The sequence below is a fragment of the Jaculus jaculus genome, chromosome 4 (assembly GCF_020740685.1).
Source record: "Jaculus jaculus isolate mJacJac1 chromosome 4, mJacJac1.mat.Y.cur, whole genome shotgun sequence".
Classification (NCBI taxonomy): Eukaryota; Metazoa; Chordata; class Mammalia; order Rodentia; family Dipodidae; genus Jaculus; species Jaculus jaculus.
Window position 1 is genome coordinate 62,739,384 of NC_059105.1, and position 144,179 is coordinate 62,883,562.

Below are 144,179 nucleotides of genomic sequence, written 5' to 3' on the forward strand. Positions count from 1 at the left end.
TTCATATTATTTGAGTGTTTTATCAAACACAGGAAAAGATAATTCCTGATTAGAAAATAAAATATATTACAGATAATTTATAATGTGGCCTTTGCTTTTAAAGGTTTTTTTTTAATTATTTATTTATTTATTTGAGAGCAACAGACACAGAGAGAAAGACAGATAGAGGGAGAGAGAGAGAATGGGCGCGCCAGGGCTTCCAGCCTCTGCAAACGAACTCCAGACTCGTGCGCCCCCTTGTGCATCTGGCTAACGTGGGACCTGGGGAACCGAGCCTCAAACCGGGGTCCTGAGGCTTCACAGGCAAGCGCTTAACCACTAAGCCATCTCTCTAGCCCATGGCATTTGCTTTTAATGATAAACCTGTAGCCCAGTAGTACCAGACATTTCAAGACATTGTCAACATAAAGGATGGAAATCTAAACCACTGTGCTTAGTAGAAGGAGGAAAGGTTGTTAGTGGAAAGAGAAGTAGTAAGATAATGGGGAAAAAAAAAAAAACAGCCAAATGCTATAGCTAATATTGCCAGCAGGATAAGAGACATTGTGCCCATGAAATAAGAAGAAACTCTAACAAGGGAACAAGTAAATAAAAAGGAAAAGTTTTTAGGTAAGAAAACCATGATATTCAAAAGAAAAAGTGCAACAGGAAAATATGAGTAAATCTCTCAAGGAAACAGACAATGAAAGCACAATATGAAAAAATGAGAGAGGGTCACTCCAGAGTGCAGAATAGCTCATAAATAGACATGACAGGAAGAAAGAAAAGAGAAAATTACCAAATAAATAAGATCCCCACAACCAAGCTACACAAACATGAAGAGTGAAAGGCCCTCTGAGAGCCTATCATAATTAATGAAAAATGTCCACATTGGGAAAACTTAGAATATTAAAAATAAAGAGAAAAACATCCTAATTTTCTAAAGGGATGGCAGAGAGCAAGGCAAACAAATGATTAGGAATTAAAACGCAGCTGACTTTACAAAAGCTGCACTGGAACCTAGAAGCCAATGAAGTGATGGAAATCATTTTCAACTCATAAACCCATAAACAAACTATCATTTCAATGTGAGGACAGAAAGGCATTTTAATAGCTACAGTGTACAGAAATTATTACCTCCCCTGCTCTTTTTCCTCATGCTAAATAAGACAGGAAAGAGAAGACAGGAAAATAGACACTTCATGAAAACTGAGGATCAATGTAGGAAAGAGGTTAAGGGACACAGGGGACGTGCCAGGACCAGGGGCCTCTATGGCAACCTGGTCAAGTAAGAAGAAGAAGAAGAAAGACCAGAACCCAGGAGGAAGGGCTCCAGGGAAGATGGTAACTTGATTGAGTATCAAGCAAATGGCTGTCAGGAAAGGTAGATTGAAAGCATCAGAGAGTATGGGAATTGGAGAATGTGGAAAGATATACTGATGTGTTCAACTAAAACAAAGCCAATGGCAGCCAGAAAAATAAAATACGTTGTGCCAGAGGAAAGATGATCGTGGTGCATGGCCTAGCTCCCGCAGCGATATTGTTGGTCATAACTGTGTAAACTGAGATATTGCAGCAAGCAAAAATGGTAAGGCAAGACTGGAAGAGGTAAGGAGAACTAAGTCCCTTACCCTGGTAGACATGCCTGATGGGAGGGTGAAACTGATGATTAGACAGTGAGCAACCACGATTCATGCAGAAATATAGAAGTCACCGGAGAAGAAAGTACCCACGGAGCTAAAAGCCAATGAAGGAAAGGACCCAGCATTACCACACAATGAACTGGGGGGGTGGGGAGAGATTCTTCTTCATGGAAGATTTGGCTGCCTTTGTCTAAAAATGCCCATCAATCCTGATAATTTTGGTACCAGGTGCTTAATTCTACACTTTAGAAGTAGTTAAGCCTGTCTTTGTTAAACATTTAATGTCAATAGGCAAAGAAATGCCTCTCACCCTATTTCATTCATCCCAGGCCCCATTGAAGTCTTCTATGCCAAGGTGACCTGAATCACATCAGAAATTCCACTGGCCTACATGCAACATAGATGGTCTCCAAATTGCAAGTGAATCTGCTTCAGAAGTTCCTTGGCTAGTTGATTGGAAAGGAGGCATGTTTTTCTTCCCCTCTCCACACAAGAAGAAAGGTTTTGGATGAGAACTCAGCACAGGGCTTAGGAAGATGGCGTCCTCAGCCAGTAGAGCCAGGGAAACAAGTCAGGAAGAGCCATAAATTAGTTGTATGTAGTCATTACAATATAAACTTTGTCACCATTGTCCTGAGAAGTGACAGTGGACTGTTCAACACTGAGACAGCTCTATCACACCATTCAAGGCTTAGGGTCCATTGTGGAAGAGGGGTAGAAAGAATATAAGAGCCAAAGGAAGGGTAGGACTGCTTACAATGCTGTCTTCCAGATATAAAATGGTCTTGCTATTCATGACCTCGCAGAGCCTGACACTACCTATATAAGGCCTTCATACTAAGAGGAAAATCTGATGTCATCAGAATAGAATAGAGACTAATTGGAAAGAAGGAATTCAATGATGGAATATTTGAGAGGGAAATGGGTGGTAATTGTGGGGAAAATGTCACGGTTTATTGCCTATACTTATGGAAGTTGTCAATAAAAATAATAATATAAATAAATAAAAAATATATGAGGGACTAGAAAAACTGCTCAGTGGTTAAGGCGCTTGCCTACAAAAGTTAATGACTAGTGTTTGATTCCCTAGTACCTATGTAAAGCCAGATGCACAAAGTTGCACATGTATCTATACTCCATTTGCAGCAGCTGGAGGCTCTGGTATTCCCATTATCTCTGTCTGTCGCTCTTCTATCTCTCTCTGCTTGCAAATAAATAAATATTTTAAGGGCCAGAGAGATGGTTCAGTGGTTAAGGTGCTTGCCTTCAAAGCCTAACAACCCAGGTTCGATTCCCTGGTACCCATGTAAAGCCAGATGCAAAAGGTGGTGCATGCATATGGAATTCTTCTGCACTGGCTAGCGATCCTGGTGCACCCATTTTCTCCCTCTCTCTCTCTCTCTATCTTTCTCTCTCTTCTTGCAAATATGTGTGTATAATGTTTTTAAAGATATGAGCTTTTGTGTTAGACAAAGGATTCATTGATACTTATGTTTCCCAAAACCATACTGTATTAACATATAAGTAAACAATAAGAGATCACCTGTTGTAACAATGTGCCATCAATCAAAACTCAACACATTTCTCTGTACCTGAGGTCCAATGGAGGAAAAACATTTTATCCCAGAATCCCATTTAATGGAGGATAGCATCTCTTGATAGCATATTAACACATATATACAACAACTGCATGCAATAAATATTGATTAAGCCTCTGCTCAGGGCAAGGCATTATGATTACAGAAATTAAGACAAAAAGAGAGTCCAGAACCTGTGGGTATTTGAAATGTCGTCTTGATCTTTAGGAATTTAGAGAGTATACTAGTATATATGGACCACTACAAACTGCTTTAAAAACACACACACACGGCAGAGTCCTTATGCCCCCACAAGTAGTCACGAAACAAAAATGAAAGGGGGCTGCAGAGATGGTGTACCCGTTAAGACACTTGCCTGCAAAGACAAAGGACCCAGGTTCAATTCCCCAGGACCCATACAAGGTGGTGCATGCATCTGAATTTCTTTATAGTAGCTAGAGGCCTTGACATGCCCATTCTCTCCTTCCTTCACTCTCTCTAATAAATAAATAAACATAAAAAATACTTTTTAAAAATGAAAGGGAACAGTAAAATGGTTGAAACAAGTATATTTGTGGGGTTAGTTAGGAACATGGAGAGTTTTAAGAAGGCTAGAGCAGTGGGCACTTCGGAGCCCCATAAGCTGGCCGGTGGTCCTTGCAACCCCTTTGACACATTATTTCTTATCTTTCTTTCATAGTTTTTTTTTCTAGAGATTATCCCCAATTCCCTTGAGTCCTTTATTCTCAAAATGGATCTCAATGTCTCAGACACAAAACATATTTTGAGTTTGGGAGATGGTTCAGTCAGTAAAATACTTGCCAAGAAAGCATGAGGACCAGAATTTGGTTGGTCAGCACCCACATAAATGGCTGGTGGGCATGGCGGCCCACATGTATCCCAGCACTCAGGAAGAGGAGGAAGAGAAGGAGGAGAGAAGATCAGGGAAGCTACCTCAAATAGCCAAATTGGTGAGTTCTGGGGTTCAATGAGAGACCTTACCTAAATAAACAAGCAGTAATAGAGACATCCAGCATCAAAATCCAGTCTCCACATGCACATGTGCACAATGGTATGCATACCAACCCACATGTGTATGCCCACTCACATGCAAACATGCATACACAATTCAGGCACACCACACATAGTACAGTCAATCATATTTTAATCCAGTGAGACTCAGATTTAACACTGTACCCCACACCTCACAGACCACACAACGCTCACCCCCACCACACATACCCCTACATAGCTCACATAGCTAGCTGGGTCTACTGCTGGGCAGAATGAGACCTGAGGTTCATGCTCACTATTCAAATCCAAGGTGAAGAACGTGTACTATTCCTGCTATTGTACCTCTGCCACAGGCTGGGAACCTTAGACAGCTGGTGCCCAAACATACAACTTTCAGCCTCCTGCCAACCAGAGGAACAGTCAAGTCAAAATAGTTAGGGGAAAAGGGGAAGGGTAGTAGAGGGGACAAGTTCCCTCTCATTGGCACTTACATAGCACACTTATTCTGCCCAGCCTGCTTTGCACTTTACAAGCAAGCCCTTAGTACAACCCTGTGCTAGATACCATTGTTCCCTTCGAAAGATGAAAAAGTGGAGGTCAGAGAGGTTAAGTACCTTCACATAGCTAAAAATGATGGAGCTGGAATTTGATCCAACTGGTCTTGCTCCAGAGTCTGTATTCTTAATTATCACTCAAACAGACTCCTTGTAGCCAAAGACAGAAAAATACTTTCCACCCATCCACTTCCCAATGTCATTAATAAGCTGCTTCTGCTATCAGAAGGTATAAGGAAATCGGGTAAGGCATGTCCTTGAGTAAACCAGAAGCTACCTCTCTAGCCAAGCAGAGGATCGGAAGCAAAAGCAGAAAACGCAGAATGGGGTGGACGTGTCCCCAGGAACTGCATTGTCAGAACAAGGGAAGTGGCTAGTTCTTGCCAGGTCATGGGTGGGCATGGATAATGCTGGCATACAAAGTAGGAGGACTTCAGGCCTGGAGATCACTCATATGTAGGAAGTAAGAAGTATGGAGTGAAGACTGCTTGCCCTGGTGAGAGTGCCTCAGGTTATTCATGGACAGAGCACATTGGGACTTAAGGCCAAATGGCTCCCATCAAAGCAGCACTTAAATAACATTTGCAGACTCTGGCTGCTTCTCTTAGTGGCCTCAGCCAAGGCTCACAAAAGGCACACTTCCAGGAGAGAATAGCATGTGGCTGGATGAAGTGTGGAATATGGGATGGGTTTTTTCATCTCTGTGGAGCTTCTCCATTTTTCTTTTTTTTTTTTTTAATTACTTACTTGAGAGAGAGATAGGAAGGTAGAGAGAAAGAATGGGCATGGACAACCTTCAGCCACTGCAAATGAACTCCAGATGCCTGCGCCCCCTTGTGCATCTTGGCTTACGTGGGTCCTGTAGAGTCGAACCTGGGTCCTTTGGGTTTGCAGGCAAATGCCTTAACTGCTAAGCCATCTCTCCAGCCCAGTTTCTCCATCTTTAACTACACCAGGAGCTTGGATCAAGGGTCTCAAGGGTGCCCGGCAGCCCAGTCTACAGGACAGGGGCAGCAGGGCTTCCTGGAAGTACTGCCAGTCAGAGCAAAAAATAAATAATGAGTAAATAAGGGGAAAGCATAGGAACCAATGTTAGCCAAGATCAAAGAAATCTACAAAAGGAAGGTCAGCCACGCTAAGAATAACTGTCCTGCACAAACAAAACCAAGCCAAATTTAACATCCCCTGCCTTCGCCAAAATTATCTGCCTGCTGATATGCATGTTGTACTCCTGTATTTTCCCCCCTATATTCCCTGGAGACTCTTCTAAGGTAGGCCATTCTGTGTGAGAAAATATATGTGACAAAAGTTTTATCTGACATCTGTTTGAGAGCTACTAAATTTGAGATGGCTGTTTTCAAACAAAATAGTTTCAGAAATAATTAGGTGCCAGCATTTTGATGATGATGGCTGAAAAAGTAGGAAAAATCATATTCATTCATAGTTTGCTAAAGAGATCAATTTGTAGGTTCATCAACACATGCATCTGTACCTCAGTTTCTCCATCTGCAAATGGTGCTATTGTTTGCATAAAGAGCTCCCCCTCCCCCCTCCCCCAGTCTGGAAGGAGAATAATCAGTCGGGTTTCCAGTGGTGGTGATGGATTTGCTCTAATCCTCCCTCACCCTTCCTCCCATTTCTGTCCATGATGGATGGACACCATTACAAGATGGTGGCTGGGGTTAGGCCGGCAACCTAGGGGAGCTCACTCCCACAGGGGAATCAAATGCTGGACTCTGGCCTCTTTTGTGTGATGCTTTAACCTGCTGAACTAAACAGCCACAGAAAAATAAAGATGCTTGTCACTGACTTGCCAAATTGAAATGCTGTAAGAATTTATTTAAAAAGAAAAAAAAAAACGAAGAAGAGAGATGTTAGAAGCTTTGCTCCCACAAAAAGTAGCTATTTAAATACCAACTAGCATTATCACAGGTCAGGAACAGAGGCAGGGCAGTAAAAGTTGTTCCTCTAAGTCAACTGGCTAGAGACTACAGTGCGTCTACAGAATGAGTTTTGTAACATTATGCTGATTTTAGAAACATCAATACTAAAAGAGCAGTAACAGAAAGTAGTTTTCCCCTTAGTTGAAGCACTTCTTGGATATGCATTACAGCTAGCCAAGCAATAACTGAACAAACTCGTCTCTTAAATTTCCCCAAGTTCAAGTATATGGCTTGGAGCACATCATGAGCTTTATAAACAGCCTAGCTGTAAGTATGCAATAATCGCTCATTTCCTGGCCATTAATTCAGACATCATGCAATCACTCGGAGGCATCCATTTCCCTTTGCTGCTATTTTGGGGACTGCTGCCCTATTGTCATCCCTGCCTCAGACCCCTGACTTAGCCATCTTTTAATTAGAGCCAGTGAGAATGACAGGCGGAGTCAGCCTGCTGTGGGTAATCCATCACATGGCTTGCCTTGCTCGCTGGTCTCTTAGATGACTGTTTACAAACAGGACATCTTGGGTCCCAAGATAACTGCTTAAGGAAACAGAAGAACAAATGGTGACCATTTTGTAAGCCACCTCCCTGAGATCATAAACTCTGCTGCAAGGCTATCGTTCCTGGCACTATTTAGGTTAAGCATCCAAATAAACTTTACCCATCGTGATTCTCTGGAAGATGTTTTATCTGAGCTTGCCCTCAAACAAATGGAGCAAGGTAAAAGCCCAAGGTAGTGACTTAATACACTTACAGCTTAGCAGTTGGCCCTGTTTTTAATGCATCTGCTTTCTGACTAAGCCCTTTTCTATATTGTTCAACAGCTATAGTTTCAGTTGTGGAAAATGAAAAATAAAAAATAAAAATCGATCCAAGGCTCTTTTCATTGTTATTACAGAAAGCACGCAGAGCGTCACTACTCAATACTATGCTCCTGGTAGAACTGGTTTGTGCCTGTTGAGATGTAAACCCAGCATCCCAGGGAGAAGACATATAAAACCTGAAGTTGTGTTAAGCTGCAGTGCAAACCTTCCCCTATGTATTGAGCTGGCACATGGGCAAGGTGCTGAGGTTACAGGCAGCCCCTGTACATAGCTGATGAAGGTTAGAGTAAGAGGCAGTGGCACAGTTGAGAAGGCAAGGATGGCACAGTGGAGGCTGGGGTGGCAGGTACCATACAGAAGATGCCGTGGCTGGAGTTCATTTGTCTACACAGACTCCACTGAGCTCCTTCTCTTAGCAGCTGTGTAACCATAGGCAGTTGACCTCAACCATCTGTTTCTCAGGTAGATTACTATGTTCATATGTTTCTGTCTAATCCTCCAACAAAGTTTTTAAAAACTCTTTTGGCATGTTGATAACTTATTTTGTATAACTAAGAATACATCTGTATCCAGTGGTTCCATATGTAAAATACTCAGAAAATAAGTGACTTTTTTTCTTGTCATTGCTTGAGGCTCAATACAGTGAACTAACTATGTCTGCAGCATTTGCACTGTATTACGTATTTTGTAAGTAATCTAGCGCTTACTTAAAAGTATACAGGTGTGTTGGTACACACTGTTTTATGTAGAGACCATGCTTGATTTTGGTGTCTGAGAAAGATCCTGAATCCCAAGACCTTGGGTATAGCAATGGGTGACACTATTACTTTTCCTAGTGGTCTAAGAATAAAATGTGCAGGTACACTCACTTCTTAAGCAATGCCTTATTGTTGAGCACCTTCATTTTTTTCCAGTTTTCATTATAAAAAATTATGATGGATATCTTCCTGATCTTGTAATAGACCTCCTGGTCTTTGATTGAAATATTTCATGAAAGGTTTTAAAATATCAATAATAACATTGTCTAATATGCGATAGTTTAAGAGGTAATTAAACTGTAACATTTCTTCCATGGCAACTTGTTATAATGTAGATTTTAAAATAATGTAATGGCTAGAGAGATAGCTTAGCAGCTAAGGTACTTGCCTGCTAAGCCTAAGGACCCAGGTTTGAGTCCCCATAGCCCATGTAAACCAGATGGACAAGGTGGCACATGTCTGGAGTTCATTTGCAGTGCTAGATGTCCTGGCATGCTCATTCTCTCTCTCTCTCTCTCTCTCTCTCTCTCTCCATAAATAACTAAACATAAAATATTAGCCTAAGGTGGTGGCACACACCTTTAATCCCAGCACTTGGGAGGTGGTGGTAGGAGGATCACTGTGAGCTCAAGGACACCCTGAGACTAATTCCAGGTCAGCCTGAGCTAGAGTGAGACCCTACCTTGAAAAAAACAAAAATAAATGGATAAATGAATGAATAAATTAAATATTGTAGGATAAAAATTAAGTTAAGTTTGAGTCAGTAAATACTGGCTGACTTCCAAGTTTACTGGATACTAGCCCAAGTGCTACAGATGCAGCAGTGAACAAGCCAAGCCTTCATGCAGCTTTGCTTCTGGCAGGAAAGACAGATCGAAAGGTGCCCACAAGCCAGGCCCGGGGGCTCATGTCCATAATCCCCGTACTTATGGGGTAAGAGGAGTGTTATAAGTTCCAGGCCAGCCTGGGCTACAGAGTGAGTTCCAAGTCAGTCTGGGCTAGCGTGCGGCCCTACCTCAAAAACAAATACAGAAGAAAGGTACACAGAGGAAAAAGCAAAGCACTTCACAAGACAAGATGATGACCACTTTGAGATCATGTTGCCTGTGAGGGAGCTACAGTGTGCCTGTCAGGATGGAGGAATGGGGCGTGATTACTTTTGTAGAGGGTAGTCAAGAAGTAACTCACTGAGAAAGTGATGAGAATAAATATTGAAGGAAAAGTCATGAGGGCTGAGGGCACAAGATGTGGCACAGAGGTCTCTTTCACTGGACACAATTAGGTGAGGAGATGGCAGGGACTGTGCTCAGAGAAGTAGTGATACTCAGAGCACCAGGCGCTAATAGGCTTTGCAAGTAGTTTGGGTTAAGTCGGTGGACATAAGTGCTTAATAAATGTGTTAATGCATATTCTGAAAGTATATCTAAGGTAAGACTTCCAGAATAACATTATTTAAGATAAATGCCAGTCTGTGTGTTTTATATCCTTTCCCTGCATTCTAATCTACCGAAATATGTACTATTACAATCATCTATATCCAAAGGACTACTAATAAGTTTAATAGCTCTGTCTTTAAAAGCTTTTGTCAAGAAGAGAGATGTACAAAGACTAAAAGCAGGAAGAAGTGAATATTTTATCTTAGTACAATAGTATCTTATCTGGGCTTCCATAGAGATCAGGACCCTATGATTATTTTTAAGTTTTCTATAAGAAAACACAGGAAAAAGGTCTCAGATTACACATGATGTCAAGATACCCAAAATGAAGCTGGGCGTGGTGGCACACACCTTTAATCCCAGCACTCAGGAAGCAAGGTAGGAGTATCTCCGTGAGTTCAAAGCTACCCTGAGACTACATAGTGAATTCCAAAACAGCCTGAGCTAGAGTGAGACCCTACCTCATGAAACAAAACAAGAAGATATCCAAAATGTGAAATGCTGGCACAGACAAGACAGTAGAAGCACCTCTCAGAGCTCTGCCTGGATATGAAGTTTGGAGGCAAGCATCAGTATTTGGGAGCAGTCATGCAAGGGGCACCTCTGAGGCACCAGGTTTTCAGGCTTACCAGAGTTCAAGGGCTTTCCACGTACACACTGTCCATGTCACATTCCTATAAGCAAAGTTTCATTTAAATGTTGCAGCATATTTGAAAATATAACAAACACCATTTATCTCAATAAATGCACACTGACCATACACCATGTGCCATGAACTCTGCTTGCTGTCGGAAATTCAAAGCTTGCAGCCCAACAGGGTGACATATCAGTGGATAGTGAAGTCTCTCCTTGATGTGACAACGTGATGCTATTGTGGAGAAGGAATACGTGTCCTAGATGGAAGGGTCAGTGTGAGTGAAAATAAGGCTTTTCTGGATAAGGATGGACTAAGATTTGATATCCTAGAACAAATAGGAAGCCTGCAGGAGCCCATGGGTGGTGCAACACTTGAGGTGAGAAGGGAGACAGAGACAGGAGAATCTTGCAGGCCAGCGTGCCTGGTAAATGCAACTGTGGACAAGAGACCCTGTCTGAAACAAGGTAGAAAGCAAGAACCAACACCTTAACGTTGGCCTCCAACCTCAACATGTATGTTGTGGCACACGTCCACTCACACTCACATATGTGAAAATTCACAAAACATGCACAAAATACACATACACCAAAGTATTAAAATAAAAATAAGAGGACTAGAGAGATGGCTTAGCAGCTAAGCACTTGCCTGTGAAGCCTAAGGACCCCAGTTCGAAGCTTGATTCCCCAGGACCACGTTAGCCAGATGCACAAGGGGGCACACGCGTCTGGAGTTCGTCTGCAGTGGCTGGAGGCCCTGGCATGCCCATTCTCTTTCTCTCTCTCTCTCTCTCTCTCTCTCTCTCTCTCTCTCTCTCTCTCTCTCTCTCCCTCCTTCTCTCTGTCGCTCTCAAATAAGTAAATAAATAAACAAAAAAATTTTTAAAAATAAGAGAAGGCTGTGTGGTCAGAAAGCAGACTGATGGAGTCTAGAAATAATAAGAGAGAGGCTAAGGCCTACTCTTACCCTTTCTGAGCACAATGGTCCATCCACATTTGGCAAGTGGCATGTAATTCTTTTCCTCAGTGACTATCTACAAGTGCCAGAAGTGTATATAAAAAGCAACTGAAATAATTCCAAGAGGGAACTAGATTTCAAAGAAAAGGAAAAAGAAATCAGGACTCTCCAATAATGGTTAATAGGAAAAGGTCCCAATGTCTATAAAATTAAGATCAGTAGTAAGTAAGGATAGCATACTTGAATTCTATATGGTGCTCAGCCAACCACAGCATTGACACTAACCCCATCTCAAATGAATTTCTTCTAAATTTGGCAACCAAAGGATTCCATGAGGTGCTTATTAAAAGCAAAGATTCCCTGATGTCCAGTCCACCTTCCTCTCCCAAACCACCTCCTGAATCATGCTTTTCAAGAAACAGCCTGCGAATTTGCAACAAATGTTCCAGGTGTTTCTTATGGTTTTGCAAATTTGTGGAACCCTAAAAGCATAACCTGGAAGCTCTCAGGGCATTATAGTTACCTTCTCATTGCTGGAATGAAGCACCAGACCTAAAGCCCCTGATGGGAGGAAAAGGGTTTTTTGTTGTTGTTGTTTGCTTGTTTCTCATGTTGAGTTTTCTTGCAGTCTCAGGGAAGCTTCATGGTGGCAGGAGAGAGAATGGCATGAACAGAGGCTGGGCGTCACCTCTGCCACAGAAGGTGGAAAATAGCATTCAGAACACATGAGTTTATTGGGGACATCCAATCCAAACCACTAGATAGGGTGAACAATATTAACTGCAAAAGAGGGAGAGGGTCTCTCCTACAAGCCATGTCTGGCACATACCAGTTGACAGTACTCCTAGAGAACTTGGAGCCCCTTGTCCAGTGGTGATCATGAAATTAATGAGATGGGATGTCTCACAGTGGATGGGACTAAATCCATCAGCCTCACCAGGCTATGGAGACCAAAAACTATCATGTACCAGTAATTGATTGTGGCAAACTCAGAGTTATAAAGACTTCTGCCTCCTTCAAAATTGTCCCCTGTTTTTTCCTCCCCCCCAAAAACATGCTCATTCAAGGTCTTGCTTTTAAGAATAAGCATGGACAGTAGGACATGGTGGTACACTCCTGGAATCCCAGCACTCAGAAGTCTGAGGCAGGAGGATCATTAGTTCAAGGTTAGTCTGGGCAACTTAAAAAAAATTAGCTCAAAATTTAAAAAGCAAAAATGATAATAAAAGAATTATGAGGACTGGAGAAATGGCTTCATGGTTCAAGGCACTTACTTACAAAGTTGGCTGGCCCATGGTTCACTTCTTCAGTACCCATGTAAAGCCAGATGCCCAAAGTGGTGCATGCATCCAGAATTCATTTGCAGCATCCTCCCATAATCAATCTCTCTCTCTCTCTCTCTCTCTCTCTCTCTCTCTCTCTCTCTCTCTCTCACTCTCTCTCTCTCTTTCTCCCTCTCTCTCCCTCATCCCTCCCTCCCTCTACCTATCTGATGAATAAATAAAACTATTCAAAAAAATCATCATGAAATTTGGTGACCTAGAGCCATATGGTGGCTACTCTAACCCCTGACCTATTTCCCTCCCTCCAAATGCTCTCTCCCTTCCTTAGGAACTTTCTTTCTTTTTTTTTTTTAATAGTTTTTTTTTAAATATTTTTTGTTCATTTTTTATTTATTTATTTGAGAGCAACAGACACAGAGAGAAAGACAGATAGAGGGAGAGAGAGAGAATGGGCACGCCAGGGCTTCCAGCCACTGCAAACGAACTCCAGACGCGTGCGCCCCCTTGTGCATCTGGCTAACGTGGGACCTGGGGAACCGAGCCTCGAACCGGGGTCCATAGGCTTCATAGGCGAGTGCTTAACCGCTAAGCCATTTCTCCAGCCCCCTTAGGCACTTTCTACCATACGTAGCCAGTGGGCTCAGGACTTGTGCTGAATTCCCATTCTTGTCTTTTTTTTTTTTTTTTAGTAAGGGTCTTGCTCTAGACCAGGATGACTAGGAATTCACTCTGTAGTCTCAGGGTGGCCTTGAACTCAGTGTGATCCTGCTACCTCTGCCTCCCAAGTGCTAAGATTAAAGGTATGTGCCACAACACCTGGCTCCTTCTTATCTTTAGCTTAACCAGAACTTTGCTTCTCCAGGGCAACCACTCATTAAAAGGTACGATTTTAACCTGCTGCTCAAATATTTTCCTATTAGTGACTATAATTTTAGAGAGCAACCCAAGCACATCAAATAGAGAATTTTTAAAACCTGTCTACAGTAGATATTGTCTTGCAAAATCTCAGGTCAGTGGTGTTTGAAATACTTAAAATCACAATCAATAAAATTATAGGATTTCAGCATCCTAGGAACCACTGCAAATTTCAAGAAGGAAAATGCCTTTCCTGGGATTGTATAAGTCACCAACATCTGGAAAACATATGTAGCTTAATGAACATGGTCATAGGTACTTCAAAATGCAGATACATTTCAATAGATTATAATTAGTGGACGTATTCTAGTAAGAAGTCAATTAACTATGTCATAAACACAACTGTTTCACAAACCCAGTGCAAAACTCTTAAGGTGTAGGATGACAGTAAGACTTCTACTGGTTTGAATAAAATCTGATTCTTTGCATTTTAGTCATTTCATTAATGCTGAAACCTTTAACAAACAACAGAGAAATGACCATGAATCAACCAAGGACAGATGGTGATTCACTATACAGTGGCATCTACCATCTGAAATATCTAGAAGTGCAAGGACCCCTTTCTAGATGATAAAGAAAACCAAGACAAGTTGTGCTAAACAAACACAGCAACTGTGAAAATCATAGTTGTAATTTAACTAAGACTATCAGCAATGTGGACAAGATCAAAATTAGTTATTCGAAAGTGACTTCTGAGAGGCATTCTGTGAAGTTCATACAGAATTTAACTAAGATGCCACAGTGCAAGCCCTCATATTGCCCTCACTTGATGACTGTTGAGATCTTTGATAATGGGATTCTCCTATTCAGATGCTTGCCGCCAAACAGAATATGTTCAGCCTATCACCTTTGTTTCTGCATGTAATTAAGGCTTGGTCACTTGTAGATATGGACCTGTATTTAGAAAAGGAGAGTGTTCTCTAGAAAAGATGTCAGCCTGTATCAACCTCTTTCATTATTCATTTTGTATTACAAGACTCTTTTCAAAATAAATTATGAGCCGGCATACTTGTTCATCTGGCATGGTTGTGGACTCTAGACACACATCAATGTGAGTTTCTTATTTCCCCTTCAGTCCACTGAATAATAGATCTTAGTGTTGAAATGCTTCTTTCAATTAAACTTGCACTAGATCTAACAATTTTGTTTGTATGTTCATTACAATAGGAGTGACATAGGAGAACAATACCACTGCTGGTGGCCCTGGCTACCCAGACATAACGGGGAGAATTCTTTCTAACAAGTTTCAAATTGAATCTTTGTATGAATGGATTCAATTCTTATGAAAGAGACAGAATCAGACATCAAAATTCAATAAAAGGAAAGTTTAAGCATAAAAAAACAGTATTTTGGAAATATTTAACAAAAGCCAAATAATGAAGTTGCCCATGGAATTCTGTTCCTACTATGACCTGCTACAGGTAAAATGGATTGCCTGGTCTCAAACTGAGCCAGACAGAAGGCAGATGTGGACTGTGGATTAGAGAAAGGCAAGGAGCCTGGGGCTGCTTTTAGTCCCAGATCATTTTATCTAATTGTCCTAAATGTTCTAATACTGAAGAGGTGAGACTTGCCAAGGCTTCTAACCAAAGTCTGTAGATCAATTTCTAAAAAACACAATCAACTGGGCTTACCATGGACAAACAAACATTATATATATGTGTGTGTGTGTGTGTGTGTGTGTACATATATGTGTGTGTCTATATGTGCATATATGTGTGTGTATGAATATTATTTTTTTAAAGTTATTTTTTCAGCCAAGTGGTGGCATATGCCTTTGATACCAGCACTTGGGAGGTAGAGGAAGGAGGATCACTGTGAGTTCAAGGACAGCCTGAGACAACAGAGTGAGATCCAGGCCAGTCTGGCCTAGAGTGAGACCTTACCTTGAAAAAAACAACCAAAAAAAATTATTTACCAAGGATCTTAATAACTAGAATTGCTAGATTCAGCACACAGGAGAGAACAGCTTTAATTAGACAGGAGGGATACATTTTTAGAAGTCAGATGCACAGCAACAGATTAACTGTTAATAATGTATATTTCAAAATTTTAAAATGTTTTCAAGTTTTCTCACCAAAAAATAGATAAATAAATATTTGAAGTTTAAAGGTTATATTAATTAGCTTGACTTAACCGTTCTACTTTACATATCATTATGTCACTCCAAAAAATATGTATGATTGTAATTTGTTAATTTATGATAAAGATTTACAGAGCAATGAATTACAATAAAAATATTCAGACTATCAGTTAAATTTGAACTTAATATAAGTGATAATTATTTTGTGTAAGTACAGCTTATGTAATACCCAGGACATGGTTATATTAAAAATATATTCACTCTTTATCTGGAATTCAAATTAAACTGGGCATCTTATCATCTAGTAACACTATCAACTCTGCAGCGGTGTCTACACTTGAATCCACAGGTAAGAGGTTAAAATTTGGTATAAGTTATCTGCTCAGTGTCGCCTGCAGACCATGGCCATGTAAGGGATGAAGTAGATCCATCCCAAGGAAGAGCTTTGCTGACCATCATGCTCTTGATAAAGCAGAAGGCATTGCATGCGTGACAATGCTTTTGCTCTTGTTAAATACCCCTTGAGTTGAGATAACACAAAACCATTGCCTTTGGGGCCCAACTGTGCAAAACAGGAAGGAAGTCCTTGTTACCTCCATGGGTTTTTATGGGGTTTTTTTTTCCTTGTTTGTTTGTTTTGTTTTTTTCAAGGTAGGGTGTCACTCTAGTCCAGGCTGACCTGGAATTCACTCTGTAGTCTCAGGGTGGCCTCAAACTCATGATGATCCTCCTACCTCTGCCTCCTGAGTGCTAGGATTAAAGGCATATGCCACCACGCCCAGTGGGTTTTTATTTTTATTTTTTTTATTTATTCATTTGAGAGAGACAATGGGCATGCCAGGGCCTCTAGCTACTGCAAAGGAACTCCAGATGCATGTTTCCCCTTGTGCATCTGACTTACATAGGTCCTGGAGAATTGAACTGGAGTCCTTTGGCTTTGCAAGCAGAGGCCTGAACTGCTAAGCCATCATCTCCAGCCCCTCCATGGTTTTCTTTTTAATATTTTATTTTTATTTATTTGACAGAGAAAGTGGGGGAGATAGAGAGATTGAGAATGGGTGTGCCAGAGTCTCCAGCCATTGCAAACGAACTCCAGGTGCATGTGCCCCCTTGTGCATCTGGCTAACATGGGTCCTGGGGAATCAAACCTAGGTCCAGTGGATTTTCAGGCAAATGCCTTAACTGCTAAGCCATCCCTCCAGTTCCCTCCATGGGGTTTTAAGTGCATATCTAACAAGGCTGTACTGACAAGAAGCTAAAGGCACACATCTGTTTCACAAAGAGAAAAATGAAATTGTCAATATGTGTCCCTTAGACTGAGATGTGGGCAGCTTTGGGGTGGTCTCATTTGTTGTGTGGGGTTTGATATGTCTGTGTAAATGAGTGAAGGTTTCATTCCTTGAAAAATAGTAAATCCCCCAAAGACACTGAATATTATTGCACTGATTTGAACAAACTTTGTTTGAAAAGTCAGGAATAAAATCAATGCAATCACACATTTTTTGACCTCATGCAGAATATATATCTTTTTGTAAATACCTACATGTAAAGTGTCCACTCAGAACACCTCTGAATAGGTATTTGTTTAAACTAAAATTTAATTTATAGTGAAAATCCCAAGGTAACTCAACAATTCTCATATATAATTTATTTCCAAATATGGGCCTTTGAGAATACAAAAAGTATTTGACCACATATTGTATTTCTTGGGTTTTCTGAGGTTTTGAGGTTTTTGTTTAGTGTTCACAGAATCTTATTATTTTCCATTATGCACCCGAAAATCAGAACCTGTTTTTAAACTAACCTGAAACTTCACTTTTTATTACAGACATTAGTCTTCCTGTGTTTATCTGAAACCATTTAAGCAAAATACTTTACCTGAACTGCTTATTTCATCCTGGCAGTACTGACTCATGACAGGTGCCCAGAATGAGTCCAACTGTGTTTGTTTGGAAAAGAAACCACATGTTTGTTACATAAAATAATAAAATGTGTCAAGTGCCTTTTAGCTTGGGTTTTAGCACATCAGATTTGAAATTTTATACACACACACACATATATATTTCATATTTGGAACCAGAGATCCAAACTCATGTCATCATGCTCAGCAGGTAAAGTGCTTGCCACACAGCATGAGGACCAGATCTCCAGTACTTAGGTAAATGCTGAGTACAACAGCACGCACTATACCACAGCAGTGGGAAGGGGGAGACAGGAGAATCCCTGGGGCTTGCTGGTAGCTTGTCTAGCTGAATTAGTGAGCTCCAGGTTATATGAGAGGCCCTCTTTCAAAACACAAGATAAAGAGCAATTGAAGAAGGCACTCAATTTTGACCTCTGGCATACACACACACACACACACACACAAACCAACATACATATGCACATGGTACAAAAATAAAAAATAATTTAAAGTTTCATGGTTAGAATCTCAGGAAATGAAGATCAACCATTAGCATGGCTGGGGCTCTAGATGTAAAGTCTCTGCCTGAGGTCTCCTTTCCTAGGCCCAGGAAGGATCCCAGTGTATCTTTATAGGAACAGCCACAGACATTCCTGGATCCATCCAAGTCTTCAAACCAACGCTTCCTGACTACTCTGTTTTCCCAGATCTGGTTTCTAAAACCATTCTAGCAAAGAAACACATTCTCTTTTTAAATTGCAACATTCCAATTCTAAATATAATGAGATATAAATGAAAGTTTCTTCACCAAGATAATGATAATAAAGCTAAGATCCCAGATATAATTCTTGACATTTGATAGAGTAAGACAGTAGCAAAGCCTTGATAGAAACACAAAGGAGACACTGCAACACATATACATTCAGCCAGCCTGGCACCTATCAGGTAAGCAATAGCCCATTCATTTTACAAATGGAGACATTCATTTCCCCATGACTAGGAAGCAGCGGTGCTAAGATTTGAACCCAGATCTGATTAATTCCCAAGGCTGAGTTTTTACTAAGACACTATCATTCTTCCAACTCCACCCCTCCTCCCACTACATCAACAGTGTGGGTGATGCATGCCTTTAACTCCAGCACTCTCAGAATGCAAACATAGGAGGATTGCTATTACTTCAAGGCTAGCCTGGACTACAGGGTAAGATCCAGGTCATCCTGGGCTAAAGTGAAAAAAAGAGAGAAAAAGAATAAATAAACAAACAAACAAACAGATGGCTTACAGCAGGTCATCATCACCACCAGTGATTCGTCATTCAGTGCACATATCTGATTAAGACCAGACCTGGTGGTCGTTTCTTGTATGAAGGACTGTCCTGTATGATGAGAAACAACAGTCAGGACAAAGAAACTCTCACTAAAAACTGCTAGGGGCACCTAAAATCATATTAATAAAAAGGTATAAGGTACATTAAATGACTGCCAAAACGAGATGTGGTAGTCAGTTCCACTTTTCTGGAATGAACATCTAAACCAGGCACAGTTTTTAGGAGGAAGGGTTTATTTAAAGCTTGCAGATCCAGGGATAGTTTCATAATGGCTGAGGAAGTTGGCCCCCTTTCATAGATCCAAGCAGAGACACCACCAAATAGCCAGCACCACAAGCCAGCACAGCCGAGGAGCCAGCAGTAGGGACCCAGCCAGACCTTAGATTGCTCTGCATATCTTTAGACTGGAAATCAGATCCATCTCTGAGCATATCTTAGGGCTGGACCCCAGGATCCCACCTCACCCCCTAAGTGACAACTCTTCCAGCCAGGTGGCTGGAAATCCAAGTTACAACCTTTAATAAAACACCTGAGTCTGTGGGAGACAGACATTCAAACTACCACAAGAGATAGTAGCAAAGTTACACAGTAATGCACAACTCAAATGTTGTCATAAGAATGCCTTCACGTACACCCCTTTGGAAAATATTTTCTAGGTAGTTGCTCATAAAGTTAAGCAAACACTGATCATTTGAGCAATTCTATTCCTAGGTATTTACCCAAAGGAAAACATATGTTCACATGAAAAATTACACATGAATATTCATAATAGCTTTACCTAAAAAGTTGAAAACTTTAAAAAATAACCCAATGTCCCTCAACAGGTAAATGGGTAACCTATAGAATACTCATACATTTTATAAATAAATAAAATAATTAACTGAAAATGAAACAACATGTGCCAGTATTAAAAAAAAAAAAAGTGTTGGGGCTGAAGAGATAGTTCAGGGGTTAAGGTGTTTGCCTGCAAAGCCTAACAACCAAGCTTCAATTCCCCAGTACCCATATAAACCCAGATGCACAGTGGCACATGCATCTGGAGTTCTTTTGCAGTGACTGGAGGCCCTGGTTTGCCCATTTTCTTTCTCTCTCTCTCTCATTTTCTCTCTTTCTCCCATCTCTATCTCTGTCTCTCTTCTCTCTATCTCTGCTTGTAAATAAATATATTTTTTAAAAAAACAGTGTTGATTGGAGCCGGGCATGGTGGCAGACACCTTTAATCCCAGCACTCGGGAGGCAGAGGTAGGAGGATTGCCCTGAGTTCGAAACCACCCTGAGACTCCATAGTTAATTCCAGGTCAGCCTGAGCCAGAATGAGACCCTACCTCGAGACTAAAAAACAAAAAACAGTGTTGATTGAACAAAGGCACAGGCACAAAAGAATAGATACAATATGACTCCACTTACAAAAAATTCTGTAAAGGGAAAACTAATCTTTTAAAGGCAAGTTAGTGGTCACTTGGGGCCAGAAGTGAGAGGTGAAGTGGGAGCTGAGGATAATTTTAGTGTCTAATTACCTATTTCCATTACCTGCTTTGGGCCATCATGTATATTTCATCCACTCTAACATTTGAGTGCTGATGTATTTCTGTGGTTTCTCACAATGATATTGGGCATCCTTTATGGGCATATTGGATAATGGTAGGTATTTTGTGAAGACTTGTGAAGATGATGGAAATGTAGGTGTTGAGGGCTGCAGAGATGGTTCAGCAGTTAAGTGCGCTTTCTGCTCAAGCATGTGGGCTGGAGGAGCCCTGAGCCTGGCCCAGTTTGAATCTCCAAAATCCTCATGAGCAGCCCTGCATGGCCATCACATGCCTGTAACCCTAGTCCTATAATGGAGCAGAGATGGGAAATTGCTTGAGCTTAAAGAGAACCAGCAAGTAGATTAACATGAGACTTCTGGCTCAAAACAAGAATGGTCAGAAGAGGATATCCAACAATAGGCACATATATGTACATACACCACATACACATGCGTGTACACACGAACCAAAAAAATTTGGGTGCTTATTTGGGTGCTAATCACAGTTGTATACAGTTCTATAAGCAGGAATATTGTAAAATTACATATTGCATGTATTCCGAGGACAGAGAGAGAGAAAGAATTGGTGGCCCAGGGCCTCAGCCATTACCATCAAACTCCAGATGCTTGCACCACCTAGTGAGCATATGCAACCTTGTGCTTGCCTCACCTTTGTGCGTCTGGATAAGATGGGATCTGCAGATTCGAACGTGGGTCCTTAGACTTCACAGGCAAGCGCCTTAACCACTAAGCCATTTCTCCAGCCCAAGATTTATTTTTATAAACAGTAAATAACCTTCCACCTACAATCATGCAAGTAACCCTAATTTAATTCAATGGGTTAAAAAAAAAGGCATTAAAGTAAGATGGGGTTTAATGGGGAAGATGATGGGTTTAATCGAAGGGGAGGGGACTACAAGAGGGTGGATGGAATAAGATCAAAATATCTTATATCCATGTAATGAAAATGTCAAAAATGGAAAAAAATCAAAATATAAAGAAGCTAGACTGAAATACTATTTCTTATCTATGAGATAAGTAGAAATCAAAGAATTAGAGCCTAGCTTCTTGTGTGTGTGTGTGTGTGTGTGTGTGGTGTTGTGATGTATAGTGTGTGCACATGTGTATGTGCAAATGTGTGCACCTCATGCATGTGCATGCAAAGGGCCAAAGGAGAACACTGGATGTCCTTTTCTTACCATTCATTCTCCTATGACCTTGAGATGAAATCTCTCCTTCAATTTGGAGCTACCAGTCAGTGAACCCCAGAGATTGTCTGGTCTCTGACCTTTGTGAGTTATGGTTGCAGAGATGCCTGGCCACACCCAGATTTTTTTTTCTTGAGTTTTGAGGAGTCAAGCTTTGTTGTCTCTGGTCCAAGAGGCCCTCATGCTTAAGCAGCAAGTGCTCTTAACTTTTGAGCCATCTTTCAAGACAGAACCTAGCTTCTTAAACTATGAGACATGACCCTTTCATGAGGTCATGTCTTGATTATGTCAGTCATGAAAACCTTCACAACAGTAAAAGGTTTCTGAACTTACAAAAATGAAAAATCAATTCAAAATTAAATGCATAATGAAGCCAAGATGTTTCTGGAAGCTCTTGCCCCTGTTGCATTTCGAGACTTCACCACAGCCACCATGAACATGTAATGTACACACTCTGTCCTGTGCATCACACCACACAACACCAGAGAATGCTTCCTGAACGCCTACACTCAGATTGCAGACTGCTGTACGTTATGAGCTGCAATAACTTTTAGTATACACACAGGGAACATTTTCTGCTCTTGTAGAACTATAATGGTTTTGGAAAATGACATCTTTTAATATTTTCCTACTATCATTCCTCAGCATGTATTAAATTAGCTTATATTTGGATTGCATTGTGTTAGAATGTTCGATTTTTAAAATTTCTATTTGGTTGCTGGCTATTTTTACATGAGTAACTGGGAATCAAACTTAGGTACTCATAGTCAAGGCAAGCATTGTTCCAAATGAGCTATCTCTCCATTCCTAAAATTTCTCTATGATTCATTATGTGAAAATGTTTGGCTTGAATACCTGTTTATATATATATATATATATATATATATATATATATATTTAATTTTTTATTATTTATTTGAGAGCGACAGACACAGAGAGAAAGACAGATAGAGAGAGAGAGAGAGAGAATGGGCGCACCAGGGCCTCCAGCCTCTGCAAACGAACTCCAGACGCGTGCGCCCCCTTGTGCATCTGGCTAATGTGGGACCTGGGGAAGCGAGCCTCGAACCGGGGTCCTTAGGCTTCACAGGCAAGCGCTTAACCACTAAGCCATCTCTCCAGCCCCTGTTTTATATATTTTTACACCTGGAGTTATGTAAAGGTTTATAGGGTGAAAAAGGAACATGAGTGGGAAAAGTTTAAGAAGACCTTGCTATAAAACATACTGTTAGGGAGGCTGTGAGGGCAGACATTGTTACACATTGCTAATAATGATGCAAAATTAGACTATTCATGGGCAGTTTGCTAGTAAAATGAAATATGCATTTACCCTTTGACTCAAATATCTCATTTGTAGCATTCTATTCCAAAAGTATATTAGCAAAAATAATGTATACAAGGGTAGAGCTGTGCATAGAGCATAATGATAAAGCATTTGCTTAATATAAGTGAGGCTCTGAGTTTAATCACAAAACATCAAAAAAGAAAAACCACACAAAAACAAAGAAAGAGCTAGGTATAGTGGCATACACCACTGTAGTATCAAATACTCAGAAGGCTGAGGCAAGAGAATTACTTGAGCTCAGGAACTCAAGGCTACCCTGGGAAATATAAAGAGAACTTATCTGAAAAAATATATAGGCAGCTAGACACACATACAAGTTTTCATTGAAACACTATTTTTGTACAATAGAATGAAAAAAATGGGGAAACCCATCTAGGGATTACAATATGCTCAGGACAAAGACACAAGCTGTTCTTGTCTGAATGTGGCTGTTTCCTTTATACACACAAGCATTCTTATAGCTTAGAAGTAGTGAGCAACTTCAGTAGCACTAAGCATCTGAACTATGACTTCAAAGCATCATCTCCCACTAAAAATCCCACAACTGTAAGAGACACACATGAGGCCATGTCTAGAGAATGAAATGTGTAAAATGGGTGGTGCTTCAGTCAGATTCACATTGCTGCCAGAAAACACTTGACCAAGAGCAACTTGTGGGAAAAAGAGGTTTATTTTGGCTTACAGGCTCCAGGGGAAGCTCCACGATGGCAGGGAAAATGATGGCATGAGCAGAGGGTGGTCATCACCCCCTGGCCAGCATAAGGTGGACCATAGTAACAGGAGAGTATGCCAAACACTGGCTTGGGGAAATGGCTATAACACCCCTAAGCCTGCCCCCAATAATACACTCCCTCCAGGAGGCATTCATTCCCAAATCCCCATCAGCTGGGAACCTAGCATTTAGAATACCTAAATTTATGGGGAACACCTGAATCACAGGTGGTAATAAAAGCTACCGAATATTATAGTTAAAAGGACTCAGAAACCAAAATGAAGAAACTCCCTCCCACTAGCCAAAACTAGTACAATTTTGGTATTAGTAAAGATTATAAATACAAAGGTTGAATCAACATGTTTAATCTATGCATTCATAATACTATGAAAAAGATGCACCTATGGTCACCTTTGAATGCTGTTATAGGGAACCAATTCATTAACTTGGAAATTCTTGAAGGGAAAGAAGACCTCATCTGCAAACCCACTGCAGAAAGGTTTAAGGACTCACACCTGTTTTTTCTAAAAACTAAATACCAAGGATAAAAAAATTCTGTAGATATTAAATAGAACTTATTTGACAAATAGAATCTTAAAACTACATTTATGAGAGAACCAAGGAACCTGCATTTTGGCTGCATGCTAGAAGACAGTAAGATACTATATTTCATAGGGCTTCAAAAGATTTATTATTTAAAATATATACTATGTATAAAAATGTTGTTATCTAAAATCTGATTCAAAACAATGGAGCATGGGGGAATAATCTTATCCACAGGCAAGCAATGGATAGAGGAAGCTCACCATGCCATCTGCTATAGGTTTCAGTATGTTTAAATTTTTTCATAGTAAAAAGGGTTTTTAAGAAATTTACTATATGTAAGTAGTTGGAAGGAAATAAAAAGTCTAGACCTAGACATGTGTGCTAAAAGTAGGTGTATGTGTGTATGTATATATATATATATGAAATGAGAGGGTGGTAGTTTGATTAAGGTGTCCCCCAGAAACTTAGGTGTTCTGAATGCTGGGTTCCCAGCTGATGGAGATTTTGGGATTAACATCTCCTGGAGACAGTGTATTGTTGGGGGAGGGCTTATGAGTGTTATAGCCAGTGTCCCCTTGCCAGTGTTTGACACACTCTCCTGTTGCTGTTGTCCACCTTATGTGGGCCAGGGGGTGATGTCCATCCTCTGCTCATGCCATCGTTTTCCCCTGCCATTGTGGAGCTTCCCCTAGAGGCTGTAAGCCAAAATAAACCTCTTTGTTCCAACAAAAGCTGCTCTTGGTCAGGTGATTTCTGCCAGCAATGTGAACCTGACTGCAACAGTAATGTTGGTACTAAGGAGTGGACTCATTTGCTACAAGATACCTGACTGCATGACTTTGGTTTTTGGAGCTGGTTTTCAAGAGGAATGTGGAAGGATTTGAAACCTTGGCCTAAGAGATACCTTGCGGTGCTGTAAGTACAGCTTGATGGCCTATTCTGCTCAGAGTTGAAAGACCTGAATGCAATAAAAACTATGGACTGTGAGATTTGGCTTGTGAGGGTGAGAAAGAGCTTTGCCTGGACTAGGCTAGAAACAGTTTGTGTGAGAGGCTTGCTGTTATGCCCATGTCCTCAGAATTTGTGCAGGGTTGCATTGCATAGAAATGGACTGGTATGAGCAGAGGGATATGGCACAGAAAGAAATCTTTAGGCTGAAACTCTGCCTGTTCAGCTACAATTGAGATATTACAACTGTTAAGATTGGGTCAGCTGACCTGACTGGAACAACAGAAGCAATACAGTCTTTTGAAGGGGCCTGAATGCTGAAGGAGTGTCCTGTTCTTCAAAGTCTGCTTTATTCCCCCTGGGTTAACAAATTGTTACCCTACCTGGTATTGTGGAGTATAAGAAATGCAGGAAAGAGAGGGTCATTGAGTTTGCAACACAGTTTTGTGTTTTGGAAATGGCCATGGGCAGTGTGTAGCAGGTTTGCCGGATGCCTGTGTGGAGACCTGATGGAGCCATGAGGATGATCCGTGGGTTGCAGTAGGGACCCAGTGGAGATGCCAGGACCATGAAATGGTTGCTAAGGAAAGCTGCTAGTCCCATATGAAGTTTTCCAGGACTGTGAGTAACCTAGCTGGAAGGGCGTAATTGGAATTCCAGAGACTTGTTACTGGTTAGGACTAATGAACTTGTAGACTTGTTACTGACTAGAGTTGTTGGACTTGGAGCTACATACAGAGTTTGATGTTCGCCCTGTTAAATCTTGTATTTGTTGAATATTTCTTTGCTATTCCCATTGCCATCTTTCACGGTGTGAATGTTTATTCTGTACCATCATGGGTTTGGGGGAGATATTTTTGGTATTATGGCTCATTTAAAATATGGATTATGGGGATGTTTGAAAATCATTAGGATTGATAAAAATGTGGGCACTTTGAAAGTTTGACTGAGGGCATTGCATTTTACATCATGGGTGGTTAACAGTTTATGGAGCCAGGGATAAAATGTGGTGGTTTGATTCAGGTATCCCCCATAAACTTAGATGTTCTGAATGCTAGGTTCCCAGCTGATGGAGATTTGGGCATTAAAGCCTCCTTTGAGGCAGCAATTGTTAGGTGTAGGCTTACAGGTATTGTAGCCAGTTTCCCCTTGCCAGTGTTTGGCACACTCTCCTGTTGCTATTGTCCACCTTATGTTGGCCAGGGGGTATGTTCACCCTCTGCTCATGCCATCATTTCCCCCTGCCATCATGGAGCTTCCCCTTGAATCTGTAAGCCAAAATAAATCCTTTTTTCAAAAATCAGCTGGTCATGTGATTTCTGCCAGCAATGTGAACCTGACAACAACAAAGAGTTTATGAAAGGCATAGCTTAAAAAATTACATGTAAGTCTCAATCAGTGCAGAGAGAAAATCCCTACTAAGGTCAGCATTATGATACTGTTCGACAAATTCTGTTTGGTAAGAAATAGGTGTTAAATAAGTATATTTAACTGAATCAGGAGAGCCTTAGAACAGGAAAAAGAAAGCATCACATTGGCCAAGAGGAAACATGCCCCCAACTAGAGCAGAAGACAGAAACGTCACTCTCATTCTGGAAGGAATAGTTATTTCACAAGCAACAACAGAGGGGCAATCTGGGTGTGAAGCCAAGAGAAAGATGAGGAAAGGAAGGTAAGTAGATAAATTCTAGAGACACTTCTGTGGTCAGTAGGCCACACTTGATGATACCAAGATGAAGAACAAGCAGCTGAAGATGACCTGATTCAAGCATGTTCTCTGAGCATCAGTGGATCTGACATGGCCTCCGAGCCTCAGCAGTGTGATGGTGTCAAGTGAAAATTGAAAGACCTGACTATAATGTATGCAAATGTTTTGCAAGAGAAATTAGCATAGAAGTTCTAGGAGAACATAAGAGAATAACTGAACAGGTGGTAACATCTCTGAGTTGGGGAAAATAATGAAAGAAAGTCAGTTCAGAAAGGATGTGTAGAGTTTGAGGTGTGGATGGGGGATCTACTCGAACGGGCTTGGTGGGAGGTTAAACACAGAGTGCAGAGCTCCTATCAGCAAATGGCAGCAACTCCAAAAATCTGTGCATTAGTTGTTTGTTGGAAACAGTAAAAAAAATTCTGTCTTTACATCTAGTCCTTTAAATAGAATGCTTGGCTTTATTGGCATCTTCATCAAGCTGAAATTTTTATTTAAATTTTTTCTGAGTGCTAAGCAAAGAATATTTCAGGTTGATCCTATTATAAAGATTTTCTGAAATCATTTGAACTTAAAGTCAAATCCCCTGATGCACCATTTAAATGCATCATTTAAAAGATTAAAACAATTTATTTGTAAATGCTTGTCTCCATGCACTTATCCACATAACCATAATTATGAGAGCAGATTGATCATGGCTACCTTCCATAAGAATAAATATTGTCTCAAAGATGGAAATGTAATAAATCTTTTTTAAGGACCATGTAATGAGAGGCAACAGATGCAGTTTTGTTGATATAACTGAGTGGAAGTAACTTTGCCAAATGAAACAAATCATATTTCTCTTGAAAATTTTGTGCTCAATTCCTGCATGCCCTGTTTTAGAATTTATAGTTTTCTTAGAAACTCTGGGAAATTGAGAAACTCTAAAGTTCATTTATCAACTGATCCAAATATATGTAATGCAGCAATGACTCTGATGCATTTACTACATTTCTATGTATGATTAAACTGTAAAATGCAGTTTTCAGCTTCAATTGGCATCAAGCACTCAATAAGTAAAACATGCCAGATGGCATTAAGTTCATACACTAGAAGCAGGTACAATGCAGTGTGCTATTTAATCATCATTTACAACCATTTCATGGGCTGAAAAGACAACCAATAATGCTATATATAAAATTCAAAGGAGGCTATAAGATATTATTGAATACTTTCATATTAAACCCTTAAGTTTATTAGAAAACATAGTTTGAATATCCTCATAATGGACCATTTTCAATTCCATGCAGCCGTATATTGAGAAAATTAACGTTCTCAGGAATAACCTCACTAGCTTGGAAAATGACCTAAAGCTGAATAATGCTGTGGATGGGCGATGCTGCGGCTGCCACCTCACAAAGACAGGAAAAGGCAGGACTGCTAGCAGGCCCTCATCCCATGCAACGTGTGCTTTTGTTTTTTTACCTAAGCAGCGTGCATGATACAGTACATGACTAAACATATCCAATATGATTTGTGTTTCAGTGGATCTCCAAAGAACAAATCTGTAAAATTACACCATGTGAAAGCTTAACATAGTGATATAAAATGGCACTGGCACGGTTCATATCTTAAACTGACAGACTGATGGTGATTATTGCAAGGACAATGCCCAGCATATGTCAAACGATTTGCAAATAATTTATGTCACCTTCCCCTCCATTATTGTTTTTGCAGAGGACATAAACTGTGTCACCAATATTAAACTGTCTGCAAAAAGAGCCGAGCTCAGCCTTCTCCTCTCTGGGAACGCAGAGCCATCTGCAGCCAGACAAACATGCATATGGCCATCATTTGTCCAACATCTTACACAGTGTGAAGGTTTTTTACTTGAAATGCCAACCTGGGTGGCAGATGATGTATGTGTTTCCTCAGTCCCGTGATTACCAGGCGCGCGCCGCTCTGCAGCGTTCTCACCTCATCAGTTCCACAAGCAGCGCTCCTAGGTGTGTGAAGCATTTGCCGCAATATGGCTCCTGACACAGAGGGAGGTGGAGGCGTTCCAATGTGAATACCTGACTCCAGATTTGGTTCCAGTCAGGGTCAAAGTCTGACCCACAGAAATTAGTGTAGGTAGAGATTTAGAACTCAAAGACAGTAATTTGAAAACTGGAATGAATATATTTTGATAAAGGGGGAAGCTTGTTGTCCCTGGTTGACTGCTGTGCCAAATGCCTTAGAAAAGACCTGCATTTTGTTCAACTGGAGGAGAATATAGCGAAGGGCATAAGTGTTATAACCAGCTATAAACAGAAAATGTTACAACTGCAACCAGCAGATAGAATTTGCTTTGGGGATCTGCTGCTCCTATAGACCCAAGAGCACTCAGAACAAACCACCAGGGAAAGGCAGCTCTTCTACATCTAGGAGAATTCTAGGAAAACTGCACCAGGACTTTATTTTTTAATATTTAATTAATTAATTTGAGAGGGGGCAGAGAGAGAGAGAGAGAGAGAGAGAGAGAGAGAGAGAGAGAATGGACCCAGGGCCTTTAGTCACTGCAAATGAATCCTAAAGACATGAGCCACCTTGTGCATCTAGCTTTACCTGAGTACTAGGGAATTGAACAGGGGTCCTTAGGCTTTGCAAGCAAGTGCTTTAACCACTGAGCAATCTCTCCAGCCCTCTTTTTTAAAATTTAAAAAAAATGCATGTGTATGTATGCATGTATATATGTGTGTGTGTGTATGTGTGTTTGTATGCATGTGGGTGCACTGGTTTGTGGAGGCCAGAGGTTAGCATTTTTTTTTTTTTTTTGAGACACAGTCTCTCTCACTGAATCCAGAGTTCACCTATTCAACTAGACTAGCTAGCCAGTAAGCTGGACACTTCCTGCATGCTTCCCAATCACTGGAATTACAGACACATACCACCTTACCTGGCATTTATGTAAGTACTGGGGTCTGAACTCAGGTCTTTATGCTTGCCTAACAAGCACTTCACTAATTAAGCTATCTCTCGAGCCCCCCTTTTCCTGTTTGTTCTTTTGAGGTTGGGTCTCACTCTAGTGGAGGCTGACCTGGAATTCACTATGTAGTCTCAGGGTGGCCTCGAACTCATAGCAATCCTCCTACCTCTGCCTCCCGAGTGCTAAGATTAAAGGTGTGCACCACCATGCCCAGTTTGAGCCTACCTCTGTCTCCCAAGTGCTAAGATTAAAGGTGTGCACCACCATGCCCAGTTTGAGCCCTAGATTTGCACACACACACACACACACAGAGAGAGAGAATGGGGGGGGGAGGGAGGGAGAATAAGGGTGAAACATAATATCTAAACTATTGAGATAGCAATTATTTTAAGAGCTCCACAAAAACCAGACATTCTACTGGAGTGCAGTATTTTTTCTTACAGTTTTAGCCCATATTTTTATCAGGATGAAAAAGAGAGCAATAGAGAATATCTAAGAAACTTAAAGATTATCTCAAAGGGATCTGTTTAGACATCAAATAGCTTTTATTAAAACCATACTTGTAAATTAATCAGAAACATATGGGTTTATTTTCCCGTAAAATTCACATAGACACAAAAATGTCGCCTCACTCCTCCTTTTCAGTGATATAGATATATGACATGCAGTTCTCATCCTCTATCATAGAACATATTGACTTGCATAAGTTTTCAAAAATGGATTTTGAAGATTTGCCCAAATCAGTTATTTTAATTTAAAATTTTTCATAAAAATGATTTATAAGATAAAAAAAAATCTAAAGTCATCCAGGCCATCTTGGTAGTGATTCAGCATGAAAATAACAAGCAGTGGACTCGGGACATAGGTCAATGGGAAAATTGCATGTTTAGTTTACACGAGATTTTGACTTCAAATCCTGGCAAATAATAATAATAATAGTAGTAATAATAGTAATAATAATGACCAGCACTGACCTAAAAATAAGTCAAGCGGGTTATCAAGATTATCCACTTCCTATAATGAAGTTGTGGCATATTTATACAATGGAGTTCTACTCAGCGGTAAAGAAAAAATGAAGTTGTGAAATTTGTAGAAAAATGGATGGACCTGGAAAGTATTATACTAAGTGAGGTAACCCAGGCCCAGAAAGCCAAGCGCCACATGTTCTCTCTCATATGGGGATCCTAGCTACAGATGATTGGGCTTCTGCGTGAGAAGGAAAATACTTGGTAGCAGAGGCCAGTAAGTTAAAAAGGAGACATAAAGGGAAGAGAAAGGAAGGGAAGAGGATACTTAATAGGTTGATATTGTATATATGTAAGTACAATGATTGTAATGAGGAGGTAATATGATGGAGAATGGAATTTCAAAGGGGAAAGTGTGGGAGTGGGGAGGGAGGGAATTACCATGGGATATTTTTTTATAATCATGGAAAATGTTAATAAAAATTTAAAAATTATAAAAAAAGATTATCCACTTCCAATTACCTGTTATTCTTTCTCTTTTTTAACCTGTTACTCTTTCAATTAATAGTGAAATGGAGGAAAATGAAAAACACATATATTAACAATAAAAAGAGGAAAAACAAGCATGATGGATTTGTGAATTTACACTGGGGAGTTTTTATATGGGCAGCAACACCCAGGAACTTATTGTGACAAGTTCAGCTTACATGTTACAAAATGAGCATTGTCAAAACTGGCAGAGCTTAATTGTTCCCAGTTTACTCCTCCCCATTCCTGAGGCTTTTGTCCTCTTATACCCTAAAAACCCCCAAGGCCATGTTTATTAAAGATCCCTTTTATGCTGCAAAACATTCTCTGGGAGATTAGTTAGACTGTGGGAATTACTGCTGTATGAATCTGTCTGCTGCACACCTGCCGGAGCACATCCTACTCAAAACACCCAAACTGGAAGCCCACCCTTACGTGCTCATGAATGTCCTTCACTGTCAACTGTACCTTTCTGCTTTTGAAGCTTGGAACCCAAACTTTTCTTCACCACATCCAATGTGCTATCAGCCATTGTTTTCCTCTTTCTCGACAATCTTCCCAACCCAAGTACTCGCTACATCAACTTAATGAAATGACCTTTCATTTTGTCTCCTAGCTACAGGGAGCATACACTATACTACTTCCTGATCAATCTTGTGTAAAAAGCCAATTGAATCATGACATTCTTTTCTCTAATAATAACACTTCAAACTTATAGAATGCTTCATAATCTACAAAGTGCTTCACATTTATACCAAGCTAGCAATGTGGGCAGAACTGGCATTAAGATTTCCATTTTGTAACTAAGAATGTTCCAATCTCGATAGGAAGTGAACTGCCTGAGACCAGGTATAAGCAGTTAACAATTGGAGCTAAGAGTCCAATACAAGTCTTTTGACTCCAATATCAAAAGTTGATTTCCATATACTGATACACCTTAGATGAGTATGGCTTGCCTAAATGTTAAAATTACTGGGCTGGAGAGATGGCTTAGCGGTTAAGCGCTTGCCTGTGAAGCCTAAGGACTCCGGTTTGAGGCTCGGTTCCCCAGGTCCCATGTTAGCCAGATGCACAAGGGGGCGCACGCGTCTGGAGTTCGTTTGCAGTGGCTGGAAGCCCTGGCGCGCCCATTCTCTCTCTCTCCTTCTATCTGTCTTTCTCTCTATGTCTGTCGCTCTCAAATAAATAAATAAATAAATAAACAAAAAGAAATTTAAAAAAAAATTACTTATATATCCTCAAGGTCCTTAGCTATCTAGTTCAAATTTAAACATTCAACTTCATCTTCCATGACTACTTCATAACCACATTCATTTAGCAACTGCCAATGTCTTTACAGATATTTTTGCTTCACACTGTGATCTTTTGATTCAAAGCTTTCCCTATTTAAAATCTACCATTTTAAATGTAATTCAGTTTACTTTCCCCATGGAAGTTTTACCAACTATTGCAGAGTCAGTAATTTTTCACAGGTTTAAATGCAGCAACATTTTTTAATACTATCTATGGCCTACTCCCTTCCTAAATTATTATCTTTTGTATTTTCATATAATGTTTTAAACACTTTCATCTGACTAAATTTTTAAATTTAATGTTTTATTTGATTTTACTTTTGTAAGAGACAGATTTGGCACAACAGGATTTTTAGCCAGTGCAATCATACTCGAGATGCATGTGTGACCTTGTGCCCATGCATGATCTTGTACATCTGGCTTATGTGGGTTCTGGGGAGTTGAACCTGGGTCCTTGGGTTTCTCAGGCAAGCATCTTAACTGCTAAGCCATCTCTCCATACCTTAAATTTTATTTTTATTCATTCAATATTTTATTGAGTGATTTTGGGGACCAAACTCAGGGTCCTGAGCATGTCTGGCAAGCACCCTAGCCCTCAGCTATATCCCTGGCCTCGTTTTTGCCTTATATTCCATGGACCTCCTTGAGAATCACAGCTTTCTCACTTTGGCTTTTCTTTGGAACCTAGTAAATACAACATGAAAGATGATCAGTAAATATTTGTTTGTATAAGACTCATTTTGTTGCAATTTTTTCTAGTTTCTACTGGCATATATGGATTGTATAAAATGGATATCACAATGACGTTGTTTTAAATCTTTTAAAGTATTTTTGTTATTTAGTTGAGAGAGAGAAAGAGGGAGAGAGAGAGAAGGGGCATGCTAGGACCTTCAGCTGCTACCAATGAATTACAGATGCATATGTGCCCTTATGTGCAGTTGTGACATTTCACACTTGCATCACTGTGCATCTGGCTTATGTGGGACATGAAGATTGGAATATGAGTTCTTAGGCTTCACAGGCAAGCATCTTAACCATAAGCCACCTCTCCAGCCCCATGATGACATTTTTAAAACAAGCATATTAAATACTTTGAGAATATTAATCCCTCATTTCCCTCTCTTAATCCCCTTCTTCTGCTCCCCTCCATTTTCTGTCATAGTTCCCTACTTTTATGTCTTCCCTACCCCTATATTCCACATGAGAGAAAATGTACTATTTCTCGTTTAAGTCTGACCTATTTAGCTTAACAGCTTATGATGCTTTAAATTAGATGAACCCTACAAACACATGTGTTCTGAATACTTGGTGGGGCCTTTCTGGGAGAGGTGTGTTGCTGGGTGCAGGCTTTGGGGTGCTTTATCCCAGCAATGAGGTTAGAACACAGCTCGATTCATTCTCCTTCAGTCATGGTTTTGTTCATTTATGACTAAGTTATTCTTCACTGTACACATATGTTGGGCCTTGAAAGGCCCGGGTGTGAGGCCTAGTGGAACTTCTTGAGCCTAGCTAAAGTTTGGCAATCTGCCTCTGGCCAGCTAAGACGTCTAATGGCTTCTGGCCTGTTACTTCTGCATAGGAGTTGGAATTCCCGCGCGCACACACTTAAAACCAATCATTTCAAAAGTCGCGGTATACTATTGGCCCTTACCTCTACCCCCATCCTAGAATCCCCCCCCCTCGTTCTCAACACTATATAGGCAACTGCCTGTAACAATAAAGTGAGTTCCTGCTTTGACGAGACTCCTGGCTTGGTTGTGTGTTCCTGGCTGTGGACACTCATCCTCCTCAACCCCTTGGGAGGAACCAGCGGGCCTGGTCCTTCCTCAGCACTACCTGCCAGGGGAGCCTGGCACATGTATACCCCATTTTCATTACCCATTCATCTCTTATTAGGCAACAAGGCTGATTCTGTAACTTGCTATAGTTAACTTGAGTGTGTAAGTATCTCTACTGTATCCTGGCTTGTATCCCTTCGGGCATACACTGTTCTGTCTGGAACCATCACTTCATATATTTCGTCCAGTTTCTTTAGTTGTGTAAGGCAGGTGGACAAATCCAGTCCTGTTATTCCCATCATGACCAGAAAAGGAAGGTCTTATTATTACAAAAGGTTAAAACATCTCAAGGTGTCAGGGTGAACTGAGTGTTTATTTGAAATTGTCAAAAGAAGAAAAAAACAGAAATTAAAACTGAGCACCCCCTTTTTTTAAAATTTTGTTTTGGTGGTTCTTGGGATTGAACCTATGGCCTTGTGCATGTTAACAAAGCACTTTACCACTGAGCTATATCCCCATCCTGTCCCTGTTAAAAATAAGTCTATCAAGGCTGGAGAGATGGCTTAGCAGTTAAGCGCTTGCCTGTGAAGCCTAAGGACCCCGGTTCGAGGCTCGGTTCCCCAGGTCCCACGTTAGCCAGATGCACAAGGGGGCGCACGCGTCTGGAGTTCGTCTGCAGTGGCTGGAAGCCCTGGCACACCCTTTCTCTCTCTTTCTCTGTTGCTCTCAAATAAATGAATAAAAATAAACAACAACAAAAATTAAAATTAAAAAATCGGTCTTAAGAATCACAAAAGTCATGATTTCAATAGCCAGAAATATTTTCTGATATAATGTTAAAATACAAGTTAGTTTTCCATTGCTATCTCTTGGTTAAAAAAAAAAAAGAAACCCTGAAAATAGTATGACTGTAGCACAAATCTCTGCAGAGAAAGACAGAGAGGGAGGGAGAAAGAGAACGAGAATGAGAATGAAATCAGAAAGTAACGAAACAGAACTGGTCTAAGCAAGCTGGTACTGATTTTTCTTACATGCACCACTTTGTATTGGTAAGACCAGATAATGAGTAGCACTTTTTTCTTTGTAACAATTCATTAATCAGAGAAATGATCCTTGCTAGTATTTAGATGTTTTACTTAATTTGGTACCTCTGGCCTGCTGCCCCACTCGTGCCAAAATTATTATTTCTCACCCAGCAGGTGATAAATAACAACTTCAGTCATGATTAATACCATGAGTCCTTCAACCTGACTAATGCAAAAAAACAAAAACCTTGAGACCTACAGAACAAGTGGGTGATAATTGTTGTGACAACTTTGGAAGCACGGCTCAGCTTGTGCAGGAAGAAATCCACCACGGGAAATGAGGCCTTCACCAGCAGTCCAGCTGACCTTCCAAGCTTCACAAAGCCCTTCCAGTGACATTTTGCCATTTTAACACCAGAAGCAAGGTTGTCTTGCTCCCAACACTAAGTTTTAAATATCTTCAGAGAAAAAAAGTCACTAACTTACTTTGGCCCACATTTAAATATGTATTAAATGGATAAATGAAAGACTGAATAATAAATGAGAATATAAATTCTTAACCAAGTACTAGACATTGTAATCTGGGTCATTTGAGAACTACATGTGGTTATCTCTTATTTCTTTAATAATGCAACTGTGCACAATGGAGCTGAAATCCATAACAAAAATAAACATTCTCTATTGGTAGAAAGAAAACTGTTTGCAATGACTGCTAAAGAAAGCTACATGATGCCATCAACTTCATTATCAGTTAGCACTAGATACCAAGGTACACATCAGCGGTCCTAGGCAGAGTGAGGGGACTCTATTACTGGAAAGCTTCCCAGGATATGCCCTAGTGAAGAAACTCCTTTCCATAATATTATCTATGTAAGTCACAAATCAAGTCAGCACTTCCATAGAGGATGTCAATCAGCCTACAAATGTTTTGTCGGGCAAGTTATTTATTTATTTTTTACTTATTTATTTGAGAGAGAGAGAGAATATGAGCACATTGGAGCCTCCAGCTGCTGCAAACAGACTACAGATGCGTGTGTCCTCTTGTGTATCTGGCTTACATGGGTTCTGGAGAGACGAACCTGATCCTTTGGCTTTGCAGGCAAGCGCGTTAATGCGAAGCCATCTCCCCAGCCCCAAGTTATTGTAATTTTAATGCCTTTAAGTAGAAGGATGAATTCTAATTTGGCTCAGTTTCCCCTATTATCTTTGATACCTATTCTGTCTCACTCTACTCATTACCTACCTGGCTTTTGAATTGAGTTTGTGATTGCTGGCTAAATGGAGAGATACTTAAACAATAATAAAGAACAAAAACATGAAATAACTTGGATACAGGTTCATGACAAACTATACTAATATATTTTCAAAAATCACAATTGAACCCAGGTCTTTAGGCTTTGCAGGTAAGCACCTTAATCACTGAGCCATCTCTCTAGCCCAGTTGACAAAAATTAGAACAAAAATTCAGAGGATAGAAAGTGCAGCAGTTAAGGCATTTGGCTGCAAAACCTAACAACCTAGGATTGATTACCCAGTACCCACATAAAGTCAGATGCACAAAGTGGCACAAGCATCTGGAGTTTGATTGCAGTGGCTAGAGGCCCTGGTGCACCCATTCTGTCTCTCCTCTCTCTCTCTGCTTGCAAATAGATAAATAAGAATTTTTTTAAAAATCCCTTCATTCCCAAAGCTAGTGGCTTTTGAAAATAATCCCTATATTACAATTCAGAAAATAGAACTGTGTGGTATAATTTGCATATAATAAATGAAATGCTAAGCATCCAAAATTAAAATATTTTATGACCCTTTAAACTGTGCCTCTGCATTTGATCTCAATAAAAAAAGAAACCTGACCCTATACAAGCATTGATATCTTGTAACTATGGATTAACTTTGAGCATTCCAAAAATTTCAGATACAAGGTTTATATTTGGCCACTCACTATCAGCATATGCCAAGGTTTTAAGATTCACTAAAGTAATTGAAAATAACAATAGCTCATTATTTTATTATTATTATTCTAATTAAATCTTATCTGTGGATAGATTTTACGATTTTGTTTTTGAGATTCTAGGCGCTTATGAATTCAGCTGCTAAGAATATGAAGATATAAATCTTTTCAGGGAACATGACTTCATTCCTCTAGGGCAAATACTTAGGAGTAGACTCTGTCACGTAGCCATGTAGCAAATGTATTTTTAAGAAACTGTCAGTTTTCCAGTGCCTACACCAATTTATTACATTAAATTAAGCTAAATACACACCATTAGAAGTGTATGCAAATTTCAATTGTTTCAAGTCCTTCTCGGCATTCACAGTTGCCAAAATTTTCAAGTCTAGCCATTTTAATAGGTTTATAGTGGCATCTCACTGCAGTTTAATTTACACTGCCCTGACGAGTAATAGCATTAAGTTTTTCATATATATACTGGCTATTCATGCAGTTTCCTTTGCATAATGTCGTGTATGTTTACTAGTTACACTCACTGTGGAGACAAAATGTCTACAGCTTCAGGAAGGGAAGGGTTTATTTCAAAGGCTTACAGTTCCAGGGGCTTGCACTCCATTCCAGCAACAGCAGCAGTATGTAGAGCTAGTCAAGGGGCAGGCAGGAAGCAGAGGGAGCACAGAAAGTGGAGCTGGGCAGTAGTTCAAGCCCCTCCATTCTAGTGACCCATTTCCTCCAGCAAGACTCTACATTCTAAAGATGTCAAGATATTTCCAAACAATGCCACAGGACTATGGAGGTAATTTTACATTCCAACCACAATAATATGCAACTCACTTTTTAGCCTGATTTGTCTTTTTATTAAACTTTTTATTAAAATGGCCCACATCTATTAGGTTCTAAGAATTCTTTGTTGTTATGGTTACAAGATCTTTATCAGATATTGCAACTATTTTCTCGTTGTCCGTGATAATCATTTTTATAAAGTGTCTTTGGAAGAGCAGCAATTGAAGCCCAATTTTTCAAAATTTTCTTTTTCCTAAGTGCTAAGTCCTAGCTAGGAAATCTTTACCCTATGCCAACATCACAAAGGTTTTTTCCCGAGCTTTCTTCAGGAAGTCTTGGAGTTCTTAACTCACATCTATAGCACATTTTTAATTTTATTTATTTGAGAGAGAAAGGCAGAAGGGGGTGAGAGGAGTGGGGGGGAGGGAGAGAATAGGTGTGTCAGGGCCTTTAGCCACTGCAAATAAACTCCAGACATGTGTCACCTTGTGCATCTGGCTTATGTAGGTCCTAGAGAATTGAACCTGGGTCCTTTCACTTTGCAGGAAAGGGCCTTAATCACTAAGCCATCTCTCCAGCCATATAGCACATTTTGAGACAATTTCTGTGTATGGTTGAAGAATTGGGAATTTTTCCACAGTAATATCAGTTTGCTCCAGAATCATCTTCCTATAGGGCTATTGCATCTCACTCCCACCTCCCTTGGAATTTCCAGCAATTGACTGGGGAGATTGCTCAGTGGATAAAGACACTAGCTTTGGGCTGGAGGGATGGCTTAGCCATTAAGACGTTTGCCTGCAAAGCCAAAAGATCCAGGTTCAATTCCCCAGGACCCATGTTAGCCAGATGCACAAGGGGGCACATGCGTCTGGAGTTCATTTGCAGTGGCTGGAAGCCCTGTCACACCCATTCTCTCTCCTCTTCTCTCTCTTTCTTTCCCCCTCTCTCTTTCTCTGTCAAATAAATAAATAAATAAATAAATAAATAAATAAATAAATAAAAATACATTTTTAAAAAAGACACTTGCTTGAACTACCAAAGATTTTGTCAATTTTCATTGCTGTTATTTGGGGTTTTGTTTTTTATTGCTTATGTATTTCCCATGTTACTAATTTCCACTATTAAGATTAATTGTTCGTTTTCTCAGTTCTAAAAGTGAAACTGAGACCTTAACTCCTGACAAACTAATAGTACTTGTAAAAATAAGCATGTGTGGTGATATAAATATGAAACTTGATTAACTCTCAAAATTACCAGTCTGAGGCTGGAGAGATGGCTCAGTGATTAAGGCACCTGTCTGCAAAGCCAAAGGACTCTGGTTTGATGCCCCAGGACCCACATAAACCAGATGCACAAGGTGGCACATGTCTCTGGAGTCTGTTTGCAGTGGCTAGAAGACCTGGCACTCCCATTCTCTCTCTCTGCCTCTTCCTGTCTCCCAAAGAAGTAAATAAAAATTTTTAAATATATTTGAAAAGTATCAGTCTGATGTATATACTATGCTCATCAAACTACCCAGTAAGCACTTCTCTTAATGTTCATACCTAATATTAATGCAACTCTCACTTTTGATAGAGAACCTTCTCTTTTCAGATGGCAGTGACCTTTGGATGACTCAGAAGGCATCATGGTGCTGAGAAGAAGTGACAGGAGTGCTCAGCACTGCAATATCTCTATCATACCTTCCAAGGCTCAGGGTCTAATGTGGAAGAGGTGATGGGAAGAATGCAAGAGCCAAAGGAAGGGGAGGACTCCTTACAACATGCTTCTCCAGACACAAAATGGCCTGGACATCCATGACCTCACAGTGCCTGACACTACCTACACAAGACCATCATAACAGGAAGAAAAGATCATGACATCAAAATAAGAGAGACTGATTGAGAGGGGGAGGGGATATGTTGGAGAGTGGAGTTTCAAAGGGGAAAGTGGGAGGGAGAGAGGGAATTACTATAGGATATTGTTTACAATTATGGAAGTTGTTAATATTTTTTTAAAAAGTATCAGTCTGGAGATGAAATATAAAAATGATAATGAGAGACAAAGATTGTAAGAGTCCTTGAGAACATGCTAAGTAATGCTTTCCAAATTGTGTACTGAGAAATTCAGCCTTCCAAAAATCTGTAAGAGAACAGATCATAGAAGCTAATCAGTTGGAAAGAACTTTGCTATCATATAGGGTAATGACTGTCAATACATGATACAGTAGGTTTTCATTACATGAATAATGTGTCTTATCATATACTCAGTGGCTATATGTTCAGGAATAATTCACAGATTATTAACCAGTGTGTCAATCTAGTCAAACATCAACTATTTACTATGATAATGGTCTTTTCTTCATTAAGAACCCATACATTCGAAAAAAAAATTCATGATTAGCTTTGCCTTAAGACTTTGAAATTCCATCTGCACTTAATTGATTCTTTTCCTTTTTGGTACTTTCATCTTAGTTTACAATAATAGCTTACTTGCTTGTTACAACCTAAAATAGTATACAAACCAGGGATTCAAATTAAATGTGTTTATCAAAAGCAAAAATACCAATATCCTTAATGTTTTAACTATCTCTAGTTTCCTAAGAATGAAACATTACACTGATGTAAAGAACATCTTGCATTAGACTTGATAAGCCAATATTTCAGAGGAAAACTTTGTGGTTGCTGTGTTTGTTTTCTCTTTGTATGTTATTGTTCTTAAATATATAATTCTTGTTCAATTTAGTTTTAAACTGAAGAGTTCCATAAATAATACTGTATCTACCATGAGTGGGATTTCTTTTGGTTAATCCAAAATAAAACTATTACTTGTTAATCACTGGCAAAATACACATTGAGCAGAGATACTTAAATATGCTTTTTTCATAAACATGTTTTAGCTCACAAGTCATTCAAATTTCATATATTAAATCTGAGAATTAAAATCAGAAAATATTAAATTAAGTCTAATATATCAAGCTTGACACTGATCTTAAATTGCCTATATAAACCTGTCATCTAAGTCAATATATTAGTAATCTGACATGCTTTGTAAGATATTCAAAATAATAAATGCCAAAAGCTTGCTGGTTTGTTTCCATGTTTTGTTTTGTTTTTTTAATCTTTTAAGGGATTGAGCAAGAATGAAAAATGCAGACGGGCTGGAGAGATGGCTTAACAGTTAAGGCATTTTGCCTGCAAAGCCAAAGGACCTGAGTTAGATTCCCCAGGACCCACATAAGCCAGATGCACAAAGGGTTGCATGCGTCTGGAGTTTGTTCGCAGTGGCTGGAGGTCCAGGTGTGCCCATTCTCTCTCTCCCTTTCTCTGTCTCTTCCAAATAAATAAATAAAGTTTTTAAAAACTTTAAAAAAAAAAAGACAGTGGGTACACCAGGGCCTCTAGCCACTGTAAACAAACTGCAGATGCATGTGCCATCTTGGGCATCTCGCTTACATGTGGGTTCTTGGGAATCAAACCTGGAACCTTACTTAGGCTTTGTAAGCAAATGCCTTAACTGCTAAGCCATCTTTCCAGCCTTGTTTCCATGGATTTTAAATCTTTAATTATTTGTAAGTTTGTATAGGTGTATGAAATATGTGGGGGGGAGGGAGGGTGCAACACATATATGAAGGCAGAGAACAACCTAAGAGTGTTTCTCTTTCCACCTTTTCTTAAAATACTAAGTAGAAACTCTGTATGGACACATCATGTGTTAGTACCATCATTTCCCTCCTCCCTGGCCCCATTCCACTAAGGGCCCGCATTGAGATTGCTGTATCCACAATGGGGTTGTGGGTTATGACCTGCGAGAGCAGCAATCAGTCATGGGGGGGGGGGGAGTGGGGCAATGCCTCTGGATATTCTCTCCCACTTTGTGGCTCTTACAATCTTCCCACCTTCTCTTCTGTAAAATTCCCTGAGCTGTGGTCAGTGTGCTTAAAGTCTATTTTAATTTTGAGGTCTCAGCAGCTTCTGAATTTCTGCTTTGGTACATTTTGAGTATCCTCAGTGCCCGTCTCCATCACCCTGGCACTGGTACTCAGGCTCGCCATGGAAGCAGCTGCACTCTTGCTCATCTGACCATTTCCTCTGTGGTTTCACCTGAGAGGGGCAGTTTATCTCCTCAATTCTAGCTGCCTTCTGAAAAAAAAAAAACTGATTCTCCAATGGACATTGAGGTCAACGTAAGTGCATTAGTTAGGAGAGATTTTGATGGGTGGAGCCTCTCTTTTGGCCAGAGACTAGTGGGAGCTTCTTGTTGGAGCCTATGATCATGGTCTCTATAGGATTCTGACTTGGTTCCCAGATCCAGCTATGGGTTCCTTTTCACTAAGTGATCTCTTAGCCAATCAGAGAACCACTGGTTACCCACCTAGGCTAGGTGCCACTATTTCACAAGTGTGTACATCTTTTTTTAAAAAAAAAGTGGTGATAACTTTTATTATGATGATAATAGTACATAATAATCACACTGTATTCTTTAATTTTAATTATTTTTATACTCAGTGAATACAGTCAAGTTGGCACCATTGTTCAACTCATCCATGTCCTAATCTCTCCCCCTGGCCCCTCCTTGTTGAGGTATATGGGTCATGCATTGTGGAGTTAGCCTACAGTTATGGGTAGGAGAAATGTCTCTGTGTATCATGATCCAGTGTGTGGCTCTGACATTCTTTCTGGCCCCTCTTCTGCAAAACTTCCCTGAGCCATGTTGGGTTCATTTTGGGTGTGCTTCAATGATGAGGTGTTGGGAGCCTCTTTGTCTCTGGATATCTGGTTTGGTAGGACTTGATTGTGTCGATCTCCTTCACCCTTGTGCCGGTACCCAGTTCACCAAGAAAACAGCACCCTTGCTTGTTCTTAGTTTCAACTGGGGCCCTTTTGAGGTATGATGGGATGGTCCTCTCCTTAGGATCTGTGTCTATCTGAAAAAGAGAAGCAGACTCTCCAATGGAGAGTAAAGTTAGCACCACACAAATGGGATAATCCTTATTTTTTATAGAGAATAGGTGTAGGCCCTCTTGTAGCCTATGATTGGTGGTAGCTTGATAATGGAGAGCGGGCTCATGTTTGGATATGGTACTGACTTGTTTCCCAGCTCCAGCTATGGGTCCCATTCCACTGAGGGGATGAGTTAGCCAAATCAAGAGTAGTTGGCTTCCCACCATGGCTGTGTGCCACTGTTGCACTTGTGTGAGCATCACGACAGGTTATTTGCTGCTAAGTAGGATAGCCCATGAGTTGCTTGGACAGATATTGGTCATTTTCCCCCTGTCGCCCATGTAGCACCTTCTGACACTAGATGTGCTGTCTGGGAACTGACTCTCTTCCAGCTTCCAGCCATGCCATTCCATTTTACGTGTCAACGCATATGATGTCTTCAGCAGTAGGGTCTTGCCAGTAACCTTCTGTGGGTCATCAAGTACTCTGACAGAAATCTGTCTTTCTTTTAGGAAAACTGGTAGGTCTCTCTGATCTAAAGCTCATTGTGGATGAAAACCACATGCTGGTACTGGGAGTTACAGGTCAGTACCCACTACGAAAGAAAGGAAGAAAAAGATAACTAATATAAAAGAGTTAGAGAGAAGAGAGAGAGAGGCTATAGAAGATCTTGTGAGGCTAGTTGCTTTTGAATAGCAGTGTCCCCTGCTCACACACATTGTTGGTCATTTCCCCCCAGCAGCTCATGCAGTGCTTTTCAGCACTACACTGGCTAACCACCTGGGAACTGGCTTCCTTCCAGATTCAGCCAGATAGTTCAATGTTTTGTGTCGGCAATATGTGGTGTTTTCAGCAACAAGGTCTTACCTTTTACCTCAGGCAGGTAATCAAGTGCTTTGACAGAAGCCTGTCATGGTTTGGGGACCTTGTAGGTCTCTCTGATCAATGTGGGTTGTAACTGATTTCTGTTACAAGCCAGAGTTACAATCCAGAGCCAAATGTTTTAAGGTTAGGCTTCATCCTACCATCTCCAGGCCCCTTCTTACCAGATAATCTCCATATACTCCTATTGAGGGTTATATCTTTTAGTCTGCTATCATGAGGAAGGTTTCTATGGTACAAATTCCTTTTGGATTTAGTTTTGTGTTGTATCTCCTCCCACCTTCCCATTACCCTTTGCCCAAGTCCTTCCATCCCTACTATCTGTCCCCCAAGTTTGCCTGTCAGGTATGCCTGCAACTCAAGCTGTTCTAGGCTAGGAACCACAGATGAGGGAGAACATGATGTGTTTGTCTTTCTGTGCTTGTGTGAGTTCACTTGGTATAATCTGATCCAGGTCTGTCCATTTTTCTGCAAATTTCATTGTATCATTTTTCCTTACTGCTGAGTAAATCCCACTGTGCATATGTACCACATCTTCATTATCTAATTGTCAAATGATGGGGGTCTAATTATGCTGCTACTTCTTGCAAGCTTCTGGATTCTCCTGGTTCCACCACCATTGCTGTTAAGTATGTTGGGATTACAGATATGCCACTTTGTGTCTAGCTTAATGTAGCCACTGTGGATTAAACTTCAGGCAGCAGGCTTGCAATCAAGCGCCTTTAACTGCTGAGCCATCATCCCAGCCTCCTTGTTTGGTAAGGTCGTATCTTTGACTCTCCCTAATAATGGAAGAGCATAGGTGTCAAGAGGGAGAAACAATGTTTTTCAAATTAGAATCAGTATTTTCTTCCTTCCATGTGCTTTCATCTATAAACAGTAAAAGATAAAATGAATACTACGTAGTTTTAGTGTTTAAATGGGATGTAAGCAAATCAAATAAACTATGTGTTAGTAGTTTATAGAGATTAATGATTATGGTAGAACCAAATGAAGCTAGCTTTCTAGAAATGAGATAAATTGATAAATTGGCACTAAAACATGCTATTCCAAATTGTGACTAATTTCAATAATAACCCCAAAGTATTTTAATATCCTACAACAGCTTCTGATTCATACAAATTTTAAACTACCTGATGTAATTTCACTATTACATTCTACTGTGTTGTAATTATTTCAAAACTGATGATGTAAATAACAAGAAGTCCTATAACTTTATAAAAACAACCCATTATAGTAACATTTCTGACACAATTTCAACTTGGGATTTAGTATAAATATACAATTTCTAATCAAAGAATTTGTAAAAATGTTGGAACAATTGGCTTAATTTATATAAATAATCACATAAGCAAAACACACAAATAAACAGCAGGGCCAAACCTTAACTCTCAGTTTTTTACCTTAATTTCCAGATAAATCAAAACCCACACAAAAATCAGGAAGCCAACATGGAAAAAATTATCGTGTTAGTCTGCTATTTGTCACTGTGAGAAAACACCTGATATATTCAACTTAAAAAGGGAGGTGCTGGAGAGATGGCTTAGTGGTTAAGGTGTTTGCCTGCAAAGAAAGCCAAAGGATCCCGGTTCGATTCTCCAGGACCCACGTACGCCAGATGCACAAGGAGGCGCATACATCTGGAGTTCATTTGCAGTGGCTGGAGGCCCTGGTGCGCCCATTCTCTCTTCCTTACCTCTGCCTCTTTCTTTCTCAAATAAATAAATAAAATACATTCTTTAAAAAAATGAGGAATGATTTCCTAGAGATAAAAACCATAGGCCATAAAATGAGAAATACACCAAATGGGATCAATGGTAGCTACAACACTGCAGAAGATTAACTGATTATTAAAATTCTGCAAAGAAGACTGTCCAAAATGATGGTGGATCCTAAAGTGTAAAGGTTTATTCTGAATTTTAAAAGAAAGTACAAAGAGCAAACTTCAATTCTGAAAAGTAAAGAACAAGATAGGGACTTACCAGATAACAAAACCTGAAAGAGAGTGGGTAAAACCAAAACAATGCAAATGACAAGAGTTAAGACAATTTGATTTTGATGCAAAATAAAGATAGCCCATATAACAGATCCTATAGAATTATTAAAATCCTGACAAGCCTTTTTTCAACCTCTATTTTTATTTATTTATTTACAAACAGAGATAGATAGAAAAAATGGACATGCCAGGGCCTTCAGCTGCTGCATACAATCTTCAGATGCATGCACCATTTTGTACAACTGGGTTTACTGGGGAAATGAACCAGGTCATTAGGCATTATAGGTCAAGTGCCTTAACTGTTAAGTCACCTCTCCAAACCCTAAAAACTTTTTTATGTTCACCTAATCCTGCTTCTTTACAACAAAAACATTCCTTGAGTCTAAATTTTAAAATTTATTTTCTGTACAAGAGAGATATTGCTTATATCTTCCAGCACTTTGTGTTCCCAAGTAATATCAGTTTGTAATTTCAAAAAAAAAAAATGTTACTGGCATTGATAACTATTACATATTAATGCAACATTTTATTGTAAAGGCTATTTTTTGAAATTTTTATTTATCTTTTAGGAAGAGATGTGCAACAGCCTCTCCCATAGTAAATGAACTCCAGACACATGCACCACTTTGTGCATCTGGCTTTATGTGGGTACTGAGGAATCAAGTCAGACTAGCAGGCTTTACAAGCAAGCGCCTTTAGCCACTGAGCTATTTCCCCAGCCTTGTAAATTCATCCTTTAATGAGGAAAATTGGTTTTACAATCTGTATTTATTAATCAGGACTCTGTTCCAAGGAGATAGGATTCAGCTTCAATTCTATTTCTAGTTTATTTTTTCCTAGAGCAAATAAGAAACTTTATTTGCATGAATATGAAGACAAGAGGATATAGTAATATCTTTCAGTTGTTTTTTTCCAGAGGCCTTCTAAGTAATATCTCCAGATCACAGACACACAGACACATTAAGAACTTTAACAGGAAAGGCAAAATTTGCCCAAGAAAATCTTGGAAATAGCTTTATGACCTCAGGGGTAACTAGTATGGTGGATTAATGTTCAAGAGCCACTGCCTCATCTTTTTAGGACATCCCTCTCTCCTGAGAAATGTAATTAAGTTTTACATTTCCCAGGCTCCTATACAAATAGTGTTCCGTACAGTACTTAGGCTCAGCATTCAGTCAGGTGAATTAATGAAATATGTGGGAAGCAACAGTGAAGGGGGAAGAGTTCAATTCCACCACTTTTATGGCAAGTACAATCTCAGAGGCTGTAGTATTTTCCCTGTGGCAATGTCATCAGCGGTACCAGCTGGTATTTAGTCCCTAGCTATGTGGAGCTAAGATGGAGAGTGTGGGCATCCATTGTGGTAGTGCTTGTTACAGCAGGGCATATCTCTAACTCAGTGATCAGCAGTGGCATACCTACCATTACCATTTCCTGATCGTTGGCTATGCTGTGATGGGAGGCTAGCCAGCTGGCCAGAGAAGAACAGGAGTCACAGTGGTGACACTCTTCTCTGAAGTTACTTTTTTGTTTTAATTTTTTGTTCATTTTTATTTATTTGAGAGTAACAGAGAAAGAGGTAGAGAGAGAGACAGAATGGGCGTGCCAGGGCTTCCAGCCACTGCAAACGAACTCCAGATGCATGCGCCACATTGTGCATCTGGCTAACATGGGTCCTGGAGAATCGAGCCTCAAACCGGGGTCCTTAGGTTTCAGAGGCAAGCGCTTAACTGCTAAGCCATCTCTCCAGCCCTGAAGTGACTTTTACAGATAAAACTTAAAAGAGTACTTCTCAGTGCTTAGGAGATTCTGTAAGCTATTTTATAAACTACATTCCTGGTAGCATTGTTTTGTATGGTTTCAGAAGACTTTTTAATATAATCTCTCTACATTGTCATTGTATTCAAAAATGCCAGAATAGAACATAGAAGAACATAGAATGACAGAGACTGGGTGGGGGGAAGGGGTTGGTTGGTTTGTTTTGTTGTTGGGGTTTTTTTTTTTTTTTTTTTTTTTTTTGGATTTTTTTGGTGAAACAGGATCTCCCTCTATGACAGGCTGACCTGGAATTTACTCTGTAGCCCAGGCTGACCACAAGCTATTGGAAATTCTCCTAGAATAGTCCTCCATATGCTAAAATGAAGTGTAAGCCACCTTGCCTGGCAAGGTTGGTTTCTTTTTACAGGAAAGTTCTTCTTGGCAGTCAGAACCTGAAGAGTCTATCTCCTTCATTCATAATGTTTTTTTTGGGGGGGGGGTATTTGAAGTAGGGTCTCACTCTAGCCCAGGCTGACCTGGAATTCACTATGTAGTCTCAGGGTGGCCTTGAACTTCTGGTGATCCTCCTACCTCTGCCTCCCAAGTGCTGGGATTAAAGGCATGCGCCACCATGCTGGCTCATAATTATTTTTGGTTTCATTTAAAAAGGGAAACTTAAAAATTAATGAAAGATTTTACTCATCATCATACAATGAGTTACATTTCTACTCACAAGCAAACTTGCCTGTAAGACATGCCCACCTGTGAATTAAAATGAATGCTACACAAAGCTTAGGAGTCACTTTCCATGGAAGACAATAAGGCCTTTGTATTTTAGAGTTCCATCAGTGACTTTTACATAAAGACTAGGAAGGATGTCCTAAATACAGCACAAAAGTCCCAAATCATATCAAAAAGATCTATCATATGATTATAATCATAGTATTCTTCTAGGGATTAAGTGAGTTAATAATCCTTCATAAGGGGTAAATAAATACTATTATTCCAGACATGTTAACAACAGCTTTGACAGGTGATTCTTTATAGCACTGCAAGTTTTAAAAGACATAAAGCATTAGAAAATATGAAAAGATAACACATAATTCTCAGTGTTTATGAGTTCCCATCAATACTTCTGTGAAGACTACCCACCCTTCCCCCCAAAAGTAATAAAGGAGTATTATTAAAATGTTCTTGTCTCCAAAATCTGAGTCCTTGTAACCTATCCCAAATGTTGCTTAATTCATGTCAATTTAAAGTGAAAAATGTTCTTACAGGTCCAATCCATGCCTTTTTGAATGACACCTTGCAATCAACTCCAGCACATTTGTTAAGAACATTTTCCCCATGATCAGTTTCACCTGGCATTTAGTAACAGGGATTACTTGCCTTAGAAAACAGCTCTCAGAAAGATCAAAAGAAAGTAAATACAACCACCATACAGTTGTTTAATGTTTATTTTGATACTCTTATAAGGAAACAAAAAAATCAAGATATGGAATATAATGAATGTGAAACAATTCAAAATTAATATGTATACAAATAACAGTGTAAACAACATGTATACAACACATTATATAATTTGTTCTGAGGTTTAAAAAAAACAGTGATTTTGGTTTTGAAAGTCTGAAAGCAATTCTATTATGACATTCAAATGACATATTTCAAACATCAGTTCCTTTAAAATAATAGCACATAATTTTAAGACAACCTGCCTTTACCACGATCTTCAAAATAGTGCTGTTCAATTCTTCTACAGAAAGCAAGGAGGTTGCTGTAGTTTTTCACCTTCTCAGAAAGCTCATCAGTGGTCAACTGTGTGGTCAGAATGGTGTACAAATGGCCAAATACCAGAGCATCAAGTTCAGTAGGTCTAAGGCAAAAGTAAAATGGTAAGTACATGAGAGACACCTAATTTCTAGGTTGAAAAAGCATTCTATTTTAAAACCATTTAATTCATCAATTTAAAAGAGAAGAGTAATAAAATGGTACATATACACAATGTAATTTTATTCTGCTGCAAAGAAAAGTAAAATGAAATTTGCAGGATAGTGGATAAAATGGGAAAAAATTACCCAAACCCAGAAAGACAAATGTTGCATGTTCTGCCTCACATGCAGTTGAACTCTAAAGGGATGTGAGATGGATACAGGTTAGGAGACCAGAAGAGGGGAACAAGATGTGATGAGAAAAGGCAGCAGGCATGAAAGCACAAAGGAGGCTACAGTGGGGGAAAAACACAAGTGTGAAGGGAGATAATGTGAGAAGGGAAACAAAAACAGTTTGAAAAATGCCATAGGTCTGGGGAGATGGCATAGCATTAAAGACACTTGCTTATAAAGCCTGCTGGCCCAGTTTGATTCCCCAGAACCCACATAAAGCCAGATGCAAAAGGTGGTACTAGCATCTGGTGTGTGTTTGCAGTGGCGTGAGACCCTGGTGCATGCACATAGACATTCACACACACGTACACACATAAATATTAGTTTTAATGCCTAATGTGGCAGGTTAGATTGTTTAGTAGACAAAGCACTTGATGGGCAAGTCTGAGTACCTGAGTCCAGAACCCCAGACTCCCAGGCAAAATCCAGAAGCCATGGTAGCTTCTGAAGTCCCAGAATACCACCCACAGAGATGGGAAGCAGAAAGAGGAGAATTTACAGCTAGCCTAGTGAACAAAGGATGAACAATGAACAAGTGACTATGCCTCAAAGGAAGTGGGAGGCAAGGAATGATCTTATAAGTTGTCTCTGACTCCACATATGTGCTGTCAAACACGTACATATGCCCCTCACACACATAAGCACACATACACACCTAAATACATATCAAAAGTAACAAAGCACACAGAAATACATCATAATGGAACATAATTAAGGTAATAAAAAAGAAGTACAAAATTTATAAGAATTTATTCCATTTTAACTTTGTTATATGACATGACAATGTAAACTCTGATTTGCTAGTCATGTGAACTGCTTTTTGATCTAAATATGTTAAAATAATATAGACACAACACATCATTATCATTATTATTTTTTGTTGTTTATTTTTGAGGTAGGGTCTCACTCTAGCCCAGGCTGACCTGGAATTCACCATGTAGTTAGTCTCAGGGTGGCCTCAAACACATGGCAATCCTCCTACTTCTGCCTCCCGAGTGCTGGGATTAAAAGTGTGTACCACCATGCCCAGCACATCATATTATTTTGACATATCATTTTAATCAACAAATAAATGGTCTCCAATGTGCCAAAAACTGTGTGAGATGCTAGAAACATAAAAATAGGAAGATGCTTTAAGAAGACATGGACCAAAAAAATTACCTCAACATAACTTATTAAATATATATTAACTAGCCGGGCATGGTGGCATACGCCTTTAAGCTCAGCACTTGGGAGGCAGAGGTAGGAGGAAATGCTGTGAGTTCAAGGCCACCCTGAGACTCCATAGTGAATTCCAGGTCTGTCTGCCTGGGCTACAGTGAGACCCTACCTCGAAAAACCAAAAAATACACACACACACACACACACACACACTATATTAATATAATCAACTACCAATAATATCAAAACATTTTAACTAAGGATTTCACTGTGGTAGTGGGTTAAAAAAAAAAGATACCCAATTATCAAATTGTATACCAACATATAACTTCAGTTTACCCCTATTTTAAAGCAACTTAGATTTCTGAAGGATACAATCATAAAGACAGCTTCAACAGAAAATTTTCTGATTTTTTTTGTAATTATCAATTATAAGAAAATTAAATTTACCCCAAATCTAATGAATAATCACCAATCCACATTATATTAAAGTAATTACTAAGAAAATATTATTAAAAGAAGAAAATACCACCATAATTCCAAATCATTACTGTCAATTGCATACTGGTAAATTTTTAAGGAAATATGTGCTAGCCAATCTAAATGTGAAAATATGTTGTAGTAATTTAATAGAACAGATCCTGTTTCAGTAAAATCTGAATTTGAATTCCAATCTGCCACTTACTAGTGGCCTTGATTATTACTGATGAATGATCTCAGGGAGTCTGTAGCTTTAAATACCATCTGCATGTCACTAATTCCCAAATAGTAACCTATGGTCCTCCTAGGGCTATGCATTTAAATGTCTCCTTAACATCTCCATTTCATTGTGAAACAAGCTCTTTCAAACTTGCTTGTCCCCCTGTCTTCCTAAGGTAAACATATCCAATTACCTGTCCAAGCCAAAAATCATCTGATTACCCTTACATCTTAATGCATTAGCAAGTATGCTGCAACAAGCTCCCAAAAGATAACCCAAATGCACCAGGTATCTATCATTCCTAGTCTAGATCCCACCTAGACAACTATGTCTGAATGTGACTTCCTGCCTCTAATCATTCTCCACATTGCAGTCAAAATGCCTTTTTCAATGTCACTAGATCACAGCACTCCAAGTGTAAATTATTCCAGTGGATTTCCACTCCATTTTCATTAAAATGTTATTAAACTCTTAACCCTAAGTATACAAGGTCTAGATGATGTAGACCCTACCTACTACCTCAGCCTCATCTTCCATTCTCAATCCATACCCAAAACTGGTCCTGGCTTCTTTCACTGAATATAACAAACTCATGCTAATCTTGAGCCTTAATACCAACTATTCCTGCTGCCTGGAACATTCTTCTCTGAATTTACATTATTAGGCCCTTTTAAATTTTTCAAAAATGTCCAAATATCACATTTTAAAGCCTCTATTCATTGCTCAAACTAAGGTGAATACACAGTCACTTCCTATCATGTGACCCAATGTTAATTCATGTAGCATTTAATACCATCTAATATTTATTATTTAATATCTCCTCTATTAGAATGGAGCTATGTCCACAGAAAAGGTTTTCTATTCTACTTTTTTGCTGTATTCCTAATATCTAGAGCAATGCCTGGTACAAGAGTGTCAAAGATAATATGTTTCTCATACAATACTGTAACAAAGACCTTTACTGAACTGTTTCCTTCACTATATTGCAAGTTTTTTGGTTTTTATTTGAGAGAGAGGAGAGATAAAGAGGCAGATAGAGAAAGAATTGGCACACTAGGGCCTTCGGGTGCTGCAGATGATCTCCGGGTACATGTGCCACCTTGTACATCTGGCTTATGTGGGTCCTGGGGAATTAAACCTGGATCCTTTGGCTTTGCAGGCAAGTTGCTTTAACCACTAAGCCATCTCTCCAGCCCATACAATGCAAGTTTTTAAAGGCAATGCTGCCTGTAAAATTATACCCTTTGTTTTAAGCACAGTTTCTGCAATCTGAAATAACATTAGCTCAGAGCTCCAGTGGTGCAATTAGCTAGCACACAGTATTGAAAAAAAGAAGACAAAAGAAAGTATTCTCCCTAAGAAGTATGAGATACTTTTCTTTCTTTCTTTTTCTAGGCAGGTCTCCCTCTAGCCAGGCTGACCCAGAATTTCTTTGTAGCCCAGGCTGACCTCAAACACATAACAATACTCCTACTTCAGGCTCCTGAGTACTGGGATTGAAAGAAGGACTCATCATGCCCAGCCTTCCTCCCCCACCCCCCACTAGCATATGTCATTCATAGCTTTTCAAAGTCTTCTGTCTTTTAACACATTCATGAAATATAAACTAAAAATGTAAAACCTTAATAATTATAGTTTTCTCACTTGATTACCTGCCTGATGCAAAAGACCCTATTGCTGAAGACGCCATAAACTGCCCACACAGAGCATGGAGAGACCTGGCTGGAACCTGGAAGAGAGCAAGTCCCCAGACAGCCCATCTAGTGCTGGAAAGTACTACACAAGCTACTGGGGGAAAGTGGCCAACATTGTTCTAAGTAAACAGAAGTCTAAACTACTCAGGAGCAATCACCCTGACAAGATGTACATGCCAGTGCAATAGTGGCACACAGCTTTCAGATTGGCTGACATCTGCTTTATGTAAAGGAACCCATATGGGGAATTGGGAACCATATCAGAATCCTATGGAGACAAAGATTATGCCCTCCAGTGTCAAGTTCTCATTTGTCTATGGCTAAAAGAGGCATTACATACATCAAATTCTCCCTAAATAATACTTTTCCCATTTAAACTATGCTGACTTCACTCTCTGTTGGAGAATCTGTTCTTCTTTTCAGAACGTAGCGACACCCAAGGAGATAAACCACCCCTCACACTTTAGCCAAGCCACAGCTGGAAACTACAGAGGAACTGGGAAGACAAGGAAGAGTGCTACTTCCATGCTGAACTTGGTAATCAGCGCCAGGGAAGAACATTGACCCTGAGGACACTCAGCACTGACCAAAGCGGAGATCCAGAGGCTCCAAAGAGCTCATCTCTGAAGTAGACTGAAAACTCGCCTACCACGGCTTAGGAAATTTTGCAAAGCGGGTACAAAAAGAATGTAAGAGCCGCAGGTTGAGACATTCATGCCCAGAAGCATTCCCTGCCCCCCAAAAAATAACTGTCTGCTGCTCCCACAACGCATAGCCCACAACTCCATAGGGAATAACTGCAACCCCACTGAGGAGGGTCCCCAGTGGAACGGGGACAAGGACAAAGGAAAAGAGGTACTAACACATGATGTATCCATATGAAATATATTGTTAACAATAATAATAGTAATAAGTAATTTTAAAAATTCAAAAAAAATAACTGTAGCTTTAAGTAGGCTAAGGAAGAATTACGTGAGTTCAATGCAATCCTGGGTTACAAAGTACAGTGGGTTTGATTCAGGTGTGCACCATAAAATTAGGTGTTCTGAAAGCTACATTTCCAGCTGATAGAGATTTGGGAATAAACACCTTCTAGAGGCAATGTTTTGTTGGAAGCAGGTTTATGGGTATTATAGCCAGTTTCCATTTGCCAGTGTTTGGCACATTCTCCTATTTCCGGTATCTACTTGATGTTGGCCAGGGGGTGATATCTGCTCATGCTATCGTGGAGGTTCTACTTAAGTCTGTAAGCCAAAATAAACCCTTTTTTGCCAAAAGCTGATCTTGGTCAGGTGATTTTTGCCAGCAATGAAAACCTGACTGCAACACAAAGCAAGACTCTGTCTAAAATGAAATAAAATATACACAATCCATGATCATGTTTAAGAGTAGTCAGCAGGACAGTGTTTTAAAAAATCACAAGCATGGTTACCCACGAGATCTAAATGGTAAGACTCTATTGTTGAAGGCTAAAGTCATGGGACATGGAGAGATCATGCTGGAACTAAGATAAAAACCAGCTCTCTGCTGACTAGTTCTCATAGTGCTGCAAAGCGCTACACATGCTGCTGGCGTGGGTGGGGGGATAGATAATGGTTACCAACAGTGTGAACAAGCAGGGGATCCTGCGAGCTACAAAATTGGCCAGCTAGACAAGATGGTCATACCTGTGTGATAGTGGCACACAGGTTATGGGAGTAATCAACTGCTCTCTGGTTGAATAGGAGGCTTGTTCAGTGGGAGGAAATTCATTCCTGGTACTGAAATCCAAGTCACAAACCTATGGCTAGGAAGGCCATACACCCTACAGGGAAGCTTCACTGTTCTTTGACTAAGGGTATGCCCATCAAAAAGGGCACAGTGGCACAAGCCTTTAATCCTAGCACCTGGGAGGCAGAAGTAGAAGGATCACTGTGAGTTCAAGGGCACCCGGAGACTACATAGTGAATTCCAGGTCAGCCTGGGCTAGAGTGAGACCTTAGCTTGACAAACAAACAATCAAACAAGCAAGAAAAGTTTTTAAAATAACTGTTCTTTTCCCCTTTGATTCATACTACTCTCACTCTTGGTCACAGAATCTGCTTGGAGGAAGAAGCAGATTAAATACAAGTGTTACTCTCACTGCTGACCTGCATACCATCTCCAGAGAGATGGCGTAGACATGGAGGAGACCCAAACCTCATCAAAGCAGAAAATCAGAGGAGACTTATAATCCTTCTCCCCCGCCCCCCACGCAAGGCTCAGGAACCACTGTGGAAGAGCTACAAGTGGGGAATGAATACACTGAGGCAATATCCATCACACACAGTGACTGGTACCTTCATAACCCCACAGTGATTATCCACACCCCACTGAGGAGGACCCTAAAGTGTAACCCAATAGGAATATAGTGACATTCACAATAAATTTAAAAAAAAAACAACAAACAATTACAAATGTTCTTGAACTCAACAGCACCATAATCTTTTTACACTAAGAATCAATGCCAAATGGATTCATACAAAGAACAAGACACAAGCAATGGGTACATGTAGAGTTAAGGCACTCTGTAAGAATATAAATACCAACTCTCCTACCTCCCTAAGCATATTCCTTAAGAGATATATCTATATTACCAAGTGAGGGCTTAGTGTCTTACGATCTTATTTAGTGACAACTATCCTTCACTTCTTGCACAGCTAATAGGGCAACTTCCAGGAATGTAGCTGGACATTCCTTATCAGTAAATAAATGTTCTGAAAGGCCATGAATGTTTCTGAAACTGGTATGGTTCAGAAATATCCTAAAGTAGTCAAAATGTTACTGGCTGCAAATATCTACTCATATAACTACAAAGGTGCTGAATTATATGTGGATGTGAGAACATGAAAACTGATCTGGTGTTATGTAAAGATAGAAACTTTGTGGCAAATTACTTTAAAATCTATGAGGAAGTAGCATAGATTGAACAACAAAGCACAAATAATTTCAAAGTATATTTCTTGTAATTGTTACAAATTTCACCAATTCCTCATATTAACTTTTTTTTTTTTAAAGTAGGGTCTCATTCTAGCCCAGGCTGACTTGGAATTCACTATGTAGTCTCTGGGTGGCCTCAAACTCATAGCAATCCTCCTACCTCAGCCTCCCAAGTGCTGGGATTAAAGGCATGTGCCTCCACACCCAGCCTGTACTTATTTTTGACTTTCATTAATTACCATTTCCCTAATTCCTTCCTGTTCAAAAGTATACTTGTGGGGCTGGAGAGATTGCTCAGTGGTTAAGGCACTTGCCTGCAAAGCCTAAGGACCCAGACATGTGTCTGGAGTTCATTTGCAGTGGCTGGAGGACCTAGAATGCCCATTCTCTCCCTTGATCTCTCTCTTTCTCTCTCTCAAAAAAAATAAAAATAAAAATAAAAATATTTTTAAAGTATACAAGTACATGAATATATGTACTTGTTAAAACTCATAAATCTATAGTCATAACTATGCCAATGACATGCATCTCAAAAAAAAACATGTTTTTTTTAAAAAAACATGTTTTTTCACAAAAGGCAAACCACAAATTCAGAAAAACATCTGCAATTATTATGAAGGACAAAGACAAAAAGAATACACTTTACCCATATTCTACTGAATTGTTTAATAAAGCCCAGAGCTTCATGGACCTGCTGTTTTAAATATTTTGCTATTCTATGTGAGGAGAAAATAGAACTTTTTCTCAGCTTATCAAAAAGTCTATGGATTACATTTTTTGGCTATACAGCAATTTTCCTATGAGCACTAAGATATTTCAAATATATTGTAGCATTTATTGTTAAAGGGTTTTATTAGAAAAATATTCCACAATGATAAATATAGTTTTAAGTACCCTTACTGACATTGTATCATTATCATTTCTGCTGGTTATTTACTATGCTTTCATTTGAATATCAAAACAAAAGCAATACTGTGAAATATAAACATTATCTTAACTTTTTCCATTTAAAATTTTTCTCCTACATATCTTCTTTGCTTTTATTATTCATTATTGTTTTCTCTTTCTTTCTCTCCTTTATAGTATTGTCATTTCAAAAACATTAATTTTTGAGCTGGGCATGGTGGCACACACCTTTAATCCCAGTACTTTGGAGGCAGAGGTAGGAGGATTGCCGTGATTTCAAGGCCACCCTGAAATTCCATAGTGAATTCCATGTCAGCCTGGGCTAGAGTGAGACCCTACCTTGAAAAACCAAAAAAAAACCCAAAACATTAATTTTTGTCTAGGTATTTCCTAATTCTTTCCAATTATTTCATCTGCCATCTCTTCATAGTATTAGAAATAATTTTATGGGCTGGAGAGATGGCTTAGCAGTTAAGGTGCTTGCTTGCAAAGTCAAAGGACCCTGGCTCGATCCCCTAGGACCCATTTAAGCCAGATGGACAAGGTGGCACATGTGTCCGGAGTTCATGTGCAGTGGCTAGAGTCCTTGATGCACTGTGTGTGTGTGTGTGTGTGTGTGTGTGTGTGTCTTAAATAAATGAATAAAAAATTTTTAAAAATAAATAATCTTCTATACTGAAAAATACTTCTTAACTTTTACAAGAGCTGGAAAAATTACCCAATTATTAAACATGCTTTTGAAAGGGTCTGATGAGACCCAGGGGCCTGAGACTACCACCAAAGTTTGAATCTCAAGATCTGTTATAACAGCTAGACAAGGCCACGCACTCCTGTAACTCCAGCCCCACAGGGGAGCAGAAATAGTAAAGAGATTCTGGCTCAAAACAAGACCTGGTGAAAGAGCAATGGAACATAGGCAAGCACCTTGCCTGACCTTGTCAGCACCTTGCCTGACCTTGTCAACCCACAAAAGCAGGCATATGGGAGGCCACAACACACCATACACACATGTGTACACACACACACAGGAAAAAATACAGAGAGAAATAAGTTAACAGAACTGGGGAGATACTCAATGGATAAAGCACTTGTCACTCAAGCCTGAGTACCCAGGTTCAAATCACCAGACCCCATGTAAAAGCCGGAAGCTGTGGCAGATTTCTGTAACCCCAGCAGGCTGGCAAGGAGATAGAAGGTAGAGACAGAAGAATTTCTAGGCAGCTCACAGAGCAGCTAGCCTGACAAGCAGCTTGCACAAGGTCAAACTACAATGAGTGAGAGACCCAGACTTAAAGAGGGAGGAGGCAGGGACCAACACCTAGAAGTTGTCCTCTGAGCTTCCAACACACATATATGCCCACACGTACACACAAAGACATGCATTACACACACACATACACACAACAGTGCTTATCCATCCAGCCATAGTCTTAGTGTTTATCATAATGATTTTCCTAGTCCCTGGATATCATCCACACGGACTGTGGCTGTGTTCATACTTTTGGAATGATGTCCAGAATTTCACATGTTGTAGTACTGTACATAATACCTAGAATTATTCCCATTAAATCATTATCATATACAAAATGGCTGATATATATGACTGACCTTTAGCAAACTCAATGGCAATGATTGCATTTTAGAAATCCTAGTTCCTGAGAGCCTAATATTGTACCTGATAGCCAATAAAAGCTAATATTTAAAGAATAAAAATGAGGGGTCAGGAATCTGGCTCAGCAGACAAGGCACTTCCCTGCAAAGTCTAACAGCCTGGGTGCAATTCCCCAGTATCCAGGTAAAGCCAGATATACAAAGTGACATGCATCTGGAGTTTGTTTGCAGTGGTAAGAGGCCCTGATATGCCCATTCATTCTGTTTCTCATTTTCATCACAAATAAAAAATGAAAAGTGATTTTTTTTTAATTTATTTATTTGACAGAGAGAGAAAGAGGCAGATAGAAAGAGAGAGAACGGGCATGCCAGGGCTTCCAGCCACTGCAAACGAACTCCAGACGCATACGCCCCCTTGTGCATCTGGCTAAGGTGGGTCCTGGGGAATCGAGCCTCGAACCAGGGTCCTTAGGCTTCACAGGCAAGCGCTTAACCGCTAAGCCATCTCTCCAGCCCGAAAAATGATTTTTAAAACAATTCTTTTATACACATTTCTTTTCTTATTCCAGTGTCCTGGAACTTGAAGGTACAATGGGTAGATGGAAATCTACCAATAACCATGATATGCCACCAAGGGAGAAGAAGTCCTTTCCTTCTACCTCTGTACAGGAAAACAAAAAAAAGAAGGGGGGAGATTGAATATCTGGTCCCCAACCCCCCCAAAATTATACACGTTTATTGAAAAAATAGTATGTTTGTAATAAAACAAATTTTTAACAATAACATAGATGAGGAACAAAAGATATAATAAAACATATCTTACTGCTTATTGAAGAAATATGGTTGAGTTCCCAGTCTTTGAGAAAGGGCTTGACAGCACTGGTCTACATCTTCTAAGACCTAACACAGACAATGGATCCCAAAGAGAAATAATAACTAAATTAGCAAAACAATAAAAAGAACTGAAATTCCAATATGCATCATACTTTACAACAAAAACATAAACTTAACTTTTAGAAATATATTTAAATCAGATTACAGAAAGACCACATACATTATGTAACTAATGCTTTCAATATAATGGGAAGAAAATTAAAAAGAGTGAATTCCCATTAAGCACATTTAAGTTACTGATAAGGATTACTTATCAAGAAAGTTTCTCTTGGGCTGGAGAGATGCCTTAGCTGCTATGGTGCTTGTCTGCAAAGCCTAAGAACCCATGTTTGCCTCTCCAGGTCCCACATAAGCCATATGCACAACATGATGCAAGCATGTACATGCACATAGTGTCACATGCATCTAGAGGACGATTACAGTGCTGAGAGGGCCTGGTGTGCCAATTCTCTCTCTCTCTCATAAATAAATAAATAAATAAATAAATAAATAAATAAATAAATAAATAAATAAATAAAAAATATGAAAGAATAACTCACTCTCTAAACAATGTTTTCCTGAACCCATCATTCAATGATTTTGCTTATATGAAAAAAGAACAACAACAATAATACCCTATAAAAATGGCTCTGTTGGGTTGGAGAAATGGCTTAGCAATTAAGGTGCTTGCCTGCAAAGCCTAAATACCCAGGATCAATTCCCCAACACCCATATAAGCCAGATGCACAAGGCAGTACATATGTCTGAAGGTCATTTGCAATGGCTGGAGGCCCTAGCATGCTCATTCTTTCTCTATCTGCCTCTTTCTCTCTCTCTCTCTCTCAAATAAATAAATAAATAAAATTTTTTTTTAATAAATGGCACTGCTAGTCTACTGTAGTAAAAGCATTTCAGATGCTTCCTTAATAGTGGAGATAAGAGTTTACTAACATCACCCCCCATGTCACAAGCATCACTCAGATGGCTGGCTAGCAGGAAAGGTAGCCTTAGCAAAAGAGATGTTAATTAACTTAAGGCTTAAATTTATGACTATGATAAGATTATATATATTTTTTAATTTTACCACATTAATAAGCTTAAGACAAAGAAAAACTATGTGTTAAATACTGTATTTAGTAAGTTTTTAAAAGTCCTGATACAGCAAATTTACATTTACTGACATAAAAGTTACCTACCATATAGTGTTCAATAGGAAAAAATGAAACAAAAAAAAACTCATATGGGAGGCTCAGCATAGCATGATCCCACTTAAAGAATTATTACTAAGAGACAACCATAAGAATGCTGCCCAAGTAATTAAGAATGGCAGCCTTGGGCTGGAGAGATGGCTTAGCAGTTAAGCGCTTGCCTGTGAAGCCTAAGGACCCCGGTTCGAGGCTCGATTCCCCAGGACCCATGTTAGCCAGATGCACAAGGGAGCACACCCATCTGGAGTTCGTTTGCAGTGGCTGGAGGGCCTGGTGTGCCCATTCTCTCTCTAACTGCCTCTTTCTCTCTGTCTGTCACTTGCAAATAAATAAACAAAAATTAAAAAAAAAAAAAAGAATGGCAGCCTTGAGGTGGTAGGATTTCATTTTTTTGTATTACAAAATTTGTTTAACAATAAGCAAGTGTTACTTTTATAAATGACATACAACTTCTTTAGGAAAGAGAAAATAAGAACAAGCAGTTTGCTGTTTTATGTTACACTGAGATTATTTTGAATGGATAACATTATTAATGCACTGAAACTGAAGCTTTTGTCAACTTCAACTAACCTGGTCCAGAGTCTTGTTACCCCATCCAATAGCTTTCATCTTACGTTTGACTTCCCACTGTTTCTGATAGGCTAAAATGTGATTCAGAGGCCAAGGGTAGGGAGACCCATACCTTGCATGAGTGATCTAAAGCAAAAAGATTTTGTGAAAAGCATAAATCCTTTGTAAAAACAATGCGTGTTTTTCCAACAGAACTTTATCTCCTCTCTCTCTCCCTATATATGTTCAGAGAACATACATAGAACAATCTGAAAATAATACATTGCTTACAATCTAAAAAATTAAAATTTTAAACCATTCCCTTTAAAAATATATAAACTTTTATGTACTTTACAACCTGTTATATCAAACAATGACATATAGCTTCTCTAAAATGTATGTGCAAGCAAAATTAAAGTAAGTGAAAAACTGTATCACTAATGGTATAAACCACAATGTTTCATTTATGAGCAGGGACTTGCGATTCTGAGCAAAAGTGTTTTCTCATTAAATTTTAATTAAGATAAATGCTGCAGAAGCACTCACCTCCCCTACAGTAGCTTCATCACACCACTGAAGATACAACTAGGAACAAAAGAACAGTCACTACAACTTTAGGATACCAAAGAACAAAAAGATAAAGTTATTTCTCATAACAAATAAGCTAACTTTGTAAGTCACATATATGAGAGATTTTTTTTTTGGCAAACCCACTGTGTAAAGAATTATTAAATTTAATGGTAGTGCTCTATAAAAAATGTTTCCTACTCAAATATTATACCTCTAAACACCATCATTTTGTAGTTATTATTAAAGCAAAGTTGAAAAGGATAACATAACATACATGTTGGCAAAAATAATCCCTTTTTACAAACAAGAAACTAGAACTGAAAGTAATGGAAACTTATTCCAAGATGATGATCAAATAATTTGTATAACCAACTGAGCCTTAGAATCTCACTGTTCAATAACTTTAAGTTTTATTATATGAGAGTATATAAGAGACTACATTTTATGTCAAGTATCAGTGTTATACCTCTGCGGTCAACAGCATATTGTTGACTAGTTCCATATAAGCTTTCATTTCTGCTTTCTGGACTTCATCCAACCCATCACTAAGGGAATGACCCTAAAGGGGATTTAAAAAAAAGTTAAAGAGCATCATATTATATATACAAAAAACTTTCAGCTATTTTACAAGAGATAATATACAAGTATCCAATGAATTTTCAAATTTTTTCCTAAAACAAGAGCATATTTAACTCTTTCACTAGTAAGTAGAATTTGTCATTACATGAGTATATTTTCAGTGGACACAATTACACAATTATTCATAACAGTAAACAAAATGGCTAAGAAAATCTTAATAAGAAAAAGAATAGAGCTGGGTGTGGTGGCACACGCGTTTAATCCCAGCACTTGAGAGGCAGAGGTGGAAGGATGGCTGAGTTCAAAGCCACCCTCAGACTACATAGTGAATTTCAGGTCAGCCTAAACTAGAGTGACACCTACCTCGAAAAAACAAAACAACAACAAATAAATAGAGTTTGGGTTGGAGAGATGGCTTAGCATGTTAAGGCACTTACCTGCAAAGCCAAAGGACCCATGTTCAATTCCCCAAGACCCATGTAACCCAAATGCACAAGATGGAGTCTGGAGTTGCTCTTTAGTGGCTGAAGGCTCTGGAGAACCCATTCTCTCTCTCTCTCTCTCCCCCTCTCTCTCCCTCCCTGTCTTTCTATAAAATAAATAAAACTTAAAAAAATGAATGTCAAAAAACTGACATGTGATACTTATGAAGTGGATAAAAATGAACAGTATTAGTAAAGACATAGAAAAAAGACACTAGAATGGTATTTATATATGTAGAAGAACAGATTACTGGGAGTGGGTAGATTACTGGGAGAGGTCAGGAGAGATTGAGTAAAAGAAGGGTGGGGAAGAGTTAATCAAAATTCAAGATATTATGAATAAACCACAGACTGTTACTAGAAAAATTTCAGTTAGGGATGGGACACCTTCCAATGGGTTGTTGACCAGAGGTCCCTGCTGCCCCCAAAAATATTATAGGATATTGCAAAGGCTCTTGGTTTCCCACCAGAAATAGATGGTAAGACCCTACTGCTTAAGACTCCACATGCCTGGACTGCAAGGTCACTGAAAAAGCAAGCTGGGACTGAGCTAAAAACCTTCTTCCTGTAGAACAGCTGATGGAAAGCTGCTCTGCATGCAGCCCTATGGAAGACAGAAGTCATCAGCAGGGAAAATAGCAGATACTGGAAGCCTCAAGTTTGGCCAACCACGCCAAAAGGCCAAATGGGTATAACAGTGCCATGTCTGTTATGGGGTAAACCAACTGTTCTCTAATTGGACTGAAGGCCCACACTCTATGGGAGGGAATACATGCCTGGTACTGAAAACCTAATCCAAAGCCCATTGAGGGGAAGGTCATGAGCCTTAGAAGTTTAACGCCTGCTCTTGCCTGGCTAAATGCATATATTATGCTCACCAAACTGCCCGATAAGCACTTTACCTAACTTTACCTCACTTTTAGTTAGACAATCTTCTCTTTTCAGATGGCGTTGAACACTGGGATGACCCAAAAGAAACACAGTGCTGAAAAGTAGTGACGGAGAAGTGTTCAGCACTGAAACATCTCTATCACACCTTCCAAGGTTCAGGGTCTATTGTGGAAGAGGTGATGGAAAAAATGTTAAGAGCCAAAGGAAGCTATGACTGCTTACAATGCAATTGTCCAGACAGAAACTGACCTTGATACCCATGACCTCACAGTGCCTAGCACTACCTTCACAAGACCTTCACAATAAGAGGAAAAGATGATGACATCAATATAAAAGAGACACTAACAAAGAGAAGGGGGGATATGATGGAGGGTGGATCTGTGAAGGAGAAAGTGGGGGAGGGGAGGAAATTATCATGGCTTATTGTCTGTAAAAGTTGTGAATAAAAAATGCCAAAAATTAAAAATAGAAGAAAAAAAGACACTAGGAAATTCTAAGTATACTACAGTAATGCATACAGATATAGAAATAATACAACCTTTAGTTTAATCTGGCAATCTGTTCTATGATTTTTCAAAAGGTCATTTTGGTATCTCAAAACCATTAAGAATCTATCCTAACGCAACAAGTGTACAAAAGTGTATGTGGGGCTGGAAAGATGGCTTAGTGGTTAAAGCACTGACCTGCAAAGCCAAAGAACCCAGGTTTGATTCCCCAAGGCCCAAGAAAAAAAAAAAGTCAATGTGTAAGAAAATTTTGTTTAATGCTCATTATACCAAAAAATTTACTAGTCTAAATTTCTACAAAGACTTGACTAAAAAAAATTTTAGGGCTGGAGAGATGGCTTAGCAGTTAAGCGCTTGCCTGTGAAGCCTAAGGACCCTGGTTCGAGGCTCGGTTCCCCAGGTCCCACGTTAGCCAGATGCACAAGGGGGCACACGCGTCTGGAGTTCGTTTGCAGAGGCTGGAAGCCCTGGCGCGCCCATTCTCTCTCTCTCCCTCTATCTGTCTTTCTCTCTGTGTCTGTCGCTCTCAAATAAAAAAAATTTAAAAAAATTTAAAAAAAATTTTAATACATGCAATAAAACAGTACCATATAACAAATTTAAAAGATGCATATCTATATGTGTATAGTATATGTGGGGGAATTTTTAAACATTGGTAATTTTTGTTTGATTTTCGAGGTAGGGTCTTGTTCTGGCCCAGGCTGACCTGGAATTCACTATGTAGTCTCAAGGTGGCCTTGAACTCATGGCAAAACTCCTATCTTAGCCTGCCAAGTGCTGGGACTAAAGGTGTGTTCCAACATGCCCAGCTACATACATACTGGTAATTTTAAAGTAACACATAAGAATACAATCTAGTTTTTCATCTATATGAAAAGTACAGAAGGATATCCCCCAATATATTCATAGGAGATGCTTCTTGATAACCATTACAATCTAAATAAATGAGAAACAAAATCACTCAAATGTATACATTAACACTTTCAATGTTTACACATGTTCTAGACCTTCTCAAAGGTTAACCAGGCACTTTAGAACCAAATTTTTCATTAGCCTAATTTAGAAAATTACCTATTTTACAAAGATCAAACTATCTCTTTCCAGTGGTATGTATTATGAAAAACAATAATTTGTATCAGCATTTTATAAATAAACATTAAATTCAATGACAATGTTAAGAGACACCACAAAATTACAATAACATATCTCAAAGTAAATGTGATCAAATAAATGCACTATCATTTATATTACCTTGGCTTTAACAAATTGGACTATTGGACCAAGTTCTGATACTACTTGGTTTCCCACATGAATAAAAGGTACTTTTCCTGTTAAGAGCAGGTGGGGCAAAAAAAAAAAAAAAGAGAAAACATTTTCAGTAAATTAAAGTTTGTGCTAATAAAAAGAAATCTAATTTTAAAAGCATGCATGTTTTACTAATAAAGATTATACATTTATAAATTATCTTTAGAGGTATATAAATGCCACAAATTGTTAAGCACTGATTACTAACCAATTTTAAAACAAAAGAGCCAAGCATAGTGGTGCATGCCTATAGTCCTAGAATTCAGGAGGCTGAAGTGGGAAGATCCTGAATTCAAGCTCTAGTCTTGGTTATATAGTAAAATCCTGTCCCAAACATCAAATACACACACACACACACACACACACACACACACACACACAAAGAGAGAGAGAGAAACAGATTAGGTAGATTCTGTCCCAAAGTTTTCATATATAATGGATCACAGTATTTTATAATATTCCCAAGCCAACATTAAGAAATCACTACAAAGAAATAAATATTAGGGCTGGAGAGATGGCTTAGCGGTTAAACGCTTGCCTGTGAAGCCTAAGGACCCTGGTTCGAGGCTCAATTCCCCAGGACCCACGTTAGCCAGATGCACAAGGGGGCGCACGCATCTGGAGTTCATTTGCAGTGGCTGGAAGCCCTGGCGCGTCCATTCTCTCTTTCTCTCTGCCTGTTTCTCTCTCTGTCTGTCACTCTCAAATAAATAAGAATAAACAAAAAAAAAATTTTTAAAAAAAAAGAAATAAATATTAGTTGTCCAAATCACATGAGCCATGCCAGAACACTAGTTCATAAACACTGATTAAAGAAATTTAACTGGGCTTTCTCATTGGAGTATAGTACAATGCACCAATTTATTCTGAAAACTATGTTTAAGAAAATTTCTTTTAATGCTTTTTTCTTTTCCTTCTTGCAATGCCAGGGATTGTGCTCAGGGCCTTGTGCTTTCTAGGCAAGCACTCTACCACTGAGCTACATACTCAGCCTCTCTTTTTATGCTTTTTAATTTTAAATCTCTGAAATCCATCAAGGTCAACATTGCTGAACACATGATAATATATCAATAAATGTCTTTTAAAGAATTAACACTTGGGGCTGGAGAGATGGCTTAGTGGTTAAGCGCTTGCCTGTGAAGCGTAAGGACCCTGGTTGGAGGCTCGGGTCCCCAGGTCCCACGTTAGCCAGATGCACAAGGGGGCGCACGTGTCTGGAGTTCGTTTGCAAAGGCTGGAAGCCCTGGCGCGCCTATTCTCTCTCTCTCCCTCTATCTGTCTTTCTGTGTCTGTTGCTCTCAAATAAATAAATAAATAATTTTTAAAAAATTATATTAAAAAAAAAACACTTGGTGAGTTTTATACAAAATATGTTCCCAATATATGAGGGGAAAAAGAACATAGTAAGCATCTGTGTCTTTAAATAAATGTTACATTAGGAAGTAATAGTTCATTTTAATAAATATTGGTGTTTAACACAATTATTAACATAAAGAGGGCTGAAGAAAGGACTTAGCAGCTAAGGCACTTGCCTGCAAAGCCAAAGGACCCAAGTTCAAATTCCCCAAGACCCTCGTAAGCCAGATGTACAAGGTGACACATGCATCTGGAATTCGTTTGCAGTATTGAAGGCCCTGGCACAATCATTCTCATTTTTCTCATTCTCTTTCTCTCTCTCTCATAAATAAATAAAAATAAAATATTTTGAAAAATAAAGAGATCAAAATTGTCTCCAACTAGCAAGACAGTCCACTCCAAATGTTAAAGGATGAAACCCGCTGTCAGTTCTAGTTCAAATAGAGTTCACACTAACAGCAGGCTTCTTCCTGCCACTTTTCAATAGCTTCTACTTCTCTGGCTCAGTGAGCCTGGGGGTAATGGATGAGATGCCCAACACCAACAAAAGCTTCTTCATCTGCATCCATAGGATAGCATGCCTCACAAAGGAAGGGCAGGCCTTTTGGAACACAACACTAGTGAGATATATTTGGAAGACATTTCCCTGTTACCAATGGTGTATTTTGTATATTTTGACAATTACCACCCTTAATAATTTAACAGTGTAAAAAGTATGCTGAACACAAGCAATCCCTCAATTATTATCATATCACAATGAAAAAACTGACAAATATCTCCCTAAAAAGCAACATAATATACTTAAACTAGTCAATTACACACAATCATTTATTCATGTATTGTGACTGCTCCAGCAAAACTGTAATTACAATAACAATTTAAAATGACAATTATATTTAAGAGCTATCAGCTTTGTAACATTACATCTTTATAATTACATTTTTACTAAAATTATTTAAGACTATTTAAATCTACTAGAAAATGTCATACAGGAAAAAAAATAGAAAATAAAACATTCACAATGATTTAAACTTTTCAAGACTTCCAAGTCTATCAAAACAAAAAGTTAGAAAGCAATATCATTTCAATGATAATCAGAACTAAGATCTTATGAAGTCTTAATTACTCCATGATCTCTCCCTCTCTCTTCTACCTCTATTAAGGGAAAGATAAAAGAGAGAGAAGCATGTTGAATAAAGAATGGATTTGTTAACATTAAATTTTGCTCTGAAGACGACAGTCTTACATAAGAAAGACAGGGAAACCTAAGATCATATATTTTCTTATTATTTACTATTTAAAAAAATTCCCATATCATGCCAGTAATCATCTCTGATGACAGTTGAAATGTGCCCTTAAGATTAAGTTCACAACTGTTGCTTTAGAAAACAATGGGAATATTCTTCAAAAGGTTAATGTTAAAAATCAAGCATTTTAATACCTAGGTACAACTTGGAAAATCATGATTATATTAATCCAGATTGTCAACAGAATAGTTCAGTGGTACAGAACTTGTCTAGCATATGCAAGACCCTGGGTTCAGTTCTCAGCACTGCAAAACACACACAATATTAACAGAGAAAAATAAAACCATACTTACCAGATGGAGACATATATTCTGCATTTGGCCTACACACAATTTTAATAGGCAGATTACACATCTGCAAAAAGGCCTGTAAATAAAGAGTCATGCAATAAGTCTAGTTAAAAACATATGTAAAAAAAAAAAATTTCTTCATTTCTTTCCTAAACTTCATAGTCCATACAACATATGCTACTACACAACAGTAAACCTGTTTCAAGAACTTGGTTACTAAATAAAAATATTGTCATTTCACTTCTATAAAATGACAGACATTAATAAATATATGAAATTTAAAGCAATAATATATATGTAAGGAAAAAGGTAAATAATTCACTTATCATATTAGTTTAAGTAAGTGATACTATGTATTGCTTTAATTTTTTTGATAGATGACTAATGTCCCAGTTTTATAAGATGTTGATTGTTTAACTCTATTGCTCTCTTTAAGATCACCAAGTTATTGGAAAACTCAAAATATTGCTTCTGCTACTTCAATGTTTTCTCCAGTAATATGCAAAATCCTTACATGTGGCTTCTATGCTAATTCATCTTTAAAAATTAAATTGCTTATTCTCCCTTTAAAGGAACACAAATTTCATAAGCAATTACATGTCTAACAGTAGGGAACACGTGAGTCACAATAAGTCTAAACCACACAATGTTATATTGCCAATTTTAAAGCTTGTGCTTTTGGAAAACTTTTTTAATTTATTTATTTGTGAGAGGTGGGGGGAGAGGCAGAGAGAGAAAGAGAGAATGGGTGCAACCAGAACTTCTAGCTGCTGCAAATGAACTCCAGGTGCATGCACCCCTTGTGCATCTGGCTTACGTGGGTCCTGGGAAATCAAAACTGGGTCCTTAGGCTTTGCCACTAAGCCATTTCCTCAGCCCAAGACTTTTTATTATAAAGAACTGTATACATTATAACATGAAATGAAAATACAAAATCTCATTTCATGTTATACTAATTCATTTTTAAATGTTTTTAAGACAGTGAACTCTACCAAATCCACTGTATTTTTTTATAATACTCAGTTTGTTCTCTCTTGTATGATTTTTGGCTTCTTTTTCACTATAAAACTGCTTATTTAGCAAGGAAGCCATAAAGTACTATGATCTAATTACTACATACAACTTAAAACAAACTTTTTTCCTATTTTGAAGTTGATGATCTAAAATAAATAGTCAAATCTGAGTTGAGATAAATTAACATGGCCACTACTTCACTACTGATGATATATTAAGATTATGAATAGAACAGCCTACTCATATCTAATATGGGTTTCTCATAAAGTTGTTTTATTGTAATCCTTTCCTCTGTTCTGGATTGAACAATGGGTTTATAAATCATTAAGTAAATCTGGAGTTTGCAGTGGCTGGAAGTGGCTGGCATGCCCATTCTCTATCTGCCTTTATCCCTCCCCCTCTCCCTCTCTCTCTCTCTCTCTCTCTCAAATAAATAAATAAAAATAAAATATAAAAATAATTTTAAGGACTGGAAAGATGGCTTAGCAGTTAAGCACTTGCCTGTGAAGCCTAAAGACCCCAGTTTGAGGCTCAATTCCCCAGGACCCATGTTAGCCAGATGCACAAGGGGGCGCACGTGTCTGGAGTTCGTTTGCAGTGGCTGGAAGCCCTCGCATGCCCATTCTCCCTCTCCCTTCTCTGTCTGTCGCTCTCAAATAAATAAGTAAAAATAAACAAAAATTTTTTTAAATATTTTTTAATTAGCCAGGCGTGGTGGTACACACCTTTAATCCCAGCACTTGGGAGGCAGAGGTAGGAGGATTGCCGTGAGTTTGAGGCCACCCTGAGACTCCATAGTGAATTCCAGGTCAGCCTGGGCTACAGTGAGACCCTAACTCAAAAAAACAAAATATATATATATGTATGTATGTATGTATGTATGTATATATATATATATATATATATATATATATATATATATATGTTTTTTTTAAATTGTGCATATGGTATCTTTTGCTAGACTATATATACTATAATTATACCAATATTTTATAGTTTTATTTCACTAAAAAATTAAGCACAACTATACTATTCTCTAATCAAATTCATGTTTCAATTTATAAAATAACTGAATTATGACCAACTTAACAGTATTCAACATACCAAAGACTTCAACTGACAACACAATCCTGGATAACCAGAGCTTTCTTATTTGTTTGTTTGTTTGTTTTGTTTCTTGAGGTAGGATCGCATTCTACCTCAGGCTGACCTGGACTCACTCTATAATCCCAGGCGGGCCTTGAACTCATGGTGGTGATCTTCCTACTTTTGCTTCCCTAGTGCTGGTATTAAAGGTGAGTGCTACCATGCCAGGTCAGAGTTTAAGTTAATAGCACTGGTGTAATTTACTAAGTCAAACAAAATTTTCTGAACTTAATCTGTAGTTCACAAAGAAGTTTGGTGTCACAAGCACAGTATTTAGAACATTAAAAATGTAAAAACAGTACCATGACTGTCTTAGTAACATAAAATATAAAGAGTATTTCTACTTTCTTCTATAGGATTAAGGAAAACTGTTGAGTACCAAAATAGTACTTTCACTGCTCACTTTAATTAAAAAAAAAAAAACATTTTTTCAATCTATTTTTCAAGCAGACAGGAGAAGAATAACTGGAAATGCCAGGGCCTCTTGCCACTGCAAATGAACTCCAGATGTATGGGCCACTTTGTGTGCTTGCCTTTACGTGGGTACTAAGGATTTGAACCTGAGCCATAGAGCTTTACAAACAAGCACCTTTAATTACTACGCCATCTCTCCAGCCCTCACTTTCATTTTCAAAACTGAACAGCAGACATTATGTAGCAACCTAAAGCACAATTTCTTTCTTTTTCAAACTGAAGTTATAATTTTTACTTTTATTTTTGGGTTCAGAAAAATATACTCTCATTCCTCAACTGGATACTTTACCCTAACCCAGTATAAATGGATGACAACATAATTCATTTAGCACATTCTCCCAGAATGTTTTATAACTAGGTTGTCCGACATAACAACAACTAGCTATATGATACAATTTAGGTTAAATTTCAGTTTAATAAAACTGAATAAAATTTTAAATTCAGTTTCTGTAAACAAACTAGCCACATTTCAATGCTCAATGGGCACCTATGCATAAAGCTTACTGTAGTTACTTAACTACATAACAGAGATACCAAACAAACATTTCTGTGTGATGGGATGATGTCTATGGGATAGCATGGATCTTTAACAACGGTAATCAGGGCTGAGGAGATGGTTCAGTGGTTGCAAAGCCTGAGTTTGATTCCCCAGTACCCATGTAATGTAAAGCCAGCTGTACAAAGTGGCGCATATGTCTGGAGTTTATTTGCACACATGCTCATTCATTCTCCCTCCCCTTGCAAATAAACAAACAATGGTAATCAGTACATAAAAGACACCTTGGCACAATAAAGTGACATTATTTGAAAGTTATTAGACTAAATATTTATTATAAAAACAATTGACAGAACAGTACACTGTACAGAAACCTGCAATAATCAATCAATTTCTGGGAACAGTGACACATTAAGCACCATAATATTTCCAGTGTCAAAGAGAATTAATATAAGTTCACTCACTCCTTGAGCTACCCCATTGGCTAAAACATCAAGCAAATTAGCTGGCAAAACCTAAGAGCTAAAAAAATAAAGCAATTAAAACTATAGTCAATAAATATAATAAAGCATTAGGTTACCAAGTACCTAAACATGATGTAGTAGGAAGTGTTTTCACAAATGCACACACATATAAATAAGTATGCACAAGTACACAAAACATAGCAACCAGAACCTGACTTTTAAGAGCCTGAAGTTTAATAAACTTTATGTAGTTTTAACATACTGAACAAATTAATTAAATCCATAATATCAAAAAATCATTAAAGGGGCAGGGGTGTCAAGATATATTTTTATTTAAAAAAATTCATATAAAAATACTAGCTAATTAATAAGTAATTATATTAAGGACTGAACTTATACATTTATCTCTGACCTTAAAAAAAATCTAATGAAGTAACAGTGAGGAAGTAGAAAAGATAGAAACCCAAAAAGATGTAAAGAGTGAAAAGGAAAAGAAAAGTAGAGCAGAGATGGCAAGCCACTCCTGTAAAATGGAAAGAATACTCAGAAGGGAAGAGGAAACTAAAACCTAAGAGCTTGCATAGGAGAAAATCAATATACTTACAACACTGACACAAGCAATATTCCAAAACTGGAGGCAGCAGGCAGCACAAAAGGCAGAGGAGAAGTATGAGTCTGCCAACAGAAGCACTGGATGAAAGTCCATACAAGCATCAGATAACCAGCCCTCCCCATTCTACGTAGAAGATAAGAGGTTTCTATTTTGGAGAAATGGAGACAGAGACTCCTGACTTGGGGATCCAAGCACTGGAGTTGGCACTAGGCAAAGTAGCATGCATAAAAGGTTAAGGATAAGCACACACATTGGCTGAAGAGATCCACAGCACCCGCTCCCACTTAGATTCCAAACACAGGATATTCCTCCAGAATACTTCTCTGGGGAAGAAACTACAAATACTAATAGTTGAAGTGAGGGAGATGGTAATAAAACTCAGAAACTCAATGTATAATCAGTCTACAATGACACACTCTTTGCCAAAAAGTCACTTATTGCCCCATCAGTTTTTAGTGCCTCACTTTTACACTGTAAGATGTAAGCCAGGCTAAGACATATTTAAGAAAGCCTCAGGCATAAAATATAGAGCCAAAACAAATCACAGAAAAACAAACTGGAAGAAGACAGAAAATGGAGAAAACAGGAGACAATGTCAAAGAAAAATTATAATGCCTAACACTTACTAAGTACTTACTACATGCCAGGTACTTGCATAACTTTACCCTATGAGATTGGTACAAATGTCCTTATTTTAAAATTAGAATGCAGAGGTGCTGAAAAGTTACAGACTATGATCAAACATATAAGAATGGACTGTAGACATAGCTTAGCAGTTAAGGCACTTGCCTGAGAAGCCTAAGGCCTCATGTTTGACTCTCCAGATTCCACTTAAGTCAGACTCAAAATGTGACGCAAGCACAGAGATCGCACATGCCTACTAAGGGGCGCACAGGTCTGGAGTTCGATTACAGTGGCTGTGGGCCCTGGCATGCCAATTCTCTCTCTCTTTCTCTTGCATTAAAAAAAAAAAAAAGCCAGTCTTTTGTGCTTGCCTCAAAAAAACATATATATATGTGAAGGAAGAAAATAGAAAGTAAGGTGACAAGGAAGGAAAGAAGGAGAAATAGACAAAAGATAATAATTATCAGCTGAATGAATGAGCACATGAAAATATGAATAAGAAATTTTCTAGATCTAATCACATGTAAATGTTTTAAATAAAGCAATAGAAATTTTTGACAATATAGAAAAAAAGACTGCTTAAGTCAAATTTCAAGGTATAATTTATATTCAACCACTAACTAAAGTTAAAGTCAATGTGACCTTTTGATGGTACTTTAGTAAGGTATACCAAAATTCAAATGTATGTAACCTATAATCCAGGAATTTTACTACTAGAAGTAGTATATCATATAAATTAATACACCACTTGTATAAAATTAATTATATAAAGATATTCATAGCTATGACCATTTTATAACAATAAAATAGATATAATAACAGTTCATTACCCACTGACAAGAGAGATTGGGTAAACAAATGGTGGCAAACCTACAATGGAATATCTGCAGCTTTCATGAAACAATAAGCATGCTCATCAACTGGACTGCTCAAACTAAATTCCAAAAAGCATTTTGCACCTGGAATCTCCTATAAAGCCACTACATGGTATACAATATATGTGAAGTAGAGAATTACCTATGTGTAATTTCTTCTTTTGAAGGGTTAGAGATTTAAAAATGTAAATGACAGCTCAAGAGACATGTCAAAGGCTAATTTATTCAGTCTACTTTGTGGCTTCCTGACAATGTGACCCATCAGAAGGATACAACTTTGAATATCTAAAAAAAAAATAATTTCAGCACATTCATTTAGCACCTACCACATACTTAGGGACTACTTAAGCCAGTGGGAATGAATCAGTGAACAAAAGTCTCAGTCCTCATGGTGTTTCCATCCAAAAGGACATAGGGGGCTGGAGAGATGGCTTGGCAATAAGGAACTTGCCTACAAAGTCAAAAAACCCAGTTTCAATTCCCCAGAACCCACGTAAACCAGATGCATAAGGTAGCACATGTGTCTGGAGTTTGTTTGCAGTGGCTGACAGCCCTGATGTGCCCATTCTTTCTCTCTCTTGACTCTTTCTCAAATAAATAAAACTAAAGATTAAAAACAAAAAGCATACAGGCAAAAAAAAAATGCTGCACAGTAATATACGCAACTTAGAAATACAAGAGTATAAAGACATGCCTACTATACATGTTAGTGAGATCAAAGCATACCAATATAATATTTGAGCATAAACTTGAGAAAGGTAAGGATTGAGCCATGTAGATATATAAAGGAAAAGTAGTTCAAGTTCAAGGGGATTAAGAAAGTGTATGTTTCAGGCTGGAGAGATGGCTTGGTAGTTTTTAGGTGCTTGCCTGAAGTCTAAGGACCCAGGCTCGATTCCCTAGTACCCACATAAGCCAGATGCACAAGGTGGCACCTGCGTCTGGAGTTTGTTTGCAGTGACTAGAGGCACTGGCAGGCCATCCATCCATCCATCTGCCTCTTTCTCTTGCTCAAATTAATTTATAAAAATTTAGAATTTTTTTAAAATAAAATAAAGTAAATGTTTTTTCTAGTATGTTTCAGGAACAGTAAGTAATGAGACTAGTGTGACTATGTGAAAGTAATGAAATGAATGGTAAACAATGAGATCAAAGAGGCAAACAAAAAAATATCATATAGAACCGTGTAGCTAATTGGAAGGATTTGGCTCTTGAGTGAGGGATCATTAGAAGGTGTTGAGTTGAAAACAGCTAGAATATGTACAGGCAGTACCATGGTGGCAAGAGAGCTAGTTAGGAGGACTTTGTCATGATCAAATTAAGAAATGACAGACACCAGGGCTTGGTGGTTCATGCCTTTCACCCCAGCACTTAGGAAGCAGAGGTAGGAGGATCATCATGATTCAAAGCCACCCTAAGACAATATAGTGAATTCCATGTCAGCCTGGGTTAGAGTGAGACTCTACCTCAAAAAATAAGAAAGAAAGAAAGGGAGGAAGGAAGGAAGAATAAAGAAAAAGAAATGACAGAAGTTTACATCAGGGTAAGAATGATGAGTAACAGGTTATAAGATTCTGTCTGTAGTTTTTTATGGGACGACTAGGAGAATTTGCTGATAATTGGATGTGGATTTAGGCAAAAGGAGAGACTCCATGTATGACTCAAAGTTTCGGGTTTAAACTACAAAGTCAGAACTGTCATTTACAATGACAGGAAAAACGAGATTCACAGATATGGGGTGAAAAAGGGCCTTGGAGTCTGTACATGCTCTTTGCCAGTCATCATTTCTCCAATAGACAATTAACAAGAAATAAATAGCAAACAAATGTGCTCCTTTTTCAAAGACCTAGAGCTGCTAACTAAGGGGTAATTTTGTGTTTTGAAAACTGAATAAGCAGGGTTTCCTGAAAATATGAGAAGCCTAATCTTGAAATATGCACCACATCTTTTCTGAACACATGTGACAATAATGTCACTAATCTACATCTGACAGACACAGTACTATGACAGTGTTAAAAACAAGTAAGTAGAGGGCTGGAAAATGGCTTGGCAGTTAAAGCACTTGCCTGTGAAGCCTTAAGGACCCAGGTTCGATTCTCCAGGTCCCACATAAGCCAGATGCACATGGTGGCACACGTCTGAAGTTCATTTGCAGTGGCTAGAGCCCTAGAGCGCCCATTCTCTCCCTCCCCCCCTCTCCCTCCCTCACTCCAACCCCTCTCTCTGTCCCAATAAATAAATAAAATCCTAAAAAAAATAATAAAATAAACTGGGCATGGTGGTGCATGCCTTTAATCCTAGCACTGAGGAGGCAGAGGTAGGAGGGCCACCAAAGTTTGAGGCCAACCTGAGACTACATAGTGGACTCCAGGTGAGCCTAGGCTAGAGTGAGACCCTACCTGGAAAAATCAAAAAGAAGTAAGTGCAGGGCTAGGAAAGTGGCTCAACAGTTAAAGGTGCTGGCTTGCAAAGCCAGATGACCTAAGTATGGTTCCCCAGTAACCATGTAAAACCAGATGCACAAATTGGCACATACACCTGGAGTTTGTTTGCAATGCCAGAAGGTGCTAATGTGCCCATTTTCCCTCCCTCCATCACTTACTCATAAGGAAATAGGTATTAAAAACACATGGAGCACAAAAGTAGTAAAAAATAAAACCACAAAGCAGGCTGGAGAGATGGCTCAGCTGTTAAGGCACCTGACTGCAAAGCCTAAGGACCTGTGTTCAAATCCCCAGTACCCACATAAAGCCAGACGCACAAGGTGGTACATGCATCTAGAGCTCATTTGCAGTGGCTGGAGACCCTGGTGCACTCATTCTCTATCTGCTTCTCTCTGTGTGTCAAATAAATAAATCACAAAGGACAGTTTTATCATTTTTTTTCTGCTTCTGCATCTATCATCCAAGTTTGAAAACTAAATAGATGCTTATTAGTAAAACATGAAGTTTTAAAAAGCTTAGACATGACCCCCACAAAAGCAGGAGTATGTTCTGAAAATTTACTAAGAAGTAATACATGGGGCTACTATTAGCAGGAGCTCTCTGAACCCTCAGCAACGCCAATCTTCAGGACAACAAAAGGTATGCAGGTCTCTAGTAAAAGTAGAATTAATGAACAAATCAAGCAAAACAAAACACTGTTAACTCTTCAAGTCCTTATTCCCATATATCAATAATATTCCAGAAAAATCTGGAATAAAATCAGTGAAATTAAATTTAAAACCAAAAACTCATCCATTTCTTTTATGTGTGTATTACTTGAATGTGTGTGAGTGCATGTGTGTGCAGGTGCATGTACACATGTGTGCATGTATGTGGAGGCCAGAGTCACACTTGGCTTTTACATGGTGCTAGAGCTCCAAATTCAGGTCATGACACTTGCAGGGCAAGCACTTTGCTAACTCAACTATCTCCCTGGTAGCAAAGCCATCTATTTCTTTACAGAAAACAGTATGTGTAAAGTTTTCCTCTGCATGTGTGTGCACGATGTTTGTGTGGTGCACATGAATGTGGAGGCCGTAAGTCAATGTTAGATATAAATCTGATGGTTTCTAACAGAGGAAAGTAAGAACTACAACATTAAAACTTTGAAATATCAAATATACTTTGTTTTAATTACCGAAAGTTAAAAAGTTCAGAGAAGTAAAGCTCAGTTCAGAAAACGATGAGAAGGGATCTGCATGGAAACAGAACACCACATCCCTGGACACTACCTTTGCATAGAGAGGTGCTACCTTGTCAGCTGTCCCTAATGCCACTTTAGAGAAATTCTACGTTCTGCTGCTGGATCCTCCACTAACTCTAACCCATGCAAGAGTAGACAACAATCAGCCACACCTATTCCTTAATGCCCTCAGGTTAAGTACTCCAAAAGAATTTAATGAGTCTCAAGGTGGTGACCTAAATGGAAAAGACAAGCATATAAATACACTTGAAAAGCATGAACCTTCTGTATCAGTCTTAGGAGTCTGTAATAGCAATAGTAACAACAACAGTAAACAGTCAGTAATAGTGACAAAATAGTGAAATGTTAACAACAGAACTGTTGTGAGGTCAGACACTACGTGTTGGACCAGCAGCTACCCTAGTCCATTGGTCCATATCACCTAGCTCAGCCAGGTTCACTTCAATTATTCTAATCATTAAAACTTCACACAGCACCTGTCTGAGCACCAGTTAAGCCTAGGCAACACCGATCACTGATCCACACACTAACTCAGGGCACAAGTACCAGAAATTCAGGAATCTACTTGCAGATCCACTTCAGGATATCAAGCCAGAGCTAAAGCCAGAACCAGACACTGATCTGGAGCAGAGCCATAGGCAGTTGCAGACTCGAATCCAGAACAGTCCTCAGAAACAGACCACCTGTCATAAAGGAGCTCTCAAGCAATGAGACAACCTAGGAACTGGAAAAGGTGTAAGAGAGACACTACACAGAACATAGCAACCAGTAGGTCTTGCCCCAAACAGTATTGTGGCAAATACTATTGTTACAAATCTACTTTCGGGAAAGGCCTGGAGAAAGCTTGGTACCCTGAACACCAGTCTAATTCATGGGTGGGGAGGGGAAGTCAAAAGAAGGACATTCAAGGATATTCAAGAGTAATCTCATCTTAGAACTATATGAAAGATGTTTCACTCACACTGGATAAGGTATGGCCTCAAATTTAAGTGTATTTTCAGCTCAAATATAATGCTACTAGATCAATTATATCTAATTATGAAGAGTTCTAGCCTTTTTCTGTTTAAAGAGGAGGGGAAGGAAAACATAGGAAGGAAATAAATTACAGACTAATCATCCTGATGAACATAGAAACAAAATACTGGCAAACCAAATTCAAGAACATAACAAAAAGATCATTCACTTTGATCGAGTTGGCTTCGTTTCAGAAATGCAGATTGTTCAACATTCACAAATCAATATTGAGCAAAAAGAATGATGCTGAAGCTATCACCATACTGAATTTCAAGTTATACTACAAAAATAGACACAAATATCAATGGAAAAGACATAGATAAAAGCCCATAAGTTTCAGTTGCCCCAAATACAAATATACAAATACACATTGGAGAAAGATAATCTCTTCAACAAATGGTCCTGGGAAAACTGAAAAAAAAAAAAAAATATATATATATATATATATATATATATATATGTGAAAATCTGAACAAAAATGAACTCTAAATGGAGCAAAAACTTTTAACATAAAATATGGAACTCTGAAACTGTTCAAAGTAGAAAAAAATAATACAAGATATAGGAATAGGCAAAATCTTTCTGAATGACTCCAGCCACTCAAGAAATAAAGCCAACAATTGACAAACAGGACCTCATAAAATTAAAAAGTTTCTGAACAGACAGGGAAACAGTTAATACAGTGAAGAAACAGCCTAGGAGATGAGAGAAAAGGTTTGCTAGGTAAACAATGGATAGATTAATATCTAGAATATTGAAGCGACTGAAAAAGAAGATATCAAACAACCTACTTTTTAAAAAATGGGCTAAGAACCTAAACAAAGTTATCAAAAGAAGAAATATGAGGTTCAACAAATACTGTCAAAGTGTCCATCTTCCATAGACATTAGAAAAATGTAAATTAAAATGTTTTGGAGATTCCACCTCATCCATAAGAATGGCTTTCAAGAATAAAAATTATAATAAATCCTGGCAAGGACATGGACACAGGAACTCTTACTCACAGTTAAGTGAGAATATAAACTGGTATAGACACTATGGAAATCAATGTGAAGGTGATTCAAAAAATTAAGAACTACCATATGACCTAGTCATATCATTCCTGGGTACAAATAATCTCAAAGGACACTACATGCTACCATGGAGATACTTGTGCACTCATGTTTATTGCTGCTCTATTTATTCGAACAAGGAAATGGAAATCAGCCAAGGTTCCCCTAAGGAATGGATAAGGAAAAGGTGTTATTTTACAAAATGATATATAACTCTGTTAGAATTACATATAAATGAAAATAAAATTTAAGATCAAAACTAAGCAAAAGCGTTAGAAAGTTTGAGTGAAAGGTAAAGAATAATTCTTATAAGCCAAGAACCTAATGCAAAACCAGTAGAGTTGGCACTCAATGAATAGAGAGTAAAGGGAAAACTGCCTTTCTGTTTCCTAAGCTCTATAATCAAAGTTTTAAAGGTAATATATTTCCAGTTGAGAAAAATAACAATAAAAAAACAAGTAATTTTTATGATGAGCTAAACAGATGGTGGGGACATAAAATATGCTTCATTTTAGTTAACTAATAGTAATTCAATATTTATCTACCAATGAGCATCACCAACCATCTTCTTTCCTCTGTGTTATTTGAAAATAAATGGATACTTGTCTTACAAGCACACAATAGTCTCTTTAATTGCATCTAAGCATTAAAATCAGTTTAGTACCAATAGAATGATAAAACAATTCAAAGTTTTAAAAAGCTGAACTTAAGATTGGAAGCTTAATACCACAGAATTCAAAGGGTTATTAACACAGCTTCTGAAGTGGTATAAACCTACATTAACAAAGTTATTCCAGTTCTAGATGGTTAATCCATCTGTATAGTCTAACCAGTTAAAGCTATCATTAGATAGCAAACCATAAAACAAAGCTCCTAATATTTTCATACCTAAATGTGAAAAATTTCATGTGAGTGCATACCAAGGATCATTCTCAAGATGTAGTACTATTTTCAGGACATAAAATGAAAGGTTCTGAGTTTTAATTCATACACTGTTTCACCAGGACACAAAGGAAAATTTTTGACAACAAAAGAATGATTTTCTGCCTTACTGAAGAGACATGTTTTAAAATTTAAAACAAAGAACAAGTCTATCTACAAAACAATTCATTTTTAAATCAACAGCTGCAGACCTTATAATTGAAATAATGTATCTAAGGTTATGAATGAAACATGTTAGGTATCATTCTTGAAGTGACAAATTAGGTTCCTAATCCAGTTACAGTAATAGCCACATTTGTAGTTTAACATAAATTAAGACCTTAATTATATTTGTGACTATTTTAAACAAAATAACAAATTCCTTTGTACCTGTGAATGTAATTTATAGCAAAGCCAAGTTCATTTTCCAAACCAATCTATTTCACGTTGCAGAAATACTCTCTGTTATAATGGTATAATGTAATTCTTGTTGTAAAATGTTGAAAGAATAGATTCACTAAAACCACAGAAGAGGTTTGAAGATAAATGAAGATGCTATTCATTCAAGGGTAATTTCATCTTAGAACTATATGAAAGATGTTTCACTCACAGGATAGTGTATGGCCTCACATTTAAGTGTATTTTCAGCTTAAATATAATGCTGCTAGATCAATTATTTTGATACATATATCTAATTATGAAGAGTGCTAGCCTTTTGCTGTTTAAAAAAATACTGTCTCCTTCTTAGTAGTATGTCTTTATTGTTCTGTTAAACTGCAATAGATTGCAAAACACTGCTTACTATTTATATTTTAAATAAAGTACACTGTTGATATACTTGTAATTTCTCAGAGAACTACAGGATCATGAATTTTTGCTAAGTCAAACAATTATGCAAGCACCTGATATAATTATTTTACAAATTATTAAAAAAAGACAACTTAGCCATCAAATTCTATTCTGACTACACCTCGTGACTATAAATCTTACAAGGCTAGTTTAAGTGTTTTATATATATCATACCATTTATGTGCTGAGGGACTAATATTAATGATGAAATTTTTTAATCTGCTAAATTCTGCTTGCAATTTAAGTTCAGTTATCCTTTATAAACATCACATTTTTATGCTTATACATACTTTATATTTACACTTCGTATAACTCATGCCAGGTGTTATAAGTCTAACCATCATGATCTAATTAATGTAATATAAAACAATGAATCTGAAGAATTTAAATATCAAGGAAACATCTGCAGCCTCCATTTTGCTCATTTTGTATACTGCAAAGGTTTTTACAGTCCTCTTATCCAATAAGTGTCAACAACATTCTCTTCCCACTTGTATTTTTTTTCTGTTAACTTTTAAAGTAAATACATAAGCCTCATTTTACAGTTATGATCAAAGAGAAAAGGAGGATGTTTAAATTTCTAAAATTTTATACTATGTGAAATTTACAGACATTTTAACTTTTAAAATATTTTTCCATAAAATATTACTCTGCTAGCTTTCCATTAAAATATATACACTGGTATCACCCTGTCTGTAATCATATCAGATTTAAACTGACAGTTGATATTGCATATAACCCTGCCCAACTTGTTTAAAGCAAAAATATATTCAACCAAACCAAAGCCTCAAGATCATTTCCCTTATAGTTATGCAGAAAAACATGTCTACTGTGGTATCTAAATGACTGAAAAGGAGCTGTGTTTTCTACTTTGTGTTTCTCCAATGTATTAACTGACTTGCAGTAAAGAGGCACTCCTTTCAGTAGTTGTTCACAAACACTGCATTACAATATTTAACCACTAATTAGCATACCCACCTAAAAAGTTTCATTTGCTAAAGGGCAAAAGCTAAGCATCAGCTGGTTAGTGATCATGGCATTAGTGAGGCCTATAAAAATGCCAAACTTTCTGATGACATGATACAGTCAACAGAAAGAAAATGCAACGATGGTTACTTCTCATGTTTACAGATTTACTTACAAAAGGCAAGTGTAAATTAAATTATTAAATGAAAAAGATAGTCCCTGTAATCTGAATTTAAATGTTATCTTCCCTCTCTCTTTCCCTCCTTCCTTCTTTATACCTTCCTTTCTTGGTAGAGGTATTGAATCTATGGCCTCATGCACACTACACAAGCACCACTGGGCTATATCCTCAATCGTTAAATATTATTCTTCATTAATGTAAAAACAGATTACTTTTTCATGCACATGTGTGGGGTGCATGCTTTTGTATGTGTGTGTGTTTGTATGTGTGTAGATAGGCGCACATGGAAGCCACACATCAGTGTCTTTCCCAGTTTCTCTCTACCTTTTTTATTGAGGCAAAGTCTCAGTAAAATGAACCCACACAGAGTTCAGCAATTTGGCTAGTCTAGTGAGTCAGCTTGCTCCAGGGATCCACCCATCTCCATCTCTCAAGGACTGGGATATCAAGCAGGTACCACCATGCCTGGCATTTGTGTGGGTTCTGGAGGTAAAAACTCAAGTCCTCATGCATGTACAAAAAGCACTTGATCAAGTGAGCTACTGTCCCAGCCCAAAAGATTACTTTTTCATGCAGTATTTATCAGTTTGAGACACTCTAAAGACAATTCAAACTTTTAGAATACCTATATCAACAAATACAAAAAGAAAAACCAATTTGTTTTACTTGGTATAACATATTAAATGAAATATTTTCTAAAAGTTACAAGAAAGTATTAAATAACACATAAGACATTCACCAAACAAGTGTAAAAATCTCTAATTCCAAATCAGGTATTAGTGCCCCATACAACATTATCTTATATTTCTATATCTTTTATATTCTTCAAAAGAGTTTCTCATGCATTACATAATGAGGCTCATTATGTAATACAGCCTTTATCTCATTTGTCTCAGTATGTCATTTATCTCATTATGTAACACAGCTTTTATCTCATTTCAAACACTGACAGACTGGGACTGGAAAGATGGTTAGAGGTGCTTGTTCCACAAGCCCATCAACCATAAAAAGCCAGGTGCAATGTGGCACATGTCTAGAGAGGGCAATAGGGGGTGGAGTCAGAAGAATCCTAAAGCTAGGAATGCCCTTCCCTGGAGCGAAACAATGAGAGAAGCTATCTCAAAGCATGTGAAGAGGACAGACACCCTGCAGTTCCCTGACTGCCACACATGCACTGTACCACACATGCATCCAAACACACATATACATACAGACATGCATACACACACACTAAAACTTTTTTAATATTGAAAAACCAGGGCTGGAGAGATGGCTTCGTGGTTGAGGTGCTTGCCTGCAAAGCCTAAGGGCCCATGTACTACTCTCTAGATCCCATGTTCGCCAGATGCACAAAGGTGAGGCAAGCTCAAGGTTTCACATGCCCACTAGGTAGTACAAGCATGTGGAGTTCAATTGCAATGGCTGAGGCCCTGGTACGCCAATTCTCTCTCTCTCTCTCTTTCTCACTCTCTCTGTTTTTTAAATATATTTTTTTAATTTATTTGGGAGAGGGAAAGAGGCAAGGGGTGGGGAGAGAATGGGCACACCAGCACTTCCAACCACTGCAAACTCCAGATGCATGCGCCACCTTGTACATCTGGCTTACATGGGTCCTGGGGAATCAAACCAAGGTCCTTTGGCTTTGCAGTAAAGTACCTTAACCACTAAGCCATCTTTCCAGCCCTTTCTCCCTCTTGTTAAAAAATATATATACAAAAGAGCTGGGCATGGTGGCGCATGTCTTTAATCCCAACACTTGGGAGGCAGATAGGAGGATCACCATGAGTTCGAGGCCACCTGAGACTACATAGTGAATTCCAGGTCAGCGTGAGCTAGAATGAGACCCTACCTCAAAAAAAAAAAAAAAAAAAATATATATATATATATATATATATATATATATAAAAGAAATAAAACCAAAACATGTTCATCTTTCCTATGTTAATATAAACTATAAATTGTAAAACAATTCGCTAGGAAATGTCAGAAATAATATGTGATTAAATGTTTACTTATTGGGGCAATTGTTTTACCTCTCTGCCTTTCCTTTCTCGTCTGTGGGGAAATAGAATTAGTAGACCTGAAGTGGGAGGCTCATGAGGCAGTAACAGCATGCAGCTGCAAGAACTAAATCAGTGAAGAATCAGGTGTTCAGTATCATGCCAGGGACACATGGTATCCCACCAATACTGTTGTTTTCTATTTACCTTTATAACTTGTGGCTCAAGCATTTCTGAGCTTTAGTTGCCACATCTTTTTGTTTTGTTTTTCTTTCCTGGTTGCCTTGAGACTGGGTTTTACTATGTAGTCCAGGCTGGCCTAGAATTCACTGTATAGCCCAGGATGAACTACAACTTGTGATCCTCTTGCCTCATTTTCCCAAGTGTTGGGATTACATACATGTACACCATTTCACCAGCTATTTCTGCCATCTTTAAAATAATAACAGTCCTACCTTGTATTGGGGGTTTTGGTAAGGACACTCTATATAAAAGCTCAGTAGAATTTGTTATGTAACAAATGCATTTAATAAGTATTAAATTCTTAAATTAATTAAAAAATATTAATAAATATTAAATTCTAAAACAACTTTCACTCAATATTATGCAAATAAAATTTTGTGTATGCATTCAACATTAAAATTTTTAGGCATAGCCGGGCGTGGTGGCGCATGCCTTTAATCCCAGCACTTGGGAGGCAGAGGTAGGAGGATTGCTGTGAGTTTGAGGCCACCCTGAGACTACAGAGTGAATTCCAGGTCAGCCTGGGATACAGTGAGACCCTACCTCGGAAAACCAAAAAAAAAAAAAAATTTAGGCATAGCATGAAAGCATGGTTTCAAAAATTAGTAGCAATATTTATAAAAACATAAAATCTTATAACACTGATTATCAATGGTGTTTATAGGTATTATCAAGCCTTCAAAGTCCTATTATCTTTTTGAAATTGATAATATGTGCTCCTGTCTAAAAATCAGCAGAGGAAATCCATCACAAATTTAAATATGTCAGGTATTTTTCTAAATGCTTTACATATGTTAGCACATTCAGTTACCATAACTCATTAGGACAAAATCTATAATATCTCTATTTTTATAGAGAAGAAAATGTGAATCAAAGACTTCCACTTAAAAAATGATGTACTTGGAACAGAGGTAAATGGCACATTTATCTTGTGGACTTTTCTATAAAAAATACAGCATATACTGAATAAGTACAGACATAAACTCTTAAAATATTTTATTTAGTAATTTATTTGCAAAGAAAGCGAGAAGTGAGAGAAAGGATTGGTGTATCAGGGCTTCCAGTCACTGCAAACAAGCTCCAGACACATGTGCCCCTTTGTGATTCTGGCTTTATGTGGGTACTGGGGAACTGATCCCAGGTTGTTGGGCTTTGCAGATGCAGGCAAGGGTCTTAACCACTGAGCTATTTATCCAGCCTGATAAACTTTTTTTTTTAAATTATTTATTTATTTATTTATTTGAGAGCGACAGACACAGAGAGAAAGACAGGGAGAGGGAGAGGGAGAGAATGGGCGCGCCAGGGCTTCCAGCCACTGCAAACGAACTCCAGACGCGTGCGCCCCCTTGTGCATCTGGCTAACGTGGGACCTGGGGAACCGAGCCTCGAACCGGGGTCCTTAGGCTTCACAGGCAAGCGCTTAACCGCTAAGCCATCTCTCCAGCCCCAGCCTGATAAACTTTTTAAGAAAGATTTTTTCAAAAAATTATTTCTAGAAAACTTATAGGGCTCATATATACTTGTCCATACTGTCTTTCTAAACCTGCACAAATACAAGGGCCATCAGTTACATTTGGCTACTGAGTACACGAACGGGGGCCAGCACAACAGAAATGTGCATCTAAGTACACATACCAGACTATGAAGTCAGTGTGAAAAAAGTAAAAATAGCAACAGTCATAGTGATTTCATGATAAAATGATATCTTGATATGCTGGGTTAAATAAAAATATTAACACTAACTTCACTTTTTATAGTACTACTAGAAAATTTAAAATTACTATGTAGCTAACACTGTATTATCTATTGGGCAGTAGGTGGGTAAGAGACAGTAGAAACAGAATTATCAATTTTGCTTTACTAATCAATATAAGCCTAAGTCTTCCAAAACAACATTTTTAAATGGAAAATTTCCATCTTTTACATATATGTGCAAGTATGCAATATTATATCTGCACATGTGCAGACAAAAAGACAGATCATGGAAACATACCAAATTAGCTTTTCACTATATTCAACAAGATTACATTATAACCACACAAACATTTCAGGCAAAAACAATTCTTTATAGATGATACAAAGAAAGCAAACCAAAGAAGAAATAGCCACAGGGGAAAAATTTATTTTCTTTCAAATTGAAACCATAAAGGCTCCTCTCATTAAAAAATGACCTGCAACCACTTAGCTTCCAGAATATAATAAACAACAAATCTGTGTAATAAGTAAAATTCAAATCCCTGATGGCATAATTGGCAGACTATTAAAATACCTGGTATTTGGTATCTTCTAGAAAACAGTTTGTGGATACCTGTCACATAGTTCTGATCAAATTTACACACCAAACATAAAGCCTTTAACTGATGGTTCTAAACGGATGCTAGTCCTTTATATAGAAGAAAATTACTCCATAAAGTTTACATCAGATATGTGGAACAGACACATTTATAGTCATGGCTACTATCGGCTATCAAGTCAAAGAATATTGAAGAAAACCAAGAATTTTTAATATATGCTGGTTAATTTATCATCTAAGTGACATATGTAGGATAAAAAAACTGAAATCGTTAAAAAAATTTATTATTTTAAAAGGTCATTTTTTTTATTCTGGTGCTATATTCAGTTACAACTATGACTAAATTGGAAACTATGGTTAAAAAAAATTAATAGAACCTATAAAAGTTGAATAAAGCATACACTAAGTTGTCTTTTTTCTTTTCTGAGATAATTTTTACATGGTAATATACTGGTATTTTGCTTTGTACTAGAAACTGACGAAGCTGTCTAAGGGTTATTCAACCTTGGCACCATCTGTACATGGGACTAATAATCCTTTGTTTGGGAGGATGGAACCTATGCATTGTAGGATGTTGAGGAGCACCTCTGAGGTCTACCCAATTGATGTCAATGGCACTCCTCTAATATCTGACAACCATAAATATTCATACATGTCACATCTTTGAAGGGTAAACAGTTCCCAGTACAGAACCATCAGTCTATTCCTACCAAAAATACCTTCCTATTTGGTGAAAATTGCTTCAGTATTTGCTAAACTATTACTTTTAAAGTTTTAGGAACCTTTTGCAAGGAATCCTTAGATAGCTTCAATAAGGACATCAGTAAACCTGTCTATGTGCACTGGACTATTTCCTGGAAAAATGTTCTATAGTTTTTGTCAAATCTTGAAAGAGTTATCCCCAAAATAGCAATTAACAAGAGGTTAGGAATCAGTGTTGCAAGTAAAATATTCACCATACCCTAAAGTTATCTTTTCAAAGATGCAAACATTCAAAATACTATTTTAGGGCTAGAGAAATGGCTTAGTGGTTAAGTGCTTGCCTGTGAAGCCTAAGGACCCTGGTTTAAGGCTGGACCCACAAAAGCGAGATGCATAAGGTGGCACATGCATCTGGAGTTCATATGCAGTAGTTGTAGGCTCTGGTGCTCCCATCCTCTCTCTTTCTCTCTCTCTGTCTCTCTATCACAAATAAATAAATAAGCAAAAATAAAAAAAGTTTTAAAAATATCATTTTATACACAGCAGTAGTTTATTTGTGCTGTTGTTTATTAGCAAGGTGATTCTCACCACACATATAAACCATTCATACAACAATTATCTATTCAGTACATTCTTTATGTTAGGTAACTATGTTAATCCTATTTAAAATTTAAATTCCATTTCTCTCATCAAAAAGTAGGAAAGGGATTAAAAAAGAAATGTAAAGTCTATAGCTATTACACATAAGTAAAATTTTCTGTTTACTAAAAGTTAAAATAAAAATGGAGCAAAATCTAAAAACAAAATAAACATAACTTAGATTGTAGTACAATATAAATCTTTAAGAAACTTAACAGATACTCATACACTAATTTGATGTCTAAGCACATTTGTTCCCATCTTTTCCTTTCTTATGTTAAAACTAATATGTAGTGAATGACACAGTGGCATAATGAATGACAGTATCAAACACTGTTATGAAGCCCAAATAGTATCAAACTGAATAAAATACAATGAGATGACATCAAATTAAATGCTTAATATTGTGCCTACACTTGATATTTTCCTTCCTTCCCTTTGTTTCTGTCCTCCAAGAGCTCATAGTCTCACCTCCAATAAATGTCAGATCTTAGGAGTCCCTTTTTGAATTATCTGAGGCTCCGTAGAATAAAAACTTCTTTGTAAATCAAATTACATAAAGTAAACTAGCAGCTTAAATATGTAAAGTGTTTGTCTAACTATATACTATAACTTATACAAACATTTATGTTTATAATTTTAAAAAACTCAAGGTAGTGCAGCTTAAAGTTTACAGAGCCAACAAACTTTTTTTGGATTACACAACTGTGGTATACAACTTGAAGAGCTATTGCATTCAATAAGTGTATTGGGGATAATAAGCACACATACAGTCAACAAATAAATAAGGAGCAACAGAGAAGAACATGTCTGCTTCCAGACTGCCTGATGGGATTAAGTCTAGAAGGTACAGAATGAGCAAAATGATGGTTAAAACTATGTAGTGAATAAACCTATAAAAATACATTAAAAACAACTGAGTCTATAAATGAAATGTTCACTCCAAATAAACCACCACCATATCTAACCAAAAGCAAAACTGCTAGACAGAATGTCCTAACATTTTAAAGTAAACTTGTTTAAAGAATAATGAAGTTTTATTTTATACAGTGAAAACAACTAACTTAAAAATACTGTATAATAAAATTACAATCTACAGAGAAGCAATATTATACTACTGGTGGTGGCAAGTCAAAGGAGAAAGCTCAAAACACAAAATATCAGACTTCTAAGGGAGGAGAGGTTAAAAGTACACACTCAAAATAATACAAATCATCTATCAAGTGAAAAACAGTGATGCAGTCACCTTCCATTGGTACCAAAAGCAGCTTGTGGAAGGAAAGGGCTTATCTTGGCTTACAGACTTGAGGGGAAGCTCCATGATGGATGGGAAAATAATGGCATGAGCAGAGGGTAGACATCACCTCCTGGTCAACATCAGGTGGACAACAGCTGCAGGAAGTGTGACTAACACTGGCAAAGGGGGAAGCTGGCTGTAACATCCTAAGCCCACCCCCAACAACACTTCCACCAGCAAGCCTTCAATTCCCAAACTGCCACCAACCAGAGACCTAGTACTCAAAACGCTTGAGTGTATGGGGGACAACTAATTCAAACTACCACATTGCACCCATGGATACCATAAGCTGATGGCCATCTATATTTTAAAATGTAATACATTCAGTCCAACCTTGAAAGTTCCCAAGATTTATCAATCCCAATACTGTTCATACATCCCCATAGCCCTATATTTCTTAAATGTTAACTACAAATTCAAAACTACAATGGCACAGAATAAACATTCACACTGCAAAATATGGCACTGAGCATAGCAAAGACTGAACCAATACAAGATATAAACCAAACAGAGCAAACATCAAGTTCCACAGGTCCAAGTCCCAACATCTAAAATAGTAAGTCTGTGGAATGCCAATTGCATCTTTCCAGCTGGGCTGCTCAAAGCCCAGGGAAAACTCTATCCCAAACAGCTCCCTTTGGCAGCTATCTCATAGTCCTGGTATCTCCAAAACATACTTAGGTTTATACTACAACTCACAGTTCTTCCATGCAACGGCTCCACCAGGCCTCCATTCAGGGGCTTAAACAAGCCTGCCTCACACTACCCAGAGGCCGCTAAATGGCATTGCAAATCTCATGATCCTCTCTTTCCCGCATTTTTTATAATCCATAGTTCGAGGTGGGCTACCAAATGTGTTAATCCAGGGGGTAATAAAGCTGATGTTGAAGAGTAGGACATCCTTCAGCATTCAGACTACTTCTTATCAAAAGAAATCTGCATTTTTTATGTTTTATGCAACACATAACAATTGGCCCAATCTCAATACTTGCAATCTCTCAAACAAGTGCAGCTGAACATGTTCTATCTCCAGCCTGAAACTTTCATTTCTTTCTGTGTCATAACCTTATGCTCATACCAGTACTTTTTTTTTTAATGCAATGCAACCCTGCACAAGTTCTCAGGACATGGGCAGAGTAACAGTCTAAAGACAGTTCCTAATAAGCCAAACCTGACAGTCTACAGTTCCTATTATATTCAGGTCTTTCACCTCAACCAAAATAGTCCACCAAGCTCTGCTTGGAGCACTGCAAGGCGTCTCTTAGGCCAAGGTTTAAAATCCGTCCATATTCTGCCACAGATCAGTTCCAGAAGGCCAAAAGCCACAGAGTCCGGTTTCTAGCATCAATGATCCCACTACTCAGTACCAATTTTCGGTTGTAGTTACCTTCTCATTGCTGGCACAAAGCCCCTGTCCAAAAAGCAGTTTGTGGAAAGAAAAGGTTTATTTTGGCTAACAGATTCAAGAGTAAGCTCCATGATGGCAGGAAAAATGACAGCATGAGCAGAGGCTGGACATCACCTCCTGGCCAAAATCAAATGAACAACAGCAACAGGATATTGTGCCAGCTAACAATGGGCAAACTGGAGGTTAATAAACCTCAAGGTATACTCCCACCGACACATCTCCTAGCAAAGCTCTACCTCCCAAACTGTCATTAGCTGGGAACTAAGCATTCAAAACATGAGATTATGAGGAATGCCTAATTTAAACCACAACAGTGACATTACTTACATATTTACCTGCACAGCAAGTGAAGCTGCATTGTCAGAAAGCAAAATTTGTTCCCCTGTGGAAATACAATAAAAGATCTCAGTCAAAAGTATAACTGCTAATAAGCAAACTATTTTTATCTTTAAGACCTATTCCTACTTTAAAAAGATAATTATATCATATACTAATGTAAAAATAAAGTCCATACCATTGCTGCTATATAATAGTTTTGATTAAACATCAAAATATGTAAATAATTGTAACAGAATTCTGTCCTCTAGTCGGGCATGGTAGCGCACACTTTTAATCCCAGCACTCAGGAGGCAGAAGTAGGAGGATCGCTGTGAGTTCAAGGCTACCCTGAGACTACATAATGAGTTTCAGGTCAACCTGACCTACAGTGAGACCCTACCTCAGGGGGACAAAAAAAAAAAAAAAAACCCTCTTTCTTCTAAACTTATTTGATCATTTATCTCATTCAGTTTAATATCTCATTTTAAAACACATTCAGAACCAGAGAGATGGCTTAGTGGTTAAGGCGCCTGCATGCAAAGCCCAAGGAGCAAGGCTCTATTCCACAGTACCCAAGTAAGATAGATGCATAAGGTGGCACATGTGTCTGAAGTTCCTTTGCAGTGGCTACAGTCCCTAGTGTTTCCATTCTCTATCTGCCTCTCTCCCTCTCTCTCACAGATGAATAAAATATTTTTTTAAAGGTTAAAAAATTCATTTTTAAGTTTTTAAGAAATGTTCCTCATTTCATCAAAAATAAGGCTAGAGATTGCTCAGTGGTTAAGGTACTTGCCTGCAAAGCCAAAGGACCCAACCCAGTTTCCATTCCCCAAGACCCACATAAGCCAGATGCACAAGGTGGCACATGTGGCTGAAGGCTTTGGCACACCCATTCTCTCTCTAACTGCCTCTTTCTCTCTCTACCTTTCTCAAATAAATAAATTTTAAAAAAAAAGCAAAATAGTACATGCTCAAACCTCTCTAGTTAAAAGAAAAAGCATTCACAATCATATAAACCAGCTTACAGTTAATACTGCACAGTGTGTCTAGGTCTGTCACACAAAAGAAAGATGACAAGTTCGCTGCAATAAAAATTCCATGCTTAGAAGACTAGCGCTACTGCCTATTAGTCTTCATTACTTTGCAGTCTTCTGACAACTGTAGCCGGCTGCTGAGCCCCAAATGGGGTCCATAATGTGATCTGATGATATATGAAGAGCTGCTAAAGGGAGCCTGAACCATCCTAGCCCGTACATTGTAACAGTTCCTTCTTACTGAGAGCCCATTTTACTACAGGACTTACTTCAAAAATCTGCTGGCTCAGCTATTGGTGCAGTAAATATGCCAAGTGCTCCTGCCACCACATCATTTTACAATGCCTACAGCAGCCAATATAATGAGTCAATAATAAACTAAGGACCTTATAGGCCATGAGTAGTTGGTTTACACTGGCAGATACAAGTTTAGGCAAAATCTCCTGGACAACTAAGACTAAGGCCACCCTCTTTGTGTTTTATGTTTTCTTTGTAGTAAATTATATTAATGAGTTTGGAGGTAATGGTTTTGGAGTTGGCTTGGGGAGAGGGTCTTTTTTGTTATAAATGTATTTTGATAAAATGTCATTTCTAATTGTGAACAAGAGCCTACCTCTCAGTTGCTGATATAATGTTGCATTTTCAGGCCAAGGTTCTGTAGCTGAAGAAACAAGACAGTGATAATTAGGCACATAGAGCAAAAACACCAATAATCAAACAACCTAGTAATGCTATAAGCATTTAAAGTGAGATGCTACAGTAAACTTACTAATCTTTCTTCGATTTTATAATAATCTGTATAAGGTAAATCTATTTAAATATATTGGCTTTATTATTTAGTGATAAGGATTTTTATGGAAAGAGGAAGACGTCTTATTCAAAAATAGTTAAGAATTTTAAAAATAAACTAGCCTCTTTTAAAAACATCTGTACTCAAAATGTTCATAAATATAAAAATATGGATGTTTAATTCAGTACAAAAGAAAATGAAACAATGTCTATACTATTTTGCTGTAAGCAAAGTAAAATTTCACACACTGCATGAAAGAATCAAGTATGTTTGCATCAGGCTAACTACGTTTCTTTTCAAGGTAGTATGTAACAACTACAGAGGAATCCAGTGACCACAAAAGAACTGTCCACCCAGACTACCACTGCCATCCCACAAAACAAAGCAAAGTAGTGTGGTAACATCCATGTGAAATAGTCAGCAAAGCTAATCTTAGATCTGACATGAAGCTTGACCCTTAATCTTCCATCTACAGAAGATTCCAGATGCTAAGAATATTAGCCACCTACCAGTGCTAAGGGAAAGCAATGGATTTGAAGTGGTTCCGATTTAAGAAACAATGCTTCCACTAATGAATATACAGAATTGTTGAAATATCATTTGCTTAGTTTCTCTATGTAAAAGCCATGAGGTATCAAAATCACCAATTCTAATACCACAACTACAGTTGTTCTTAGCAAAAAGTACATTGCCTAAAACTTAATACTGATATCTTTTGTTTATAATAATCTAGTCTCTGAAAAAATAATAATAATCTAGTCTCTGATATAGCAATTAGTCATTTTTAGTATAAAATTATGGTTGATTTTTAAAAGAAATTTATACATTAAAGCATTTCCCCTTATGAGTGATCGTATGAGAGGTAATAATTAAAGGGAATCCTTAATTTCTTTTTCTTAATAGATATTAATTAGCTTACCCTGGGATACATTAGTGATTATAACAGGAAATCATCCCATAATGGATCACACATAGTTTGGTATACTGTCAGCTAAAATATTACACATATATGTAAAGTTACTAGGTTCCAAAATATATGCCAGAAAGGTAATGAGTCTAAATGTTTTATTTTACTATCAATATTTTAATAAAGGAAAATTTCAATAAGAACCCAATTAATCTGTATAACACAATCCATGAAAGTCAAGGAAACAAAAACAAGCTGACATCAGCAAATTATTCAAAACGTAACTTTTTAGGATAAATTGTACGGTCAGCAAATCTACACCATTTATATCTATACTAGAAACAATACAATGAGGTTCATTCATTATAAGATCCTAAATCATCAAATATTCAATTATATGCATTATATAAACCTTACTGAAGTAACAAAGCCCAAGAATAAAATGTATAAAAATCCCAAAGGATAGCCGGGCATGGTGAGGCACACCTTTAATCCCAGCACACGGGAGGCAGAAGTTAGAGGATTCCTGAGTTCAAGGCCACCCTGAGACTACATAGTGAATTCTAGGTCAGCCTGGGCCAGAGTGAAACCCTACCCTGAAAAACCAAAAAAAGAAAAAAAAGAAGAAAAAAATGAAAGTGTGAATCCAGTATTCAAATAATTAGTAAATGTTGGCTGAATAAAGACTGGTTTTTATTACTATCATTAATCTGTACCATTTAGGATAAGAATAGACTGGTAAGATAAGGAAACTATACTATGTGACAATAAATAAATAAACTTGGCTAGACATACGAGGCAGAGGTAAGAGGATCACCTTGAGTTCAAGGGCACCCTGAGTTGACATAGTGAATTCCAGTTAGCCTGGGCTAGAGCAAGACCCTGCCTTAAAAACCCAAAGAAATTATAAATAAATGAACTTTACCAGACATATTCAATACTATTCTCAGCCACAAAAGTCTGAAAATATTAAACAGCTGCCTGAAAGCAGCTGGGTCTTAGATTTCAACTTATTTAATATTTTATTTATTTATTTGAGAGAGATAAAGATGCAGAGAGAGAGAAATGGGTACACCAGGGCCTCTAGCCACTGCAAATGAACTCCAAACACATGTACCACCTTGTACATCTGGCCTACTTGGGTACTTAGGCTTTGCAGGTAAGCATCTGAACCACTAAGCCATCTCTCTAGTCCTCAACTTATTTTTAACTCTACTTTTATTCTTAGTGTATATTTTTTAATGTGCCTGACATATATATGTTTTTAAGGAATTAACAAACATATGATTTCAAAATCTATTTGGGGCTACATGCTGAAAGATTTTAATAATGCTGAAATGAGATTTTCAAAATGAGGCTGGGGAGATGGCTCAGTGCTTAAAAGTACTTCCTGTGCAAGCCTGATAAGCAGAGTTTATATCCCCAGAACCCATGTTATTAAGCCTGATGCAGTGGCACATAAGTCTCTATTACCAACATGTCTATAATACTGGGAGGCAGAAGCAGGAGAATCCTGAAGCTCATATGCCAGGTAGTCTGGTGTTAGCAGCCACAGTTGAGGCCTTGACTCTCCTTCACTAAAATCATCTTTATTGACCAAAGAAAAGGCTAGGGAAGAAATATATATGAATTAATTTTGATAGGGGCTCCTATCTACCTAATACCAAGATTTTTGTGTCCAACCACAGTGTGTCAAATTTTCTCTGAACACTTCTTACCTTTATGACTTAGCTCAAATTGTTCCCCTGGTATATTCCTTTTACTGCCATATACCCAATCACATGATTTTTCAAGACCAAGTTTAAATGTCACTTCCATCAAGAAGGCTTTTATAATGAATCTAATTTTTCCCTTATCTGTACTATCCAAAGCAGTTTGTACTTGTCTTATGTCGTACATTATTTTCTACTCTATCATATTGTTATGTTAATAGCTTATCTCTTTCTGGAAAGTAAATTCCTAGAATCTGAAATTTTCAATGTACCTGAAGTTATTTATTAAAAGTAACAATGGCACCCATAACAATCTATGTGAAAATAGGAAGCTAGAATTTATCAAGTTATAAATTTTTGTCTAATGATCACTTCAAGCTAATTTATTCATTGCAAGATTCCCAAAGTAAAACTATCCAATTTAAAGAAATTCATTCATTCATGGAAAAGAGGCTACTATATCCTTTCCACTCCAAAGCAGTATATAACTCTTAGTGTGATGGTTAATACTGTTTGTCAACTTGGCAGGATATACAATCCCCTCAAAAGACAAACCTCTGGGCAAATCTTTTGATTAAGTTAACTGAGAAGGGAAGACTCACCCATGCTAACCATGGGCAGCACCATTTTCACAGGCTGGGATCCAGAGCTGAATTCAAAGTAGAAAGCAAGCTGAGCACTAGCATTCACTGCTCCCTGCTTCCTGACTGCAGAGCTGGTATGATCAGCTGCTTTATGTTCCTGACACCATGACAGGCTATACTTTCAAACTCTATGTCTAATGATCCCTTCCTCCTTTAAGTTGCTTCTTGTCAGGTATATTGTCACAGCAACAAGGAAAGGAGCTAACAAAACACTTAATAGCATTTATCAATTTACTCTTTAAGATTAGAATTATTGGGCTGGAGAGATGCTCAGTGATTAAAGGCCTAGGTTAGATTCTCCAGTACCAACATAAAGCCAGATATACAGAACAGCACATGCATGTGAAGTTTGTAGCAGCAAGAGGCCCTGGCATGCTCATTCTATCCTTCTCTCTTTCTCATAAATAAATAAATTTTAATTAGAAAAAATAGAATTACTATTTTAATATTCATATCAAAATATGCATTAAATTTTATTTTTAAAAGATTAAATTTTATTTTTAAAATATTTTATTCATTTGAGAGAGAGACAAATAGAAAAAGAGAGAATGGTCACACCAGGTCCCCTAGTCACTGCAAGCAAACTCCAGATGCCTATGTGAATACTGGAGAATTGAACCTGGGTCATTAGGTTTCATAGGCAAGCACCTTAACCATCATACCATCTCTTCAGCCCAAATTTTAAAGTAGAAATATATTCCTATTTTATAGAAACAAAAAAATAACAACTAGAAATAAATACCACAGTATTTTCTAACTAAGTGTTTATCCAAGTGATGTTATCTGAAACTAGTTAGTCCTTCACTAACTTTCTAACTTTGCCTTAGCTGATGCTCTACTTATTTCATATTCAGTGTCTACCTTACTAGGAAAAAAAGGAAAGATGCCTCTTTAAGTTTCAGTGTTTAGTGGGATAAAGACAGCTTTAGCTTGGTTTTGTTTTTTGGAGGCAGGTTGTCACTTAAGCCTAACCTGACTTAGAACTCACTCTGTAGCACAGGCTGGCCTCAAACTCATGGCAATTCTACCTCAGCCTCTAGAGTACTGGGATTATAGTGTAGGCAGAGGTTTTGTTTTGTTTTGCTTTGTTTTTTAATGAGAATGAGTATTTCTTAACCTTTCAAAAAAAAATTGTTCTTGGGCTGAAAAGATGGCTCAGTGGTTAAGACGCTTGCCTACAAAGCCTAATAACCCAAATTCACTTCTCCAGTACCCACATAAAAGCCAGATGCACAAAGTGGTACACCTGTCTAGAGTTCATGTGACATAGCTGGAGGCCATGATGTGCCCATTCTTTCTGTCTCTCTCCTCTCTCTATGTGTGCAAATAAGTATTTTTTAAATAAAAGCCATTCTCCTATTCATACTGAAGAAAACACAAAAGAAGGTCATGAACAAGATAGGTATTCCAGCATGTAGTAGGCTTAGGCCAAAGGGATCATGAGTTCTAAGCCAGCACTGCTGACACAGATACCCTGTCTAGAAGAAGAAAATGAAAAGATGATGACAATAACAAAGGGACACACAGCTACTGGGCTTTTAAAAACTATAAAATAAATAATGCATAAATTAATTGTTAGAAATATGTACATGATAAAGCAACAATCCAACTCAAACCATACATTTTTGCTCAACTTTTTAAATTGTATTTAACTATCTTAAGCTTTCTCAACAAACACACAATCAATATTCATTATGAGCCTATAATTATTAGTCAAATGACTAGTAGCTAATAAAATCACATTATGTGTATTATTCACTCTTAAAAACTTTACGCACTGGGCTGAAGAGATGGCTTGGTAATTAAGGCACATGCCTGTGAAGCCTAAGGATCCAGGTTCAATTCTCTAGGTCCCACATAAGCCGGTGGCACATGCATCTGGAGTTCGTTTGCAGTGGCTAGAGGCCCTTACATACCCATTCTCTCTTTTCTCTCTCTCTCCCTCTCTCTGTCTCTAGTAATACATAAAGATATATATATATATATACATATATATGTGCATATATATGTGTGTGTGTGTGTGTATGTATGTGTATATATATATATATATATATATATATATATATATATATATATACACACACATATATATCTTTATCTTTAAAAATAGTTTTAAAAAATTTACTTATTACTTGCAGTATCCTCCAGTGTGGTAAGTCATGACAGTGGCAGAGGATCCATCTATCCCATTCAGCTCAGGGCATACATGAAAGTGCTATAACCTAATAACCTAATCAAGTCTTGATTCCAAAGTCCAGTTCTTGACAATATAATCTAAGAGAGCAAGAGAAGGGCCATGAAAAGAAGTGCCCTCTGTTGGTTTCTTTTGTTGTTGTTTTTTTTAAGTTCTCCATTTTTAATGTACAACATGACTCCTCTGGCATATGAATGTAGGTGAAAGCATAATTTTTAGAGTAATAGGCACTAATATTACATGCTGCTTCAATTCTGTCGTTTTTCTACTCCATCAAATTGATTAATGCTATAATAACTCTACACAAACCTATCATTTGTGCACTAATGAAGTCAAACTCAGTTTATCCTTAGGCAACTAGATGTCATTACTTCAGCCCAACAAAACTATTTAGACAATGTTATATAAGAGGAAAAAGAAACATGTGAAGCCTATTTCTAAATTTGAATGGCTTTATGCCAAAGCTGTAAATGCAAATACTGGTAATATAACAAAATGCTGAAAAGAGGATTTGGCAGATCTTAATTAAACATGGAAAAGTTACCATACAATATACAGAGGAAAAAGAAACAAATTTGCTAATTTGACCTAGACACTATACTTACCGAAGTGATGTACAAACAATACATACACTAAGCTTAAAACCCAACAACTTTATAATATTAAGAATTCATTTAATTATATTATTTTTAAACATGATTGGGGCTAAAATACAGTATGGAAATATTAAAATGGGAATTTTAGGAAATGACAGATTCAGCCTATAAGCTATAGTTAAAAAAATAAAGTTAGATACTTATCATGAAATGAATAAGTCCCCCAAGCCACTGTTGCAGAGGGAATGTTTGAAGATATTATATAGGATGTGATCTTTTCCCCAAAAAGAAGTTTAAAACCATTCTCCTGGCACCTCAACAATCATTGATCAGTCAGGTTAGAAAGGCTATAAGAAAATACAGATGTTTGGGGCTGGAGAGATGGTTATAAGGCACTTGCTGAGAAATAGAGTGCCAAGTGTGGTGGTACACGCCTTTAACCCCAGCACTTGTGAGGCAGAGCTAAGAGTATAGCTGTGAGTTTAAGGCCAGTCTGGACTACAGCAAGACCCTACCTCAAAAAAATAAAAAGGAAGAGGAGGGGAGGGGAAGGGAGAGGAAAAGAGTAGGGGAAGGGAAGGGAGGGGAATGGAGAGAAAGGGTGAGGAGAAAAGGGGAGGGGAAAGGAAGGAAGGGGAGGGGAAAGGAAGGAAGGGGAGGGGAAGGGAAGAGAAGGGGAGGGGAGGGGAGAGAAGGGTAAGGGAGGGGAGGGAAGAGAAGGGGAAGGGAGGGGAGGGGAGGGGAGGGGGAAAGAAAAGAAAATAAGAGACATGCTAGTTGCACTGATACTTATTAACCCTAAAGAACAATCAGGAGGCACTGTGTAGCACAGTGATAAGACAACCTAAAAGATATTTCAAACAATTGCAGACACAAAGAGTAAAGACTGATTCCAGTAAGGACCTTGAAGTAAGGCAAATACTCTAAGATAGTCTACAGGAGTATAACACACAAAGACAAAAGGATTCTGTGACTTTGAAAGATGGTTCTTCTGGAAGAAGATGCAAACCAGAATTATTCCATTGGTTAAAACTTAAATCCTTAGGAAGAAGAAACTTGTGAAGTGACTGAAATGTGAACCTTTGTTGCTTGTGGTATATAAATATATAGCAATTCATACATAGTATTCATTTCAGAAAAATCTACAAATCAACTACCATATAATATACATTATCATTCTAAGTGCTGAAAACAGAATTATAAAGAAAACCAAATTAAATGCCCTTATGGAACTTATAATTTAGAGTCCTATATATATATTGTTACCTTTATGTCTGAAGTTAAAAGCTTAGCAAATATTACATTCTATCTTACCATAACAATAAATATTATCAGCATAACTATAAGGCTTAATTATGCTTATGCTACATGTCATACAAGAACAAAGAAAAAGTCATTTACAGTAAATAATGCATGATCTCCAAAATACCAACAAATGTAAATTTCTTAAACCATGGTGAGGAACTCAAATAATATTCCATAAATTAACTTACCAATATCTTAACCAGTTATTCATTTGGAACAATGAAATAAAGAAAAGATTACATGACAATTCTCCCCAGTACTCTAAACCAAATACAGTAATAGCCTTTTTTTTTTTGCCTTTGTTTTTTTGTTTGTTTTGTGTTTTTTGTTTTGTTTCATTTTTTCAAGGTAGGGTCTCACTCTAGCCCAGGCTGACCTAGAATTCACTCTGTATTCTCAGGGTAGCCTGGAACTGACAGCGATCTTCCTACCTCTGCCCCCCAAGTGCTGGGATTAAAGGCTTGTGCCACTGCACCCGACTATAGCAGTTATTTCTCAAGCATTAAGTGTTCAGTGTACCACGTACTTTATATATTTACTAGCTATTGATAACACATCAAGCTAGATAAGCAACAACTAGTTCTTCTTCCTCACTTCTCCACACTAGCTATGAAAACCTTATTCCCCACAGGGGACCTGACTTGTCATTACAGCTTCAAAAATCCTACCACAAGTGGAAGGTTTTCCAAGTAGAATAAAGGACAAATGAGCTAACAATCTTATTTCAGAATTCCTGTATAAATACAAGAATAAAGATGGAAAATCCTGAGATCCCCCCCCACCGCCAAAATGTCAAAGCTATTTACTAAACAAAAAATGTGATTAAGTGCCTAAAATGTGTCAGTGCCTAAAATGTGTCAGTACCTAAAATAAAAAGATAAAGATGAATATAAAACTGACATTGTATTCTAAGATCTAATTTTATTCACTGGGTGAGGAGTACAAAGGGGAAATGAGACAAGGGCATGGCATGGCTACAATTTACAACACCGTATGTGAAAACAGGTGGAGTACAGAAGTAGTTCAGTGTGAAAGTCATACAACATGGGTTCTCCCAATTCTAAAACCTGCTGTCTGAGTTACCTTGGCCAAATGACTTAACTTTTTGTTGCTGCAATTATTCAACTGTAAAAGGGAGTCGTTAGTAAAACCCTGTAAGAACGAAAAAGAAAAATTATTTAAGTGCCTCTAATAGAGTTCTCTAGAGGAATAGAACCAACAGAATGAACTGTATTAAAAAAAGAATTTATTGAATTAGTTTACAGCAGCCCAACAATAACAGTCTATAGACGTGAGAGTCAAGGAACCCAGTAGCCACTCAGTCCACATAGCTGGATGCCTCAGCAGTCCCTATCACTGAAGGCCTGAAGGCTTCCTGGAGAGCTACTGGTCTTTATTCCATGTTCGAAAGCTGAGAAAACTTGGTTCCAATGCCAACTAAGAATAGCAGAACAGGACAGATGCCCGTACCAGTGAAGGCACTCACTAGCAAGTAGCACAGGCAGCCAGGTGGGAGGAAGGGGTTTTCTCCCAGAGCTTTCTAACATAAAGTCCCCCTTTGGGAAGGCTGCCTACACTGGGGGAAGGGCTCACAGTAGAGAAAGGACATTCTTCTTCAGTCAATCCTTCCTGGAAGCAATTTGAGAAACCCACCCAAGAGAAATGTTTGCAGATTGCTAATCAGATCAAGTTGACAACAGATTTTAACCATCACAGAACCCTAGTATAGAGAATATATTCAATCAAAAATTACTCATACAAGACTGGAGAGATGGCTTAATGGTTAAGGCACTTGTTTGCAAGCCTGATGGCTCAAGTTCAAATGCACAGTACCCATGTAAAACCAGATGCACAAAGTGGCACATGCGTCTGGAGTTCATTTGCAGTGGCCAGAGGCACTGGCATACCCACTCATTCATATCCCTCCCCCACGGTTTGTAAATAATAAATGATTTTTTGATTTATTAATACAAACACAAAAGGAGAAATTTTTGCAAAGCCCACTAGAAATATTACTGAAGAAATACTTAAATTTGATTGAAGAAGATAGGAATGAATTCACAAAAGGAGATAAATTCTGAAATGAGTTTAAAAAATAATTGAGAGCATGGTAGGTAGAAGGTGAGTGGAAGGAACTTGACATGTTTATCAAAGACCTAATATCCCAATTCAGTTTTTAAAAGGAAGGTGTTCAACAAAGGTATGTAGATATGCAAAACACTCAAATGTAGCACTAGATGTAATGCTACCTCACATCCTCCCCATCCTATTTCAGTAACTCTATTCAGTCCTAAAAGGAAGTAGAAAACTTCCAGCTCTAAATAAAACAGACTTAGCTAAGCCTTCTATGCTCTATCACCACTTAGTTACTGTGGCAGATAAAGTTGATCACATTATCTCTAATTTGATAAGCCCTTCTACAACTACATGAGCAAGCTTTCCACCGTTTGTAATTCTGTTGTTGCCCAACAATACATTGAAAGTAATGCTGCATACATCATTTCCAAGGCTAGGTCATAAGAGGTATCATACTCAGGCATGGTAACATGAAGACAAACCATCTTTCTAGTACCATGTCTGCATTACTTACCCACAGAATCCGCCCCCCTTCCCCACAACACACACAGAAATAGAGAGAGGAAGGTTCTTTTCAACTAACAAAACAGTTGTTTTCCACCCTAAAATCTGAGATGGTTTGTTACACTACAACTGCAATTCAACAGTTGGTCTTAATAATTACCAGGTCATACTTATCATCAAAGATAAACATAAATATTGATTCATCTGAAGCCACAAAATTTCCTATGTTCATCTACATCAGTTAACAAACTGACTCGACCATGTTATGTTTATAAATTCTATTTTAATACTTGAGACACAGATTTTGACATTTCTACTTTCCCTTCAGTATTATTTATTTTATTAACCATCATCTTTAAACTTAACCCTTTTGAAATCTCTACCTCCAACTTTCTGCACATATTACCATATGCTTCTGGTATCTCACAATTTGGTACCCACTGACAATAATGCTTTACTTCCATCAGTAAAAATTGATTTGAATGGCAGGTGCTTAAAATAACAAATAGAATCATCCAACAAAAGGAAATTTTTAATGCAAGTAGCTTAACTTAACATCTCTCTCTCTTTTTTTTTTAATCAAGGTAACGTCTCATTTTAGCCCAAGCTGACCTGGAACTCACTCTTGTCTAGTCCTAGGGTGGCCTTGAACTCACAGAGATCTGCTTACTACTGCCTCCCAAGTGCTAGGATTAAAGGTGAGCACCTCCATGTCCAGTTACCTTATCTTTTTCTACAGGCAAACCAAAGCCAAGTATCTATGATACAAAGATAATTCAAAATCATGAAACATAAATATTTGTCTTTAATCTGTACTCCAAGATTTTTTAAATGTTTTCCAAACATTTAATATTGAAATGATTTTCTATTCTCCAAATAACCACTAAATGATAGCACAGAGAAGTTGGCATACAAATGCATGATAAGGAGGAGAAATCTTCAGGGGAGTTGTGACAGTTAATTTTAGGTGTCAATTTGTTTGGATCAAAGAATACTAAGAAAACTGGTGAAGCATGATTTGTGGGTATATCTGTGAGGGTATTTCCAGAGGAAACTGCTACAAAAGATCTTCCGTCAATGGGCTAAGGTGACACATAAAATTTAAAAAGGCAAAGAAAGAGATTCATCCTCCCTCTCTCTTTCCCTTCTTCCCTACCTCTTTCTCTCGTTTCTTTCTCTGTTTGTTACTACATACTAACAAAACCTTTTAAATACATTCAACTTGCAAGTGAGAAAAGTTAGTTCAAGATGTCAACATTTTTATCTTTTATGGTGCTAAGGATTGAACCCAGGGCCTCAAGAATGCTAGATAAGCACTCTACTACAAGGCTGCATTCCGAGCTCCAAAACATTTCCTTTTAACATAAAAAATAATAAGCAAAGGCGGCTAACATATGGCAAAGCATTAGTCAGCTGCCAATATTACTTTATAGAAACAAATACTGGAGTAATGATGGCTTCTTAATGTTAAACAGATGATAAAATCTCTATAGGGTTCTAGTCAGTGCTTAGGTTGACCATGTAATAAAACATACTACATAAAGGGAAATTCCACTGTATCTAAAAACACTGTATCCAATAGAATAAATACCAATATCAGTAGTCTTTTATAAAATTCCAAAGGCAGGATAAGTTATAAAGAAATTTCTAGGGCTAGAGAGATGGCCTAGCATTTAAGGTGCTTGCCTGCAAAGCAAAAGGACCCAGGTTCAATTCCCCAGGACCCATGTAAGACAGATGCACAAGGTGGCACATGTGTCTGGAGTTCATTTGCAGTGGCTAGAGGTCCTAGCATTCCCAATTCTCTCCCTCCCTCCTCAGACAAATAAATAAAAATAATTTTAATTTTTTTTTTCCTGTGGCTTGTGAAAGTTCTTAGAGATAAAAATATATAATCAGAACAAAAACATAGCTAAGTTCTAATCCTGAAGTAGAAATGCATTTTATGGATTCTATTTTGCTAACAGTTACAGTTAATGGGAATTGTCATGACAAAATGATTGTTCTTATAAAAAGAACCTTCTTTATTACTAACCAATCAAATTTCATTTTTATTACCAATATAAAAAGTTCAAAACCATGATTCATTTATAGACCTACAAAAATAAGGAAAGTGTTCAAGAATAGAGGGTCATTTACAAAGCAATAAAAAATTAAACTATGCATTTCTCTTACTGGCAAGGCAAATACTTCTCCTCTACATATAAATGAGTATTGCTAAATTTGCTGAATGTTATAATTTCTGACTTTGGAGAAAAAATGAAAAGTGTGAATTTTCAATATCTCTTCTTTGCTATCTTCAGTCCATCTTATAACTGTTTCTCAAGATATTTGCTAAATGTTTGAAAAATGTTAAGAAGTTTGATGATGTTTTCTTTCAATTTTCCCTCAAATGTGAAAGGCTTGAGCTAACATTAATAATTCAAAACTATGGGCAAGAAAGAATCTGTAGTTAAAGGCACTTGCTTATAAAGCCTGATGACCCAGGTTTGCCATGAAAGCCAGATGCACACAGTGGTGCATGCGTCTTGAGTTCATTTACAGCAGTAGGTGGTCTTGGCATGCCCATATACTGCTCCCTCTCTTCCTCCCTCCATCTCTCTCAAATAAAAACTCAAAAGTATTCACAGAAATAAGAAAATCAAATTCTACATGGCACCCATCACCAATTTCTTTTAAAATTATAACACTAGGAGCTAAGGAGATGGATCAGTGGCTAAAAGTGCTTGCTGGCAAGCCTGCTGGCTCAAGTTCAATTCCTCAGCAACCACATAAAGCTACATGCAAAATGACACATGTCACTGTGATCCCAAAGTTCCCACAGTAATGGGAGGCAAAGCCAGAAGAATCTGAAAGCTTGAGAGCAGCCAAACGGGTGCATATGCAACAGCAAAATCAAAGGAGACCATGTCTCAAGAAGAAGATGGAAGGACAAATACCCTGAGGTTATCCACTGACCTCCACACACACACTGTGGCATGCATATGTGCATGTGTATGTGCGCATGCATGCACATACACAAATAAGTAATAGTAGTAAGGCACCAAAACTGATGGTGCTGGGAATATATCTCAGTGGCAGAACACTTACCCAACATGCATAAAATGCTGGGATTAACCCTCAGCAGAGAGAAAAGACAGACATTATAGCTTAGATACGGACTATTTCTATAAACTAGTCTTTCAAGGGTACCAACAACAAATCACAGTTTCCAAAAGGCATCAAAATATTGCCTCTAAGAATCTATGCATGAAGAAGGGTATAGTGGCACACACCTTTAATCCCAGCACTCGGGAGGCAGAGGTAGGAGGATCGCCATGAGTTCAAGACCACCCTGAGAATACATACTGAATTCCAGGTCAGCCTGGACTACAGTGAGACCCTACCTTGGTCAGGGGTGGGGGGAATAATCTATGCATGAATACAATGACATCGAATAATGGGAAATGCTAATGTTAATAAACTGTATGTGGCTTCTTGTCTTGGGTTTCACCATTGGCCCCCTCACATCAATTCCACATTCAACAATGTGATGTACTCTATAGTATAAAACCAGTCATTTGACTAATAAGAATGAAAAAGATTCTCTGAAATGTGATGGTCAGTTCAGAAACTTCCCAGTAATTCCGTGATGTATTCCTTCACTATAAAACAAAAAACAAAAAAAAAGGACACAAAATATTTCTATTTTCAAGAGAAAAATAATTTGCATATTTTCAATTATCCTCATTAAATGCATTGAGAACCTTCATTCTCTATCATCTTCATCTCTACTCAGCATTGTTGTTCCAAGCCCTTGTTAACAGTAGCCACTCCCTGCCCTCCACCCTTTCTATATAATGCCAGGGATCAAACATGGGGCTTTGCACATGCTGAGCAAATGTTCAACCACAGTCCAACTTGACAAGATCCTGTTTGTAAACCCATATTATTTCACTTCTTTTAGTCTTGAGGACCCCTCTTTGTGCTTTGCAAATCCAGGCTGCCCTGTACTAAAATAAGAAGTGGAAGAATGGAACATAGTATTATCAATCTTAAAAAAAAAAAAAAAGGAAAAGAAAGCCTTGAATATGGCTGTTGTGCATGTATATATGTAGTAATAAGAACCAAAGCCAAGATTTCACATATGACAGACATATACTGAACTACATCCCCAAGCAAAACATGCCCACTTTGATTACATTTACTTTACTTTCAAAATACTTGCAAATGCAAGTGTGTTCATACCCAGCACATGGATAAGTAAGAAACTTATATACTAGCAAAGTCCCATTAAAAAAAGTAAATGAAAACTCCAAATAAGCAGGTTGTTTATAAATGTTTTCAAAATAATACCCAGGACCATTTTTATTCTCATTTTAAAATTCAAATCTAGCCTAAGATCAGCTATAAACCCAAACTATTCATTCAAAAATCATAATTTTCCTTTTTACTAGGCTAAAAGAACAACTCAAGTTCTTCTACCACTTTAAAAATCTATATATACCTTTGGTACCCATCAACTTGACTGAACTACACTTGGTAAATTCCCTTTCAACTATTTCTACTTAAGACAGGCTAATTTTACAGCAAGTGTTAAGAAAACAAAAGAGAACTAACAGCCATAATGAGGCACACAAAAACAACTTCTGGTTATTCTGGCACTAATCTAGGTGCCACTGCTGGGAAGGGATTTGGCTGATATAACTAAAGACCCTAATTAGGTGACTTTACATTAATCAAAAAGGAGATTATACTGGGTAGCCACATTTAATCAACTGAAAGTCCTTTAATCTTCCCTAAGATCACAAACTGTAAGTAGCACTGGTCCCACAATTACTCCACCTCTCTCCTGGGTCTCCAGGACTGCCTGCTTTGTGCAACTTGAACTTGTTGGGCAGCCCCAAAATACCAGCATAAACTATTGTGAGTGTGTAGACAATATCCTACGGCTTCCATTTCTTCAAATGAACTGACTGATGCCAACACACTAAAAACCATCAGACTTTCACTGCATAAGTGAATTACGTTTTTTCTTCACTACAATTAAATACAATAACTACTAAGATATAATCGTGTGTAATTCCATCATAGGTTTCCCAAAAGTGCTATTATCGGCTATGTATTTTTTTCTTGCATATGGAAGCATGTATGCAATGTGTTATGTGTTGTATGTATTGTATACATGTAAATATGCCAATATGGTACCATGTACAGTCGCTTGCGGTGAAGTGTGCTCACCTGTGGTGACCAGAAAGATACATGAGGTATCTGTCTGGCTCCATCACCCTTCCACCCGTTCTTGTTTGAGTAAGTCTCTTACTGATTCAAGTTTGTCGTTTTTCATGAGCCCTCACAATTCACAAGGCTCTGTTTTCCTAAGAGGCTGGGATTACAGACACATTTGGCCACTCTCAGCTACTTATGTGGTTCCTGAGAATGGAACTCAAGCTCTTGACTTGCTGATCAATCTTTCTAGTACCTTAACTATGTTTTAACTTAGGGAAAAGGAATGATAGGTTATTTTCAACAAAATCTTGAAATACATAACTGATTTTAAAAGTCTTAATCTGGGTAGTGTGACTTCAAGTGATATACATTATTCATATGGTATGTGTGTATGTACACATGCATATGTGTGGATGTGTGTGAGCATGTGGAGGCCAGAGGTTGAAATCAGTGTCTTCTATAATCACTCTCTCTTTACTGAGGCAGGGTCTTTTCCTTAAGCCCAGAGTTTTCCAATTCAGCTAATCTAGCTGGCCAGGGATTCCCTGCTTTCCACATGCTGGAATTACAGGTGACTACCACACCCAGTATCATTTATGTGAATGCTGGAGATCTGAAACTGTATTCAAGTTTGCATGGTAAGCACTTTACCCACTGAGCATCTCTCCAGCCCTTAATGCCTTATGTCTCTGGATCATTTTCATTTTCTATAAAGGTCAAGTATCATTACTATTATTATCTGGAAAAACTATAAAGTTTTATTGTTTGATAGGGAAAGAAATGACAGACTTACATATTCAAATAGGGTACAAAGATTTAAGAAGAAACAAGAGTGATGCTGTGGAGATGGCTCAGTGGGTAAAGTGCTTGCCTTATAAGAATGAGAACCTGAGTTCAGATTCCCAGAGCCCATGTAAAAGCAAGATGCATCAGTGTGCACCAAATACCAGCACTGGAGAGGAGAGAAGGGAGGCTCCCTAGGGCTTGCTGGCCAACTAGTCTACTCAAATCAGAGAGTTCCAGGTTCAGCGAGAGCTTTGTCTAAAAACAATAAAGTAGATAGTGACTAACAAAGATACCGAACATTGACCCCTGACCTTCATATGCAGGTGTACACAAATGGTGCCACACACATACCAAACACATATATAAAGGCATACTACATACAGACAAAAAAAAAAAAAAAAAGAAAATAAACAGGAGTTGTCTAAATGGACACCAAAGGCAGGAAACAATATGTGCCAATGATAGGCACTACAAATAATGTAGCAAGGCTGCAGTTGAAGGAAGGGTATGACAAGAGACAGGTCTCTAGAAGTAAAGATCTGGTATTAATTATTGGGAATCTTTCATGCCACTTGACCCTACTGACACTGGAAAAAAATCAATAAAGGTTTGGAACAAAAAGTCACACTACATATTTTAAGAAAATAAAAACAAACAAGCTGGGCATGGTGGCACACGCCTTTAATTCCAGCATTCAGAAGGCAGAAGTAGGGAGATCATTTTGAGTTTGTGGCCAGCCTGGGACTACAGAGAGTTCCAGGACTGCCTGGACTAGAGTGAGATCCTACCTCAAAAAAAAAAAAAAAGAGTAAAACAAAATTCTCATGGAGACTTGCAATAGAAAGATTCTTTAGGAAAAAGGCTAAAATAGCAAAGTGAAAAGGGAGAAAACCAGTAGACTGAAAGAGTTAGCCACACTAAGGAATAAGAATGAAAACCCTGATGGGAGAGGGGAACATACTGTTAGTAAACAGACAGAACTGATTCACTTAAATTGAAATGTAGAGACAGCTTCTCAGGTAGTTAACTTTCCATCACTCTAACAAAATATCTGAGATAATCAACTTGTAAAAAGGAGAGGTTTAGCCAGTTGTGGTGGCACACGCCTTTAGTCCCAGCACGTGAGAGGCAGAGGTAGGAGGACCACCATGAGTTGGCAGCCAGCCTGCGACTACATAGTCAATTCCAGATCAGCATGGGCTAGAGTGAGACCCTACCTTGAAAAAAAAAATAATAGGGCTGGAGAGATGGCTTAGCGGTTAAGCGCTTGCCTGTGAAGCCTAAGGACCCCGGTTCGAGGCCCAGTTCCCCAGGTCCCACGTTAGCCAGATGCACAAGGGGGCACACGCGTCTGGAGTTCCTTTGCAGAGGCTGGAAGCCCTGGCGCGCCCATTCTCTCTCTCTCCCTCTATCTGTCTTTCTCTCTGTGTCTGTCGCTCTCAAATAAATAAATAAATAAATAAATTTTTAAAAAATAATAATAATAAAGAAAGAGAGAGAGGTTTGTTTTATTTCAGATTGGGAGGTTTCTGTTAGAAAACAAAAATTGGATAGGCAGCTTAGGGGTGATGGACCCCAAAGTTAAGTTGGTTAAGTGCAGGAACTGTGCTTGGGCCTGTAGGAGAAAATCTAAATCACTACACTTTACTACAGGTCAGAAATGTCAGAGGGACCTGGCCTTTCCCTTCAGGGAGTCCTTCCACTCCCTTCCTAGAGAATTAACACTCAGAGATTATTGCCCCTTTCCAAAATGCCTGACCCCAGACTCCTGGCATCAGAGTAAGCTGGCTAAACCAGCCATCCATCAATGGAGTTTATAAAAATAATTAAAAAAAAAAAAAACTGTAAACCTGGTCTTCCTTATGTAGCTACTCTCCATAAAAAATCTAGACCTGATCCTTGAGGTTGAGGCTTCTCAACTCCCCCCCCCCCCACCCTTGAGTTAAGAGCTCTACCTACTTCTCTCATGGGATTTTTCTATCCCTTTGCTTTCCTGGGCTAGAGCTCTACCTTGCTTCCTTCTCATGTTCTAGGCTTAAGCCCCGGCCCCCTTCCTCCTAAAGCTTTAAGGTATAATAAAATCTTTCTGAAGCTTATCCTCTCATCTGTGGACTTCATTCATTTAAAAAGGATCCAGGAACATCCCAAATTACTGATACGTTGGTGTACAAGGAACTCCAAAATTCATGTATCATCTACATACCCAGCAGGGCAAATTTATTGCTTTGGGGCCTGTAGTGACACAGGTATACTATCATCTCAGGGAATATATCAGAATAAAGCTCTTCACCTCATACCAAGGACAAAACAAAGACAAGAAACTCAGAATCTCTCCTCAAGGTTTCCACCAACACTACCACTCTAGAATCACGCCCCTGGATAACTACAGTCTTTGGGGAACATTCCAAATCCCTACTACAAAAGCTTCCAAAAAGATGTACTTGCAAACAGGGCTGGAGAGATGGCTCAGTGGTTAAGGTGCTGGCCTACAAAGCCTAAGGACCGGGGTTTGAGTCCCCAGTACCAACATAAAACCCAGTGCACAGTGGCACATGCATCTGGAATTCAGGGTTGCAGAGATTGCTCAGTGGTTAAGGCACTTGCCTGCAAAGCCTAATGAGCCAGGTTCGATTCCCCATTACCCTAAGCCCAGATGCACAAAGGGGCACATGCATCTGGAGTTCATTTGTAGTGGCTAGAGGTTCTGGGATGCCTATACACACACACACACACACACACACACACACACACACACACACACTTTCAGCAATTTTGAAATCATTACCAACTGTTACCATGCAGGGCAACAGATCATTAAAGCCTACTCCCCCAGTATAAATGAAGTTTTGTTCCTTCTGATCAATATCTCTCCATCTCGTTCCCCAACTCCTGCCTCTGGTAACCACATTTCTACTCTACTCCTACACGATTGACTTTTTCTCAGATTACACCTATAAGCAAGAGTACACAGTATGTCTTTCTGGGCCTAGCTGGTTTCACTAAACATGAAACCCTCCAATTATATTTACGTTTTTCATGAGAGAATCGCCTTCTTTATAAAACTATCCATTTTGTAGATATGCCCATTTTCTTTATCCAGTGGTCTGCCAATAGACACCTAGGTTACTTCCATATCATGATATTATGAATAACGTTGTAATGAATCTGGAAGTACAGATCTCTCTTTGACAAACCAATTTCATATCATGTAAGTATTGAAATTGAATTTTTGGATTGTTATATCATAGTTTGATATACCTTTGGGACATTTCTAGTTTTTTGCTGTTACAAATAATGCTATAATTATGAATAAAAGACACATCATTTTTTCTTTAAAAGAAATTGTACACAGGAACACATGCATACTGTATATAGTACATAAGCACATACTGTAAAATTAGTTTCAACTTAACAGCAATCCAAATTAAATCACTGATCTAACTATGTAAGCTTGATTTTTTTCAATCCACCTGCAAAAATAAAAATAATTATTACAAGAAATTTCAATATTACTTATTGATTCAACTCATATTGTCACAGAACCAAATGGCAGGCACTCAAGATATAGTGGGGAACAAAATAAGTATAAGCCCTGCTTTCAGGAAGCTTGTAATCTAGAGAAAGCTTTTCTCTCTCCTACAAAATTAAATATTTTCAGTTGAAGAGAAAAAAAATCATGTTCACACAAATGCAATGCAATAAAAAAACCTTTTGGCAGCGTTTAATGTACTTACACTGTATTTTACATTTCCAAAATACTATTTTCCAATTCCTTCTTTCTCCTGATTCATAATGTACCGGTTAATTCTAGTGACTGTCTCATTTTTGTACTTTATAAAAACAATGCTGTACTTAACATTAATTCCATTAACCTAAAACTAGAAATACCTAATGCCTAGTCTCTTCACTTTCTCAACAATATTTAATTTCTTTCAGTAAAATAAAAACCTGAATGAGAAAAAATACATTGTAAATTCATTACATCCATGTTTGATACATTGAATCAAAGGTATTTCTTTAAAATTCAAGTAAATTTAAAGATTACGGGGCTGGGGAGATGGCTTAACGGTTTAGGCGCTTGCCAGCAAAGCCAAAGAACCCAGGTTCGATTCCCCAGTATCTCCGTTAAGCCAGATGCACAAGATGGTACAAGCATCTGCAGTTCGTTGGCAGTGGCTAGAGGCCCTGGCTCGCCTTCCCATTCTTTCACTTTCTCTCTCTCAAATAAATAAATAAATAAAAATTTAAAAATAGTTTTTTAAAAGTTACTGGAAAATACTCTAGAGGTTTAGCAAGTGGTAGTATTGTGTCTCCTGGCGAGGAAGTAGGAACTTCTGGTGGCCCCCCCAAGGACAGCAGGTAACAGACTTCTTAAACTCCTTAAACTTGAGGCCCTACGACCCTGGAGACTGCCGTGACGCCCACGCGGAGGACCCCGGGGGGTCAGGCCGTGGCCACGCCCCCCACCTGCACCGCAACCCACGCCTCTTCCACACGGGACGGCGGACGCGGGGTGACCTTGGCCAGGTGTGTCCTCCTCAGTCTCCCCATCCGGAAAATGAAGCCTAACTCCACGGCCGCCTCCTCTCGGGGCTGAGCTCCGCGTGTTCGCCACCGGCGGAGGCGAACCCTCGCCCACCTCGCCGCCCCCGCCCCGGCCGGGCCGGGCCGCGCGCTACCTGCGATCTGGGAGACGAACGCTTCCGCCACCAGAGACATGTCGCCTGGGCTCTCCGCGGCCCCGCGGGGGACGGGGGGAGACCCAGGCACAACCTCGGCGCCTCCCGACAGCCGCCGAGCGGAGCCCGGCTGCACGCACGCACTCGCCGAGCTCACCGCGGTGGAGCCGGTCAGTCCGCCAAGGTTACCGCCGGGCCAGCCCGGAACTTCCGGCGCAGCGGACTGCACGCCCGCCCGCACTTCCGGCTGCCCCGCCCCCGCGCCGGCCGGCCTGCTGCTGCGCCGATAACATTTACTGACGCCACTTAGGCGTGTTCGTGTGTACGTGTACTCAGGTCCAGACATGTTAATTGTGTGTGTGTGTGTGTATACTCTGTGTGTGTATGTGTGTGTGGGTATTAAGCTTCCTGCTCAGGGATTCCCTTGAATTCCCTAATAGTGGCAGTTCCTCTAACTGCCAGCTTGATTGGTCCTTGGACGTACATTAATGTTAACCATTTCTTTATTCAAAAGTGCCTGCCAGAAGGAGGCTTGAACGACTCCTAAGCTAAAAGATAGCTTGTGCAACCCAATATACCCAAAATGAAGCTGAGAGGGGGAAAAAAATTGTATTAATTACAGATGCTCCTCAGCTCTTGGACGTAAAGACAGCTGAAGGAGGAGACACTAAAGCCTGTAAGTCAGTTTTATCCCCCTTAACCTGATCAATTTTTAATTTAAGATATATAGTTGAAAGACATAACAGATTTAGAAGTATAAAATATTGCAAGTATAATAGGCTTCAGAGATCATCTAGTGAGCTATAAAGCTCTTTCACTAATGAGAAAAAAGCAGAGAAGTGGAGTGACTGATTTTTTATACACAATAAATCACAAAGCCAGGGCTGGCCATATAGCTCATTGGTAGAGCTCTTGCCTTTAGTATAGGAGACTCTGGTAGCCCCTTCCAGCCCCCACTCCTCACTCTCCACCAAAAAAAAATAGTGTAAATTACTAAGTTAAAAAAGTAAAATAACTTACTAACCTGGTAATCTAGGAATCACTGCCCACGACATTGACAAAGTTATATCTCCTTTATATCCATGGGTTTTTAATGTTCATTACAACTTATTTTTCATTATTTCTGTCTTCTTGCCTAATAAAACACACTTAATTAAATAGCATATTGGTTTCCTAAGGCTGTCAGGCAGATTTCAACAGTCTGGGTAGCTTAAAACAACAGATACTTATTCTCTAGTTTTAGAAGGTAGGAGTCTGAAATCAAGATGTTAGCAGAACTGAACTTTCTCACAAGGTTCCAGAAGGAATTCTGACTCTTCAAAGCTTCCAGGGTTGCCAGTACTCCTTGGTGTTCCATGGTTTGTAGGCAAACTCTGCTTCCATCATCACATACCATTCTTCCTGTATGTCTCTGTACCCAGATTTCTCTCTCCTTGTGAAGGCACTGGCCATTAGATTAAGGCCCTTATTGACAATCTGCAAAGATCCTATTTCCAGATAAGTCCACACTCATAGGTACCAGAGGTTAGGAAGTAAACATTTTTGAGATGACACAATTCTATCCATAACATTGGAAGTTAAGGGTTTCTTGAATTTTTTTTCCATTCATTTAGTTGAGAAATAGAAAGAGGTAGAGAGAGAGTGAGAGAATGGACTCTCCAGAGCCTTCAGTCACTAAAAACGAACTTCAGATGCATGTGCTACCATGTGCATCTGGCTTACATGGGTCCTGGAGAATTGAACCTGGGTTCTTTGGCTTTGCAGGCAAGTACCATAACAGCCAAGCCATCTTTCCAGCCCAGAAATTAAGGATTTTTTTCTTTTTCTTTTTTTGCTTTTTGTAGGTTGGATCTCACTGTAGCTCAGGCTGACCTGGAAATCACTCTGTAGTCTCAGGGTCGCCTCAAACTCATGGCAATCCTCCTACCTCTGCCTCGAGAGTGCTGGGATTAAAGGCGTGCACCACCACACCCGGCTAAGGTTTTGTTTTTAAGGATGTATTATTAATATTTGTATCTCCTCAGCAATAAGAGAGTTTGAACTAAATTTAAACATAGAAATTATTTTTTAAATATATTTTGGGGCTGGAGAGATGGCTGAGTGGTTAAGGCATTTGCCTGCAAAGCCAAAGGATCCCGGTTTGATTCTCCAGGACCCATGTAAGCCAGCTGCACAAGGGGGCGCCCATTCTCTCTCCCCCTTTCTCTCTCTCAAATAAAAATAAAATAAGTAAAACTATAATATTAAAAAATATTTTTAATGTTTCATTTATTTATTCATTTGAGTGAGAGAAAATGGCAGAGAGAGAGAGAAAAAGACATAGAATGGGTGCACCTTCTAGCCACTGCAAATGAACTCCAGACACACACGCCACCTTGTGTTTCTGGTTTATGTGAATGCTGGGGAATGGAACCTGGGTCCTTACGTTTCACAGGCAAGCACCTTAACTGCTAAGCCATCTCTCCAGCCCTTATAATTCCAATTAAGAATCCATGACTTAAGCCGGGCGTGGTGGCGCACGCCTTTAATCCCAGCACTCGGGAGGCAGAGGTAGGAGGATCGCCATGAGTTCGAGGCCACCCTGAGACTCCATAGTGAATTCCAGGTCAGCCTGGGCTAGAGTGAAACCCTACCTCGAAAAACCAAAAAAAAAAAAAAAAAAAAAAAGAATCCATGACTTGATGCATAGTGCATAGTTGAACTATTGGGTCAACGGTACTGTGTGAGGACTTGCATCCACCCTTGTTATTATTGTAAGGGTTTTACTCTGTCATGGATACTAGAAAAAAAAACAACAAATTTATTGCTTGCTTCTTTTCTTTTTTTTTTTTTTTTTTTTTTTTTTTGGTTTTCCAAGGTAGGGTCTCACTCTAGCTCAGGCTGACCTGGAATTCACTATGTAGTCTCAGGGTGGCTTCGAACTCATGGCAACCCTCCTACCTCTGCCTCCCAAGTGCTGGGATTAAAGGCGTGCACCCACCACAACACCCGGCTTATTGGGCTTATTGCTTACTTCTGAAAGCTGTGAAGTTCAAGATCAAGGTATCAGCAGATTAGTGTGCTAACAAGCTCCCTCGAATCTTTTGTAAGGGTTCTAATTCATCTTATGAGGTAGAAGTCCTTATGCCCTAATCACCTCCAAAGGTCTCCACCTTTTAATATGATCACAATAATTAATAAGTTCCAACATATGGATTTGGGAAATATACCAACATTCAGACCACAGAAGCTAGTTTCATAGAAAAATAAAGACTGAGATCCGCTGGAGGCACCGTCTCTTCTCAACTCTTTATCCTTGTAGCTAGGGAAGTAGAATCCTCAGTACCATATGGACTTACTTTTTCTCTCTGACTGACAGTTCCTTTACTTCCCACACAGGCAAATTTAGGCTAGAAAGAATGTGTAACGTGGGAGGTCTTTATTTCTAAAAATTAAATCCAATAAAATGCAGATGTCCTGATGGTGCCCACAAACAAGCTTTCTTTGTAATAAAGAGCCAACTGGAGAAAATATATTTATGCATCTGTATTAGAACAACTGGCATATTTAAAACTGAAGATCTGTTTAAGATCACCACAATTGCAGGAAATACAAGAAAACAAGCCACTGGAATTTTTAAGAATGAGGTTATAAAACAAAAGTGCTAGGGAACCCATATGTTACTAAAAAAGATAGACACAATTATTTAAAATAAAATATTAATGTATGACATTAACAATTTTATTGTTTGCCCTAATAAAATCACTTTTCATGTCAAACTGTCAAAGGATATTTTCATGTCTCTCTAATCTAGATTTTCTGTACTGTATTAAATAGTAATACAGTATACAACTATTATTATGAGTACATACTTATTAGCTTTAAAATATCAAGGTATTTTAGCTGCATTTTATTTTTATCTGACAGAATATTTAATGTAAATATTTTCTTTTTGAAAGACGCCTGCAATAAAAACACTTTTATTCAAAATTCCTTCAAAATGATACTATTGATTTGACAATGAAATAATAAATTCAGAAGTCTTTTTCTAATAAGGCAAAGGAGATTTATTGAGAAAAAGATAGAAAAGCCTCAAAGTATCACAGCAAATATGCTTGGGATTTTGGCCAGCATGCACAAAAGAGAAAGAAAGAGGTATAAAAGGAAAAGTTGCACTTTCTGAGTTAGAGTTCAGAGAAGTAGACAGACTCAGCAGTGAGGATCTTTGAGCAACACTAGGCAGGGACCTCCGAGGTATATACATTATTTCATTCAGAGGATAACTGTTATTCTCACGTTCCTAGCCTGTCTTTAGGTGAGAGGTGATCTCTTGACCAGATGAGTACTTGACAGCCACCATTGTATTGACTCCTTCTTAAATTTTTTTATTGAAAAAATTCACACATGTACACAATATGTTTTGATCATAATCCGCTTCTGCTACCTTCTTTGTTTCTCCCTCTCCCTATCCCATTTCCACTGAATTTTTTCCCCCTTCTCTACAACCCGTGAAGGAATGCTAATGGGCCCCATGTTTGTGCAGGTCTGTGTAGGTTTCCACAGTTACTCCATTTCCAAAAGACAGCATTCCAAAGCACTCCTTTACATCATCTGGTTTTTATTTATTTATTTTTTTCAAGGTAGGGTCTCACTCAAGCCCAGGCTAACCTGGAATTTACTCTGTAGTCTCAGGGTGGCCTTGAACTCTCAGTGATCCTCCTATCTCTGCCTCCTGATTTATGGGATTAAAGGTGTGTACAACCACGCCTGGCTTGACTTCTCAATTTTTTTCTGCCCCTCTTCCACAACATTTCCTGAGCCTTGGAAAACATGATAGAGATGTCTCATTTAGTATTGGGCACAAATAAGTGACACTATAGTCACTTATTTGTGACATATTGTCTTGAATTGAGTCTCTAACTGAGGACTTCTTAAGTCCCCTCCTCCCCTCATCAACATAATTAACTATGTCATTCAAATTGATATGTGCGTAGTTACAAAACTGAGCAAGACCAGGCCCAGTTTGATGACTCTGATAATATATAACTAATTTATTCAGACATAATATTGAACAGTTTAAAATGTTAAGGTAGCCATTTTATGCTACAGAGTTTTCAATTTATTGTTAAGTTTTTGCTTCCTTAAAAACAATGAAACCAGGCTGGGGCTACAGCTCAGTCAGTCGAGTGCTTACCAAGCATGCAAGAAGCTCTGGATTTAATCTGCATTTGTGCTTCAGCTCTCTCCAGTCCCCCACCTCCATCTCTTTTCAGCTTGGGTCTATTTTTGAAAACACACCTTTTCCAGGTCACAGGAGAAATGGCTGCCATCCTCCCTGCTTGACAGGAGCTACTCTGAAAAAACTGTGCTTGTCCAACTTGTGTGCGCTCATCCCCATGTATGGTACTTTGAATAAATGACTGAATGGCTGAGCAGGCCATATGGGAATGGAGCCTGTTACAAAAAGGGAAATGGAGAAAATATGCAGGCCAGCCCACAACAATAGTGCCACTGTGCACAGTAGAAATGAAAAGAGTGCTATACTGGGGCTACCACTTGTTTTAAAACTTAGATGAGTCATTTAAGCTCTTTATATGTTTCGTTTCCATAAAGGGAGCTGTAAAATGTAATGGTGCCTTATTTGTAGCCCCTAGCATGGGAGAGGGGGAGAGGAATTTAGATGATTGTATTAACTAAAAGGAACAGAGCTACAGATGTCTGCAATATAATGACTATACATTTCATCCATATATATATATTTGACTCTCCCAGACCTAGCCAACAAAGATATACTCTTTCTGAAGTTAAGATATGTATTAAGTCCATATGACAGCATGGAAAATGTGAATGATGGAATATTAAATACAAATAGCAGGATACAAAATATTTTATTGTGACTATAACGATATAAAAACATGTATATGAAAAAGTGGGATGAGAACTTTTGAAAGTAACAAAGCTATTGCTACGTGGGGAAGTCAAATTTTGTTCTCTTTTTCTCTTTGCTGTCTTCTAAATTTTCCATATATGTTATGACACTTTTTTTTATTTTATTTTATTTATTTATTTATTTGAGAGCGACAGACACAGAGAGAAAGACAGATAGAGGGAGAGAGAGAGAGAGAGAATGGGCGCGCCAGGGCTTCCAGCCTCTGCAAATGAACTCCAGACGCGTGCGCCCCCTTGTGCATCTGGCTAACGTGGGACCTGGGGAACCGAGCCTCGAACCGGGGTCCTTAGGCTTCACAGGCAAGCGCTTAACCGCTAAGCCATCTCTCCAGCCCTGTTATGACACTTTTATCAATTAGAAAAAAAATATTTTATGGGCTGGAGAGATGGCTCAGCCCTTCAAACAAAGCTTAATGCCCTGGGTTTGATTCCCCAGTACCCACATAAAGCCAAATGCACAAAGTGGTACATGAATCTGGAGTTTGTTTGCATCAGTTGGAGGCTCTGGCAGGCCCCTTCATATTCTCTCTCTCTCTTTCTCTTTCTCTCTCCTTGCAAATATATTAAAAAATTTAGTTGGTTATAGCAGCACATGCCTATAATCTTAGCATGCAAGAGTCTAAGGCAGGGCTGGAGAGATGGCTCAGCAGTTAAGGCACTTACCCGCAAAGCCTATTGACCTAGGTTCCATTCCCCAGTACCTAAGTAAAGCCAGATACACCAAGTGAAGTTTGTTTGCAGTGACTAGAGGACTTGGCACACCCATTCTCTCTCTCTCTCTCTCTCTCTCTCCCTTCTTCTTGCTGTCAAATAAACAAGTAAAATATATTTTTAAAATGTTTTAATTTATTTATTTGCAAGGAAAGAGAGAGAGAGAGAGAGAGAAAATGGGTGCATCAGAGCCTCCAGCCACTGCAAACGAGCTCCAGATGCATGAGTTTGCTTGTGCATCTGGCTTACATGGGTCCTGGGGAATCGAACTGGGATCCTTTGGCTTTGGCAAATGCCTTAACTGCTAAGCCATCTTTTCCAGCCCCAAAATATTTTTTAAAGAGGCTGAGGCAGGAGAATCATGAGTTTGAGGTCACCCTAGGCTACATAGAAAGGCTCTCAAACATAAAACAAAAACAGTGTCTCATCCCAGCAAGTAGAATTTCTTTGAAGATTATTAATATGGCAAGTACTCTGACCTCTCTGCATTTGCGTAAAATTAATGCAGGTCTTATTAATTTTATTCTGAGAACCTATTTTGAAAACCAGTGCTGTGGTTACCACAGTGATGAGAGAACATGTGCAGGCAGAATCACATTCTAGATACATTATTGTTTGATGATCTATCCTCATTCAAAGTGCCAGTGGATGGGCAAGATATCTCAATGTACAATTGTTATTGATGAATACAGGATAATGTGCTAATCTAGGAGACGACAGCAAGCTTTGTTGGCAGGTGTAAACACTATTACTTTTGGTAATGATCTGACATTGGTTTCACCTGTTACCTGAGTTGTCCTGTTGACATGGCACAAAGGGGAAGGGATGATAATGGTGATGGTGATGAATGGAGAAGCAAATGGGCCATTTCCACACAGTGTCATGTGTAGAACCCACTCAGAGTCACAGCAGTGTTACGTGCTGCAAGAACTACCACAGCTCTTCAGGGTAGGAGAGATGCTTCAGCTTGGATACAAATGCCCTTCTGAAATTTGGGTATCTGAAAAGTAAGTGCCTGGGCTGATAGGAGATGCCTTTGATAATCTAAAAGCTCCTCAGAAACCTTAGCCTTTGCAGAGGTAATGAGCACATGCTGGCATCTCACAATCCTCAGAGATAGCACATGCTCCTGTTCATAGCAACCCCGTATTCTTCCCCTTTACATAAATGAAATCACCTCCTGAAATTCTTCAAAATCATCCAAAGAAATCATTTTAAGATGAAATTACTTGTAGTAAATATTTGATATCTTTCCAGCTTTCTTAAAAAAAAAAAAAAGTGCCCCAGAAAAGATGCAAAAACTCCAATGGAATAAAAAACTAAAATCAGATAGCCACACCTCCTGCCAGTCATAGCATGGCTCCCATTTTCCTCTGGAATTTTCAAGCTACAGAATATTTTTCTGTTCACTGTTGCATTCCCTCACATGAGTCCACACAAACTTTATCTAGGTCTTCTGTTTAGGTTTTGTATATACTTTAGGGCAAGTAAAGACCTTAATTCTAAGTAAAAGTATCACTTCAACCTCTAGTTGTTTTTGTTTTTATTTATTTATTATTTACTTATTTAGGTAAGCTGTGTCTATAATACATGTACTCCTGTCTGTCTACTATTCCAATTCAGGCAAAAAGAGATCATATATGGAGCCCTCAGCACACATTATGTACCTCAACCCAAGGAGGAAGTACTAAGGAGACATGGTGTGCTCACCTGTAATGCCACCACTCAAGAAACTGAGGCAGGAGGATTCTACATTCAAGTCCAGTTTGGACTATACAATGAATTTGAGGCCAGTCTGGGCTAATTATCAAGACTTTCTCTAAAACTAAAGCAAAGCCAAAAGTAGTTGTACATGTACATGGCACAAAGATGAAAATAACCACAGGGTCTTGAAGTCAGACTGAGCAAAGAAAATACCTAAGAGAATAAATTCTATAAAAAAATTTGATCTTCACAACAATTTAAAGGCCATATAACTAGCCTATAGATTTTTCTTTTGATAAACTAAAAATATTTATGTCAGCTTTTGCTTAAGCCCACTATCATGTTAATGTACACATCAGCAACAAGGCTTTCAGAGAAAATATGGCATATTAGAAAACACTGAGCTTAATCAGACCTGACAGATTATGGACCTGCCAGATTATGTTGATGCAAGAAAATACACTGAAAAATGTACATTGGGCTAAGATGTACTATATTACAGACAAAACCTTTTGAGTTTTATAACTTTCACAATTGCTTTTTGTTTTTTTTTTTTGTTTTTTTTTTGTTTTTTTTTTTTTGTTTTTCGAGGTAGGGTCTCACTCTGGTCCAGGCTGACCTGGAATTAACTCTGCAGTCTCAGGGTGGCCTTGAACTCACGGCGATCCTCCTACCTCTGCCTCCTGAGTGCTGGGATTAAAGGCGTGCGCCACCACGCCCGGCCATCACAATTGCTTTTTAATTCTTGAGTATTAAAGTGTTTACTATTGATACCTAAATTCATTTCTTTTTATCTAATTGCTTTTAATTTTGGACTTAATAGAAATGTTTGTACAATTTTCATATTCTTTTCACTCGATCTCTTTAGTGCTAAAATTGCAAAATGTATTTGTAAAATGTATATGTACATTTAAGCGCATGTAAATGCAAGATATAGCATTGACTAATACAAAAGTATTGAAACCAGGTTGGAGAGATGGCTTAACGGTTAAGGCACTTGCCTGCAAAGCCAAAGAACCCAGGTTTGATTCCCCAGGACCCACATAAGCCAGATGCATAAGGTAGTGCATGCATCTGGTGTTCATTTGCAGCTGCTGGAGGCCCCCGCGTGCCTCTATCTCTCTTTCTCTCAAATAAACAAATAATTTTTAAATACAAGATAAAAATATTAAAAACAAGAAATTGGCATTGAGACAATACAACTGACTGATCTACAAAGTCCATTCTAATTTCCCTAATTTTCTCACTAACTTCCTTTTACTGTATTCAGCACCCATGCTGCATTTAGTTGTCCTATTTCTAGTATCTTCTAATCTGTGATAGTGTCTCAGTTTCCTTTATTATTTATCTACAGTGACACTGACACTTTTGAAAAACACTAGTCAGTTATTTTTGTACAACTCTCAAATTTAAATTTGTCTGATAGTCCTCATGATAAAACAGGCTTACATGTCATGTGGAAGCACACTACAGAAATGATACGCTCTTTGCAAGCATGGAGTACATATAAATTTATCTTATTACTGGTGATGCTAAATTTAATCGCTTGTTTCAGGTAGTTTCTACTAGGTTTCTCCAATGTAAAATTACTACTATCCTCTTTGTAATTAATAAGCACATTGTGGGAGCTACATTGAGACTATACAGTATCTCATTCTGGTCATACTTTTATCTGCTAATTTTAGGACCCACTGATGCTTCATGGTTGCAACCAGGATTATTTTGATGCTTGCCTACTGGTGACTTTATTCTTTCATCAGTCCTTCTACATACATTAAGTAGAATTCCACTGTAATAAAGAAATGTGCTTTCTCCCCTTATGTGTTTATTTATATGAATATGGATTTATGGTTATTTGTTTTGACCATTATAAGAAAAATCTATCATTGCTTTTCTCTTTCTTATAGTTTGTCTATAGGTAAGCCTTTTAAGTTTATTTCTGTAGTTTTACTTGTTTAGAAAAGAAAAGTATTTCTTTATTTGTAAGCAAAGATAGAAGAAGGGAGTAGGGCTGGGGGAGAAAGAGAGAGAAGGTATAGTCCAGGTCCTCTTGCCATTTGCAAACTCCAGATGTATGAGCCACGTGGTATATCTAGCTGTATGTACTGGGGAATCAGGCCCAGGCCAGTAGGCTTTACAAGTAAATGCCTTTAACCACTGAGTCACCTCTAGCCCTGTGGTGTATTTTTTAAATATCTCTTTTTCTTTTAGTGTTTCCTTATTACCTAGCACTAGATATTCCAGTTCTGTTTTACATTTGTCTCTCCTCACCACAGGAGAAACCATTTTCCAAGGGCCACTGATATCTTTTCTTTTAGTGGAGAAGGACATTTAGAAATCAAGACCTGTTTGTTTCTGTGTGCTTTCAGCAAAGACAAGAAATACAAGTGTGCACATTATGTAAGCCCACCCACCTGCACTGACTTTTACTGTCCATAGTTTAGGCTGGGAGTGTGCTTGCCTAGTATGTGAAAAGCCCTGAATTTAGTTTTCAGCATTGAAAATAATGAAATAATAATAATAATAATAATAATAAAGTTCATGTTACTTCTCCTAATTTTAATCCAGTACCATAAAGTTCATTCTAGCCCCACCTTTTCCTTATTTGCAGCTTCTTTCCTGTCAGTGAGAAACCTGGCTCTTATTATCCACAATGTATTTGTTATCTATTAGATCATGGTAAGAACATAAAATACTTTCAGAATTCTAAATCATTTCCTCATGAAAAGCAAATTTAAAAACTGAATATTTCCATGAAGAATTGCTTAGGGAGTTCTTGGGTTTTTTGTTTGTTTGTTTGTTTTTGTTTTACAATTTATAGTCAAGGTTGCTTCTTTCTTTTACTTCAATATTATTATGTTGCTCATTTAATACACCTTGGTTCATTTATCCTTCTTCATATTCCACTTAGGTTTCCTCATATCCTGGCTGATGTTAATTTTATTTATTGGGGAGGGGATTATGTGGCCCATTACTATGGTTCTAAAAGTCCATTAGACAAAAAGGATCTATAAATAATGGCATATTTGAAAATGTCAAATCTGAATTATGTATCCTAATTTAAGTATGCTAACTTAAAAATTAATTGAAAAAACAAATAAAAAAGTCACAAAGATCTCTACAGAGGAATGTTACTGCTCTCTCATTGTTGCTACTTGTTCTCTCCACCCCATTCTCATCCACTACCTAGAATAACCCATCTCCTCATTACATTTTATGCTGCCCGAATTTCCTTGGCACAATGAGTATTAGGTGTCTATTTTCTTAAAATGTTTATTTTTTTCATAAAGTATTTTATCTTCTTCAATGTCTTTCTTCCCTCATAATTCTTGTTTTTCAATGTTCTCCTGAATATTCTTGCATGTTTGTTCTTCTACATGAACTTTGTATCAACTTAAATAGCTCCTTGTTTCAAAGCTGCTTGGTATTTTTATTAGAATTGCATTAAGTCTATAAATTGGTTTGAAGAGAACCGGCATCTTTATAATGTTGACTCATCTGATACAAGAATAGAGGATGCCTTTCTGTCTGCTCACCTCTACTTCTCTGGCTTTCAGAAGTGCTTTAAGATTTTTACATCTAGACTTTGCACATTTTTACTGTGTTTATTCTGGAGTATTTAATCTTCCTTACTGCTATTAAAATGGAATTTTCTCAGACTTTATAGGATGTAAGTGGCTAGTGTTTGTACATGTGAAAGCTATTCATATTTGGCATTTTACTTTATTTTTTGAAGGTTAATGACTTTGGTGACTAAATAGTGGTGCCTCTTTGTGATAGCTCACATTAAGAGTAGTATCAGGCTGGAGAGATGGCCTAGTGGTTAAGCGCTTTACTGTGAAGCCTAAGGACCCTGGTTTGAGGCTTGATTCCTCAGGACCCACATAAGCCAGATGCACAAGGTGGCACATACATCTGGAGCTTGCAGTGGCTGGAGGCCCTTGTGTGCCCATTCTCTTTCTCCCTCTTTCTCACTCTGTCTGTCCCCTCTCAAATAAATAAATTTTTAAAAATTTAAAAAGAGTAGTTTCATATCTACACCCGTCTTTTCTCCTAATATCATATTTGTGGCACAATGTAAAGACTTGATACTAGATGAGCTTTTTTATTCAATCTTTTGTGGAGTTGATTATGACATGTGTATTTTCACTCTCTACATGAGTGATAGTTGAAACTAGAGATAAGAAGTGATTCTCACCGTGGAGAGAACAGGAACGAAGCCAAAGCTGAGGCTTCAACCTTGGAGAACATGTGGGATTGAGGACACAGAACCATCAGAGAAAGGGAAGTCAGAGGCCAAGGAGGAAGAAACCGAGAATAAAAACAGACCTCTGTGGCACAGACTTCTGAACCCACACAGAAAACAATTTGTACAGTAAAGAGCATTACATGCCATTGACCTTGGTGTTTTCTAGTGTGCGGTCTTCAGCATTTTCGTTTCTTTGGGATATAATATGTATTATTCAAAAATCAATGTTATTAAGATTTTTTTTTTTAACCACAAGTTTGGAAGACACTAGATTCTTGTTTTCTTCTTTCCTTTGGTGCTGGGGATTAAACCCAGGGTCTTGGAAGAGATGAGTCCACACAGAACCACTGAGGTCCACCCTCCACCCTGAGTATACTTCCTTCCTACAGGGCTTCCCAGAAGTATCAGTGTGCTGCTTGAGTTATGATCTCTATACATGAGAAAAGGACACAGAGTTAGACCAAATTTATTAACCAACTTACCTAAAGCATCTTTAAACAACCTTTTTTTTAAAAAGGAATTTCTCAGGGTGAGCTATGTCTTGGAATACACTGTAGAAATAGCAAGGCACACTGAAAACTAGTTTTCCTTAGCTTCCTCTCTACCTTCTTGGACAAACAAAGCAGCTAAGAATTTTCCCTTTTTTCTAGGGAATTATTTTATAGCCCTTTACGACTGCAAGATTCTTCACCATACAGCATACTCAAAGCACAGCCCCAGCTGAATACCAGACTGAAAAACTTTCTCACTGAAGGTTGAAATGGAAATAGCAAGAAGCTGGGCTAGAAGAAAAGGGTCCTGCTGAGAATGAAGGAGAAAAGCAGGCATCCATTGAATCAAAAGGTCTAGAAGCTTTGGAGTCTCAAGTGTGACTAGCAACATCAAGAGGTCTGACCTGAGGATCAGAAAGTCCATATGGGTATCAGGAGCAATCCTTCGACCTGAGGTTTGAGCCAGCTTCAGGCCCTTTCAAGAAGGGAGCAGCTTGTCCAGACCCGTGAACAGCATGGCAGGCAGGCCAGGCAGCTCAGATCTGACCAGGATTCTACCTCTCAAGCCAAAAATCATTCTAAACTTTGAGGGGAACAACTCTGGAAAATTTAAAATGACATTTTTCTAAAATAAAAAATCAAAATAAAGGACAAGCTGCTTTCTTCATAAACGTCTTAAAAGAAATTATGGTGACAGTGGAAACCAGAGAGCAAAAGTTGAGTGAATTTATCATAGATGTGTTCACTGAGTCGCAACGTTCATTTAAATGAAAGCCACGTGAGTTCAAGAAATACTTTGCATAATATTTTGTAGTAAATTAAAGAGAGTGACACTTGTTTTATTATCCAAAGCTGATGCAAGGTTCTTCATTTTTTAAGTTTTAAAAGCATTGCCCTGTTTAAAGATAAACTAGAGTATAAATATAGCCAGTTGTATCTATCAGTGACTGCTTTGAGGAACTCCATCCAACTTTAGGCCCTAAATTTGTCCAAGTTCTGAGAAGTCCTAATAAAGCTTATCACATATTGGAAACTCCATTCCCAATGGTATCCAGGGACCAGAATTGGTCCTGTTATTGTATTTCTGGTGTGGTGCACATATAGTTCAAACCTTGAACTCATTCTTCATTGTTGCCTATCTTCTTTTTGCTTGCCTAATCTTCATGGCAAGTCTTCCACTAGTCTTTTTTATTCTTTCTTCCCTTACATATCTATCTACCCTAGACTCAGGCCTCCATAGCTAGGTCTGGTCTTGACAATCACCTTAGTTCTTGTTAGCCACTATCCCTCACCCACCATCCCATCCTACCCCACCCCACCCCCTTATAATCTTGCACTCTATCTGGTGGTTGAGGTCTGGTTTTCAACTTAACACAATATGGAAACTGACATTCTTAAACCATTTGGCTTAAGTTATCATTTTATGTGGATCCCTGTCATAGGGCCCCACCCAGAAAATCTGAACATTTAGATCATTATTAATTGAATGGGATAGAACTTCATACCAGTTCCTTTGACATTATGATTAAGAGTGCTGACAACTTTCAGCCAGCTATTAGTCTTAGCACCATTTGTGCTCAACTCACTTGCTTTCTCAACAATCTGCCTAAAATAAAATCCCAAAATACATTTTATAAAAATGTTAATAATTGGGGACAGGGATGATAGCTCAGTGGTTGGGAGAACTTGCTTGCAAAGCCTGTCAGCCCTGGTTCAATTCCCCAGCCACCCATGTAAAGTCAAACAGACAGTTCTTTGCAATGGCAAGAGACCCTGGGGAGCCCATACCTCACACACACACACACACACACACACACACATGCACGCAAGCACAAGTAAATAATTTTTTAAAAAAATTAAATGTTAATAACTTGTTCTTTTTGTTTTTAATTTTGTCTTTAGAGTTTGTAACTATTTAAATCAGATATTGTTCGAAATACTTCTATTAGTTGAAGTTCTTGGGGTCTAACCATGCTATTTGATGAAGCTACTAAGGCCCAATCATTTGGAATTACTCCTTTGCATGTTTTATAAAGTTTCATTTGTACAGCTTGTCCTAGTGAATTTATATGTAACTGGGGTTAAGTGAATATCCCTCCAGAAATTTGCACTATGGCATTATTATCAGTCTAATCTTAACAACTTTTGTTTCAGTTCATTTCTCAGCACATGGAACTTTCCAAGCCTAGAATGCAAGTGTCAGATTCATATGCGGATTTATGGTTAAGAAGTTTAAGAGGATACTATATCAGATGGGAATATGGCTCAGTAGATAAGAGTGGCCAAATGAGCATGAGGATCCTAGTTCAATCCTCAGCATCCATGGCAAAAGCTGGGCCTAGGGCTGGAGAGATGGCTTAGCAGTTAAGCGCTTGCCTGTGAAGCCTAAGGACCCCGCTTCGAGGCTCGGTCCCCCAGGTCCCACGTTAGCCAGATGCACAAGGGGGCACACGCGTCTGGAGTTCGTTTGCAGAGGCTAGAAGCCCTGGCGCGCCCATTCTCTCTCCCTCTATCTGTCTTTCTCTCTATGTCTGTCACTCTCAAATAAATAAATAAAAAATGAACAACAAAAAAAACGCTAGGCCTAGCTGGGCATGCCTGTAACCCCAAGGGTGATGTGGGCAAAGCCAGGAAGATGACTGAGGCTCACTGTCTAATATCTGATACATTAACTTAGCATTCATCATGTAGAATACAGAGTATCCTACTTGCAAACATGTTCTAAAAGCATCTCTGTAAACTGACTACTTGAGATGCTAAGTATGATGTCCTTCAAAAGTCAGATTATAAATGCTAGTTATATTTTGACATCAGCTACAAAAGTCTGTCCAGTCATTGGTGAAACTGAACCAAAGTACAACTAGTGGCAGCTCAAGAATCTGCAGATCAAAGTCTACTATTCAAGAAAGAAAGGGACAATATCAACGTTCCTCTTCTTAACAGAGCAGTGATTTCCATACTTGGGTAAGTTTCTGCTTAATTTTACAAATATTTATTGACTATTTACTAAGTATTGGGTCCTGTGGTAGGTGCTTTAGAAACACAGTGAACAAGACAGCCACATTCCTTGGCTTCATGACAACCTTTCCTTTCTATTCACAGTCCTTATCCCCATCTCATTGTGCCCCTCTCCCAGGGCTCAAAGCAACTGACCTGATGACTAGGATATTGGAAGTAGTTATGACTCAAGAAGGGAGGACTTGCAAGAGAAAGAATGTTGTTTTGCTTGGTTGGTTGGTTGGTTGCTTGCTTGGTTGGTTGGTTGCTTGGTTGCTTGGTTGGTTGTGATGGAAGTAGCAATGGAAGTGTTTCTGCTCTTCTCCTATTTTCCGGTGGAAGATGTAGGAAGATGATATACTGGAGAGAGAATATGTTTAGTATTTAGAACTTAGTTTGGTATGTTTGTGAGGAAAGAAAGAAAGTAAAGGAAGGAAGGAAGGAAGGAAGGAAGGAAGGAAGGGAGATAAGGTAGGAGGGAGGGAGGGGAGACTATCAAGAGTTTGTGGGAAAGGGACTTGGACTAGAGGCTTAGGGGTCCTCAGTGTACCCCATCTTGGGTATAGATAAGATCACTTTTCTATGTATGGATCACTGAAAGGTTTATTTCTTAAAGTATTGCCTTGTCTGTATGGTCCACTTATTTTTTTTTTTTTCTTGAGGCCATTTTTTAACAGCAACAAGTTTGTTCCCTTAGGGCAGGAATCTATACAATACAGCTCTATGCCTCATAAAGAGTTGCACACTATATGGATTCAATAAATATTTGTTGATTGTTCTGCTGTGTCAATGTTACATTCTGAGTCACATCAATAATTTCCCTAGGGTTAATAAAAGTAATTGTAAACAGTTGGGTAGTCTGATGTACCAAAGGCTGGCTAAATATAGCAATAATAGCTACCACATTCGCTAAAATAACAACTAGGCTGTTATACACAGTTTGGGATTAAAGGCCCATTAAATAATAATATAATTATTTCCAACCAAACTGCCCTATTGAATATTCCAACTCCCATATTTCTGGTAACTCTCATTTATTCAAACTGTTAAAACTTATCTCCTCTTCTTGATCTTATTCCATCTGTGTTCCATGTCTCTCTCAAGTTCCATCTGCAAAGGCCTTCCCCTTGATGAGGATTGAGGACAGGCATTAAATAAGTCACAGGGGAAAAGACTTGAAGGCAGAAGGAAATTTTGGAATTTCAGCAATTCTACCAGTTATTTTTCTGTTGCTAAGACAAAATATCTGATTAGAGGCAACATAAGGAGGAAAGAGTTTATTTTTGCTTACAGTTCCAAAGGATAGAGTCCATCATGGTGGAAAAAGCATGGCAAGAGTAGGGAAAAAAAGCATCACATCATTCTATCAGCAGGGAAGAGAAAGAGAGAGCAAGAGCAGAGTGTGTGAATAGAAAACACGGCTGGGCTGTAACACCTCATGCCCCACCCCCCACAAGTAACATACTTTCTCCAACAAGGCTGTACTTCCTAAAGATTCCACAACTTTCCTGAACAGTGACACTTTGAGGGTCAAATATTCAAACACATGAGGCTGTGGCATCATTTTACATTCAAACCACCACATTCTGCTTTTAATCTTCATAGACTCATGACTATCTCATGATGCAAAATGCATTCAGTGTAACTTTCAAAGTCCCGATAGTCTTTACCAGTCCCAACTTTGTTCAAAAGTTCAAAATACCTGAGAGCTTGTTTGGAGGTTCTAGCAGGGCAGCACAGCTATTCATATACCCTTGGCCAAACACCAGTCCTCCTCTCTTTTGGGAAGGTTGTCCTCTTTGGCCAAGTGTGCAGCTTCAGGAGGGATACACATGAAATGGGGAGGAAGAAAGGGGACACCTGCCAAGCCAGCCAGATCAGCAGAACCAACCCTGGTGATCAATGGAGTGACAGAAGTCATATCCAGATTGCCCTTACATCCTAAAGGTCCAAAATATCTGGGTCTCAGGGTAGTCTCTTAACTGTGGGCTGTGTACAATCAAAATATAGGTTGCAGCCTTTCAACCTAATGGTGGCACAGAAAAAACATTCCATCCAAAAGGAGGAATGGAAGCATATCAAGGAAAGATTGAAGCAAAGACGAAAATCCAGCAGAGCAAACATTAAATTCTGCTACTCCATATCTGGTATCTGCTACTCCTGATGACATTTTCTGGGCTCCTAAAAGTTTGGGTGTCTCTGTCCTTCTGGCTATGTTGCTTGTAGTCTCTCTCATGGGCTGGGCCTGCTGGAAGACCACAGCTTTTCTTGGCATATGTCCCATGATCCTGGCATTTCTAACATCCTGACATCTTCATTTCAACTTAGGGTTCAACTTTGCGGCTTCATGCAGTGGCAGCACAGGGCCTTCTTAAAGGGGCTTCTACTATACCTCATATTGCTTAGTCTCAGCAGCTCTCTGGAACCCTGGTGCAACACTCCATGGTATCCTCAATCTCATGGTTTTTTAAAAAATATATATGTGTTTATTTATTTATTTGCAAGCAGAGAGAGAGAGAGAAGAAAGACAGAGAAGGTAGGTGCACCAGGGCCTCCAGCTGCTGCAAATGAACTACAGAGATATGCATAACTTTGGGCGTCTGGATTTACATGGGTACTGGGGAATCCAACCCAGGTTGTTGGGCTTTTCAAGCAAGCAAAGTGCCCTAAAAACTAAGCCATTTCTCCAGTCCTAATCTTGTACTTTTTTCCCTCAAAATAGTGCTACATGAGCAGTGCTGCCACGTTCTACTGCTAGGTCAGGAGGAAAACTGGCACTCATTGAACACAGTTCTATCAATCTCTGAAGGCTGATCTCGAAAGCAGAGACTTTCAGCCTTATCTATAGCCTCCCTCATGCCTTGTCTTTTCAAAAGAATTCATGTTTTTACTTGCTTGAACTTTCATTGGTTAGGTCTTGCCCGCAGGGCATACTTCCTATTGTCACAGTGCAGAACAGTTAGTTTATTTTTAATGGTGGTAATCTCTTCAGTAACAGTGGAAGCTCCAGTGCCTGAGATTTTTAACTTGTTTACTTTTCTTTCTATGACAAAATCATACTTTTTAATATCTTTTTTCTCTGCATTTTGTGTTCTTTAATTGTAGGTTTGAATGAGGGCAACTACAAAGAGAAACACCATAGACTCAATGCTATTCTGTCTTGAAAGTACATTAACTTTCCTCAAGTTCTCAGCAGAATACAGCCAGATTCTTTCCCAGAATATCACGTAAACTGCCTCTAGCCCATTGTCTGATTGTTATAGCAAGCTCCATACTGTTGGGATAAACCTTCAAACCAGACACAGTGTATGGAGGAATGGGATTTATTTCAGGCTTACAAATCAAGGGGAACTTCCATAGGGCAGAAGAAGCTGGGCCCCTTTCACAGATCCACAGAGAAAGAAAAAACACCACCAATACCACAAGTAAAATCAAAACACTAGCAGCCAAGTAGGGGGAAATGGCAGAGCTGAAGCATTCTACATACTTTTAGGCTGGAATCAGATTCCTCCAGTGACACCTCTTCCAACCAGGCAGGTGGACATCCAAGCTGCAAGCTTTAACAAACATTTGAGTCTACTGGGGAACATAAATTCAAACTACCACATTCTACCCCTGGCCCCTAATAAAATCATGACCATCTCACACTACAAATTGTATTCCATTCAACTTCAAAGATTCCATATTCTTTACCAATTTAAGATAGAAGTCTCATCTGCAATTTAAGATTGTCTCTTAACTGCAAGTCCTGTAAAATAAAAAAAAAAAGCCCATACTTTCAACATATAATGGCACAGAGTAAAAACTTCCATCACTATAGTCATAACAAGGGAAGACTGAATGAATGCAAACTCAATAACCGTTAGACAACATCAAATACTTGCATTTAAGTCTGATATCCATAATCAGTAATGAGTGACCAGTGATGATCTCTGGATTCTCTAATTCTTCTCCTCCAGCTGGGCTGAGCAGCCAGGGAAAACTTCCATCCCAAGCCAACAGTGCTCCATGGTAGCCCTTGCATAGTCCTCATATATCCAAAACATCTTTGGGTCTCTATACAAACAATAATTCATCTTTCAATGGCTTCATTATTCTCTTTATCAGGGTCATCACATCCTGCCTCATGCTGTGTCTCAGCAGCAGCTTCTGGAAACATGTGCCCTTCATGACCCATTCCATGCATTTTTTTTTTTCATGCTTCCAAAACAAATACCAGGTGTGTAGGGCACAGCCATGTTGTTAATTCAGGGACAAAATAAGTCATGACGTTGAAGAGCCAGTTCCTTCCTTTCAGTCATCTTCTTTCAAGAGTTCAGTCTTCCCTGAGGCATCCTTTTCAATGTTTAAATGTAAAGTACTTGGGCCATCTTCCTTAAGATTGCTGATATGTTTGACAATAGCTGTTTCAGTTACCTAAAACCAGTCTCTGTTCCTGTAACCTTAAGCTTATATGAATTTTTCCAACTTGAAATCTTAATTTCTCAGTTCAATATCTTTAGCCAAGCACATCAATCCATTACAAATTTAACCTTGATCAAATTCTCTGGGCATGGACAGCAGAGTGCAGCCAGCCCTTAAGTCAGTAGCCCAGTTCCAACCATGTTTTCTGTGGTCTTTCTTTCCCCTTAGAAAGTTCCTGAGCAAAGCCTCCAAATACAATTCTCTCTGCACTTACCATTTTCATATTTTCACCAGAATAGTCCATAACACTTAGCTTACTGCCCTGAAAGGCATCTTCAGTTGCAAGTACCAAGTCCATGAACATTCCTCCAAAACAGAAGTTCCAATAGATCAAAATCTACATGATCAGAGTCAATATAGAACTATCACCCTACTTCTCTCAATACTAATTTCTGAGTTTACTAAGGGACATAAATTCCAACTATCACACTGATTGAGTTCATATTCCTCCCTGAAACACATGAGACAAGCCTCCACTAACCACATTTGTCTTGCCCTGGCTTTTGAGACTCCACTAGAATAGCCTATTAATCTCTTGCTTATAGCATTGCAAGGCTTCCATAGTCAAAGTTCCAAATAATTTCACATTCCTCCCACAACCAGTTCGAAAAGACTAGGAACCACAAGGTCAGGCTTATCACAGAAATGGCCCTACTTCCTCGTTCCAGTTTTCTATTATCAGCTATTTTCTCATGGCTGAGACAAAATATCTGACCAGAAGCAACTCAGGGAAGGAAAGAGTTTATTTTGGGTTACAGTTCCAAAGCGTAGAGTCCATCATGGTTTGGAAAGCATAACAGGAGCAGAAAGCCAGTGTCACATTAGCAGGGAAGAAACAGAGAACAAACAGTAAGTGAGGCTGGGTTGTAATGCAACAAGGCCTGCTCCTAATGATGCATGCCCTCCACCAAGGCTCCACCTCCTAAAGGTTCCACAAACTTCCACAACAGTCTACTTTGGGGATTGAATGTTCAAACATATGAAGCTATGAGGTCATTTTACATTCAAACAACCACAGTAATCTCAACCTAAAATATATAAAACATTGATGTTTGTTTTCAAATTCACTAATGGCTAAGTGGTGGTTCCCAACTAGGAATTCCCAGAAAACTGCTAAAACAAGGATCTCTAGATATGAAGCAGGTCAGAAAAAATATTCTATCCCAAATTTCTTATTTTTAAAATGAAAAACAATAGTTCCAAAGATCTAATATTATTGTCCCTAGGCCATACAACTGGCTACTGAGAGTCTGAAAGCCTAGTTTTTTGATCCTAACTTTGAAAATGTTTGCCCAATGTAAATGTATTTGGAAGTTTCTCAAGTCTGTTAACTATATAAAAGATATACTTGACATCTTTCCCTTTCTACTTTCAATAATGATATTTTGAGTTACAAAGCTTTAATAATTGAAGTAGGCAGCAACTGCATAAAAATCATTCTTTGGATTAATCTAAATAACTTGCACTTAAAAATGATCTTCATGGCATCACCACTGAGGCTCAACTCCAAATCAAGTGAAGTAGGAGAAAGCTTCCAAAATAAACTGCTTTATCCTTAGCCATCAGGGAAATGCAAATCAGAACTACTTCATGATTCCACTTCACTCTAGGCATAATGGCTATCATCAAGAAAAGAAACAATACATGCTAGTGAGGATGTGGCAAGAAAAGGGTAGAGAACCACTATAGACTTTTGCTGAAAATGTAAATTAGTGTAACCCCTAGGGAAATCAGTATAGAAGCTCTTCAAGAGTCTGAACACAGGCTGGAGAGATGGTGGTTAAGGCCAGTTGCACAAGGTGGCACATGCATCTGGAGTTCATTTGCAGTGGCTAAAGGCCCTGGCATGCCCATTCTCTTTCTCTCTCTCTCTCTCTCTTTCTCTCTCTCCCTCTCTCTTTCATAAATAAATAAATAAAGAGATTGAACACAAAACTACTATAAGATCCTGCTATGCCACTTCTGGGCATAATCAAAATCAGCATGCAATAGAGATGCCAGCTGTGGTGCTTTTGTTGTAAAATGATGCCCCCTTAAATTTATGTGTTTGAACATCTAATCCTCAGGGGGTAGCACTGGTCTGAAAGGTGGAACCTTACTGGAGGAAGTATGTCACTGGAGAAGGGCTTTAAGGTTTATTAATCCAGCCCCTCTGCTGTCCCCCCCCCCCCAACTACTTCCTCCCTGCTGATGTGATATTGTGAAGTCAGCATCCTGCCCCTGCCATGCTTTCTCTACCATGACCTCTACCCTCTGGAACTGATAAGCTGAAATAGACCTTTCTCGCCACACGTTGATTCTGGTCAGGTATTTTGTCCCATCAACAAGAAAGTAACCAATACATGTCTCTGTTGTGGCACTCTATGTAATAGGTAAATCATCGTGTCAGCTTAGGTGACCACCAACAGACAAGTAAAATAAGGCATACATATACACAATGGAGTATTATTTAGCTATAATGTTACAGAAATAAATGTAACTAAACTGGAAATCATGTTTTTAAACAAGATAAACCAGGGCTGGAGAGATGGCTTAGCGGTTAAGCGCTTGCCTGTGAAGCCTAAGGACCCCGGTTCGAGGCTCGGTTCCCCAGGTCCCACGTTAGCCAGATGCACAAGGGGGTGCACGTGTCTGGAGTTCGTTTGCAGAGGCTGGAAGCCCTGGCCCGCCCATTCTCTCTCTCTCCCTCTATCTGTCTCTCTCTCTGTGTCTGTCACTCTCAAATAAATAAATAAAAAATCTAAAAAAAACCCCAAATATAGAAAGACCAATAATGCATGTTTGTTATTCTATACATAACCTAGATTTTTAAAAAGACATGAAAGTACAGGGTAAATTACTGTGAGGTCAGTAGAAGGGGAGAAAAGGAGAATTATGGGGGTAAACATTATCAAAGTACATTATATATGTATGAAAATATAATAAAACATTATTTTGTGTGGTTAATATATGTGAATAATAAAAGGAATAAAAGTTCTACTATTCTCCCTTGCTGTCAACCCCCACAAGGACACCATGAATTACTAAATCCTTCTTCATGCAGGTATGACTTCTTTGATGTTGTGAAATTATCTTGCTCCTTTTTCAATATTTTATTATTTACTTATACACAGAGTAAGAGGGAAAAAGGGGATGAGAATGAATGGGAATACCAGGGCCTCTTGCCATCGCAAATGAATTCCAGATGCACAATCTACTTTGTGTACCTGGCTTTACTCAGGTTTCAGGAAATTAAACTCAAGTTGGCAGACTTTGCAAGCAAGTGCCTTTAACCACTGAGCCATCTTCCTCAGCCCTCTTGATTTATTTTTCTTTCAAAATATTCTACCTAGACTTCAATCTATTATTCCAAAATATGGGATGCTTTAGAATGTAGCATTACTGTAATAGTATCCTGACAAGACAGTTCATTAAGGAATTCAGCCCAGCTAGCTTCCATTTGTCCTCTTGGGTATCTGGTAATGGAAATAGTCACTACCAAAATAAAAGGCTGCTCACTTTAGCTCTACATATGTTTTTTAAAGACTTTATGGGTGTGACCTCAATTTTTAAAATTCCCTTTTATACAGAAATTAGCTTTCTTGCTCTCTCCCTTCCCCCATTCTTTAAGCTAAGAATAAAAGCAAGAAATATGAATTTTACTTTCCAGACAATTTATTCAGCTTTGCTATTGTTCTATCTCCAGGGATTAAATTTACATTTTGTAAAAAGACTATGATGTACAAATGTGCATACTGTACTCATCCAACATATCATAGATACTATATAATAACATCTGGCAATATTAAACTTTGCCTTTACTGGCAACCTGATTGGCAACTTTAACTTACAGTGCAGATGTTTTGTGCTGATGTGTTTTGGAAATATTTGAAGTATTCTCAAGACAGTATTCTGAGGTTTCTGCAGTGGTCCACTTTAGTCTTTTGATGTTTTCTATGCAATAGGATGCATACATAGATTTTCCAAAGCATGCTTCAGTGGGGGGGAAAAAAAGAGAGAAACATTCAAGCTGGTAATGTACAAAACGTTTGTGAGCTATCTGTACCTAGTTTCTTTTTGGCACTATTGTTTTGGCAGCCTGTAAGCTTTATGAGACCAGTCTGATAAAACTGCCTCTTCTCAGTCTGCTTTGTAAAGCCTAAATCATTTTAATGGCTTATATTTATGAAACACTCATATTTCTAAAGTGTAGATATAAAATTTTAATTTTGTCTCAGTGCATGATACTTCAGCTGTGCATTACCCAGAGGGTGCCCCATGACAGCATTTATGGTCTATGTCTGCAGAAATGGCTGATGAGGCAAATGATAGGGAGACATCCTCCCACAGAGCTTCTGCTTGGCTCTGTTCTTTCATCACAAGCTTCAGCCAGTTCCAATGGAGCCTGTTCCCATTGTCACCTAGGCTTCTCCTTGGGAACACAAACTGGCTATTGCTGTGAAGGAGCTGCCTCAGCTATCTTTGCATGGATTTGGTAGCGGTCCATATGTGTGTCTTGATGAAGTGCTTAAAATGTGGGCTTCAGAATATTTTTACAGCAGAGCTTACATCTCCCTGTTTCAGTGTGGTATCATTAGGACATAGAGCACACTAAGACTGGGGCTAGGGGATGGCTCAGTCATATAAACATGAGAACCTGAGTTTGGATCCCCAGCACCCATATAAATTCCAGGCATGACCTCTCACATCTGCAATCCCAGTGCTTAGAAAGAAGAAACAACAGGATTCCCTGTATGAGCTGACTAGCTGGTCTACTGAAACAGTGCACTCCAGGTTCAGCAAGAGACTTTGTCTTATAAGGTGAAAAGTGGTAGACTAAGTAGGTACCCAACATTGACCCTCTGGCCTCCACACACATGCATATGAACACACTAATACACACATAGACTTTGATGACATATTACCGAGCTATCCTTCCCAACTCCATTACTTACTAGCTGTTTTACTTTAGCTAAGAACTCTCTCTGACTCCAAATCCCTTCTCCTCTGATGGAGATAACAATACCTTCCTGGCTGGTGTATGGTGAGGATTAAATAAGAGGAAGTGTAATGTACACAGAGACCCCTGTTAGCATCAGCAATTGGCATTCTGAGAACTCACTTGGATCAGCCTGTGTTAAAGTGCACAGTGTCTCAATTCTTCTTCATGTAAAATATACATAACATGTTAACCATTTTTAGTATGATAATTCAACGGTAATGAGTTCATCTACCCTGTTTGCTGCTGTAACCATTATGTACCTATAAAATTTTTTTATCGTCCCAAACTGAAAACCAAGACCCATAAAACACGAGCTCCAATTTCCCCATCCCATCATTTCAAAGTCAACTTTATTGCCAAAAAGCCCACCCCAGCATAGGGGACTACTCAGGAAGGATGTCTCTAGGACATTGCAGGACTTTCAGGCCTCTCAGGAGAGCAGGTGGCAGGATCTCCAGTGCACTGCACCATTTTCAGCAGCTCTGCAGAGCATCTAGGCAAGACTGCTCCCCAGGCAGTTGTCTTTCACTCCCATGACCTAGGAGAGTGGTCTTGTGACCTTTTAAATTTCAGCTCTCAGACTTGTTGACCTCTTGACTCCCTCTTCCCTTCAGGAGAGAATATTGCAATCCAGAAGAATTTGCTATACAATACTGACTTTAGCTTTTTTATCTATGAATTAAATTTTTAGACATTTTTATTAGCATACTTTAGTTGTACAAAGTAATGGGTTTCATTATGAGATTTTCATACATGTATATAATATGCTTTAATCATATTCACCTCTACAAATTAAATTTAATACCTTTCAAAGTACCCTACAAGATTTTATTAGTATTAAGTAAATGAATATTTTTAAATAGTTCATAGAATATGAGACATTAAGTAAAATATGTAGTAGTATGTTTGGTCAAGGAAAATATTACATAGATTGCTATGCATAGAGTTTGTATAATTTAAAAGGCAAGAAGTACTGTAATTACTAAAAAGTGATGTAGCAAGACTTTTTCTGACATTGGGGAAAATATTCCACATCTCCTCCTCACATTAATAGAGAGACTCTTCTATTTTCTTGTACATAAGTTTATCATCCCTCTTTTTTTTTTTCAAGATCCCTCCTTTTTTCTATTTCCCAGCTCAGTTAATGACTACTTTGTTCTCCTAATGGCAACTTTGTTAAGAAAATACCACAAAAACTTATAAATACTAACTCCCAGATTTCTCCTGATTGCCCCAGAGACAAGCTGAAATGGGACCATCTGTAAATCTCCTTGGGATGTCAAAAGAAAGAAGAAGAGATGAAGAATGATGCAGGAAGAAAAAGAGTCAATGAGACAAATTAGAGGAAATAAAGAATTCTGGTGTGGATTGAACTGACAAGCTCAAGAACAAGATGATAAAGACCTTTAATCACGTCAGAAAGTCTATAAAACTGTGTAAGTACAAGGCCCAGAAAATGTTAATAATAAACCTTCTCCTATTACATAAGAGACAGAATGAAGTGCCAACACTTCAGAAAGGTCAGATCTATCACATATTGTATCTGCATTGAATCTCATACTGAAAACTAATTGGAAGTCTAATGAAGAATTTGCTTTGCTAAGAGCAATCATAACTCAGATGCTTTAAAATATGTGATTACTGAAGGGTTACGGCTGGCTTCACCTGCTGTAGGCTGAGAGCAAGGAACAGATGCTCTAACAGAGGCCATCTGAAGTCAGACAATAGCTAGCAGTTAGTATGTGAGTCCTTACTGAACCCAGAAGCATCATATAGCCCAGCCCAGCCTAGATCAGCAGAACTACTGGGTCATTACTCATCTTCACATCCAAAATAAAGAATGTGCTATCTGGGGGTGGAAGCAAGGGCCAAGTGGAGAGAACAGCGAGGAGATGACTGCAACATGCTATGCTGGTATCCTCTAAACTATCCACCAGTATTAACATCATAAAAAATGGGGCAGTAGGCATACTAAGTCTTCTGCAGCAATGCGCACTTGGAAAGAGGCCTTTCTAGGAAATAGAACTTGCTTCAACTGAACACCCATGTGTACCTACTAATTCACAGGAAACACGGGAGACAGAAAGCATATTAAACCATGACAGGGCATAGCAATCAGCCCAATCAGACTGGAAAACCCCACAGGGCTGCTCAGTAGAAGAGGACCTGAGTTCAAACCCTAGCACATAAAGAAGGAAAGTAGCTGGGTGTGGTGGCACACGCCTTTAATCCCAGCACTCCGGAGGCAGAAGTAGGAGGATCGCCATGAGTTTGAGGCCACCCTGAGACTACATAGTGAATTCCAGGTCAGCCTGAGCTACAGTGAAACCCTACCTCGAAAAAACAAAAAGAAAGAAGAAGGAAAGAAAGGAAGGAAGAGAGTGAGGGAGGGGATATAGGAAGGAAAGAAGGAAGAAAAGAAAGAGAGGCAGAGAGTACAAATGCTGAAGGAGATGGGTGTGCAATTGCCCTGATTGATTATTATACAATGTATATGTTGAATCATCAAAATTTGCACCCCCATAAGTATGTGCAGCTATTAGAGATCAATATTATTTTAATGACTACCTTAAAAATCAGTTGAACTTACAGAAGCGGAGAGTAGAGTGGTAGTAACCAGAAGCTGTGGGGGAGCAGGGGATGGGGAGAACAAGTGTCTCAGTGTACAAAGCTCCAATTAAAGAGAAGGAACATGTTCTTTTTTCCTACCTCTACCAACAACATGGTGATTATAATTAGTAATTGAATATTATCATTTCAAAATTGCTAAGAGTTAAAGTCTTCTTACCACAAAATTTATCTCCAGTGATTGATACGATCATTAGTTTACTTTAATTATTTCACCTTGTATGTGTAAATCATGACATTGCTTTGTACCTCATAAATATATACAACTGGAATTTGTCAGTTTGTAATAAAATTTTCTAATGTTTTAAACAAATAAAAGACAAGCATGGCAGACACATATATTTATGTGTTATAGGCCAACTGTAGAAGGTATTAGTGTGTAGCACGTATACTATAGGTGATCAGTAGTAGGTGTTGGTGTATACTCATTAAATAACTTCAGTTGTTAGTTAACCAGACTTAGATTTCTAAGATAATAAAAATTATGTTTATGGCAAAAAAAAATTCAAAGAGGACATGAGATGGAGAAACAACATAAGTCCTCCTCTGGGTACCCAACTTCCTGCTGTACACATTCTTGAATGCACTTTCAGAAATGTGTAATGTGGGCTGAAGAGATGGCTCAATGGTTAAGGTGCCTGCTTCAGAAAGTCTAATGACCTGAGTTTGATTCCCCAGTTCCCATGTAAAGCCAGATGCACAAAATGGTGCATGCATCAAGAGTTTGTGTGCAGCAGCCATTCTCTCTCTTTCTTTCTGCTTGCAAATAAATAAATAAATATATCAAAAAATAAATGCTCAATGCTTCATCATGTGTGTGCATGCCAAAGTTATTTTTAAGGAATATTTGATTAAGCATGAGGGTGATCTGGCTTTTAGCTAATTTTTCTAGAAGCAATTATTAATAACTATATAGCACATCTTTATTTTTACAGCAACACATATTAATAAGAAGGCATTCCACTTAATCATAGCCTAGTTGTCATATGATTTTCCATATCACTCCAATATACTTAAATTTTTATTGATCATTTGAAAATATAGCTGGATTTTTCACCCTAATATGAAAAGAAACATTAAAATGAAAACAAAATAATAGCTTATTTATCATTGTTTCTTTAAAGCTTTCAGATTGAAATTGTTTAGATAGATTTTTTTCTTTATAGCTATTATGGTACTGTCTCACATCCACAAAGCAATACAAAATTTCAGGGCATGGAAAGAAAAAAAAGGCAAGATTGGTGTCTTTATTTATTCTTATACCATCTGTCTGAAGTGGGAGTAAAACTACTTATGTGGTAGACATTTACAACAAATTTTTCAAAATATATTAAAATTATGACAATACGATTTTAATAGCACCTCTGTAACTTTTAATCTTAATTTTTCAAAAACTATAAGATTTATAGCAATGAGCAAAATGGTCCAGTCAAACAAAAATGAATCCACTAATTTTTTATACAACATAATTTCTGCACTCCTTTACAATGGCTTTCAATTGAATATTGACTACAAGTTCTTTTTTTTTTAACCTATTAATTCTTTTATAACACT

At 38.3% G+C, this 144,179-nt stretch overlaps 1 protein-coding gene and 1 non-coding gene across 3 annotated transcripts; both read right to left on the bottom strand.

Moving 5' to 3' along the window:
• Nucleotides 1-49,092: 49,092 nt before the first annotated feature.
• Mtx2 (metaxin 2) lies at nucleotides 49,093-114,661 on the bottom strand. 2 transcript variants are annotated; one of them, XM_045147688.1, is made up of 10 exons: nucleotides 114,473-114,661; nucleotides 93,685-93,732; nucleotides 92,055-92,101; nucleotides 68,765-68,837; nucleotides 65,755-65,831; nucleotides 62,512-62,604; nucleotides 62,022-62,060; nucleotides 61,497-61,622; nucleotides 59,669-59,745; nucleotides 49,093-49,526 (listed from the first exon to the last, which is right to left on the bottom strand). In XM_045147688.1, the coding sequence occupies exons 1-10, from the start codon at nucleotides 114,510-114,512 to the stop codon at nucleotides 49,355-49,357; spliced, it is 792 nt and encodes a 263-aa protein (XP_045003623.1). In that variant the 5' UTR covers nucleotides 114,513-114,661; the 3' UTR covers nucleotides 49,093-49,354. The 2 variants fall into 2 exon arrangements, with proteins under 2 accessions (XP_045003623.1, XP_045003624.1); XM_045147689.1 differs by lacking the exon at nucleotides 114,473-114,661 and having other exon boundaries at nucleotides 92,047-92,101.
• Nucleotides 59,412-59,532, bottom strand: LOC123460500. The gene has a single exon (XR_006637049.1). It is a non-coding gene; the product is annotated as a small nucleolar RNA SNORA57 (small nucleolar RNA).
• Nucleotides 114,662-144,179: the final 29,518 nt, after the last annotated feature.

Bases quoted from the DNA above. Each gene is read 5' to 3' on its own strand.
- Mtx2 (XM_045147688.1), bottom strand. From the start codon at position 114,512: ATGTCTCTGGTGGCGGAAGCGTTCGTCTCCCAGATCGCAG. The intron at 92,102-93,684 runs GTAGGCTCTTGT...GTATTTCCACAG, and splicing joins ATTATATCAGCAACTGAGAG to GGGAACAAATTTTGCTTTCT. The intron at 62,605-65,754 runs GTAATATAAATG...AATCCCCTTTAG, and splicing joins TCCAATTTGTTAAAGCCAAG to GGTCATTCCCTTAGTGATGG.